Source organism: Capra hircus (genome assembly GCF_001704415.2).
Source record: "Capra hircus breed San Clemente chromosome X unlocalized genomic scaffold, ASM170441v1, whole genome shotgun sequence".
Taxonomy (NCBI): Eukaryota; Metazoa; Chordata; class Mammalia; order Artiodactyla; family Bovidae; genus Capra; species Capra hircus.
The window spans coordinates 21310030-21442871 of NW_017189516.1; the positions used below are offsets into that span (position 1 = coordinate 21310030).

Below are 132842 nucleotides of genomic sequence, written 5' to 3' on the forward strand. Positions count from 1 at the left end.
AAACAAACAACAAAGAGTCTTCTCCAATACTACAGTTCAAAAGCATCAATTCTTCAGTGCTCAGCTTTCTTTACAGGCCAATAATAAACCATAGTTTTGACTAGACAAACCTTTGTTGGTAAAGTAATGTCTCTGTTTTTTAATATACTGTCTAGGTTAGTCATATGTTTTGTTTTGTTTTGTTTTGTTTTTCCCCCAAGGAGCAAGTGTCTTTTAAGTTCATGTCTACAGTCACCATCTACAGTGATTTTGGAGCCCAAGAAAATAAAGTCTGTCACTGTTTCCACTGTTTCCCTATCTATTTGCCATGAAATAGTGGAACAGGATGCCATGATCTTCATTTTCTGAATGTTGAGCTTTAAGCCAACATTTTCACTCTCCTCTTTCACTTTCATCAAGAGGCTTTTTAGTTCCTCTTCGCTTTCTGCAATAATGGTGATATCATCTATATATCTGAGGTTATTGATATTTCTCCTGGCAATCTTGATTCAAGCTTGTGCTTCATCCAGCCTGGTATTTCACATGATGTACTCAGCATATAAGTTAAATAATCAAGCTGACAATATAAAGCCTTGGCATACTCCTTTCCTAATTTGGAACTAGCCCATTGTTCCATGTCTGGTTCTAACTGTTGCTTCTTGACCTGCATACAGATTTCATAGGAGGCAGGTAAGGTAGTTTGGTATTCCCATCTCTTGGAAGAATTTTCCACAGTTTGTTGTGATCCACACAGTCAAACGTTTAAGCATAGTTGATGAAGCAAAAGTAGATGTTTTTCTGGAATTCTTTTGCTTTTTACCCCTACCATAGTATGGCCTCAGGCCGAACTACAGGGAGGAAACACAGCCCCAACCATTAGCAGAAAGTTGGATTAAAGATTTAATGAGCATGGCCACTAAACAAACAGAGATCATTCTGTCGTTTTTGAGATTGCATTCAAGTACTGCATTTCCGACTCTTTGGTTGACCATGATGGCTACTCCATCTCTTATGAGGGATTCCTGCCCACAATAGCAGATATAATGGTCATCTGAGTTAAATTCACCCATTCCAGTCCATTTTAGTTTGCTGATTCCTAGAATGTCGATGTTCATTCTTGCCATCTCTTGTTTGACCACTTCCAATTTGCCTTGATTCATGGACCTGACATTCCAGGTTCCTATGTAATATTGGTCTTTACAGCATCAGACATTGCTTCTATCACCAGTCACATCCACAGCTGGGTATTGTTTTTGCTTTGGCTCCATCCCTTCATTATTTCTGGAGTTATTTCTCCACTGATATCAAGTAGCATGTTGGGCACCTACAGACCTGGGGAGTTCCTCTTTCAGTATCCTATCATTTTGCCTTTTCATACTGTTCATGGGGTTCTCAAGGCAAGAATACTGAAGTGGTTTGCCATTCCATTCTCCAGTGGACCACTTTCTGTCAGACCTCTCCACCATGACCTGCTCATCTTGGTTTGCCCCACGGGCATGGCTTAGTTTCATTTAGACAAGGCTGTGGTTCTAGTGTGATTAGATTGACTAGTTTTCTGTGAGTATAATTTCAGTGTGTCTGCCCTCTGATGCCTTCTTGCAACACCTACCATCTTACTTGGGTTTCTCTTACCTTGGGTGTGGGGTATCTCTCCACAGCTGCTCCAGCAAAGCGCAGCTGCTGCTCCTTACCTTGGATAAGGGTATCTCCTCACCGCCACCCTTCTTGACCTTCAACGTGGGATAGCTCCTCTGGGCCCTCCCGCACCCACACAGCCACTGCTCCTTGGACATGGGGTGGCTCCTCCTGGGCACAGCCCCTGGCCTCAGGCACGGGGTTGCTCCTCCCTGCCACTGCATCTGGCCTCGGGCGGAGGGTGGCTCCTCCCAGCCGCTGCCCCTGGCCTTGGACACAGGGTAGCTCCTCTTGGCCATTCCTGCACCATCACAGCCTGGCACTCTCAGCCGCTGCCCCTGACCTCGGAGGTGGGGTAACTCCTCCCGGGCACAGACCTTTGGGCACGGGGTCCTCCTGGCTTCTACCCCTGACCTCGGATGTGGGCTGGCTCCTCTCGGCCGCACTTAGTGCGCCAGTCGCAACTGCCTGCACTTAGTGCACCGGTCGCAGCTGCCTACACTTAGTCTATGCCCCAACCAGTAACGCTGAAGAAGCTGAAGTTGAAGGGTTCTATGAAGACCTACAAGACTTTTTAGAACTAACACCCAAAAAAGATGTCCTTTTCATTAGAGGGGACTGGAATGCAAAAGTAGGAAGTCAAGAAACACCTGGAGTAACAGGAAAATTTGGCCTTGGAATGCAGAATGAAGCAGGGCAAAGACTAATAGAGTTTTGCCAAGAAAATGGACTGGTCATAGCAAACACTCTCTTCCAACAACACAAGAGAAGACTCTACACATGGACATCACAAGATGGTCAACACTGAAATCAGACTGATTGTATTCTTTGCAGCCAAAGATGGAGATGCTCTATACAGTCAATGAAAACAAGACCAGGAGCTGACTGTGGCTCAGATCATGAACTCCTTATTACCAAATTCAGACTCAAATTGCAGAAAGTAGGGAAAACCGCTAGACCATTCAGGCATGACCTAAATCAAATTCCTTATGATTATACAGTGGAAGTGGGAAGTAGATTTAAGGGACTAGATCTGATAGATAGAGTGCCTGATGAACTATGGAATGAGGTTCATGACATTGTACAGGAGACAGGGATCAAGACCATCCTCATGGAAAATAAATGCAAAAAAGCAAACTGGCTGTCTGGGGAGGCCTTACAAATAGCTGTGAGAAGAAGAGAAGTGAAAAGCAAAGGAGAAAAGGAAAGACATAAGCATCTGAATGCAGAGTTCCAAAGAATGGCAAGAGAGATAAGAAAGCCTTCTTCAGTGATCAATGCAAAGAAATAGAGGAAAAGAACAGAATGGGAAATACTAGAGATCTATTCAAGAAAATTAGAGATACCAAGGGAACATTTCATGAAAAGATGGGCTCGATAAAGGACAGAAATGTTATGGACCTAACAGAAGCAGAACATATTAAGAAGAGGTGGCAAGAATACACAGAAGAACTGTACAAAAAAGATCTTCACGACCCAGATAATCATGATGATGTGATCACTCATCTAGAGCCAGACATCCTGGAATGTGAAGTCAAGTGGGCCTTGGAAAGCATCACTATGAACAAAGCTAGTGTAGGTAATGGAATTCCAGTTGAGCTATTTCAAATCCTGAAAGATGATGCTGTGAAAGTGCTGCTCCCAATATGCCAGCAAATTTGGAAAACTCAGCAGTGGCCACAAGACTGGAAAAGGTCAATTTTTATTCCAATCTCAAAGAAAGGCAATGCCAAAGAATGCTCAAACTACTGCACAATTGCACTCATCTCACATGCTAGTAAAGTAATGCTCAAAATTCTCCAAGCCAGGCTTCAGCAATAAGTGAACCGTGAACTTCCTGATGTTCAAGCTGGTTTTTGAAAAGGCAGAGGACACAGATCTCAAATTGCCAACATATGCTGGATCATGGAAAAGGCAAGAGAATTCCAGAAAAACATCTATTTCTGTTTTATTGACTATGCCAAAGCCTTTGACTGTGTGGATCACAATAAACTGTGGAAAATTCTTCAAGAGATGGGAGTACCAGACCACCTGACCTGCCTCTTAAGAAATCTGTATGCAGATCAGGAAGCAACAGTTAGAACTGGACATAGAACAACAGAATGGTTCCAAATAGGAAAAGGAGTACGTCAAGGCTATATATTGTCACCCTGCTTCTTGAACTTCTATGCAGAGTACATCATGAGAAATGCTGGACTGGAAGAACCACAAGCTGGAATAAAGATTGCCGGGAGAAATATCAATAACCTCAGATATGCAGATGACACCACCCTTATGGCAGAAAGTGAAGAAGAACTAAAAAGCCTCTTGATAAAAGTGAAAAGGAGAGTGAAAAAGTTGGCTTAAAGCTCAACATTCAGAAAACGAAGATCATGGCATCTGGTCCCATCACTTCTTGGAAAATAGATGGAGAAACAGCAGAAACTGTGTCAGACTTTATTTTGGGGGTGGCTCCAAAATCACTGCAGATGGTGATTGCAGCCATCACATTAAAAGATGCTTACTCCTTTGAAGAAAAGTTATGACCAACCTAGATAGTATATTCAAAAGCAGAGACATTACTTTGCCGACTAAGGTCCATCTAGTCAAGGCTATGGTTTTTCCAGTGGTCATGTATAGATGTAAGAGTTGGACTATGAAGAAGGCTGAATGCTGAAGAATTGATGCTTTTGAACTGTGGTGTTGGAGAAGACTCTTGAGAGTTCCTTGGACTGCAAGGAGATCCAACCAGTCCATTCTGAAGGAGATCAGCCCTGGGATTTCTTTGGAAGGAATGATGCTAAAGCTGAACCTCCAGAACTTTGGCCACCTCATGCGAAGAGTTGACTCATTGGAAAAGACTCTGATGCTGGGAGGGATTGGGGGCAGGAGGAGAAGGGGACGACAGAGAATGAAATGGCTGGAGGCATCACTGACTCAATGGATGTGAGTCTGAGCGAAGTCCTGGAGTTGGTGATGGACAGGGAGGCCTGGCGTGCTGTGATTCATGGGGTCTCAAAGAGTTGGACACGACTGAGTGACTGAACTGAACTGAGCTGAGCATGGCCACACCCATCAAAGCAAGACCCAGATTCCCTCACATCAAGTTCCTCCCATCAGGAAGCTTCCACAGGCCTCTTATTCTTATCCATCGTAGGGCAGACAGAATGGAAACCATAATTATAGAAAACTAACCAAACTGATCACTTGAATCACAGCCTTGTCTAACTCAGTGAAACCTTGAGCCATGCCATGTAGGGCCACCCAAGATGGAGGGTCCTGATGTAGAGTTTTGACAAAATGTGTCCACTGGAGAAGGAAATGGCAAACCACTTCCATAGTCTTGCCTCAAGAACCCCATGAACAGTATGAACAATATGTAATTTGTTACATTTACCTCATTTTTTTTAATATTCTTTCCTTAAATTTTGCCTTTTTAAAGACAATATGTCTTGGTGTTAATCCTGTTTGGGAGACTTTGTGTTTCCTAAATGATCTGGGTGTCTGTTTCCTTTCCTAAGTTAAGTAAGTTTTCAGCTATTATACCTTCCAGTATGTTCTCTGTATATTTCTCTCACTTTTTTCCTTCTGAGACACTTTCGAGATGAATGTTAATATGCCTAATGTTTTCCCAGTTGTCTATTGAACAGTTCTCATGTCTGTCTTTCTTTCTTTTTGTTTTTCTGTTCAGCTTCAGTGATTTCCACTACTTTGTCTTCCAGTTTGGTTATCTGTTCCTCTGTATCATCTAATCTACATACCTTTTATTTCAGCTATTCAGTTATATACTTTCAACTCTGGTTATTTTCTGACTCCTTATTAAAAAGTTAAATTTCTCACTCTTTATTAAATCTTCTCCAAAGGTCTTTGAACGTCTTTACAATCATTACTTTGAACTCTTTTTTGGTTAGATTGCTTATCTCTACTTAAATTAGTTCTCCTAGGTTTTATCTTCTTCCTTCATTTTTAATATATTTCCCTATCACCTCATTTTTTCCCAATTTACTGGTTTTATTTCTATGTATTTGGTAGGTTGGTTATGTTTTCTTACCTTAGACAAGTGTTTTGTTTTGTTTTGTTTAATATAAGCCCAAACTTTTTATTATTAGATTTAACAGACAAAATGACATTTCAGTAAACAATAACAAACATAGCATAGGACAAAAAAAAAAGAAGAAAATTACAAAAATTACAGGGCTAATGACATGTTACTCATGGGGCATAATGTCTACCTAAATTGTTTTAGGTTTTGATTTGATAACACTCATAGTAGAGAAACCATTCTTGCAGAAGCTATGTCAATAGGAAAGGAAGAATAGCTTTTTAAATCATTTTTCGCAAACTCAGGATATTCATTTAAACCTTTTATCCAAAGTGAAGCAAGTCATCCTATTATTTTCAAACTACTCTTCCACCTTTTATCAGTCACTGATTTCAACAATTCTCTAGTATATAATTTGCCTCTTGAAGAAAGAAATGATTTCTGAGTTTTATACACTGTTGGTTTATAGTTGATCACAAGCATGAAAGTGTTAATATGTTGTGATGTAGACCTAGTGCATATTCCTGGCATGCAGCTTGTGCCACACATGACCCTGTCTATTAAGTTTGATGGTACCCTTACTAGTCTATGACTTGTCCAACGAGGAAAGTCCACTGACTACAAGCTTGGATGTCAGGGCAGTGTCAAGGTGCTAGAAAAGTTTCTAACTGCTTACTTCCATTTCTGTACTTATCTCATAGGCAAGTAGCAAACTGCTGGCCAATAGTCTTCAACTATTATTCTTGAATAATATGCATTCTTCAAGTATTATTCTATCTCTCTGTTGTATGATTTATTTTTTCTCTTCTTCTGTGCCTATCCAAATTCTCCTTGGTAAACCAGTCTCTCAGAACCTCATTTTTGTGACTTCCTACTATGTTCACTTGTTCTATACACAGACAAGTGGTTTTTTGCAGGAGACTGCCTATACATCCTAGCAGCATATCCCCCAGCCCCCCTGTCCCAGTCACCAGGACTATGTTCTTTAAGAGTGTCCCCCTATTTGGCTTTCATGAGTCCTTCTGTTGTAGTGAGTAGACAACTGTGAGTAGTCTGGTGGGCATGGCTGCTCTGATTGGTTGCTAAGTCTCACTTTATATAAAGGCTACTCATCACTTGTGTGTGGGGAAGGGTGTCACAAGGCCACTGGATGAAGAGCCCTAGAGGCTCTTGAAGCTAGTGCTGGTCCACTGATGGTTGATCCAATTTCTGGATTGGGCATTTGTGGGGATAGGGGTCCATGATCTAGTGCCAGCCTCTCACAACTGGATGCAGGATGTGGGGTGTCCCAAAGCTGGTGTAAGTTTCCTGGTGGGGCTGGATCTCAGAGTGATTGGCTGAGGGCCCCATGGTATGCCAGAGTTTGTATTGGCCTGCAATAAAGAAGGACCAGGGCCCTGGGGTGGTTTGGGGATGGTGCCCACCTAATGGTGGGTGGGCTGTATCCTGAGGCTACTGCTGGCTCTATGGTGAATGGAGCCAGGTCATGAGGTCTCTGGTTGCAAGGTCCAGGAGTCCCAGAACTGATGTAAACTCATTGGTGGGTGGAGCTGAATCCCAGGGTATCTTGAAGCTGGTGCCCACCCAGTGGTTCATGAGGCCAGATCCTAGGACTAATGCCAGCTCCTTGGTAGGCAGAGCTGGGTCCAAGGATCTCCAACTCTTGGGCTCCAAGTGTCCCAGGGCTACTGCTGGTGCACTAGTATGTACAGCTTTGTTTTGACCCTTATGGTGGATAAGGCTGTTGCCCAGGGATGTTGTGAATACAGATGGTACAAAGGCATCAGGCCTCCTAGTGGGTGAAACTGCATCTCCACTCAGTGCTTGGTCTGAGGCATACCAGTACTGGTGAAGAAAGGCTGATGGGTGAAGTCAGGCCCTGGCACTAAGATAAATGGAGGATTCTAAAATACTGCCTGCCAGCATCAGAATACCCATGGTAGAACAAGCTCTCAAAAATTACTGCCAGCAGTGTCTATGTTCCCAGCATGAGCTCCAGTTATATCTTGTCCCCAGGAGACTCTCCAAGATCACCAAGTGAGTCTGACTGAGGCTTCTTTCAAGTCACTGCTTCTTCTCTGAGTGCTGAAGTGTGTGACATTCTATATGCACTCTTTAAGAATGGAGTCTCTCTTTTCTACAGACCTCTCACTATCCCCAAATAAGTTTCATTGACCTTCAAAGCAAAACATATGAAAGATTCGTCTTTCTGGTGCAAGACACCTGGACTGGAGAGCCCAATGAGGGAATCACACCACTCGTTCCCTGGGGAGAAACTGAGCTTGTAATTATCCTCTCAATTGTGAGTTGCCCACCCTAAGGTATGTGTCTTGACTTTGTCACATCTCGGTCCCTCTTACCCATCTCATTATGATTCCTTCTTCATATTTTTAGTTGTAAGAGACCTTTCCTACTCATCTTTCTGTTTCTCTGGTCAATAGTTTTTCTGTAAACAGTTGTAATTTTGGTATGACCATGTGAGGAGGTGAGCTCAGGGTTTCCCTACTCCACAATCTTGTCCAATCTCCCCACATTCTTCTTTAAAAAGTCATTTTATTGTGATAAATTATGTATAGTATAAAATATAATATAAATTTCACCATTGTGACCATTACTAAATATTCAAATCAAGTACATTCACCATGTGTATAACAATCACTACTGTCCATTACCCCAAACTGAAACCCTACAATTAGGCAATAACTCTTCATTCTCCTTTACCCTCAGCCTCTGGTAAACTCTATTCTACTTTTTTGTTTGTATTAATTTACCTGTTCTAAATATGTTATATAAGTGGAATCATATAATATGTTTTCTTTTCTGTTTGGCTTTTATCACCACAATATTTTCAAGGTTCATTCATATTGCAGCACATATCAGAACTTCATTTGTTTTTATGACCAAATAATATTATGTTCTATGTATACACCACATTTTGTTTATCCATTCATCTGTTGATGGATCCTTGGCCTGTTTTCACCTTTTAGCTATTGTAAACAATGTTGCTATGAACATTGGTGTACATATCCTGTTCTTAAGCAAATCCCAGCCTGGACTGAGATCAATGACCTCAGATATTATTGGGACTGTTATTTAGCCTTAGAGTCCCTTGGACTGCAAGGAGATCCAACCAGTCCATTCTGAAGGAGATCAGCCCTGGGATTTCTTTGGAAGGAATGATGCTAAAGCTGAAACTCCAGTACTTTGGCCACCTCATGCGAAGAGTTGACTCATTGGAAAAGACTCTGATGCTGGGAGGGATTGGGGGCAGGAGGAGAAAGGGACGACAGAGGATGAAATGGCTGGATGGCATCACTGACTCAATGGATGTGAATCTGAGTGAAGTCTGGGAGTTGGGGTGATGGACAGGGAGGCGTGGCGTGCTGCAATTCATGGGGTCACAAAGAGTCAGACACAACTGAGCGACTGAACTGAACTGATGTTATTAAAGTGAATTATGAACAACTTGGACATATCTGAATCACAGTTACCTTCCCTCCATTGGCCCACAATGGACTCCTGCCTCAATGTCCCTACTTGGCATGTCTTCAGATTTGGAGGATGGTTATTATATAATTGGACTTCCCTGGTGGCTCAGAAGGTTAAGCGTCTGTCTACAATGTGGAAGACCCAGGTTCAATCCCTGGGTCAGGAAGATCCCCTGGAGAAGGAAATGGCAGTCTACTCCAGTACTATTGCCTGGAAAATCCCATGGACAGAGGAGCCTGGTAGGCTACAGTCCATGGGGTCGTAAAGAGTCGGACACAACTGAGCAATTTCACTTTATTATATAATTAGAAATTGTAAAGGGCCAAGGCAGCAACCTATCAGAAAGCAAACTGATCAGAGAACTGGAGCAGTATTATGAAAACTCGCCTGCTAGTCCAAGTGTAAATCTTTTAGTTGCTGATTGTGGGAAAGTCTAGAAAGTCCTGAAAGAGAGACTAGAGTGGACAGGGCAATGTTAGGAAGAATAAAGACCATGACCATTTACTTACTGGCATCAACGTGTTTCAATAGTTTAACAGATAATGTGGATTTACTAGTAAATTGTGCCTGCCAGTCTTGTACATCCTGGAGTCCTAGATTCCTAAACCTGGTGCCATTCACAAGCTCTTCCAAAAAACTAAGGCGGCCACAGTCCCCCAACTCATTTTATAAGGCCAACATTACAATCATAGAAAAATCAGACAAAAAAAATCACAAGGAAAGAAAGCTAGGGATCAATATCCTTTCTGATTATAGATTAAAAAATTCTCAACAAAATACTAGCAAACAGAACCATCAACATATAAAAAGAATTTGTATACCACAAATAAGAGAGATTTCTCCCAGTAATACAAGGCTGACTCACCATATAAAAAGCAATCAATGTAATGCACAGTAGTAATAGAACAAAGAAACAAATCACATGATCATCTTAATAGATTCAAATATAACATTTTTCAAAATTCCTTTCATGATAAATAAAAAACCATACAACACACTAGGAACAGAAGGGGACTTCCTCAGGCATCTACAAAAAAATAAAAATAACAGCTAATATCATACTCTATCATGAAACTGAAAGCATTCACACTAAAATTAGTAACAATATAAGGAAGTCAGCTCTTGTCACTTCAGTTTAGCATTTTGCTGGAGATTCTAGCCAGAGAAATTAGGCAATTAAAATGAATAAAATTTATTCCATTTAAGTAGCAAGAAGTAAAACTATCTCTGCCTGCAAATGATTTGATCTTGCATATGGAAAATTCTGAGGAATTCTCCTCAAAATGTAAACATGCCATATGATCCAGAAATTCTACTACAAGAGAAATAAAAATATATGTCCATACAAAATTTTGTACATGAATAGTGATATTAGCCAGAGAAGGCGATGGCACCCCACTCCAGTACTCTTGCCTGGAAAATCCCATGGACAGAGGAGCCTGGTAGGCTGCGGTCCATGGGGTTGCAAAGAGTTGGACACGACTGAGCGACTTCCCTTTCACTTTTCACTTTCATGCATTGGAGAAGGAAATGGCAACCCACTCCAGTGTTCTTGCCTGGAGAATCCCAGGGACGGGGGAGCCTGGTGGGCTGCCGTCTATGGCGTCATACAGAGTCAGACACGACTGAAGTGACTTAGCAGCAGCAGCAGTGATATTAGCATTATTTATAATATCAAAAAGTATTTAAAAACTCAAATTTCCATTAATTAACAATTAGATAAATTTTAGTATACCAATAAAATGGATTATTCATTCATCCAAAGAGTAAACTAGGATTCATGTAAAAATATGTATGAACCTTGAAAAGATTTTCCTAAATGAATGAAGCCAGATACAAAACATCATATATGATTTCATTTATGTAAACTATCTAGAATAGGAAAATCTATAAAGACAGAAAACAGGTTAGTGGTTTCAGGGATTTGTGGGAGCGGAAGGAGAGAAGTGGAGAGAGACTACTAACAGGTCTGAGGTTTCCTTTGGGGATTATGAAAATGCTCCAAAATTAGATAGTGGTAATGTTTGCATTACCTTGTGAATATAATAAAATCCATTGAATTATGCATCTTAAAAGGATGACATTTCTGGTAAGTGAATTTTATTACAGTAAGAAAAATTACAATAAAAATGAAGTAAAAAAATAATGACAATGTCTCATCAAACACAGAACATCAATAAAATGAAATGAAAAATGAAAATTCTAAGGTTAAAATAACAGTAACTTATAGGTTCTGTGAAAAACAATATAGTGGTTCCTCAAAAAAGTAAACATACATTACCATACAATACATCAGATTCATCTCTGAGTATATAACCAAAATAATTGAAAGCAGAGACTTGAACAGATATTTATGTGTTCATTTTCACAACATTATTCAAAAAAGCCAAAAGGTGGAAACAATACAAATGTCATTCAATATATAAATGTGTAAACAAAATGTGGTATATGCATGCAATGAAATCTTATTTAGCCTTAAAAGAAATGAAATTCTGATACATGGTACAACATGGATGAACCTTGAAGACATGCTAAGAGAAATAAGCCAACACAAAAATACAAATATTGCATGATTCCACTCATATGAGGTACCTAGAAAAGTCAAACTCATAAAAACAGAGGGTAGAACAGGGGTTACTAGGGTTGAGAGGATACTGGGGAGCTATTGCTTAATGGACTGCAAGGAGATCCAACTAGTCTATTCTAAAGGAGATCAACCCGGGGATTTCTTTGGAAGGAATGATGCTGAAGCTGAAACTCCAGAACTTTGGCCACCTCATGTGAAGAGTTGACTCATTGGAGAAGACTTTGATGCTGGGAGGGATTGGGGGCAGGAGGAGAAGGGGACAACCGAGGATGAGATGGCTGGATGGCATCACTGACTGGATGGATGTGATTCTGAGTGAACTCTGGGAGTTGGTGATGGACAGGGAGGCCTGGCGTGCTGCAATTCATGGGGTCGCAAAGAGTCGGACACGACTCAGAGACAGAACTGAACTGAACTGATTGCTTAATGGTTATGGGGTTTCAGTTTGAGATGATGAAAAGTTTTTAGAGATATATAGTGGTGATGAATTTACCACAGTGTACATTGTACTTGATACAACTGAACTCTGTGTTAAAAATTGTTATAACAGTTAAGTTTTATGTTATGTACATTTTCCCAAAATTAAAGTATAGATGCATATAATAGATGTGAACTGGCAATGAAGAGTAAGTAAACTTGAAATAAACTGATAGATGTTATGCAATCCAAAGAACAGAGAGAAATAAAGAATGAAGAAAACCAGTCTTAGAAAAATGTTGGACATCATTAAACCACCAAACTACACTAATGAAAGTACCGAATGCAAGGAGAGAAAAGAGAAAGAAAAATATTTGAAGAAATAATTATTGAAATTTGTCAAATTTTATAATAAAGCATTAACCTATCCATCCAACAATCTCAATCAACCAGGTCCATCCATGTTGCTGCAAATGGCATTATTTCATTCCTTTTACTGGTTGAGTAATATTCTATAGTATATATGTACCACACCTTCTTTATCCATTCCTCTGTTGAAGGAAATTTAGGTTGCTTCCATGTCCTGGCTATTATAGTGCTGCAATGAACATTGGACTGCATGTATCTTTTCAAATTATGGTTTTCTCCAGAAATATGTCCAGCAGTGATATTTCTGGATCAGATGGTAACTCTATTTTTATTTTTTAAGAAACTTCTATACTGTTGTCAATAATGGCTGTACCAAATACATTCCCACCAACACTGTAAAAGGGTTCCCTTTTCCTCACACTCTGTTCAGCATGTGTTGTTTATAGGTTTTTGATGATAGTCTAACCAGTGTGAGATGATACCTCATTGTAGTTTTGATTTGCATTTATCTAATAATGCATGATGATCATCTTTTCACGTACTTATTGGCCATCTGAATGTCATCTCTGGTGAAATGTCTATTTAGAACTTCTGTTCATTTTTTAATTGAGTTGTTTATTTTTTATATTGGGCTGCATAAGCTGTTTGTATATTTTAGAAATTAATCAATTGTCAGTTGCTTTCTTTCCAAACATTTTCTCCCATTCTAAAGCTTGTCTTTTTTTCCCCCCTATGATTTCCTTTGCCATGCAAAAGACTTTAATTTTAATTAAGTCCCATTTATTTATTGTATTACTCTACAGGGTGGATCAAAAATGATCTTGCTTCAATTTTTTATAGTATCCAGACTTATATTTAGTACTTTATCTTGAATTTATTTTGTGCATGGTGTTAGAGTGTGTTCTAATTTCATTCTTTTACATGTAACTGTCCAGTTTTCCCAGCACCACTTATTGAAAAGATAGTCCACTGTTTATTACTGCTTCCTTTGTCATATATTAGGTGTGCGGGCCTGTCCCTGGGCTTTCTATCCTGTTCCATTGATCTATATTTCTGTTTTTGTTCTAGTACCATACTGTCTTGATGACTACAGCTTTGTAGTATAGTCTGAAGTCAGGAAACCTGATTTCTTCAGTTCTACTTTTCTTTCTCAACCTTGCTCTATTTGTGGTCTTTTCTGTTTCCATACAAACTGTAAAATTTTTGAAGAGAAGGTTCAAAATGGCTAGGTAAAAGGACATGGACTCATCTCCTGGAAGATCACCAAAATCACAACAAGCTGTTGAAAAACCATCAATAGGAGGATGCTAAAACCCACCCCCCCCCCAAAAAAAAAGATACACCACATCCAAGGACAAAGGAGAAGCCACAATGATATTGTAGGAGGGGCATAGTCATGATAATATAAAATCCCATACCAACCGAGTGGCATACTCACAAACTGGAGAACAATAATACCAAAGAAGTTCTTGCACTATTATAAAGTTTCTAGGCCCCACATCAGGCTTCCTAGGCTGGGAATCTGACAAAAGGACTGGGAATCTCCAAGGAATCTGGCTTTGAAGGCCAGTGGGATTTGATTAAGACTTCCACAGGATTAGAGGAAACAGAGACTTCACACTTGGCACGCACAGATAAAACCTTGTGCATAACAGGACCCAAAAGAAAGGAGCAGTGACTCCACAGGTGGCTGAACCAGGCCTTCTTGTGAGTGTTTGAGGGTCTCCTGCCAAGCCTTGGGGAAGCAGAGGCCTGCCTCGAGGACAGGAACCCTGGCAGCAGTATCCTGGGAAGCACATGTTGGCATAAGTCCTTTTGTAGGACATTAGCCCTACTTGGGTTTCCCTGATGGCTCAGTTGGTAAAGAATCCTCCTACAATGCGAGAAACCTGGGTTCGATCCCTGGGTTGGGAAGATCCCCTGGAGGAGGGCATGGCAAGCCACTCCAGTATTCTTGCCTGGAGAATCCCTATGGACAGAGGAGCCTGACAGGCTACAGTCCAGTCAGTCAGTCAATTCAGTCACTCAGTCATATCTGACTCTTTGTGACCCCATGAATTGCAGCACACCAGGTCTCTCTATCCATCACTATCTCCCAGAGTTCATTCAAACTCATGTACATCGAGTTGGTGATGCCATCCAGCCATCTCATCCTCTATTCTCCCCTTCTCCTCCTTCCCCCAATTCCTCCCATAATCAGTCCTTTCCAATGAGTCAACTCTTCGCATGAGGTGGCCAAAGTACTGGAGTTTCAGCTTTAGCATCAGTCCTTCCAAAGTACACCCAGGACAGATCTCCTTTAGAATGGACTGGTTGGATCTCCTTGCAGTCCAAGGGACTCTCAAGAGTCTTCTCCAACACCACAGTTCAAAAGCATCAACACTTTGGCACTCAGCTTTCTTCACAATCCAACTCTCACATCCATACATGACCACTGGAAAAACCATAGCCTTGACTAGATGGACCTTTGTTGGCAAAGTAATGTCTCTGCTATCTAGGTTGGTCATAACTTTCGTTCCAAGGAGTAAGCATCTTTTAATTTCATGGCTGCAGTCACCATCTGCAGTGACTTTGGAGCCCAAAAAAATAAAGTCTGACATTGTTTCCACTGTTTCTGCATCTATTTCCCATGAAGTGATGGGACCAGATGCCATGATCTTCGTTTTTTTAATGTTGAGCTTTAAGGCAACTTTTTTGCTCTCCACTTTCACTTTCATCAAGAGGCTTTTTAGTTCCTCTCCACTATCTGTCATAAGGGTGGTCTCATCTGCATATCTGAGGTTATTGATATTTCTACCAGCAATCTTGATTCCAGCTTATGCTTCTTCCAGCCCAGCATTTCTCGTGATGTACTCTGCATATAAGTTCATGAGCAGAGTGAAAATATACAGCCTTGATGTACTCCTTTTCCTATTTGGAACCAGTCTGCTGTTCCATGTCCAGTTCTAACTGTTGCTTCCTGACCTGCATATAGGTTTCTCAAGAGGTGAGTCAGGTGGTCTGGTATTCATATCTCTTGAAGAATTTTCGACAATTTATTGTGATCCACACAGTCAAAGGCTTTAGCATAGTCAATAAAGCAGAAATAGATGTTTTCCTGGAACTCTCTTGCTTTTTCCATGATCCAGCATATGTTGGCAATTTGAGCTCTGTGTCCTCTGCCTTTTCTAAAACCAACTTGAACATCTGGAAGTTCACGGTTCACATATTGCTGTAGCCCGGCTTGGAGAATTTTGAGCATTACTTTACTAGTGTGTAAGATGAGTGCAATTGTGCGGTAGTTTGAGCATTCTTTGGCATTGCCTTTCTTTGAGATTGGAATGAAAATTGACCTTTTCCAGTCTTGTGGCCACTGCTGAGTTTTCCAAATTTGCTGGCATATTGGGAGCAGCACTTTCACAGCATCATCTTTCAGGATTTGAAATAGCTCACCTGGAATTCCACCACCTCCACTAGCTTTGTTCGTAGTGATGCTTTCTAAGGCCCACTTGACTTCGCATTCCAGGATGTCTGGCTCTAGGTGAGTGATCACACCATCGGGATTATCTTTGTCGTGAAGATCTTTTCTGTGCAGTTCTTCTATGTATTCTTGTCACCTCTTCTTAATATCTCCTGCTTCTGTTAGGTCCGTACCATTTCTGTCCTTTATTGAGCCCATCTTTGGATGAAATGTTCCCTTGGTATCTCTAATTTTCTTGAAGAGATCTCTTTCCCATTTGGTTGTTTTCCTCTATTTCTTTGCATTGATCCCTGAGAAAGGCTTTCTTATCTCTTCTTGCTATTCTTTGGAACTCTGCCTTCAGATGCTTATATCTTCCCTTTTCTCCTTTGCTTTTCACCTCTCTTCTTTTCACAGCTATTTGTAAGGCCTCCCCAGACAGCCATTTTGCTTTTTTGCATTTATTTTCCATGAGGATGGTCTTGATCCCTGTCTCCTATACAATGTCATGAACCTCCGTCCATAGTTCATCAGAGAATCTATCTATCAGTTGTAGTCCCTTAAATCTATTTCCCAGTTCCACTGTATAATCATAAGGGATTTGACTTAGGTCATACCTGAATGGTCTAGTGGTTTTCCCTACTTTGTTCAATTAATGTCTGAATTTGGTAATAAGGAGTTCATGATCTGAGCCACAGTCAGCTCCCAGTCTTGTTTTTGCTGACTGTATAGAGCTTCCCCATCTTTGGCTGCAAAGAATATAATCAATCTGATTTCAGTGTTGACCATCTTGTGATGTCAACATGTGTAGAGTCTTCTCTTGTGATATTGGAAGAGGGTGTTTGCTATGATCAGTGCATTCTCTTGGCAAAACTCTATTAGCCTTTTCCCTGCGTCATTCCATATTCCAATGCCAAATTTGCCTGTTACCCCACGTCCAAGGAGCAGTGGCTGCACGGACACAGGATGGCCAAGAGGAGCTAGTCCACATTCAAGGTCAGGAGGGGTGGTAGTGAGGAGATACCCCTTGTCCAAGGCAAGGATCAGCGGCTGCACTTTGCTGGAGCAGCTATGAAGAGATACTCCAAGCCCAAGGTAAGAGAAACCCAAGTAAGATGGTAGGTGTTGCAAGAGGGCATCAGAGGGCAGACACACTGAAACCATAATCACAGAAAACTAGTCAATCTAATCACATGGACCACAGCTTGGTCTAACTCAATGAAACTAAGCCATGCCCTGTGGGGCCACCCAAGACGAGTGGGTCATGGTGGAGAGGTCTGACACAATGTGGTCCACTGGAGAAGGGAATGGCAAACCACTTCAGCATTCTTGCCTTGAGAACCCCATGAACAGTATGAAAAGGCAAAATGAGAGGCTACTGAAAGAGGAACTCCCCAGGTCAGTAGATGCCCAATATGCTACTGGAGATAAGTGGAGAAATAACTCCAGAAAGAATGAAGGGATGGAGCCAAAACAACAACAAAAAAAAATACCCAGTTGTGGATATGACTGGTGAGAGAAGCAAGGTCTGATGCTGTAAAGAGCAATACTGCATAGGAACCTAGAATGTTAGGTCCATGAATCAAGGCAAATTGGAAGTGGTCAAACAGGAGATGGCAAGAATGAATGTCGACATTCTAGGAATCAGCGAACTAAATTGGACTGAAATGGGTGAATTTAACTTAGATGACCATTATATCCACTACTGTGGGCAGGAATCCCTCAGAAGAAATGGATTAGCCCTCATGGTCAACAAAAGAGTCTGAAATGCAGTACTTGGATGCAATCTCAAAAACGACAGAATGATCTCTGTTCGTTTCCAAGGCAAACCATTCAATATCACAGTAATCCAAGCCTATTCCCCAAACAGCAATGCTGAAGAATTGAAGTTGAACGGTTCTAAGAAGACCTACAAGACCTTTTAGAACTAACACCCAAAAAAGGTGTCCTTTTCATTTTAGGAGACTAGAATGCAAAAGGAGGAAGTCAAGAAACACCTGGAGCAACAGGCAAATTTGGCTACAGTCTATGAGGTTGCAAAGAGTGACTAAACACATAAATTACACTCCAGGACCAGGTTGCCTCAGGTCAAACAACTAGCAGGGAGTGATCACAGCCCCACCCCGCAGCAGAAAATTGGATTAAAGTTTTACTGAGCACGGTTGAGAGTCCCTTGGACAGCAAGGAAATCAAACCAGTCAATAGTCAAGGAAGTCAGTCCTGAATATTCATTGAAGGACTGATACTGAAGCAGTAGCTCCAATACTTTGGCCACCTGATGCAAAGAACTGACTCATTGGAAAAAACCGTGATGCTGGGAAAGATTGAAGGCAAGAGGATTAGGGGGTGACATGGTGAGATGGTTGGATGGCATCACTGACTTGATGGACATGAGTTTGAGCAAGCTCCAGGAGTTGGTGATGGACAGAGAAACCTGGTGTGCCGCAGTTCATGGGGCCACAAAGAGTTGGACACAACTGAGCGACTGAACTGAACTGAATTGAGCAAGGCCCTGCCCACCAGAGCAAGATTCAGTTTTCCCCAAAGCCAATCCCTCCCATCAGAAAGCTTACACAACCTTTTATCCTCATCCACCAAAAGTCAGACAAGCTGTAAAATTTTTCTTCTAATTCTGGGGGAAATGCCATTCTTAATTTGATAGGGATTGCATTTAATCTGTAGACTGCTTTGGATAGTATAATCATTTTGTTAATATTGATTCTTCCCATCAAAAAACATGTTATATCTCTCCATCTGTTTGTGTCATCTTTGATTTCTTTCATCAATATCTTACAGTTTTTGGAGTACAGGACTTTGATCTCCATAGGTAGGTTTATTCCTTGGTATTTTATTCTTTTTTGATGTGATGATAATGGGATTGTTTCCTTAACTTGTCTTTCTGATCTGTCATCGCTAGTGTATAGAAATGCAAGAAATTTCCATCTTTTAATTTTGTGTGCTATGACTTTTCTAAGGTCATTGATGAGCTCTAGTAGTTTTCAGGTGGCATGTCTGGATTTTCTAAATATAGTATCATGTCATCTGCAAACAGCAACAATTTCCCTTGTTGTCCAGTTTGGGTTACTTTTATTTTTTTTTTTCTTCTCTGATTCCCATGGCTAGAACTTCTAAAACTATGTTGAAAAAAAAACGTGGCAAGAGTGAAAAAAAAAAAAAAGTGGCAAGAGTGGACATGCTTATCTTGTTCCTGATCTTACAGGAAATGCTTTCAGTTTTTTTATCATAGAGAATAATGTTACCTGCGGGTTTATCACGTGTATGTACATCTCACTCGAATCTAACTCTTTGCAACACTATGAACTATAGCCTGCCAGGCTCCTCTGTCCATGGAATTTTCCAGGCAAGAATATTGGAGTGGGTCATTTCTTTCTCCAGTGGATCTTCCCAACCCAGGGATCAAACTCAAGTCTCTTGCATCTCCTGCATTGACAGGCAGATTCTTTACCACTGCACCACCTGGGAAGACCATAGATTTGTCATGTATAACCTTTATCATGTTGAGGTAGATTCCTTCTATGTGCCTACTTTCTGGAGAGTTTTATCATAAATCAATGTTGAATTTTCTCAAAAGTTTTTTTCTGCATCTATTGAAATAATAACATGGTTTTAAAATTTGAGAAAGTAGTGCATCACATTGATTGATTGGAGTATATTGAAGAATCCTTGCATCCCTGGGATAATTCTCACTTGATCATGGAGTGTGATCCTTTAATATCTTATTAGACTAGGATTACCAGTATTTTGTTGAGGATGGTCGCACCCATTTATCAGTGATATTAGCTTGTATTGTTTGTTTTTTTTTTTTTAATATCTGGGTTTGGTTTTCATATCCATGTGAGGTAGCCTCATAGAAAGAGCTTGGGGGTGTTCCTTTTTCTGCAATTATTTGGAAGAGTTTCAGAAGGGTTGGAGTTAATCCTTCTCTAAATGATTGACATAATTCACTTGTGAAGCCATCTGCTCCTGGACTTTTGCTGGTTGGAAGTTTTTTTCTCACACTTTCAATTTCAGTGCTTGTGAATGTTCTGTTTTATATATTCAGTTTTTTTTCTGGTTCAGTCTTGGAAGTTTGTACCTTTTTAAGAATTTCTCCATTTCTTCTAGGTTGTTTGGCCTATAGTTGCTTGTAGTAGTCTCTTGTGATCCTTTGATTTCTGTAGTGTCAGCTATAACTGTTTCATTTTAATTTTACTCATTTGAGTTTTCTCCCTTTTTTTCTTGAAGAGTCTGGCTAAAGGTTTATCAATTTTGTTTAACTTCTCAAAGAGTTAGCTTTTAGTTTCCTATATCTTAGCTTTTGTTTTCTTTGTCTCTGCTTTCTTTATTTCTGCTCTGATATGTATGTTTTCTTTTCTTCTAACTTTGGGTTTGTTTCTCTATATCCAGTTGCTATAGGCTTAAAGTTAGCTTTTTTACTTGAGATTTTTATTTTTTCCTGAGGTAAGATTGTATTGCTATAAACTTCTTAGAATTGCTTTTGCTGTTTCCCATATGTTTTGGATCATAAAGTTTTGGTTGTCATAAGTCTCTAGGTATTTTTAAATTTCCTCTTTGATTTCTTCAGTGATCTATTGGTTGTTCAATAACCTATTGTTTGGCCTCCTTGAACTTTTGTTTTTTACCTCTTCTTTTTTTTTTTTTTTCCTGTAATTGATTACTAATCCCAGAGGACACTAGTTGGAAAAGAGGCTTGATATGATTCCAATTTCCTTACATTTACCAGTGCTTCAACTTCCCTGTTGGTCCAGTGGTTAAGAATCCACCTGCCAATGCAGAGGATACAGGCTTGTTCCCTGGTCCATGGAGATCCCACATGCCATGGAGCAACTAAACCCATGCACCACCAAAACTACTAAGCCTACTTGCCTAGAACTTGTGCTCCACAATAAGAGAAGCCACTGCAATGAGAAGCCCACACACTGAAACTAGAGGACCTGCTGCTCACCACAACTAGAGCAAACCCATGCACAGCAAAGAAGCCCTAGCACAGCCAAAAGTAAATTAATTAATTAATTAACTTACCAAGGCATGATATGTTACCCAAGATGAGACCTATTCTGGAGAATGTTCCACATGCACTTTCATGGAGAAGAAAGTGTATTCTGCTGCTTTCAGATGGAATGTCCTATAAATATCAATCGTCTCTCTGGTCTAATGTGTCATACAAGGCTGTATTTCCTTATTAATTTTCTGTCTGGATGATCTGTTCATTGGTGTCAGTGGAGTGCTAAAATGTCCCATTATTGTTGTATTACTGCCAATTTCCCCTATTATGGCTGCTAGGATTTGCCTTATATATTGAGGTGCTCTTATATTGGATACATATATAATTCTTATGCCTTCTTCTTTTATTGATATCTTGATCATTATGTACTTTCTTTCTTTGTCTCTTGTAACAGTCTCTATCTTAAAGTCTATTTTGTCTGACATGAATATTGCTACTCCAGCTTTCTTTTGATTTCTATTTGCATGGGATCATATCTTTTCACATTCTCTCACTTTCAGAGTGTATGTGTTCCTAGATTTGAAGTGGGTGTCTTATGGACACCATATATACAGGTCTTGTTTTTTATATATATTCTGTCAGTCTGAGTCTTTTTTGCAGCATGAAATTCAATTAAATTTAGCATAAATCTCAATATTTAAGTTCACTTCAAATCAACATTCATTTCCTTAATTGTTTAGGGTATGTTTTTGTAGGACATTTATTCTTCTCTTCCTGTTTTGTTCTCTTTTGGTTCATCTTTGGTGTTGTATTTGTGTTACTTTTTCTTTATGTGTGTGTATCTATTGTAGTCTTTGGTGGGGGAGGGTTCCATTTCCTATAAAGTTTTGATATAGCAGTCTCATATATATATATATTGGTGGCTCAGACAGTAAAGCATCTGCCTACAATGCAGGAGACCCGGGTTCGATCCCTGGGTCGGGAAGATCCCTTGGAGAAGGAAATGGCAACCCACTCCAGTATTCTTGCCTGGAAAATCCCATGGACAGAGGACCCTGGTTGGCTACTGTCCATGGGGCCGCAGAGTCAGACACAACTGGGCGACTTCACTATCTATCTATCTATATAGTTGCTTTAAGTTGCTGGTCTCTTCATTTCAAATGCAGTTCCCATTTCCTGCATTTGTACTCTCCTCCTCACATGGTTCCAGGTTTTGGTATCATATTCATGTGTGGATGATTTCTGTTTTTTACTGTATGCTTGTTTTAACTGGGTTTCATTGAGCTTAAGAGTTAGCTGCTGCTGCTGCTGCTAAGTTGCTTCAGTCAGGTCCGACTCTGTGCAACCCCATAGACAGCAGCCCACCAGGCTACCCCGTCCTTGGGATTCTCCAGGCAAGAACACTGAAGTGGGTTGCCATTGCCTTCTCCAATGCATGAAAGTGAAAATTGAAAGTTGAGTTGCTAGGACTGTGTTTCTTCTGGAGGTTCTGGGGGCAGAATCTGCTTCCTTGCCTTTCCCAATTTTTATAGGCCACCTGTATTCCTTGGCTGTGTCCTCTTCATCTGCAAAGCCATCAACATTGCTTCTTCAATTGTTTCTCTGACCCTCTTCGACCTTTTAAAGACACTTGTAATTACATTGGGCCCATCCCGATAATCTAGAATCATCTCCCAAACTTAAACTCCTTAACTTAATCACACCACCATCCCCAAGTCCCTTTTTGCCACATAAGGTAATATATTCACCTTTGTGGGGGGGGGGCATTATCTTGCATGCCACATCCATCTTCCAGGAAACGCAAGACCACTTGTTTCCCATATTTGCACATATATAGCCCAACATACACAGCATACAGAAACAGGCACCCTCTGGCTAAAGCTGGAGGGAACATCAGTTCAGTTCTGTTCAGTAGTGTTTGGTTATTTGCGACCCCATGAATCGCAGCACGCCAGGCCTCCCTGTCTATCACCAACTCCCAGAGTTTACTCAAACTCATGTCCATCAAGTCGGTGATGGCATCCAGCCATCTCATTCTCTGTCGACCCCTTCTCCTACTGCCCCCAATCCCTCCCAGCATCAAAGTCTTTTCCAATGAGTTAACTCTTCTCATGAGGTGGACAAAGTACTGGAGTTTCAGCTTTAGCATCAGTCCTTCCAATGAACACCCAGGACTGATCTCCTTTAGGATGGACTGGTTGGATCTCCTTGCAGTCCAAGGGACTCTCAAGAGTCTTCTCCAACACCACAGTTCAAAAGCATCAATTCTTTGATGCTCAGCTTTCTTCACAGTCCAACTCTCACATCCATACATGACCATTGGAAAAACCATAGCCTTGACTAGATGGACCTTTGTTGGCAAAGTAATGTCTCTGCTTTTGAATATGCTATCTAGGTTGGTCATAACTTTCCTTCCAAGGAGTAAGCGTCTTTTAATTTCCTGGCTGCAATCACCATCTGCAGTGATTTTGGAGCAAAAAAAAATAATAAAGTCTGACACCATTTCCACTGTTTCCCTATCTATTTTCCATGAAGTGATGGGACCAGATGCCATGATCTTCGTTTTTTGAATGTTGAGCTTTAAGCCAACTTTCTCACTCCTCTCTTTCACTTTCATCAAGAGACTCTTTAGTTCCTCTTCACTTTCTGCCATAAGGGTGGTGTCATCTGCATATCTGAGGTTATTGATATTTCTACCAGCAATCTTGATTCCAGTTTGTGCTTCTTCCAGCCTAGCATTTCTCATTATGTACTCTGCATACAAGTTTAATAAGCAGAGTACTCTGCCTACAAGCAGAGTGAAAATATAAAGCCTTGACATACTCCTTTTCCTATTTGGAACCAGTCTGTTGTTCCATGTCCAGTTCTAACTGTTGCTTCCTGACCTGCATATAGGTTTCTCAATAGACCGGTCAGGTGGTCTGGTATTCCCATCTCTTGAAGAATTTTCCAGTTTATTGTGATCCACACAGTCAAAGGCTTTGGTATAGTCAATAAAGCAGAAATATATGTTATTCTGGAACTCTCTTGCTTTTTCCATAATCCAGCGGATGTTGGCAGTTTGATCTCTGGTTCCTCTGCCTTTTCTATTTGCTGCCTTAGAACTGAAGCTGTGCAAGTACAGTCATCCCTCAGTATCCATAGGGGATTGGTTACAGGTACCTTGTAGATATCAAAAGCAGTGCATGCTCAAGTTCTTTTTATAAAATGGTGTAGTATTTGCATATAATCTATGCACATTCTCCTGTATAGTTTAAATCATCTCTAGATTATTTATAATACTTAATACAATGTAAATGCTATGTAAATAGTTGCCAAGATACAGCAAATTGAAGGTTAGCTTTTTGGAACTTTCCAGAATTTTTTCAAATATTTTCAATCCACAGTTGATTGAATCAGAGGATGTAGATTCCATAGATACAGAGAATCAAATGTATTTCCTCTTCCCAGTGCATGTCTGTCCTTCCTCAGGTCCTTGGTGGAAATATCAGGGAAAAGATACAGTGTAGTGATTAAGGGCACAGGCTCATGAACTAGATTGCCTATGTTCATATCCTGGCTCTATTACTTCTATCTGAAACCTTGGAGAAATTAACTCATCTTATTGGGCCTCCATTTCTTTATCTGTAAAATAGGATAAAACAGTGTATTCTCAGAGCATTTCCCACTATTAGAATTTATAATTTGATCTGAGAAAGTGGTCTAGGCTTTGAAATCTTTAAGATTCTAATATGCAGACAAGTTTGAGAGCCATTGCCTCAAAGGGTTGTTGTAAGGATTTAAAGCTCACAGAATACATAACTTGCTTTTCCTTGCACATGTTGGCTCACCAAGAAGGGAGCTGGTAAGTGTGAGTATGCCAGGTCCAAGACAACCTAGAAGGCTTATCTGAGTCTCAGTTTCCTCATTTGTAAAACTAGGACAACCATAGCAAGGTTACAAAATTGACATGTTTTATAAACCATAAAGTACTGCCCAACAGCTTTTATACATACATATATTCTCCATTCTCACTTTATACTCCACTTCCTACTATCTTCCACAACAGGGTTCAACTCAAGGTAATTTCTCTGACCTTCACTGACACTACAAGAAGTGAGGGTAGTAGAAGGTGGGCAAGCTTGGAGGCATTCCTGCCAAGGAGGCAGGAAAGGGCCTGACCATCCCAGGAGGAGTCCAGAGATATAAACCACTCCTTACAAGCAGACCCAGGGCCAAACAAACCCAAGAGCATCACATGGTCAATGCAGGGCCCATCTACATAGGAAAAATTGGCCTAGGACTATGGAAAGGGCACAGACTATTAATTCATGCAGCCCTGTATCCTTGGGTAGTTATTCTACTCTTCTATTTTTTTCAAGTTCATTCCTTCCTCTATAAAATGAGGATGGATAGTCATACACATTCCCAATAGGACTGAAGTGAGAATGAAAGTGACCAGGGATAGAAAAGTGGTTCACAGAGTGGAAATTACATTAAAGTATCTTACAGTCATCCACTGATACCATAAAGAAAGATTAAGTCATAGTGAAGTCTTCCTAAATTTTATTGGCACTGAAATAGAACATGGGTTAAGCATAAACCCCTCCAAAAACAAATTTTTAAAAAACCCCAAAAGATGCACAAAAAAACCCTGAATATAAAATCTAATCTTTCTCCCCAGCTTCCCCCGGCGGGGAGGGGGGTGGTGGTGGGGTGGTGTACTATCTTTAAGGCAGCTGGATTGCCCCATAATTCCAGGTTTGAATTTAGCAAATATAGGGCACATCACCAAGAGAGTGTCAATATAATATACAGCAATGCACATACGATTTCCCGAGGTCAAGCAGAAGACAAGGGGATGGAGGGATCAAAGCCATGGACTCTGGGCTAGGGGCACTGCATGGAAGTACAGTAGGGTCCCTTTGGGGAATGAACTTTGAGAAGAAAGCAGGAAAAAAAAGGGGAACAATAAAACCAAATACCAAGTACTTTAAAAAAGGATTGTATGACCTACAGTGACAGATGATATCACTAATACTGAAAGCTTCTTACATTAATTTTTCTAGCAAAATATGCTTCTTAGGTGTAGGGGTGGTAAAGGAATGAGGCCAAAATGATCCTGTCCCAAGACTAGTATCTTCTAAGGGTGCATTAGCAAGAAATGCAGAAATCAATGTTGAGTTAGATGCTGCTAAAATATATAACACTTGTAGAAAGAAAAGGAGCACATGTGAGACAGAGAGGAAGAGGATGCTGCTCCTGGGTTGAGAGAAAGAGGTGGCGGCGTGAAAGGGACCAGACCAGAGCCCCTAACAGCTCTCTCGTTTACAGCTCCAAGTGATAGCACAGCTGGTGGCAAGATCTGGGTTAAAGGCTTATTAAACAGAGGCAGGACCCAATCATCACCTCAGAGAGGGGCGATGGGAAGGGGCTGTTAGGCACTTGGTAGGACTCAAGTAAACTGTAGGATCTGGGCCACGAGCTTCTCTCACCACACTTGGCTTCTTCCACACATTCACCAATTGAGCCAACTGACATCAAGATCCAGGACTCATGAAACCAAGGCCTTAATGACTCTGAAGCAGAAGTTGTGGCCCAACTAGCCCTGAAGGGAGAAGCGGTTTGGGACCCCTGGAGGTGAAAATACTGAAGCCACATGTAAATATTTCCTCCCCTTGGCAAGAGTCCTAGATGTGGCTGGCTGGGTTTGGGAATAATCATCCCTATTGTTCTACCTGAGGGGATTTGTGGATTAGAGTGGGGAAGTGCAGGTCCCAAGAAGGGAAGAGGAACATAGAATAATAAGTAAGGGATATATCTGCCCATAGAGCTCATCTGAAATAAGCCTAGGCTCCCATAAAACATAGAGGCATATTCTCTACCCAATCATGTCTGAACAGAAGGGCTAACAGCCTTGCAGGATGTTGGGGAAGCCTCTTGAAGGCATATTCTCCCCCATATCACCCTGAAGAGAAAAATGAGTGTCTGAACTCAGGCACAAGGCTTATTGGGACTGAATTTGTAACAGGCCCAATCTGGGAGGTAGAGAGAAGAATGACTGAACATCTTTTTAGCCTCCAATCATTACAAAGCATAAGTAACTCCAGAAGGAATGGACATTGGGAGGCCTAATCCTAGGGCAGTTGACATTCTAGAGCATGTAGCCAGGGCTCTGACTTCATCTCTAAATCTGTGATACTTCAATTCTGCAAATCACAAGACCATGAAGATGAAGGCTGTGGTAGGGCAGGGGTGAGGGCCAGTTTTCAACATACTCCATACTTGACTCCTGCAGAGAAGCATCAAATATGAGAGTATTTCCCAAACCAAGTGGGAAGTGCCTCTGAGCTGAGAAAGTGTTCTCTTCTAGCAAGCCAGATCACCCAGGACAGAAGAAAAAGAGGATCTCATTGGCACCACAGTGGCCATCTCTCTGCCTAGGGAAGTGAGTAAGGTTGAGGGGCTAGGTTTGGTCCCATGGCTGCACTGAATGCTTGGCGTGACTCCAGGACTACTTTAGTTAATGGCTCCAGCACAGTGTGAGTTAGGCAAGAGTATAAGAGTGTGAGCAAGGAAGAAGGGAGGGGGTCCCTAGGGGCTAGGTGCCCTTTACATAGACTCAAACTCATCAATGCGCTGTTTAGTATTGCCCTGCCGGATCTGGCGCAGGGTCTTGTATTTGTCTCGACCCAGTCGCATGTTCTCAGCATGAATCATGTCATTAGCAGTCTTCTTGGACTCATCACGGGCATTGGCCAGCTCTGATTTGAGGGCCTGTGAAGGTGTAAGGGGATAAAGGGTTAATGGCTTCCTCTAATTTTACCTCCCATTATTAACCAAATGTATTTCCTGATTTATCCTGTCCCACCCTCTCCTTCACCTTTCTCTCTCCCCTCCTACTCCACTCCTGCTGCCCCCACCCTTTATACACACAAACGCACACACATACATATTTTTTTGAGAGCCATTTCCAGCCCTGTTAGAATTTCAGCGGAGCAAGAATAAAACAAAAGACACCAACTGAGTGGATCAATTGATGACAGGTATTCTCTGCGAGTAGAGCTATACATCAAAGATTTAGGTAGGAATTGTGTCAACAAAATATTTTCTGAATATGAGGTAAATGGAATATGGATGGAGGATAGAGTGAAAAAAAAGGAGGGGGAACAGGTTGTTCAGAGTCTGATTTATAAGTGAGAGATCCCTCCATTAAAGCCCTCATTGAGAAATGCTCAAGCTCCCACACAGCACTGAGACAGGTTCTTCTCTTTCTCTCCTACCCCAATGATATAGGGAAGGCCATGGCTACTAAGTCAATACACATGATCTCCATGACCCTTTGGGTCTGCTTGGATACCTTCAGGTGCTTCTGTACACGCTCATTCTTTTCCGCCTCAGTGGTACGTTCCTCCTCACTGCGATCCTTGGCCATGGCATCAGCTCGCAGTTCAGCGCTGGCCTCTGCTCCGTTCTCATCCTGCTCATCCTGCTCATTTTCAGCAGGCTCTGCCACATGAGGCGTGCTCATGGCAGTCTTCAGCTCTGCACGGGTCTTCTCCAAGTCTTCTTGTACCATCTGAGCCTGTTCAGTAACAGAGGAAGGAAAGGGCTGGCAGCCAAACCAGGTTAACTTACAGCATCCCTACATGTGCCTAGAATGGCCCAGAAGAAAGCAGGCACCAGGTAGTTCAAGCCACTTTGCCTGACTGATCCTGAGTTCCTTCAGCTGTATAACAGGAGTAATTGTACCAAATTCCCTAGGGGTACTGGAGAATTCTGGGAAGTATTTGAGAGAGCCTTGAGCTCCTCCCATGATACACACTGTCAAGGAAGGATGGAAAAGTGACAAAACCCAAACCTAAGGAATCCAACAACTTATGCATGATATCCCATCCCACACTGCTTAGTCCTGGGCATTATGTCTTACCTTCTGCTGCCATTCCACAGCCTCACTCTCCTTCTTTTGTCGGGCCATCTCCAGCTGGGAGATCCGAGCTGTCAGCTCTGCCATTTCTAAGGCCTATGGATCAATTGGAAGCTTATGAGAAGTGGGCCTTCTGGTCCCTAGGGCCCAAGTTTCTTCAACCCCAGATCCTCTGAGAACTAACAGGGAAGTTTCTGTTTCACTTGCATGCTGCTATGGAGACTTTTTTTTACCGCACCTCCTCCAGGAAGCCCAGAGGGAACACTCTCATTCTCAGATCTACTATAGCACCCTATTAACTCCCTGCCTCGACTAGACTATAGACTTGAAAGCAAACAATGTGTCACTTCTGGTTCTTCTTTATGTCACTCTCTCCCCTCTCTTCTCTCTCCCACTGCAGAGTTAGGGCCTCAGTAAAGCTTTGGAGGTCACTGCGTCACTGCCTGAAGTGGCAGACCCTTTCCTGTTATCCTACAATGCTCAGGCCTCCACTAAGATCTTCTCAGGACAAGTACAGGAATGACACTCAAGTGTCACAGAGTGATATGACCAAGGAAATAAAGCTTTTGCATACCCTCACATCTTGGACAAATCTCCCAGAGGACATTTTCCCCCAAAAATTAGGTTTTAGTTTCCTGTACTCCCACTCCAAACAGTACAGGGTAAAAGCATATGTTAAGGAATTTGGGCTCCAGGTTCTTAAATTCTGAGTTACAGAACCCTTGGAAATCATGATGAAAGTACAGATGCTCACCCTCCTCCCCTATAAATAATGTATAGACATACAACTTTACACATGATTTTAGGGAGCAAACCCTTAAAAGATAATCAGAAATGACTTCTCATTCTTAGTCACAATTGTGCGACCTATGCAAGTCTCTTCAACCTCTCTGAGCCCTAATTTCATTGCCTGGGCATATTATCCCACATGGGTTAACCCCATAGGATTATTAGGAAGAGGAAATAAGAAAGTAAGGAAAAGTGAAAAGTTGATCGTATAGTTTGTAACACACATAGCTAGTCCATCAGGTGTGAATGCCTTCTTTCCTCCCTCTCTACTTTGTCAGGTCATCAGCTCAAGTCCCCACTTGCTAAGAAAAAGAATAAAATTAAGGGTTAGGGAAGTGACTTCTCAGCTTGCTTCTGAAGGAACTATCTGCTGGAAGCCTTCAGAGAGGTACTCTGCTAAAAAGAGCCAGATGTGCAAACAGAGGTAGCTGTGAATAGGTAGGTAGACAGAAGAGAAAATTCAGATCCCATAATCCCATCCCATTTTGTAGCTGTACCAATTGTTCCTGGGTCTTCTTCTGGTCCTGGGAGGCCTGCAACAGGGCCTCCTTGGCCTCTTCAGCTTCTTGACGTTCTTTGGCCAGTTTTTCAGCCTCACTCTCGGCACGCTTTCGCTCCTGTTCAAGTTCCAGAGCCCTGCGGGTCTGTTCTTCCAGTTCTGGGAAGAGAAGGAAGGGGAAAGGTGGTAAACAGTGCAGAGATTAAGAAGGGACACCTAACTTCCTTCCTGGAAATGCTTCACCCTAGGCACAGATGGCAAAAAGCTCTAGGCACTCTTCCTTTTGCCTCATCATTCCTCTATTCTTTTAGCCACATCTTGAATATATGCCCCGAGTCTGCAGCTCAGACAGAAGGGTTTCCAGCTCACAGAGTCAGACTGTGGGAAAATCCAGTCTCCAAGATGACTCCAAGCCTCACCTTGTTGAGCCTTCTTAGTCTGTTCCTCGATTTGCTTCAGCTTCTCCATCAGTTCCTCCTTTTCCCGTTCAATCTTCTCCTTCTCCTTTTCTGCCATCTCACGTTTCTTCTTTTCATTTTCCAGCAGAGCACTAGGAAAGGAGAAAGAAGGAATGGAACAGGATATCAAGGCCACATGGAAGCCTTGGGATCCCCAAGACCTTCTAGCACTGATCCCTTAGTCCCCACCCATCTAACATACTTGGGGCTTGTGAGGCAAGATCACTCTCCCTTCTCCCTATATTCTTGTACTCACATCATAGCCCCACATGGGCTGGTATGCTCAGAGCCCTGCCAGTTTGTCCCAGTATCAGGAGGTCCAACCTGGACTCCCAGCTCATCCACTACCCAGTGAGTAACCAGTGGGTGACCTTAGCTGCATCATTTCTTTGCTCTTGTTCTTAGTAATCCTATGCGTAAGATGTGTAAGTCTTGCCCTGTCTACCTTATGGAGTTACAGAGTGAAAAGTTTTGACTGATACACTGTGCTTCAAGTCTGTTGATCTCTATGGCTAGGGCATTAGTCCTCTGCCCTGTGAAGTTCAGTTTTAGGCTCCTTTCTCTCAAAATTTGTTGTAAACTAAATTAAGTATTGGCTTTTTCTTGCCTCAGCACCTCTTCCAGTAGTCCTTCTTTTCTCCCTTGGTTAGATGTCTTTTCTCTCAAAATAGTTGGCCCTATCCTTCTCCATAGCCCTCCACCTTGTTATTTTTCTCCATAGTACTTATCATATCACAGACTATAATATGCTTATTTGATCTCCCTGTCTCATCCCACTAGAATGACAGCTTCATGGGAGCAGAGCAGAGATTTCTGTCTTTTGTTCACTGCTCAATAAATATATATTGAGTGAATGAATGACACAGCATTGTGCCCTGAATAGTTATGCATATACTGTTTTTCCCCTTTCTTCTACTAGACTGTGAGGTCCTGCAGGGCAGGTTCCTGCCAGAACCAGTTCTATAAACTGATCCTCATATCATTTTTTTTCCAGAATAAATGTGAACCTTGGTGTCTAACCTCTCTTACATGGAGTCATTTTCCAGCCTACTAGATTAGAAGCTTCCTGAGATTCCAAACTCTATATGATAGAGTATCTATTAGACCAGTGGTATCAAACCTTAATGTGTACAGGAATCACCTGGGGTCTTATTTTTTTTAAATAAATTATTGAGGTGATAATCATATCAATAATATAAAATTAATCATTTAAAGCAAATAATTCAGTGGCATTTAACACATGCACAATATTTCATCATGCCAAAGTAAAACCTCATACCTGGGGTTAAGAAGTTTCTCTACATCTCCCTTCCCTCCAGCCCTTGACAATCATCAATCTGTCATCTGTCTCAGTATGTTTATCTATTCTGTATATTTCATATAAATGGAATAATACAATATAGGACCTTTTGTGTCTGGTTTCTTTCATTTAGCATAATGTTTTAGATATTCATTCACATTATAGTATGTATCAGTATTTTGTTCGTTTTAATGACTGAATAATATTTCATTGGATAGCTGAATAATTTGTTTATCCATTCATTCAGTGATGGACATTTGGGCTGTTTTCACCTTTTGGCTACTGTGTATTTCACAGCTACAAACATATGTGTGCCATCTGTTTAATCTGTTTGTGCCAACATGTTTGACCATCTGTTTTCAAATTTTTTTTTTCATGTATACTTAGGAGGGGAATTGTGGAGTTATACGATAATTCTATATTTAACTTTTTGAGGAACCATCAATTGTTTTCTAAAGCAGTTGAACCATTTTACATTCCCAACAGTGAGGAACATGAGTTTCAGTCTCTCTAGACCCTTGCCAATAGCTGTTATTTTCTGTTTTCATTTATTATATACATATTAGTGAGTATGAAATAGTACCTCACTGAGGTTTCAAATTGCATTTCCCTAATAACTAAGGGTATTTTCATGCGCCTGCTGGCCATTTACACATCTTCTTTGAAGAAATGGTTAACTAGGATCTTAAAATGCAGATTTTGAATCAGCACATTTGGGGTAGGTCTCAGATACTGCTTTCCTAAACAGTTTCAAAGTTGATGCTGATGCTGCTAAGCCTTGATGCACTTTGAGTAGCAAAGGGGGCATAGTGCAAAAGGGCTGGAAAAATCTGCTAGCTCTGTCTAATTCCACTCAAAAGATCCTATAGAGTCCAGGTTTAAATGCACATGGAGCCTTTTGCTACTACCACTATACTGGTCAGATAGCCCAGAGCAACCCAGAGTCCACTTAGAAGAGCAATAGCATGAGGGCTATAGATAATAGGGAACTATGAAATGCCCCTCTCTCCTATGAACCTCTGAAATCCTAGGGTTCTAAATGCCTGATTCCTGGGGATGAGGATGTCTGAGACTTAAAGGAAAAGGTGTCATCCCTGTACAGCTCCCTTTCCCTCAGTACCAGGATGACTTCATGTCCCGCCTTTAGCCCCTCTCTCTTATGAACCTCTGAAATCCTAGGGTTCTAAATGCCTGATTCCTGGGGATGAGGATGTCTGAGGCTTAAAGGAAGAGGTGTCATCCCTGTACAGCTCCCTTTCCCCCAGTACCAGGATGACTTCAGGTCCTGCCTTTAGCAGCCTTGGCACCTTTGAAAAGCTTCCTTGTCATAGCTCCAGCCCCCACTTCAGTTCCACACCACCTACCGCTCCATCTGCTTCTGGTGCTTCTCCTCCCGGGCCTGTGCCTTCATCTGCTGTACTTCAATGGTGTCAGGCTTGCGACGGCGCATGTATAGCTCATGATTCCCCATGCACAGAGCCAAGATCCGTTTGTTAATCCGCAGCCGAGGAGCATAGAAAACAAAGTCCTGGTAGAAAACCAGCAGTCAGAAAGAGTGTAGAGGGAAAGATGAAAGTGGGCTTCTGCCTTCTGAAAAGTTAAGTTAAAAAGCACTGAAACAATCATATTACAGATGGGAAGACCAATTATCAGAGTGGTGAAGTGACTTGCCCAGGGTCAGATGGCAAGTTAGTGGCAGACCCAGGTCTAGAACCCAGGCTTCTTAACTCCAAAACTAGTGCTCTTCCTACCAAGCCACAATTTCTTTCAACATCTTCTTATGAAAAATCATCTTAAAATACCCTCAATCCAGTTGAAAGACAGAAACTGACTTCATCTGCTAATTAAATATCCTGCTGGGTCTCAGGAAACTCTCTTAGAGGTACAATAATCTTTAGATAATACCTTGGTGAGTGTAGTATGAGTGGGCTGTACTGGTTCTATATCTTCTAAAAGCGTATCTTAGAGCCAGTCCCTTCAATCCTATTTGGAATAAGGCAATGTATTTGTAAATACACATGAATATGTAAGTCTCCTGAACATCAATTATCCTGGTTGTTGTGTTTTAAATAAGCCCTTGGTCTCAGCTGGCTTTGTTACTTACCTTTCTGATGAAAGTTGAGCAAAACAGCAGTTAAAACACACACACACACACACACACACACATGAAAATCCAGTCAGCTGGAGTTTGTTACTATAAATACCACTGGACCACCGTCACCAGCTGATGGGCTAACCACCAGCTCTTCTGCCACTGAACCCAAACTGCTACCATCTCACATAGCTTGGGGTGCATTAGAAGGAGCACAAGCTCTAGAGGTCAAACAACCTAGGTATAAATTCCAGCTCTACCATTTTAGCTGTATGATCTTGGGCAAATCACTCCATCCCTCTGAAACTCAATTTCATCACTTATAAAATAGGAATGCCATTACCTACCTGACAATATCATTGAGGGTTGAAGGAGACAATATATATAAAGTTCTTAGCAGGGAAAGTTCAGAGACCTCAAAGCTAGAAGAAGGTTGAGACCTCATGAGACGTGTCTAGTTAAGCATGGCCACTGGCCCTTGCTGGACATAGCACATCAAAAGAGGAGACTCTCACCACAGTTTTCTATCTTATTCCCAATCCCCAGTTTTTCAGTCTTGTCAGCCACAGGCAACTACATGTGACAGGTGTGGCGATCATGTTAGAGGAATGACTGGACTGAAAGTATTCTTTTGTATTTGGATTGCTCTGGAGAAAAGTCTTAAGAGGACAGCAGCAAAGTTATAACAAAAATAACAACATTTGGATCTGGACTTCTCCTGGCTCTCTCCTTTCTCCACAATTAGAGATAAATCAAGTACATGAACGATTTCTACTTTTTAAGCCTAGAGGCTTTAAAAGATAAGATGTACTACCCCAGAGCCTTGGGGAAGTAAAAAACAGTGGCTAACAGACAGAACTTAGACTGCCTGTGTTTCTCCCTAATCCATGCTTCTCCTAAAACACAGTTAGCAAGGTAGCACCAGTTACAGTATGCCTCCTGACCATTTATTGATGTCAACATTCTTTTTCATTGTCAATCACTTTTTGTGCCTCCTATTCCCATCCACATACACAAAAATCCAGAGAAAGGAGAGAAATATACAATGACATGATTAGTTCTGGCATTATGTAGGCCTTGGCCAGTGTGACCATTACCTAGGCCTTGGCCAGTGGGAGAAGTCACTTACCGGGGCTTTTTTGTCAATGGGCTTGATGACAAATTTCTTATCATTGAAAGAGATGTTCCTGATTTCACTCCAAGGGAAGCCTATCTTAGGAGTCAGCCTGTAAAAATGGATACCAAAAGCATTAGGACAAACGCAAGGCAAGAAGGACATAGAGGGCTGGTGCTTTGCCCTCCCCACCACCAACTTCTCCCTTAAGAAGACAGATTAATTGCCAGCTCAGCTAGTATCATCACATGCCACCAGGTCAGCTGCCAGCACTGAGAGTTCACAAAGGACATTCTGATACTATAATCAACATATCCCTTGTCCCAACAACTAAGGTTTGCTTTATTTTTTGTTGAGGCATGGACCTTGTAACAATCTCTCAAAGAATCACCAGCCTTACTTCACTGGATTTCTTCTACTCAAGGTTGTAAAATCTAAGAGAACAGTAAATAATGAGTTCCAAGACTCAGAAGTTACACAAAACAATAATATATTGATCTTTATACTCATCAAGAGAAAACCAAGGGAAAAAAATAAGCTAGTGAGATAAGCCTTTAGCAAGAGAGATTATAGGTCAAAAAATACTGAATCATCATATGAAGTGAGATTAACTACAAATCCTGACAAGGTGAGTTTTAAACCAGTGCTATCCAACAGAAATATAAATTATCACACATGCAATTTAAAATTTTCTAGTAGCCACATGTAAGTAAAAAGAAACAGAGTGGAATTAACTATAACAACAGTTCACTTAAACCAGTATATGCAAAATCCTATCATGTATTTTGAACATGTAAATATTCATGAAGATGTAAATATTCATGAAGATGTAAATGAATATTTAAAATGCATTAATGAGACATTTTATATTTTTTTTCACACTAAGTCTTCAATTTAGTTTATACTTATAGCACATCTCAATTCAGACCAGCCACATTTCAAGTGCTCAACAGCTACATGTGGCCAGAAGATATCACAGTGGACAGTGAAAGTCTAGTCAATGCCAAGATTCAGAGGCTTGAGGGACGTTGTGTGATCATCTGGGCTGGTCTAATCTAGGTAGAAAAAGAATGATACAGGTGGGACCCAGGAAGTAAAATCATACTTTGTTAAGTCCTAGGTGTCAAAGTAGCCCAAAAAAGTAAGCAAGCTGAGCAATATCATGTGATATCTTTTATATGCGGAATCTAAAAAGAAATGATACAAATGAACTTACTTACAAAACAGAAACAGATTCAGACTTAGAAAAGGAACTTATGGTTCTTAGAGGGGAAGGACAGGGGGGAGGGATAGTTAGGGAGTTTGGCATGGACATATACATGCTGCTATGTTTGAAATGGATAACAAACAAGGACCTACTGTATGGAACATGGAGCTCTGCTCAATGTTATGTGGCATCCTGGATAGGAAAGGAGTTTGGGGGAGAATAAATACATGTACATATATGGCTGATTCCCTTCACTGCTCACTTGAAAGTATCATAACATTGTTTGTTAATTGGTTATACCCTAATACAAAATAAAAAAGTTAAAAAGCGAGCTCTGAACTGTACCTGTCATTCTGCTCATAGATGTTGAGACCCAGGGCATCCACCCCCAGCCATAGCTCTGAGCCTTTCTTGTTCTTGATGTTAAAGTAGTTCACACCATACATCTCCAGATCCTGGGCAATCTTCAGATACTCCAGGACAGCATCCTCCCTAAACAACAGAACAGAAGTCAGTGGTGGGGGGTGGGGTTGCGGGGGGCAGAAGAGGCAAGTAATAAGGGGAGGGCGCCTATGAATCAGACCCAGGGAGACAGAAAGCCTACTTGCTCTCCACTTCTGACAAGAATCTTGCCAAAAGGGGTTGAAAAGAGGATGGAAGGTGAGCAGATGATGGTTAACACAGCAAAACGTGACTTTTGCCAAAACATGTTCATAGGAGCCTAAGGTCTGAGATTCCCAAGGGGAATAAAGGTAGGCTGACTCTTGCTGACCTCTGGCATATTAGCTATCACAGAAGCCTCTTACACAGGCACATTATTAGCAGAGCCCAAATGAGATGGTGATGACAAAATGAAAAGATTCGTTCTTCAATTAGACATCTCCCAAATGGTATGCCATGTTCATAAAGATCCTTCCTCATTTCATTCTTGAAGAGGGGTCCCTTGTGGCTCAGAAACTCCCTAGGGGAGGAAATCTCAGGATCCCCTGATCCGGGCTATCAGCTCCCATCATCCACAAAAAGCACAGTTTTATAATGGTGCTGATTTGCCTTCCATTTCTAATTACATCTTGTAAACTGCATTTCTGTCTCTCTCCAACATCCTCCAGTGTTCCTAGCCTCTGCTTCTTCCCCACTGAACCAACTCTTATTCTCCTTGCAAGGGCATAGAGTCCACAGTTCCTAGGGTAGGCTTACCTGAGCATGCCCCGGTGCTCCTCATGCCACACCTGGATCCTTTCCTCCCACTGGTCCTTGTTAAGCTTGTGCTGCTCCAGGACTCTGGAAAGACAATGTGGGGTTAGTTACACCAGAAGCAGACTGAAATTATAGCAGGAGGTATTAACTAGACACAGGGAAGTGCCTGAGGGGTATGAGACATACAGAATGGGTGACCAAGAAGGACAGTGAGAACATCTTCCTTTGTACCTTTAACCAGAAAATCCAATAAGGTGCTGTGGTCACCAAGCAAAGCAGTAACATATCAACTGTGCTGATTTGTGAGACTAAGAGGAGAAATTGGCCTCATGGAGGCATGCATACTCTCTCCTAGATCTCTGTGGGGCCAATAGTTTGCATTTGTGAGACTACTGCTCAGGGATAAGATATAGCCTGTGGCTATGGAAGTGAGAACTGAGTTCAAATGGTTTAGGGAAAAAACTAACAGGTTCAACTGTTATTATCTGTAAAATGGGCCCAGTTGTAATTATATCATAACAATAACTCAGATCTACTAGATCATAAACAAGGCTTGCTTTAAATATGCTATTTCAGACATTATAGCAGTGACTGATTTACGTAGCGTGCCAGGGCACAACCACTATCCCTAATACCTTCAGGTGATTTGTACATTTGCTATAGCTCCACTGCGATGGAGGTTACTGGAATGAAGCATAGTTTTCCTTCCAATTTAAAAGTCTATATAAAATAGTGATTGGATGCAGTAGGGTTAAAAAAAAATCAAGAGACTAGGGTTCCAGGTTGCCACAAATGAGCTGTGGGAGATTCAGCAGGTCAGAGTGAGTACCTCTGCATCTCTGTTTCCTTAGCCAGGAAATAAGGATTATGCCTGCCTTATTCATTCTGTGTGTTCTGATGCTAAAATAAAAATAATTAGAATTTGAGAATGTTCAGTTTTGAAGTTTACAAAAGGAGAAATCTCTGTACACTGGGTATCAATATTAAAAGACTCTTTTGAGCTCCCCATGTCCCTGGTTTAAGTATTTCTCACTCCAATGAACCTCTGATACAAGAAGTCTAAATCAGTGAAAAGGATCAAGAAATTGGAACTGGGGCAAGGAGAAGCAATTCATCTCTGGTTCTCAATATAAGCACCTGTTTCCACAGTAATGAAGTTCTGTAATAGGCAAACAGAGGAGGGAAAAAAGTGTTTTATTTTGAGAACCAGAGAAATAAGAACAGAGTATGGTACCATATGCAAGTATGTCTGTCTGAGCATCATAACATGGTCTTCAGACAGACCTTAGTGGAGAGGGACAGATCTGGCAACCCTTGTATAATAAGAATCAATCAGCTTTGGGCCACAGCTCACTCTGACCAGGGCAGATCACCAGGACACCACCTTACCTCTGTGGCAGCAACTTGTCCCCAGCCAAGTAGCCAGACTTGTGGACTTCCTTATTGAAGTCACCATACTTGGACTGGACAGCATAGGAGGCCAGCAACACAGCAGTCTCAGGTGGGCAGTAAATATCATCATTGAGAATGCCCTCCTTCACTTGCAGGAAGAATAGTCGCTGTGTGATGTCCTGGATCAACTCTTCAGATACATCCTCAGGGTAGAACTTGGCCCGGAACTTGAAAAGCAGAGGGCTTTCCTTCCGCACATCCTGGGCAGTCACCTAGGAGCAGCAAGGGGTTATGTGCTCTCAAAAAATAGATTTTAGGGGTAGGGGAGTGGCTGTAGGGTGGGGAGAAGACACTGGAAAGTCATCAATTTGGATAATCCCAAAGAGTTGGGTAACAATTCTGGTAATTCAGAAAAGAGACATATTACTTTCATTGGGGACCCAAGCCCACATCCATAATTGCCTCCTATTGGGAATTTCTTCTTATAATAACTTAACACCTGCTGATAGTCATAAGCCCTTAAGCCATCATCAGACAATATATCCAACTGCCCCTACATTCTGAGGGTAGGTTTAAGAAACTCCTCTTTTAAGACTCTCCTCCAACTCCATAAATCAACAAAGACTAGGATGTATGACTGAGGTCTGGGAATTGATTAGACAAGAGGACAAATCAGATTGTCTTTTGAAGCCTGAAATTGGCTACTAATGGTTCCACATTTTCCCAGCAAAAGTCTCCACTCTTTGGGTAAAGAAGAATCTGCCAGCAAAAGGTAGGGCACTCACCCTCTAGACACAATCGGGAAAATAAGCCATAGGACTGTATGGAGACCTCCAAGGACAAAGTCAGACAGTTTGAGGATGATGAGCTGGAGAACTGTCATGTTCCTGCAGAGATGCTGCTGGGATGTGGAGAGTTTGAATGGACCTATACTTAAACCTTGGTGGCTCAGACAGTAAAGCGTCTGCCTACAATGTGGGAGACCTGGGCTCAATCCCTGGGTTGGGAAGATCTCCTGGAGAAGGAAATGGCAACCCACTCCAGTATTCTTGCCTAGAAAATCCCATGGACAGAGGAGCCTGGTGGACTACAGTTCATGGAGTCGCAAAGAGTCAGACACAACTGAGCAACTTCACTTTCACTATACTTAAACCGTCTCACTTGGGGTTCAACTGAGAAAATTAAGAAAGAAGGACACATCTTTATGGGGTGCAGGCATAAGTTAACAGGCAAGAAAATAGACAAGATAAGATTATGAGACTTTCAAGATTCTTTCCAGTTCAATAGTCTGTGACTCTCTAACAAATTTCCTAAAGCCCTTGAGTTTGGAAAGGAAAAAAAGGATACCTCCTCTAGAAGAACTACTGATAGCTATGATCCATAAGTGGGTCCCATCCTCCTTGGATACTGGCCATTCTCACTGTTATAAATCCAAATAGAGACAGAGCAAGAGCTCTGCCCTTATTCTGATCTAGCGGTTGAGAGACCACCCAGTGAAAAATGGAGCCCTACATGCCCTAGATTTGCCAGCTTGCACATTTTACACTCCTGAGCAAAGTCTAGTAGAAGAGTGGATTCCAAATGTGGCAGTGGAGTAAGCAATTACCTTCTTATTGAGTTTCAGCCAAGTAGAGAAACCCTTAGTGTCCTGGTACTGCAGACCGAAAAACCAAACTTCCCTCAGGCCGATAGTTTTCACCACCTGAAAGGCAAAACAGAAAACAATCATTGATTGAGTGCCTACCCTGTGCCAGGCACAGAGGAGACAAATGTGGAGCCCATGTGGTCCCTGACCTTAAAGGATATAAGGCACCCAGGTCTGGAAATAAAATACACTTGGGCAGTAGCTAAGAAATAATGTCAACATCTCTCTGGACCAAATACTTCTGCTGAGGTATGGACTAGATCAATTATAAGCACTACCACATACCAATAACTTGATATCCATTATCTCCTTGAATTTTCACAATAGCCCTATGATATAATTACAACTGGGCCCATTTTACAGATAAATAAAATTAAGGTTCAGTTAGTGAGTAGCAGAGTCAGGATTGTTTGTCTCCAAACCCATTCAAATTCAGTGCTTTTTGCCAACACCATCCCACTCAGTTATGCCATGCAGCTCCATACTCCCAGGATAGGGTAAAGGCTAAAGGTAGAAACTGTTGGTTGAACTCCTGAATCGTGTTCTCCTGGACTCCTTCTTTATGTTTAGCAACTAGGAATAATGCCCATACCCTTCAGGCTAAGTCCTACTTACAATGCCCACAGAAAAAAATGTACTGTGGTATCTATAGACCCCAAACCTGTGCTGCGCTTAGAGGCTAAGATGCTTATTTTCAGCCCTGATTAGAGCTCAGTCATGATTCTCCTTTACTACTCACACAGGTTGACAGTAGGAATGAGTATAGTAGCTGAAGGGCCCCATGATGTTCAGCTACTGGGCATTTTGGCTGAGCAGGGGGCAGGAGAGGAAAGACAGCCAGGAAAAGATAGACAGGGTCTGTTTTCCAGTCCATGACATTAGCATGTAAATAGTTCTGGCTGCTGACTCAACCCTAGCATGCCCACCACTGCGGACAGAGGTAATAAAGCCATATCCTAATGAGGCATCAAGGAGTCTTCTTTATATTTTCTTCTACTGGGGTGGGAGGGGGAATTTGAGGTGAAGAAATTTACCTGGAATTAGAAACAAGTAGCAGGGACCCAGCATTGCTAATGTCTTTCCCTGTAGATGAATCATTATCTCCCCCTCAAAACATAGATATGTACATGTACAAATACACACTGTACTGTATCTATCCATAAAGTTTCTACTATGCATCCAAGGCCAGGCCAGACCCATAGTCACTCCCAGAGCTTACAATCTAGAGCTTCAGAGGCCTCAAGGAAAAAGATCATGTTTATCAAGTACCTATTATGTGCCAGGTACCAAATACTGAACAATCATGAGATAGTTATTATTTCCCTTTTATAAATGAGGAAAACAAGGCTTAGAGAGCAATCTGTCTAAACCCATAGAATCTAGACTAGAATCGTAATTATATGACTCTAAAACCTATACCCTTTTTCTCGTTTGCTATCTCCTAAGGCCAAGGGTTCAAAAGAGCTTAGAAGCTCTGGGGTTCCCAAGTGACTAACTGCCTTGTCTCTCTTTTGGTCCAGATATCCCAGCCAGAAAATGAAATTTGACTACCTCTGCATCTACATATAGCTCCTGGCTTTCCCACTAGGTTCAGTCAACAATCACTTTGGAGAGAAGCCATATTGCCAAGATATTAACCTTCATTGCTCACCAGGGTGTTCATGATGATTACACTCCCCTTTCATAGCTTGAATCAGGTATCAAGAAACCTGAGTGGAAGTCTCACTTCTGTCTCCCACTTGCTGTGTGATGTTAAGGCAATACATTTCCTTCTCTGGGCCTCAGTTTCCTCATCTATCTAGCTTCCCCATCTACTATGAGTGGTGTGGCTTAAATGACTTCTTTATGCTCTCAAGTTCTACCAATCTACTAATTAAGTTATTTGTAAATGACCAAGAAATACAGCCCCATTTCCCACATACCTCTTGACAACTTGGGTAACAAGGAACATGCTTAGAAAAAAATAAATGAGGGAAGGTGTACTATATGAGGAAAGATCAAGACTTCCAGGATTTGATGGAAAGGTGAGTCTCTGAGTCTAAGTCAATAGGCATTACCATCAGGTTTTAGATGGAGAATACAAAGTAGTCATGGTGAAATGTGACAGTGACTTTCTTTTTTTTGCAGAGGATAAAGGGAGAGGATGTGGATAGGAAAGATTTTTTTAAGCACCTCTTACATCCTATATCTAAGATCAGTTCAGTTCAGTCACTCAGTCATGTCCGACTCTTTGCGACCCCATGAATCGCAACACGCCAGGCCTCCCTGTCTATCACCAACTCCTGGAGTTCACCCAAACTCATGTCCATCGAGTCGGTGATGCCATCCAGCCATCTCATCCTCTGTCATTCACTTTTCCTCCTGCCCCCAATCCCTCCCAGCATCAGAGTCTTTTCCAATGAGTCAACTCTTTTTTTTTTTTTTTTTTATTTTTTATTTATTTTTTTTTTTAAATTTTAAAATCTTAAATTCTTACATGCGTTCCCAAACATGAACCCCCCTCCCACCTCTCTCCCCACAACATCTCTCTGGGTCATCCCCATGCACCTGCCCCAAGCAAGCTGCACCCTACGTCAGACATGGACTGGCGATTCAATTCTTACATGACAGTATACATGTTAGAATTCCCATTCTCCCAAATCATCCCACCCTCTCCCTCTCCCTCTGAGTCCAAAAGTCCGTTATACACATCTGTGTCTTTTTTCCTGTCTTGCATACAGGGTCGTCATTGCCATCTTCCTAAATTCCATATATATGTGTTAGTATACTGTATTGGTGTTTTTCTTTCTGGCTTACTTCACTCTGTATAATAGGCTCCAGTTTCATCCATCTCATCAGAACTGATTCAAATGAATTCTTTTTCACGGCTGAGTAATACTCCATTGTGTATATGTACCACAGCTTTCTTATCCATTCATCTGCTGATGGACATCTAGGTTGTTTCCATGTCCTGGCTATTATAAACAGTGCTGCGATGAACATTGGGGTACATGTGTCTCTTTCAATTCTGGTTTCCTCCGTGTGTATGCCCAGAAGTGGGATTGCTGGGTCATAAGGTAGTTCTATTTGCAATTTTTTAAGGAATCTCCACACTGTTCTCCATAGTGGCTGTACTAGTTTGCATTCCCACCAACAGTGTAGGAGGGTTCCCTTTTCTCCACACCCTCTCCAGCATTTATTGCTTGCAGATTTTTGGATCGCAGCCATTCTGACTGGTGTGAAGTGGTACCTCATTGTGGTTTTGATTTGCATTTCTCTGATAATGAGTGATGTTGAGCATCTTTTCATGTGTTTGTTAGCCATCCGTATGTCTTCTTTGGAGATTTGTATGGAAACACAAAAAACCTCGAATAGCCAAAGCAGTCTTGAGAAAGAAGAATGGAACTGGAGGAATCAACTTGCCTGACTTCAGGCTCTACTACAAAGCCACAGTCATCAAGACAGTATGGTACTGGCACAAAGACAGACATATAGATCAATGGAACAAAATAGAAAGCCCAGAGATAAATCCACACACATATGGACACCTTATCTTTGACAAAGGAGGCAAGAATATACAATGGAGTAAAGACAATCTCTTTAACAAGTGGTGCTGGGAAAACTGGTCAACCACTTGTAAAAGAATGAAACTAGATCACTTTCTAACACCGTACACAAAAATAAACTCAAAATGGATTAAAGATCTAAATGTAAGATCAGAAACTATAAAACTCCTAGAGGAGAACATAGGCAAAACACTCTCAGACATAAATCACAGCAGGATCCTCTATGATCCACCTCCCAGAATTCTGGAAATAAAAGCAAAAATAAACAAATGGGATCTAATTAAAATTAAAAGCTTCTGTACAACAAAGGAAAATATAAGCAAGGTGAAAAGACAGCCTTCTGAATGGGAGAAAATAATAGCAAATGAAACAACTGACAAACAACTAATCTCAAAAATATACAAGCAACTTCTGCAGCTCAATTCCAGAAAAATAAACGACCCAATCAAAAAATGGGCCAAAGAACCAATGAGTCAACTCTTTGCATGAGGTGGCCAAATTATTGGAGCTTCAGCTTTAGCATCATTCCCTTCAAAGAAAACCCAGGGCTGATCTTCAGAATGGATTGGTTGTATCTCCTTGCAGTCTAAGGGACTCTCAGAAGTCTTCTCCAACACCACAGTTCAAAAGCATCAATTCTTCGTTGCTCAGCTTTCTTCACAGTCCAACTCTCACATCCATACACGACCACTGGAAATATCTAAGATAGGGCCTAATTAATGGTTTTCCACAAGGCTGCAGAACGTAGTGTGTACAGGTGCAATTGGTGTAAAGAAATAAGCTCCAAGAAACAATGCAGCCCCAGGATAGAAAAAGACCCACTGAAGATGTTGAAAATGGACCATTAGGACAGGATGCTAGGTCATGGCAGGGCAGACTGGGAACAGAATTAGTAGGGTAGCAACTGGCTATTGCCTGTACCAGCGGCCCAGGTGTAGAAACTCAAGAGACACCAGAATTAAAAGGAAGTGAGGCAGGCACAGACCACACAGTCAGTTCCACAGGCCTCAGGAGTGAGTTCCTTAGCCTCTATTTACACCATGTTTCCTGCTTCACTAGTGGGATGGTTAGGAGTATGATGAGAGGAGGATCATGGGAGCTAAAATAATTCCAGGATCTAGAGTATCTCTGAAGATAATGTAATAGCTAAAGTGATATCAAAAGAAAAGGTATCAGGATCAGCAGGGCATTTTAATCTCTCTGCGCACTGCCTCTTCCCTATGAACACAAAGAAATTAGATGCATATAAATGCTCTACTTCCTTAGACTGTAGGCTTGGAGAGAGAGTGATGTCTCTTAGCCTCCACTGAAGTCCCAAAGTAAGGAAGTGAGTATGTTGGGTGAAGGAAATACGGTCCGAAGTCAGAACTGAAACTGAAAAAGAACAAAGGATAAAACAGATGACTCATGGACCCCAGGCTGTAAGGAAATCTCCAATTAAGGTCCACAGGGTGCTGGAATCATTTGATCAAGCAACTCTTGGCCCCATTTTCAAATCCTAAAATATGGAATGAGGCCAAGCTTAGCTTGCTTTAAGCTTTGCCTCCAGATGAGAACTTACTTCAGAGGAAAGAGAAACCTCATTTTCTAGTGGGAAAGAGTATCTAGGTACTGGTTCTGGGAAAACATCTGTGGCTCCAATGAGCAGGTTCATTACCATTCCACTCTGAGAAGTGGCTGCATCTCTAAGAAAAAAATTCTTTCTTTGCTCCCTTTGATTTCAGACAGCAAGCTTATCTGGCCTGAGCTAGTATTTCTCAAGGCTGCCATGGAAGACATTTTTAAGCCACAGAAGATAATGAATGCATATACCCAGGGGTTGGGGGTAGGGTTGGAAGTGTCAGAATACAAGGAGATAGCTGGCTGTAAATTATAATTTCTTTGAAGCCTGAAGGTTTAATCTTAATCATTTGTGCAAAATTTACTGTTTACTCCTTAAATATCTATATTTTAATAATAAAATAGATATCTACAAGTACAACTGGTGTTCCAAGATACTAAATCACATTCAGTCTACAGGTCTGTGAACCTCTTGGAACCTGGCACATTCACCTAGAGGGGGCTAGGACTTTAGTTTGCAAAATACTGGCTGTGGATTATATTCAGCCACATAATACCCCCAAAACAGACTGGAGCATTACAGGATTCAAGCAGCATAAACTAAAAAACTGGGGTCCAATGAGGGAAATAGACTTGCCTCTCAGAAAATTGTCACTAATTACCAGAAGCATCATAAGTAAGAAAGAACTCTGTTTGCCTCTTTTTGCATGTGAAGCCTACTTATATCTGAGATCTGGGGAGGGCAGAGGAGATTAGGCCAATTCCAGAACCCAAAGCCCCCTCCCCATATTCTCTATGCATCTATCTGAATAAATAAACTAGTGACATAATCAGTCACTTCAGAAGCCAAGAGCAGGATAGGGAAGCAAGACTTGAGCCTTAAGTGCATGAGGCATTATGTGCAAAACCGCTGCTGCTGCTAAGTCGTTTCAGTTGTGTCCAGCTCTGTGCGACCCCATAGATGGCAGCCTACCAGGCTCCCCCTGGGATTCTCCAGGCAAGAACATTGGAGTGGATTGCCATTTCCTTCTCCAATGCATGAAAGTGAAAAGTGAAAGTGAAGTCGCTCAGTCATGTCTGAATCTTAGCGAACCCATGGACTACAGCCTACCAGGCTCCTCCGCCCATGGGATTTTCCAGGCAAGAGTACTAGAGTGGGTTGCCATTGCCTTCTCCAATGCAAAATTGCACCAATGCCCAAATACCCGAGGCCATTACAGGCTTGGCAGCAGCTGTATCAATCACCTGCTGCTGCTGCTAAGTCGCTTCAGTTGTGCCCAACTATGTGCAACCCCATAGATGGCAGCCTACCAGGCTCCTCTGTCCCTGGGATTCTCCAGGCAAGAATACTGGAGTGGGTTGCCATTTCCCTCTCCAATGCATCAATCACCTACCTGAAAGCAAATCAGTGCACAACTGGGAAGTTCCAGGAGGGGCTGTCACCATCTCTGCTTCTGTTACCCTACAATGACTGTGCCCAAGTGGCCACCTACTCTATAACACAGAGCACATTCATCTAGGGTTCTAAGTATAGGGACCAAACTTTGCTTTTAGAATGGAAACAGGCAAAGAAAGGGGAAGTCACAGAGGACACAGTTGACAAAAGGTACTGGGAAAATTGCAAATGCTATGTGCCTTATTCAAACCAGTATACTATGCCCTAGCTATCTGACCTTAAACAGGTCTTTTCCTCTCTCCAAGTCTCAGTTCCTCATCTATAAGATGGAGATACAACTATTACAATAACAGATATTAGGTATTTTATAAAATAAAAATGGAAAAAGGAGGATTGCTGTCTTCAATGCAGAGTCTACAAATCCTAAGAACTTCACTGAGCCAGAAAAGCCTCTTGATTTCATGGCTCCATTATCTGAACTCCCAGGGGAAATTCCACCCACTTATTTAGCTCTTAATAAGAACAAGCAACATTAGAATGCCTGCTATGCACCAGGCACTTTACTTATTCGAGGATTAAATAAGACTACAAAATCTCTAAAATTGTGTGATTACTATTTTACTGAGAAAAGTAAAGTCCTAAGAGGCTAAACGAACCATCCAAGGTCACACAGCTTAATAGCAGGACAGAATTTGAACTCAAGCTGACTCTAAATCCCATGCTCTATATACCACCTCTATGTACAACCTGAGTCTCAAGGATGTTTTTTCATTCAACATGAGAGGAGAGTTGCATGTATTTTTCTGTTTCCAAAGGTGAGTAACTCCAAGTTCCTTAAGGACAGAGATGGTATCTGATAGGTCTAGAGATCCTTCTCAAGACACAGTAGACCTTCAGTCAATATTGAATCAGTCAATGAATAGATAAATGAATGGATGGATGCTCTGAGATTTCACTTCTTTTCCACAGCTTAAAACCTTAAGTGGAGGGGACAGGTAGAGCTAGACTAGAGCTAGAGCTTAGAGACCATGGCTGAGGAGGAGACAAGTAGGGGGTTCTTAAAGTGGAACTTATGGCACCTAGGTAATCACAAGCCCTTGGAAGAACCTCAGGTTTTAGAAGTAGGGCTAAGTGACAAAAATTGCTCTAGAAAAATGTTCTCTCTCTCCTCCCTAGATGTTCTCACTCCACCACACTCACAAGAGACAAAGGCAAGTGGGAAGAACTATGGGCCCCATTTCCCTTTCCCACCATGATTGTTGCCTGTTATTTATCGCTGGTGCCAAGGAGTGTGCTTCATCTCCAGTCAGCTTCCTCTCTGGTCATCAGCCAGACAACTGCTGGATTCCAGGATGGCCCCAAAGCTTTTGTCAGTCCCTCCCAAGGAGTCCAGCTCCTTCCTCCTAGACCCCTGATCTCCCTGAAAGAAGGTTAAACATAATAGACTTCCTCCCTTATGCCTCATGAAGTTGGAGAGAGGGAAAAGATCAAATCCCCCAGTGGCCTGTGAACATGGACAGGTCTGAGGATTCCCGTCCAGACTTGCCTTGGCCCTGAGAATGCCAGATGCTCAATTCTGTGTCAGAGTTCAAATCTTTTTGTCCGGTACTTTTCACCTATGGGGTCCCAGCTTTGTTCCTTCTGACATCACAGAACATGACTGCCCCCTTCCTTCCAATGATAGCCTCTCAGTGACCTCAAGACAGAGAATACATATCCTCTTGAGTATTCTCTGAGCCAAACAGGCTCATTCACCCCAGTGTAGCACAGTAGGGAAAAGTATTGTTTTATTTACAGTCAGAGCTATAATTTAAACTCCATATTATAATTTACTAACTATATAACCTAGAGTGTGTTCTTTCACTTCTTATAGGCAGGGTCACTGCAAGGTTTAAAACACCGAGCCAAAGTTAGTCCATAGTAGGTACTCACTAAATGATTTTTCTCAAAACACTGATCTTCCTGGTTGGGAAATCATGAACTTCACAGTTTCCTCCCTTTCCTCTCTCCAACCATACAAAAGATCCAAGTTTCTCAAGGGCTTTTCTAGGGAAGCAGTAGATTTCAGAACTAGCACACCAATCCAGCCAAGAATCCCTACCATATGGGCTTCCCTCAGAACCACATCCACAGTACGCAAACCAAACAAACACTAACAAAGAATTGCCTGGTCTTGTGGCTTTTTGAAGTTAATAAACTTCTTTGTCCAAGGATTTTTCTACCCTAGTCTCTAAATTATACCTTCCTCACCCTCCACAGTTACCCCATTCAATGCAAATGGACAAAGACCCCAGTGTTGAAGGCAGAGGATGGTGTCATTTACTTGAGATAAATTAGGCATAGAACCAGAGCTCTGGGAATGAGTCTGGGCAGAGGTCTAGGGAACCTCTGGTTCCCAGCTGGACTATAAAATTCACATTGGCTCATACTCTCCTCTCTACAGCTGCTACTCAGAATGATATTGCTGTCTGAAGCAAAGGGCCCAACAGCCTACCTATGGTATGGACACCTTCTCCTTTTTGTCCCAGGGACAGTAAGAAGCCTATACAGGAAAAGTTGTCCCTGATGTCAGGTAGTTTTGCCCTCCCCACTCCCTGGTATATGCCAACTGCAAATCATAATCAAGTGAAGCATTTCCCTCCTTTTTACAGAAAGGGGTCATCTGAAATCCAAATAGTGGGGTCAGAAATGGGAAATAACAAATATGGATTACAGAAATAAATGCCATAAATTTCTGAGATAACCAGATTTGAGGTATCAGTTAGACACTGTACAGACGGGAAAATTGAAGCCCAAAGAGGGAAAGGTTTGTATAAGGTATCAGGAGAATTAGTGGTAGAGCCAGCCATAAGGCCCAAAATTTCTATCTAGTGCCCTTTCTAGTTCACTAGGCTATCCCTGTATAGACTTTCCAACATAAAACCTGCATGCAAAGGGAGAAGGCAAAACCTTAATATAATCAAAATGCAATGTCATATTCAAGATTAGCATTGTAATCACTTGTGAACTATATGAATGCTAGCACATTAATTGTAATAAATGTGTGTTTAAATGTTCCTCTAATTTGTACTTTCTCAAACTAAATATCAATGAATACCTTTCAACATTTGAAATAAAACAAACTCCAGAGAAGAAGCAAGTTCCAGCTAAATCCAAAGTTAAATAGGCTGAGGATCTTCAAGCCAATCTCTCAACTCTATCTGATTAATGAGACAAGAAGCGTCACGGCATTTGAGTGAAAGTGAAAGTGAAAGCTATCATTTATTACATCTCTACTATATGTCAGATGCTTCACATAACACTCAATTCTCTATATGCACTTTCTTATAGTCTTTCTCACTTATTTCTAATTTATCCTTTTGAATTTTATATATCCTTGCAAGCCACTGGGTAGCCACTGGGTACCAAGTGAGATACAAATAATAGACCCTTTCATAATCTCACAAAAAGCCTGTGAGGTAAACATTAGATGCATTTTGGTTGGGGGGTGGGGTGCGGGGCACAGCGGGGGGCGGGGATGAGACTACTAACCCAAAAAGGTTAAATAATTTTCCCAAGACATAGCTAATAATATGAAGATTTTTGTTTCCTCATCTGTAAAATGGGGCCAGTACTAATCTCTGCAATCATAGGGCTTTGTGATAGTCAAGTGATATGGTATACAAAATGCCTGGCATAATACCTGACATACAGGAAGGCCTGGAAAAATGTTAAGTTTCATCTGTATTAGTCATAGACAGCAATTTTCCTACTCTACCATATGACATCAGGGACTCAGGAGACATGCCCAAACTGTCTCACATTTCTAGCCATATTTTCCTTCTTTTTATATAGAGATCTGAATGGAAAACAGCCCTGTACGATCTCCATCTCCATCCTTTTCCCTCACCAGTCAGATGTATTCATAGTAATGCAATGATCTTCAGTGAGTTCAGGTCAGTTGCTCAGTCGTGTCGGACTCTTTGCCACCCCATGAATCGCAGCACGCCAGGCCTCCCTGTCCATCACCAACTCCTGGAGTTCATTCAAACTCATGTCCATCGAGTCAGTGATGCCATCCAGCCATCTTATTTTCTGTCGTCCCCTTCTCATCCTGCCCCCAATCCCTCCCAGCATCAGAGTCTTTTCCAATGAGTCAACTCTTCACATGAGGAGGCCAAAGTACTGGAGTTTCAGCTTTAGCATCATTCCTTCCAAAGAAATCCCAGGGCTGATCTCCTTCAGAATGGACTGGTTAGATCTTCTTGCAGTCCAAGGAACTCTCAAGAGTCTTCTCCAACACCACAGTTCAAAAGCATCAACACTTCGGCATTCAGCTTTCTTCACATTCCAACTCTCACATCCATACATGACCACAGGAAAAACCATAGCTTTGACTAGACGGACCTTTGTTGGCAAAGTAATGTCTCTGCTTTTCAATACACTATCTAGCTTGGTCATAACTTTTCTTCCAAGGAGTAAGTGTCTTTTAATTTCATGGCTGCAATCACCATCTGCAGTGATTTTGGAGCCCCCGAAAATAAAGTCTGACACTGTTTCCACTGTTTCCCCATCTATTTCCCATGAAGTGATGGGACCAGATGCCATGATCTTCGTTTTCTGAATGTTGAGCTTTAAGCCAACTTTTTCACTCTCCTCTTTCACTTTCATCAAGAGGCTTTTTAGCTCCTCTTCACTTTCTGCCATAAGGGTGGTGTCATCTGCATATCTGAGGTGATTGATATTTCTCCCAGCAATCTTGATTCCAGCTTGTGCTTCTTCCAGCCCAGCATTTCTCATGATGTTCTCCACATAAAAGTTAAATAAGCAGGGTGACAATATACAGCCTTGATGTACTCCTTTTCCTATTTGGAACTAGTCTGTTGTTCCATGTTCAGTTCTAACTGTTGCTTCCTGACCTGCATACAGATTTCTCAAGAGGCCAGTCAGGTGGTCTGGTATTCCCATCTCTTTCAGAATTTTCCACAGTGTATTGTGATCCACACAGTCAAAGGCTTTGGCATAGTCAATAAAGCAGAAATAGATGTTTTTCTGGAACTCTCTTGCTTTTTCGGTGATCCAGCGGATGTTGGCAGTTTGATCTCTGGTTCCTCTGCCTTTTCTAAAACCAGCTTGGACATCTGGAAGTTCACGGTTCATGTATTGCTGAAGCCTGACTTGGAGAATTTTGAGCATTATTTTACTAGCGTGTGAGATGAGTGCAATTATGCCGTAGTTTGAGCATTCTTTGGCATTGCCTTTCTTTGGGATTGGAATGAAAACTGACCTTTTCCAGTCCTGTGGCCACTGCTGAGTTTTCCAAATTTGCTGGCATACTGAGAGCAGCACTTTCACAGCATCATCTTTCAGCATTTGAAATAGCTCAACTGGAATTCCATCACCTCCACTAGCTTTGTTCATAGCGATGCTTTCTAAGGCCCACTTGACTTCACATTCCAGGATGTCTGGCTCTAGGTGAGTGATCACACCATCGTGTTATCTTGGTTGTGGAAATCTTTTTTGTACAGTTCTTCTATGTATTCTTGCCACCTCCTCTTAATATCTTCTGCTTCTGTTAGGTCCATACTATTTCTGTCCTTTATAGTGCCCATGTTTGCATGAAATGTTCCCTTTGTATCTCTAATTTTCTTGAAGATATCTCTAGTCTTTCCCATTCTGTTGTTTTCCTCTATTTCTTTCCTCTATTCAAATAAGAATGATCTTATTTGAATATAATCTCTTTCCTCCTTTCCCTTCACAAGTATGGGTAAGCTCTCAGACAGCAGAAGTACACGGAGATCAAAGGAGAAAGGGAAGCAGGAGGGCATGGAAAATCCATGAAGGGGATATGTGGTCCCAACATCCAGGACAATGTCATACTTTCACCTCACCAGAGGCTGGTGTGGAAATAGGATAATGGCCTGTCTGGAGGGATTCCAGTCTCTGGAAGTGAGAGCCCCATTTTTAGTCCTGGAAGTCTGGTCACAAAAGGCACATTCCTCTGGCCCCTGGAGAGTCTTTGATGCTGATAGATTCTACGGCCCCCACCTGGCTTTTATATAGCACATCCTTTCTGACAATGGTGATTCACAACTAAGGGATATTCTTTGGATTATAGATGGGGATGACTACTTCAGTATTATCTCCATGTCAGGATTATAGGAGCTAAGGTATCCTCTTATTGCATTTCTCACCCACTGTGATATCTTAAGTCCCAATATTCCTTGAGGGAAATGTACATAGAGCACACTACTACAGGAAGAATATGTTGGTTTCCTTCTACTGGGAAGAAAAACCAAGTGACAGAAGCCATGTTGTACAGTGACAAGAATATGGGGTTCAAATCCCAGGCAGATACCAGCTGAGAGCAATAAAATCATTTAATTTCTGAGCCTCATCATTAAAACAGAAGAGGTCACTTACATCTTTCAGAGTTGAGAGAAGGGATCTGCCTGCTGCCATTTTTAAAGTCTCTAGCACAGTTATACCCTACTCGCTTCTCTTTTCTCCCATGTTTAGCCCCAAGGATAGGACTGATTGGGGCCATCCAAGATATAGGCTGCCAGAGTTAAAATTTGCCTACTTCACTAAGGCTGAGGTCAGCCTTTGTTTTGACCTCTCCTGGAGGAGTGAGTAGGAGAAGAAATTCCTCAAAAGTGGGCATTATAGTGGAAGCTATTGGGAGAAGTGGGAGGCTAAGAAGCAATAAGTCCTCCCTTACCTGGTCAAACAGCTGCTTGCCGGTGGTGTTGGGCTGGATGGCAAACTCCAGCTCAGCGTCCATGGTGGTCACACGCACATTGATCTAGGATGAGATCAAAGGAGATAAGTCAGTTGTTTGACTCGATGCTCAGCAGAGCCTGGGATAAGTCTCTGTCCAACTACAGGAGAAGAAACTAAGGTGCAGGAACCTATGGAATTTAGATACTGGTATGAAGGAAGGGGGACCATTAAAACAAACAGTAACCTAGCCCTCTGCTCCCAACCAGTTTACTGAAGACAAACCCCCACACTGCTACAAGGCAGTGCTTATCAAGGGGCAAACAAATGAATGCAAGTAAACCTACTATCAAAAGGAAACAAATGTTGGCTATACTTCTTCCAGGAAGCCTTCTCCACCTACATGAGGCAGCTCCAAGCCCACAGCATTCTTTCCCCACCTCTGATCAATAGCCTGGATTATCTACAGCACTGGTCTTCATAGAGGCAAGTTAAGAGCAGGATAAAGAACACTGGATTCCAAGCATAGCGCCATAACTAGCTTACTCTAAAACCTTGAATAAATCTTATCCTGTTCCTGAGCCTTAGTTCCCTTCACCTGTGTAACAGCAGGAGTGCAGGAGATGGAGTTTGTCAATTATACTAGGCAATCTCCAACAGCCGTTTCAGTGCTGATGTCTATGGTTCTATATACTGACTTGCATCATTAACACTTCCTGTATGTATGTCTCATTGGTCTTCCTAGGCACAAGAGAGGAAAGGGCCTTCAACAGAGATAGGTGTTAGCAGGACAGAAGTGCTACCAAAGCCAAGTAAGCAGAGGGAAAAGGGACAGGGACAGGCCCAGATGGAAACACAGTATTTCATACGTACTAGAAAAAGTACCCTCTACTCTTAGGAACAGATCACCTAACCAAAGTCAACGATAGCTGATATTTCATCAGTAGAGATAGGATTCTTTGGCTGAAAACTTGGTAGCAGTGGTAATAGTATTAACAGTAACAATAAGCAGCAGCTTTCATGCATGAAGACTTACTACTCACTAGGCACTTTATACGTACTATCCCAATAATCATAATCATCCTGTGAAACAGGGTTATCTCCACATTGGGCATGAATACTTAAGAGATTTGTCTAAAGTTAGATTGCTAGTAAGTGGGGAAGACAGGGTTTGAATTCAGATCTAAGTCCAAGTCTCACAATTTAAGCCAACATATCAAATCTCTCTTACATCAAAGTGTAAAATGTCTCCATTAAAAGAAACCAAAGATTAAGTTTTTTTATTTATTTTTTAACTGAAGGATAATTGGTTTACAGAATTTTGTTGTTTTCTGTCAAATCTCAACATGAATCAGCCATATATCTCCTCCCTTTCGAACCTCCAAAGATTAAGTTTTTTTAATATAAATTTATTTATTTTTATTAGAGGTTAATTACTTTACAATATTGTATTGGTTTTGCCATACATCAACATGAATCCACCACGGGTATACACGTGTTCCCCATCCTGAACCCCCCCTCCCTCCTCCCTCTCCGTACCATCCCTCTGGGTCATCCCAGGGCACCAGCCCCAAGTATTTTAGTTGTTGGACATTTTGCTTAGGTAACCCATATGATATAGCCACATGATGGCTTGTTACATGGTCAAATAAAATATTCATAATGATTATTTCATGCCCACATAAAACACTTCAGTAATATTAAGAAAGAGTAAGCAACAAGATTTCATGAGCTCAATTTTGTAAAAAGTATTCAAAAAGAGATTATTGAAACCATACCCAAGTGTTAGTCAGTCTTGGTTTTTGGGTAGTGATCTTATGAGTGCATCCTCTCTTCTTTAAACTGAAAAGAAAACTAATCTACATTTCTAGGATGCTCACATATTACTTATTCTATTGGGGTAGAATAAAAGTAGAATTGTCAAAGATACAAATCCCCATGGAGTAGCTAAAACATTAAGCTTTATCAGTCTTTAATACCTATGGGCTTTTCCTGAGCACAGGGGTCAGCTAGTGGGGAAGAGGGTGCCAGACAGCAATTTTGCCAGCTAAACAATTCTGATGAGGACCAGGACTAGGGAACAATTTTGTAAATAAATCTCACCAGGGAGCCAAGGAGGAAATCTATTTCAGGATTGACAATGGGACAGGAAAGGCCATGAAGACAGGGACAAGTAAGGCAAGTACCCCAGTGGGAGACAGCAGGCAAGATTAGCCACTTTGACTCAGTGTTACCTAGGCTTTCCGCCAATTCGGTGACCTCCATATAATGGACCCTCATAAGGTAGGGAGAATGAGTGAGGCCCAGTGGACTAGAATTTGGCTTCAATTCAGTTCAGTTCAGTCGCTCAGTTATGTTCAACTCTTTGCGACCCCATGAACTGCAGCACGCCAGGCCTCCTTGTCCATCACAAACTCCTGGAATCTACCCAAACTCTTGCCCATTGAGTCGGTGATACCATCCAACCATCTCATCCTCTGTTGTCCCCTTCTCCTCCTGCCCTCAATCTTTCCCAACATCAGAATCTTTTCAAATGAGTCAGCTCTTCACATAAAGTGGCCAAAATATTGGAGTTTCAGCTTCAACATCAGTCCTTCCAATGAACACCCAGGACTGATTTCCTTTAGGATGGACTGTTTGGATCTCCTTGCAGTCCAAGGGATTCTCAAGAGTCTTCTCCAACACCCCAGTTCAAAAGCATCAATTCTTCTGTACTCAGCTTTCTTTACAGTCCAACTCTCACATCCATACATCCATACTCTCACATTCATATTCACTTCCATATCTAGCCTTAAATCACACTTGAGCTGAGTTAGGGGAGCCCTCAAAATACCAATGACTTGGCAGATAAGAAGTAGAAAAGGGACAATAGCCCTTCTAGTATATTGAGAAATTTCATTCTCATTTTGAGACTTCTATCTCAATTAGAGTTACCTCTCTAGTATCTAGGGACTTCCCTGGTGGCTCAGACAATAAAGCGTCTGTCTACAGTGTGAGAGACCTGGGTTCAATCCTTGGGTTGGGAAAATTCCCTGGAGAAGGAAATGGCAACCCACTCCAGTACTCTTGCCTTGAAAATCCCATGGACGGAGGAGCTTGGTGCAGGCTACTACCCATGGGGTTGCAAAGAGTTCGGCATGACTGAGTGACTTAACTTTCACTTTCTCTAGTATCTAAGACTCAATGGGTACTCACAAGATATTGGCTAAATGAACAGTATTAAGCAAGGAGATATAAGAGATAGATATAGCATAGTATACAGACTCAGAGGTGGGAACATTTTACATCTTGACTTTTTTGTGCTACGGACCTTTCTGAGCAGTATGGTGAGGTCTATGGATTGACTTCTCAGAAATTTGTAAATGCATGAAATAAAGTAGATATAAAGAGACCAATTATATTGAAATAGCTATCAAAATTTAATATGTACTTCTTTATTATTATATAATTACCTAACACTAGTTCTTATTAGTTATTATTACTGTAATTTCAACCTTGTCTTCAGCATAAATGACATTCTGAAAAATCTATAGTAACTAAACTGTAATATAAAAGTATCTTAGATTTCCATTGGTGACAAAGTCACAGGTACTACCTTTTTTTGGCCTAAATTCATAACTGAAAGAAGGGTTAAATTTTAGTGAGAAGTCAGTGAAAACAAACATGTAAATTTTCCTCCATCCATCTTCATAGATCCTTCCCACTTCAAATTATACCCATGGATTTCATGGAGGCCCAAGGACTCCAGGTTAAGGAGCTCTCTATAAATTTATTTCAGTTTACCCAATATTAATGGAATACTATGTTTAGGGAACTATGGTTGCAGTAGAGCTATAGAATCAGTCTCTGGCCCCAAGGTACTTACTGAATAACAGGAAAATGATTACATACAAGGGAAACCCTGAGAAGTACCATACCAGAACAGAAGAAACTTTTTTTGTGGAAATACAGAATCACAGTTCAAAGTGGTATTTGCAGGGTATCTAAATATAAGGATTTTGAAAAAGGGAGAATGTGGAAGTTGGGGGGAAGAGCACCCAGATGTCCCAGGTAAAGAAAGAGACACAATGCAATGGCCCAAAAGGAGACAGAGATGCAAGGATGCAGAGCTCCTCCAGGATAAATGAGGCCTGCAAGGTGAAGAGTGGTCACAGAGGCCAGGAAGGTAGGTGCAAAGGAATCATACCAATCTACCATCTTCAGGGGCTAGCCCATAACTCCAAATATTTAACTGAAATATTTGTTTATAAATGTTTCTTAAATAAATCAACTGGTAGAAAAGAACTCAGTCTGGGTTAGGAATAAGTATGTCAGAGAGGCTAGAACTGTTCATACTTCCTGTATCATATATAGAGCATTGCCCCAGAACAAGAAAGAGCTCTCCTTCAATCTGATGCTGTCCAGTTGAAACTAAACTGGAACCTATGTCTCTAGAATCCCTTCTCAGAGTTTCTGTCATTCCACTGTGGCTACATCTCGAGAGAAAGCAGCCGGTGGTTCCCTGAACTTCACTGTGGAGACAAAAAATTTTAGGTTTAAAAAATTAAGAAGAAAAGCAAACACAATACAAAGGGACTTCTATTCTTGCCACCACTCAACTCAGAATAAAATGTGAGTCTTGAAGACAGGATCATGGGTCTGTGTTCTCCTGATTTTCAGTGTGTTGGCGGTAGGGGTAGCAAGGGTAATAGCATGACCAGGGCTGAAGGTGATAGGTATAGGGCAGAAATGGTGATCAAAGAAAATCTCTCATTTTCCTTAACAGTAATTTGGGACCCAAATGTGTACAAGGAGCTGCAGGCCCAGATCCACTGCCACACAGGATGCTCACACAAGTGGGCACCCACTACCTTCCTTTTGGGCCTGGCCTCTTCATTATCAATGAAGAGACGAGGGTAGTCTAGTTTGAAAGGCAAGAACCTGAAGATAAAGCCTCCAAAGTCAGCAGAAAGTTCCCAGGCAGCCCCACAGCTCAGCAGGAATGGAGGAGCTGGCCTGGGTAAGATAGCATTTCAAGATGTGGTCCCCAGCAAAGAACTAAGGCCCTGTCTAAGCCTGTCCTTGAAAACTGTGTCTCTGGAAATCATTTAAGGTTTAAGGAACAAAAAGAGTCTGGATGTGGTGGTGGTGGTGGGGGGGCTGTCACTCATATACACTAGCCCACCCACCCCTAGCCCAAGAACAATAAATCCACTGTTCAAAAATTTTTCAATAAATCCAATTTATTGAAAAATTGAATACAGACAATTCCCAAGCAAGCCCTTCATTGGTCTATAGCCCAACTCAGTAGTCTGTCATCCAAAGCCCTCAACAAACTGGATCTCTCCTATGTCCCCAGTTGGCTGGCCTAAAAAAGAAAATAACTACCTACCTCTGCCTTGACAGCAATTGCTGGGGAACTTTGCCCTCTAGACCTGGCCAACTTCAAATAAGGAACTCTCTCATTTCCTAGGGCCAAGAGTACCCAGATGAGCAGTAGCTGGGCCACAGAGAGTAGATCGGGACAAAGTTTCCTCTCATTTGCTCCATGTTACTGAACTACAATATGGCTCTTTACCAGAGAGGAATTTGGAGGATGGCTTCCCAGGTGGCGCAGTGGTAAAGAATCCGCCTGCCAATGCAGGAGATGCAACAGATGTGGATTCAATTCCTGGGTCGGGAAGATCCCCTTAAGGAGGAAATGGCAACCCACTCCAATATTCTTGCCTGGAAAATTCCATGGACAATGGAGCCTCGTGGGCTACAGTCCATGGGGTCACAATGAGTCAAGACACAACTGAGCATGCAGACAAGCAGAAGACAAAGCAGAGACAGAGTCTAATCACAACTGACTTGTCTGAACAATGGACCTGTATGCCAGAAGGAACTGGCATTACCAACTCCACATCATGAATAAGGAAACTGATGAGCAAAGAGGCAGGTAACATAAAGACGGAAACGAACAAATTATGTTAACAACAATGCGCCAAGCTCCTTCACTCACAGTCTCACTTAACATCACTAAAACCACACTTACTCAGCCAGCAAGTGGTGAAGACAGGCCTTCTGGACATTCCAGAGCACCATCCTTGACTCCACCTACCTCTCTGGTCATGCTGATTTCACTGCTGACTTCAGACAATGCCTTGGCAACTATTTTGGCTAAGGCCCAAACACTCCAGTATAAGGGAACCTGGGCACATCTGTGAAGCATTACTTGGGAAGGCCCCCTTGCCAGGACAGAGCTTGTGAGTCAGCCCAATTGGGTCTGAGCTCAATGACCTCACCTCTCACCTTCCACCTCCCCATTCTTCAAAGGCCCAAGTCCTCTGGGCTTTCAGTGGCATTGCTGCTATGGAGAAGGCAAAGGTAAGTGCATAAGGGTGGCCAGAGGTAGGATGAGCCCTACTAGGGCAACCCCAGAACTTCAGTCTCTTCCATGGACAGAGGGCAGTCCCTAACTACATTGTCACTCAAACTGCCTTTCCCCATTATTTAGGCTCTAGCATCCTCCATTTCCTGCTGCCAGAACTATCGCTAAAGCAGGCAGGGCCTGGTCTGTCTTGGCTCTTGAGATGACAGCACTGACTCAAGCAGCTGTTTTCCATAAGGGGTAAAACAAGGGTTGCTTTTAATCTCTAGCCTAGGAGGCATTCTCCCCCTCTCCCTTCCCCTCCTCCTTCTCCACTGACTCACTCACTTCCCAGCAACTCAGCCCCTTCCCGTGGACTTGGAAGTGGGACCTGGTACAGTTATCTGTTCTGACCTCTTCTTGCCCATTGCCAGACCCTTACTTAAAACAGACAACAAGACCTGCCTACGGTTAACCCTTCCTATGCCATGCTTTTCCCCAGTAGGTTCTAGAAAGGAGACCACCTGGACCCCATACACACTCATACTTTAGTGGGTCAGCAGTAATTCTTTAGTTACTCTAACTGCTGCAAAGGGCACGGAAGACAATGGTTCCTTTTAACTTGCTTTGATCCAGTCGCCTTCCCTAAGAATCACTTCAACTGGGAGACAAGGGCATATTGGAGCCTGGGTATTACTTGCCCAGTTATATTTGGGAGAGCAACCTCAAACAAAACTAACCTTTGTTAACAATGAGGACACAATTACATTGTCGCTATGTGAGGAGAGCTCAGGACAGAGACCAAAGGTAAAAAGGAGATAAACAATCAGAAACCTTAGCAAGCTACAGCTTTCCCATTAATCCAGCCTTAATTGCACAGCCTTTTGCTTAACCTGAGACTGAGGTAGAGTCCCCCTCTGCCTCTCAACACATTAAGGTCTGGAAGGAAACTAGCTCCTCACCATTTATACCTAACTCCAGGACTTATTTTCAAAATCAGCTCAGCCAAACCATAACCCAGGAGCAAACACCACCCATTCCCCTACCCTCTACCCTAACTCATCTCTCCTCCTAGGCACAGGGTTCTGCCCTATAAGCTCCTTAGCATGGCCATTCCTCTTTAAATTTCCTCAAGATTTCAATCTACTCATCCTAGAACCTCATCTGGCTCCTTCAGAATAAACCCCTCTGAACTTCTCATCCTTATTCTCCAACAGAATAAATAATCTAGAATCCCCAACTATCAGACCTGAAAGGAACCTCAGAGATCACTTGATTCAAATTCTACAATATGCAGCTGAGGAAACTGAGGTCCAAGGAAGGGGAAGCATTGGCCTAGAGTCACACAGCTGCTGGACAGTGTGAGAGCAAGGATTAAAAGCCTTGCTCTGGATTCACTGGCCATAATAAGCAATAGAAACACCCTAGCACTTAAAAAACAGTAGACAAATCAGGATGTTGAGCTGAAGACTATGTGGAGAAGGCAGAACCAGCTTGCTTCCATTAAAAACTATTAGCGGACACTGAATGGAAGTCTAGTTTATGACAGAGGGCAAGCCTAACTTTTAGGTTCTGATACATTCACCATCACTCATTCTAGAGAGACTAAACCTTTTATAACCACAAGGAAGGAAACTAAAAGGTCTCCTATTTCTTCTTAAAACTTAGATAGCAACTAATTGGGAAGGTCTCTGGCAGCAGGTACAGCCAAGACACAAGCTGGAGGTGGGGACAGAGCAAGGAGGTATACAGGGTGAAGATGACACAGCAGGGAAGGAGGCAGGGAATTTGAGGAATGGATTTATATCCAGGTAGCCAAGAACAACAGTTTCTTCAATTCTCGTAAAACTTTGAAGCCACTGAATTTAAAGGAAAGAGGGCTTATCATTAATAAGTCTCTCACATGGATTAAGCCTCTCTCTGGGGCCACACCCAGCAGGGCTTCAGTCACTAGCATCAGTTTCCTGCTTAACCCAGCTTCCTGCCTACAAGTTTCACAAGAAGTATTTATAGACTGGAAACACAGACCATTTGCAGCTGCCTGGAGACACTAGTCACGCAGAACACCAGAAGAGGGCTCTATTCTCTCTGCTCAGAAACACACCACAGCAACCTCCAGCATCCCAGCTCTGAAGGGCACTGGAGCTGACCTAAGAATCAGCTTGGATTCCATCCATTACTCATGGGATTTCTGTCCTGTCCTGTGTTAAAACTGCTGAAGACAGGATCAGTCAACTATGTAGGGGCAAGAGAAGGCTTCCAGCTAAATAAAAAAACTCTATTTTCCAAACTTATGGTTATAAGGAAGGGGTAGAGATAAATCGGGAGATCGGAATTAACATATATATATATATATATATATATATATAAAACTTATATGGGCTTCCCAGGTGGCGCAGTGGTAAAGAATCCACCAGCCAATGCAGGAGATGCAGGAGATTCGGGCTCAATCCCTGGGTTAGGAATATCCCTTGGAGGAGGGCATGGCAACCCACTCCAGTATTCTTCCCTTAAGAATCCTATGGACAGAAGAGCCTGGCGAGCTACAGTCCATGGGGTTGCAAAGAGACACAACTGAGTGCACGTGCACACACACACACATATACACACACACACTACTATATATAAAATAGATAACTAATAAGGACCTACTGTATAGCACTCAATACACTGTAAAGACTTATATGGCAAAATAATCAGTGATTCACTTTGCTGTATACCTGAAACTAGCACACTGTTATCTATTTGATATATAGTAGTCAACTATACTCCAATTAAAAAAAAAAAAAAAAAAGCTCTGTTTTTGGTCCCAGAGCTAAGCTACGGTTGGCTTCCTGCCAACCTTGCTGGTATGCCAACAGTCAAACCTGGCATCTAGGGGACTCACAAAACTGGAGTCCTTATCCTAGAAATAATGGTCTCAGTCCTTTGAGAAATAAATCTTGGTATAGCTGAAAGATGCTTTAGAGTCTCTCTTACTTTCCTGTTTCTAAAACTCAGTTTTCTAATATATAAAATGAACCTAATAATATCAACCTCACAACAGGGTTATTAGGAGATTTTAAGTTAAAATAACAGACAAGAAAGTACTTGGCATATCATAAGTAGAATGTGATGATTACTAGTGCCTCCACTTTTAGCCATGTTATTGCAAATATTTAATCTATTCAGAATAATTTGAACTTAAAGCCGGTTTGACTACACTGAAGGGCTATGGGTTGCCAAGAAGACCTGCAGAGGGCCCTTCTAGCCTAAGGGCCCTTTGATTTTGGGGGAAACTCTAAAATATGATTAGATTTCTAGTTAGTTAGACAATTTGAAGTCATGCATATCAGGCAGAAACACACACATCCTTGCATTATTTTAAATGTTTTTTTCTCTTGGGAGGGATAGGGATTTCCCGCCAAGAAGCAGAGCCCTGAAGTGAGGCAGAGTACAACAGAGCACCTAGGCTACCTTGTCCTTTTAAAGGATGTCTGCTCTTCTTTCCTCATCCTACGCTCTGCCTTGCCATTTTCTCTAATTGTGTCCCATTAATATACACAGGTTCCCAGCCCTCCAGCACAACCCACCAAAACGTCCAAACTCCTTCAGCTGGTATCCAGAAAAATCACAAACTGGGTCTGTAGATAGGCTAATCAGCATCAATTGGGAAAAATTTTAAAGACAGATTTCCTGGCCCCACCCACAGAGATCATGATTTATTATTATATAAGAAGCAGGACCCAGGCATCAGAATTAAGACCTTCATATAATTCTAAGGCCCAGCCAAATTTGCGAACCTCTGGCATGGAACACAGCCTCTCAGGGCTGGTGTCAACAGTCAATATGGACAGCCAGATGCTCGATTGAAGGGGAAACAAAGCCAAGTAGATAGCAGTAACTACAGGGACATCTAGGCTAGTGGGCCTAGTGAATGGTTCTCCAGAGTTAAATGCAGCTTACCTCCACAAAAGATCAGGGGCTAAAGTAATTTCTCTACACACTAAAGCAATTTCTCTACCTACTAAAGTAATTCCTCTCTTGTAGAAGGAACATAGCTATGCACTCTAAAAACCTGAGGGCAGGATCGAGCTCTGCCAAAAACAAGCCATGATCTCTCAATCTTCCTACCTGTAAAATGGACAAAATGACACCCATGTGGCAGAGGATTGTGCAGTGGCAATGTGGTATTTCCCAAACTTAACTGTTGGGAATCATTTGGGGCACTAGTTTAAAAATCTAGATTCCTGGACCCCACTCCAAGCTTACTGAAAAAGACACTTCAGAGGAGGAGCTTGGAAAGCAGTAGTTTTGTCCCAGGTGAGTCTTATCCTCTGGGAAGTTTAAAGAAACATCACCTGGCATAGATGCTATTGAGATGAGAGGTCAAACCAGATCTCCCATCCTCCAAAATACTTTCTAGCCCAGAGATCCTCATAGTTGGGACCTTTAGGTTAGAACCCAGCAGAGCAGGCTCTATAGGCAGAAGAGGGAGGAGAGGCTTTGGGATTTCAAACAGTAAGCTGAGTGCTTTCTGGAATGACCAAACCCTCAGGCCATTGTCCAGAGCCTTCCACTATCTTCCCATCTAGTTAAGAATTAGACAGTGGAAGGAAACAACTGGTACAAATACCTCAGCAGCCCAACAACATTGATCAAAAATGCTCTAATTAGAGCCTCAATCAAAATCTTCTCAAGTTCTATGCCCCTTAAACATTCTATCTTGGGAGAACTTTCAGGCAAGGAGCAGACCTTAAATGATACTCTCCCTTTCCTGGATGCTGTGGGAACTTAGGGAGCAAGCCTTGTATTTGCATACAGATATGAACAGGTTGAAGTTGGGAACAGGCTGGGGACTCTAAGATAAGTGTAATCAATAACAGTGCACTGGAACCAACTAGAGCTGATCTCTGTATAAGTCCTCCTTCAAGGATCCTATGTTGGTAGTTTGAAATCAGCCATGGTGAGAGTTGGATACAACTGAGTGACTGAACAACAAGTGGTGAGAGTATTTATACCATTGGGATTGGTAAACAGTACAAATCGTGGCTTCACCAGAGAGTTTGTTGTGAAACATTTATCAGCACATATAAAGGAAGCATCTGTAGGCCCATTTTAAAAATGAGAAAACTGAGTCTCAATGAAGGGAAGCAACTACTTTCTTTTAGTTGCATGACCTTGGACAAGAGCCAGTTTTAACTAGCAACACATCCTAGGCCCTTCCTACCAGCTCCCCAGGGGAGTAAGAAACCCCTCTTATCAACAAAAAGGTTGCTGACCTAAAGGGATCCTCCATCAACTAATGGCCAAACAAGGGCGCCTAAGTGCACTTGGTGTATGTACCACCAAGGAAAGCAAGGAGTACAGAGCCCAGGGCTGTGACATGAAGCCAACAAGAGAGGAGAGACACTGGAGTAGATCAGGGAATGGGTTGGAAAGTTACAAAGGAAACCACAGCACTTTCTTAAGATCTCTTTACAAATATATGATGGACAGTGTGGACTCTAGAGGGAGTCCCTTGGTGCACTGCCAGTCCCTCGATCTCTTGAAGCATCAATTTTCCTCCAAGTAAAATGGGAGTAACAATGCCTACCTCACAAGATAGTTGTGAGGAACAGCATTATCTCCTTTATTTATACAAAGCAAACTGGCTTGGCACCTAGCATGTATTAAGATATTTGATACATTTTGGTACCTTTCTCCTGCAACCTCATTATCAAATGCAGGACTTCTGACTCACCCTTATACAATAAAAATCCTAACCCCATGTGCACAGTGCTTTACAGTTTAAAAGACACTCATGGCCCAAGATGGAAGCCACCATGAAGAAGGTGGTTGCAGATGTCAGTCTTGCAATACACAAATTAGCACGGAATACAAGTAGAATCATATAACTAAATGAAGAAATAGAAGTAAAAAGAAATAACTCCAAAATTTAGAAGATGTTTGTGAGGATATCATGCTTGCAGATGACTGCTTAATGATACCTTATCAGACTGGTAATGTTTTCATTAGCCATTCTTAGGAAGAAACACAAGAAATGTTAGCAGAAGCAAAGAAAAATTTGCAAGATGAAACTGACACCTTAGAATCCAGAGTGGAATCAATTCAGCAAGTGTTAGCAGATTTGAAAAGTTCAGTTAGTGTTAGCAGATTTGAAAAGTTCAGTTATATGCAAAATTTGGGAGTAACATAAACCTTGAAGGTGATGAAAGTTAAACACTTTATAACACTTAAAAAATCTGTTTAATAAACTTGAATATTGCTTAAAATTATAATTTCCCTCCTTCAAATGATATGGAAAGCAAAACTTTTTAAAATTTTTTCATTCATTTAATGTAAATTTGCCTACTTTCACATCTTATTTATTTTATATTTTTAAAAGAAGACAGTATTCATCTATGTATTTTACATAACAATTATATCAGGCGTAAGGGTTTTATGTCATGTTATTAAAATCAGTTAATAAAAGACACTTGTCCCCATGCATCCTCTCGCTGAACTCAAGTCTGTACAAAAGGCAGAGTCTATAGATGTCTATAGATCTACAGATCAGCACTATTTTATAGACAGGAGAAATGGAGGTTCAGTGAGGTAAATGGCACTTTGTCCAAGTGTGAAGGAGACAGGACTAGAACCCAGGTCCCCCGAACTTGGAACTTTGCCCTCCCAATTTTCTTTTATTTAAGGTTGCAAGAAGGTCCTTCCAAAGGCTTACTTGCTATCATTTATTTCATCTAATAAATTTAATGGCCTCTAGCTCTTGTCTCAGGGTGCTACAAGAGGGGCTCTCCTTGGGATGGGAGAAGATCAAGGCAACACAGGATGGGAACAATCTTTCCTATAGTTGAGGGAGCCACACTATTAGCTAGAAGCAATCAGCTAAGAACAGCGGACCAGTGACCTTGAGACAGTCCCTTCCTCTTAGGTCAGAGTGTGACCAATGTACTGGGTAGGTCTTGATCAGTTGTTTTCAACTTTATTGCTTTTTTCAGCAGCTTCCTGCCTCTTCACTTTCCCAAACAGAAAATCTCATGAAATTTCAAGATATAATGTACATAAAAGTAGAACTGTTCTGGTCAAAGGAAGGCTACCAGCTTGGCCAAATACAGTTTGCCAACCACTGGACCAGCAGCTTGAGAGAGGGAGGGAGCTTCAGTTCTAACCTTGTAAAATTCTACTCAAGTCTGCCACTGATTCCTTAGAGGACTTAAAGACTCCCTGGGGCTCAGTTTCCCTATCTGTGGTATGAGATGGCTGGACCAGTTGGTGCCTAAAAGTACTTTTTTGCCTTGTGTTTCTAGGAAAAGGGAGCCCAGCAATCCCTGTTGGTGGAGAACTGTAAAGAGAGACCAAGAAGAACAAAGCCTCATCCCTATGCCTCAGAGAGCCCCTATGCCTCTGATGACTCTGAACTTAACTCTACAGTCAGTTCCTCAAGCACTGGCAGCTGGGAGGGTGGGCAGACAGGCAGGAAGGCCGGCGCCCCACCCTCCCTTGCACAGGAAGCTAGCTACATCCTCTTTTCCCCACCCCAGGCAGCACATCTCCAAAGGTCCCCAGCAGTAGGGGGGGCAGGGAAAAGAAGAGGACGGGGCCAAAAGCAAACTGAACATTCAAATCACCTCAGTGTGCTAGAGAGCCATCTGTAGGGAGGGGACCAACAAGGGCCTGGGAAGAAGCAACAAAGCAACCACATTCTCTACTGGAGCCCAGCTCCCTCGACAAAACCTTGCCAAAATGGCCTATGGCTACAGAGTCACAAGGCATGGGCTGGTACAGCAGGCTGCCTGAGCCCACCCACTCCTTGCCACTGAGTTTCTCCAGCCTGAAGAGCTGGTCCTCACTCACAGGTGTTTACAGTTCTTTCTTAGAGTAAGAACACGGACATGTCATGGGTGGGTGGGTGGGTGTACACATGAATTAACACTTGAGAACAGAAGGGCTCTTCATGCCTCTCAAAGCCAAGGAGGCAGGCATCAACCCACATGGCCACACTACCAGCCCACTTTCCCGCGCCCACCCCCATACCCTGTGACTGGGGCCCAGCCCTCCCCACATCCTGTTCTCAGAGAACATGTGGCTGCCTGGGGAAAGATAATGTCATTACCACACTTCCCCTCCCTGGAGGAGGCTTTGGTTGACTAGGGAGGGAGCTGGAGTAATCTGCTTGATCAAGCTGAAAAATCTGCGGTAACCTCCCACTTTCACAGAAAAGGACAGGAAGGGTGACCAGCTAACCATGGGGGCATTTTCCACACTGGAGGATCCATGTCTACAGAAAGATGGTGATGGCCCAAAGTATTTCTGGAAAAATGAATTTTCTGAGGAAATACAAATTGGCAACTTCTATATTTGGAAACAAAGAAAGCATGCCAATGCTCTTCCTTGATCAATGAACCAAGAGATGCAAAGCTACAGTAAATTTTTTAAAAGGATCCCAAATATCACTGAAGTTTCACTACACATGGATTTTAGGTGCCAGTATAAACATTTCTGCTAAAGCAACGTGATTTACATAGGGTCTTAATGGGCCTAGAGTGCTTTGGCCACTGGGTAAAAGAAAATGACTTCAGGCCAATAGGAACAGTTCTCCCAACAAGATCAGAGGAAGAAATGGAGAGAGGATACCAGACTGAGCCCATTCATTGTTCAATTTCCCTTCACTCCTCTTTAACCAGCTGACACCCTGACTCCTCTTCTTCTTCCTTTCCCAGACTATAAGTAGCAAAGAATGTGGCTGAACATTCCATCTGAATGTTCAGGGAGGGCCTCCTCATTCATACAGGGTGAGAAATCAGAAGGCAGAGGCCATTCCACAGCGCTGCCTCACTAACTGCAGACCTCCAGTGAGTATAATACCAAGTTAGGTTTATATGGGAGAACTTGGTCAATTACCCCTAAACAAATCATCCCCAGTCCCAACCAGCCTGCTGCTTTCTTATACCTAATCTTGCAGCCCAATCTAACTCTAGCATTCATCAAGGAACAAGATTTATCCTTATAGAAACACCAACTCAGCACCCATTTCCAGTGGATGTGTTAAAGGCTGAAAAGTGTCATCTGGTGTCATACCTGCCCTGGGGTACCTCTGTTTGTAGCCACGGTCTTCACTTTTGTTACACTCACCTTCCTGAAAGCAGAGTTATAGAGAGCCCAAGTAATGCCCTTGAGTTCTGTGCATCTATGACTGTTTTAGAAAAGTTTTAGGGAACAGTGAGGGGAACAGTCAGTAACAGAACAGAGACATGACATCCAGCTTATTAGTTATGGTTCCTACACAGTTAACATAACTTCTCTAAAAGGTGGCTTTGTATTTTTTGAGTTGATAAAGCCACATCTTGCCCTCCAAACCACAAGCTCAGCTACTAATTTACTAAGACTAGCAGAAACTGTTTAACTTTATCCAACCAACAATACCAGGTTTTTTAGCACCCCTACCACCAGAAACTTACAAATTTTGTACCCCCTAATGCTAAGGTGAGCATGCATGAAACCACTTACTCCAAACACATACATACATCAGAGTTCTTCAGCTAGAGTAAGAAGCACCCCTACCCTAACTTTGGTTTACTTTCTTTGGATAGCAGCAGGGAAAAGGCCCATTACAATCTCTACAGAAATTACCCAGCAGCCTCCCAGGCAATAGATGATGTTCCATAATCCAAACTGAGCCCAAAACTTTACCTATAATTCTAATAAGGCCTAGAAAAGTAAAAAGGGCCAACTCTTACTTACCTCAGGTGTTTCAGAAAGGACCTCCACTCCCGACAGTCACATATATACACATGCTCGTTCCACACACCACTAAGTTATAAGACACCCAGCATGGACCAGGTCATGAGATGATGATTCTAAAGTTTGTACATGTACATATGTGAAAGTAAATGAGCAAGCATGTGAGAGTAATTCTTATAGAGGAGGGATTGCAAGTAAATGAGGAATTACCATGTTGGACAGGGCTTCTCAGGCGGCTCAGTGGTAAAGAATCCACCTGCCAATACAGGAGACACAGGAGATGTGGGTTTGATGCCTGGGTTGGGAAGATGGGCTAGAGGAGGAAATGGCAACCCACTCCAGTATTCTTGCCTGGAAAGTCCCATGGACAGAGAAGCTTGGCAGGCTACACTCCATGGCATCACAAAGAGTCAGACATGACAGTGACTGAGTATGAGTATGTACCACATACTCTTGTACAGCAAGAGCAGTGAGAGAAGTAATCAGAGGGAACTGTGGAAACATAAAGGGGACCCAGGCTATAATGGAGAAGGCAGAAGAGCAGGTTTTTAGAGAAAGAGCAGACCTGTCCTGAATGATAAAAATATTTTCACAGGGAAAATATTTTAAAGGGAAAGGGAAGCTCAAGGCATTCCAGGTAGACAAATAGCCTGTACAAGGACACAGAGGAAAGAAACACGATGTAGGTCCTTCAAACGCCACAGGAAAATTTCCAATTTGTGAAATCCCTCCCAAAAGTACAAAGTTAAGGGTCAAGGCCTCTTTGCCCAGCTCCCCGACCTTCTTGCCAGAAACTATCAGAAGAGAATACACTAGAGACCTTTTCACAGTATTGAACAGCAGTTCATCAGATGTGGGGAGGGGTGTGCCACAATCAGAGACAGAAATCCCTGAAGACAAAGCCAGACAAGAGGGCATAATATACAAGATATATGTTGGAAGCTGGCTTTTTTTCCTGCACAGTCCCACTAAGGTTCCAACTTAGCTTAATGAGGACTCCCTACCCTAGCTTCCACAAACCTCAGGGGAACCACACTCCAGATCTTGAGAGATCCCATTACAACCCACTTTCAGTCCACATAGAAAGCCTGTCTATTCACAGGCATATCTGGAAGGGTGACCACACTAAGACCTCCCCCTGCACCTTACCACACACACACACACACACACACACACACACACACACACACACACAGGAAGTGAAAGCTACCAGCACAGCAAGGGCTGGGGTGGGCCTAAGATATGGCTGCCTGGCTTCTGCAAAGGGGCAGGGACCCACAAACTGTTTTGCCTTCTTGAGTAAGGGTTCCTCTAACCATTTTCCCCTCTGCACATTCTCTCTTTTACCCATCCCACAACCATCCTATCTAACCTGGGTCTCATAATACCTCTTCTCCTTTACCCTACTCCCTCATATTGGGACTTTCAAGGCTCCCCAGAGCTGGGGTTCTCTGCAGAGCAAAAGATATACCCACATAAATTCTTATACTGTTTCCCCTCAACAGGCTGCAGTGAAAGATAGTACAGTGCAGGGAGCACATTTACAAATTAGAGGAAAAGCCTAAACTAGGGTCCTAAAATTATTTTATCTCAAATACTTAAAGAGTAAAATACAATGAAATAAATTAAGAGAAATAGGGCTTTTATCAAGCACCTTCAATATGCCAGACATCCTGCATGAGCTCTTTTCTCTCTCCTAAATTCCAAGGAAGTGGGTATCATTTTTATCTCCATTTTAAAGATGAAAGACTTCACTGGTGGTACAGTGGCTAAAAATGCAAGGGACATGGGTTTGATCCCAGGTCCAGGAAGATTTCACTTGCCACAGAGCAACTAAGCCCATGGGCCACAACGACTGAGCCTGGGCTCTAGAGCCCATGTGCTGCAACTACTGAAGCCTACACACCTAGAGCTTGTGCTCCACAACAACAGAAGCCACTGCAATGAGAAACCTGTGCATCCCATTTGTCCCAACAAGAGAAAACCCCTGAACAGCAATGAAGACCCATCACAACCAAAAATAAATAAATAAAATTATTTTAAAAATAAAGATGGAAAACTAAAATTCAGAAGGCTAAATACCTTACTCAAGGTCATGCAGCTATAAATAATGGTTGAAAATATTTCTATACAATTAGCACACTTAATTTATCTTATGGTTACTATCCTCCTTTTTCAAGTCACCTTGAACAATACTGACCAGACACCCTCCCAAAGAAGTCATGAGAAAAACATGAGGCAACTCAACTTGGAATGCTCACCATTAACTGTCACCTTAAAACCATTTAAGCTAACCTCATTCACTGACTATTCACAAATATGCTCTAGTCCCTAAGAGTCAGAACATCTTTACACATTCCACAAGTCTTCTATACTGTTGGGTAGAGGTATAGGGCTTTGGGGACAGAAGGGAAGGAGAGAAGAGGAACAGCCCTGGTTACCCCTCAGGAAGCTCAATGGTTGAGCTGTCCAGGTCTAAAGGAGCATAGACAGGAGAACTACAATCCTAGGTGTGTTTGGAGAAGGGTAGGGGCAGCAAAAGAGAGAAGAGAAAACATTCTAAAGCAGATCTGGTGCAATACCTTATAATCCTGACTTTTCCAAGAGAATGATTCAGCCTTGGTACCATACTCTCTCCATTCCCAGGCACTTGGCAAGAATGGGCAAGGGTGCCCAAACAGGTATGTACCCACATAAACACACAAGAATTAACAAAATGCAAACCTCCAGAACGCTAGATGTAAGGGGTCCAGGTGGAGCTTAGAATGCCTCCCTGTCTGGATAAGAGCTACACTCTGATATCACCCCTACAACAGATAGTCTCAGTATCTTGCTCTAAAAGTACCCAGGATTCCTTCTGTTCAGGCATAGTCTGGAAAGAACACAATGGAGGCACCTTCTCAAAAAGTTATGTTTGATTTTAGGAGGCTAAGTAGCCAGGGATGAAGTAGGGGTGGGGGAGGAGCAGGAAGAGTTAGCCCCAGCTCCGGAATCCCGTCATATTCAACTTTGGACTTTTGTGATTTTGTTTTCAAATCTCTGTAATTACCATCAACAGGAGCTGCTTACTTATAAGATTTGTGGACATTTGAGATGAAAAGCTAAGTCTTTCACAGGAAGAAAGAGGTTGAGGAGAGCATCATTTGTCAGGTTCTTACACCTCCAAGAATACAATCCTAATTCTAACCCCTAGTGACTAAGACACTAAGTATACACCAGAAGGAGATACAGTGGTTTTGTTAGTTAGCATCCAACACAGAAGAGGCTAGCTACAAACATCTCAGTCATAAATCAAGAGAGCCAAAGGCCTACCATGTGCTTGGCTCAAGTATGAGTTTATAAGAAATTGGTGTATAATAAATTGGTAGTATAAAGTACTATGGGGTCGCAAACTGTTTCTATGGACCACATATGGTCTCTGTTGCATAGTTCTCTTTTTTTCTCTTTAACAATGTTTTTAAAATGTGAAGCCTATTCTGAAAAAAATCAGGCCTTACAGACAAGTTTGCTAATTGCTAGACTAGACTAGTAACTCCATTCACTATCTACAAGACCTCAAACCTGAACCAATAGCTCCTTCACATTCTACTTTCCATAGAAGATGGGCAGCAAGAGTCTTATTTGAAAATTAACCAAAGAAAACTGGACCAGATCATAATACACAGTAGCCTATTCCCTTCCTAAATAAGGGTATTGGTGGGGAGGGGAGATAATAAGCTTAGACTACAACCACCTATTTCTGAAAGGCTCATTCACATACCAGAAGGGCCCTGTGCCAAGCTGAACCCCCTCAATAACAGGCCCCAGACCAGGGGCTGAGTAAGTGATAGCTTGATCCCTAGGCCTATGGCTCAAACATCTGGTCTTGAAGAGCAAGAGGCATGTATGAAGAAGAAGGAGACCTTCCCAGCCAGCCTATTAAGGGCTCAAGAAACAAAGGGACATATGTGGCTTGCTTCCCTCCCTGTCCCCTTAGAAAATATTTGGAGAACAAAAGGAAATCAAGTTGGAGCTGCCAAACTCAGTGGGAGGGAAAGCTAAGAATGAAACTAATGCTAACCACAAAACTCCAAGGATAAAGACCTCCATTAGTGGCCAACATTGCAAACAAGCCTTTCTCCTCTGGACCTCTAGGTACTTCAGGGTCCAGTTAGCACTTCTCTCACAAGGAAGTGGTAAAAAGAAACCATTCCGGAATGTCCACCTTCTAACCTCCCACTCCATGCCGACTCCTCATATTTGCCCTCCCATAGGAAAACAAACAAACAAACATATATTTGAAAGTATGTGTACCCTAAAAGTCAACTAATACTAAGAACTGTGGGCTTTTGGATACAAGGGATGCCACTGACAGCCAATGTTCAGATACAGCCCTTTCCTCTTCACTAGCTTTCAGATTCCTCCCCCAGGAAATAGAAGGTTTCCAGAGAAACTAGCCTGACTCAAGGGAGGGAACAGGAGAAGAAATGCCTTCAAATCAATTCAGCAGCTACTGAGGACCTGCAAAGTGTGGGGCAGGGCACTACAGAATATGGAGATTAAGAGAATACAGAGATTCCGACAATCTCAGAGAATACACAGAATACAGAGCTTACAACAAGCCCCTATTTCAAAGGGTTCCTCATCTAGTAGTGAAAAAGTGTAATGAGTAGATTCCTCAGAATGCAGTGTGTGCTATATTTACCCAAAAGCTTCCAGTCACCATTCTCTTCAAATCAAAAGTTTCTTTGGAGGCTGGGGCAGTGAGAAAAGAAACCAAGATATTTGGAGGCTGGGGCAGGGAGAAAAGAAACCAAGATACCCTCAAAGTGCTGCCTTGTTCTCTACTGAGTACCTTCATGTGCTCCTTGAGAGACTAGGAACAAAGTCCTATTTCCTATCATAAAAGGAATTTATTCTTTAATTGAGGTACCACATACAAAACAATGGAAAATAATAAAAGACCAGACTGTGATATGGTGCCAGGGCTTATGACAGACAGAGCTTGGTATACTCTGAAAGTATAAGAGCAGCAAGGACTGGGAACTAGTCAGATGTAAAGGCTATCCAGCTTAAGCAGGAAGTGGAGAATCAGCAGTCTTCAGTTCCAAAGCACTTTACCTTGGACACAGGGCAGGGTCCCAGACCAGCACTTCTATTTGTAACTGAGGAATGAGGTTACCACGTCCTTGGGCTCTTACTCACCAACTCTCTGTAATGTTCCCACTAACTGAATGCCTTGCTGCCCACAGCATTACTCACTTTCCATCCTGTCCTATCCTTTCTCCCACACCACCACCAGTATGCACATGCCCAGATACTGAATTTGAGCTCTAAAGGGAGCTGCTTACCTCCCTGGGGTCCAGTTAGTTTTTTGAACCTCACCCCTTCCTCTAGTATTTGGAGCAGGTGGCATGGTGCATAACTCCTATCTCATCCAGGCCCCACAACCAAGTTTAGAGGATGCCTGAATGAGCTGTCTGGGTCACCTTTACTTCCAGCTACAAATGGAGTGGAAAGAGCCCTAGACAGTCTCAGCACAGCTCAGCTATATTTATGCTGTGTGGGCACCGGTATGGACCTCCATTTCTCAGGCTCAGTTTTCTCAGATGTAACATGGAGAGGCTTCAGAATTAGAATATCCTAGGGGAGCTCTTAAAAAAAATACTGATGCTCAAAGCCCTAAGCCAAGACCTGAGTTTACAACATGCTTCCACAAGCTGGCCAAGACCAACTAACTGTACAGGCAAGCTGGTCTTTCCCACTGGATCAGAAGGCTGGTTCCATGAAGAACTCAACACTCTACTATAAGGAAGGCAGCCCTAACAGTTAAACTCCACCTTCATTCTAGCCCTTAGGGCCACTAGGGTCATGAGTTCAAATTTCCCACTTTTCCTAAACTTGCTTCAAATCCACAAGGAAACAAACAAACAAACAAACAAAAAACTAAAATGTATCAACACTAGTAAATTCAACGTCACATGCTTTGACATTAAGCAAGCATTATGAATTTTCCTTCTTTTGAAGGATCAGCCCTATCTGCCATTACAAAACACATTTTTCCATTTGCTGCCAAGAACCTCACACTACACAATGGGGATGGTGACAAAAGAAAGCTGTTTCCACAGCCTTTGACTACTCTAGTGACATATTTCCTAGTGACAGTGTCACATTCCTGAGGGCTTACCAACTACTTGGGACCAGGAACTATACTAAACTGTATACCCCATGATATCATCCTACTGCCTGTTTCTGATGGGCTCCCTGAGAACTACCTTTCCAGAGCACCTCTTCCCTCCTTACCCAGATCAGGCCATGTCTGATTTCTGCCACCCTTGCCTGCCTAACCCTCCACCCAATTATATACTCCATAAGATTTCCAAAGCCTTTCTATGAAGGTTTCTCCTCTAAAGCCAGGTGTAGCTGATTACTCTCAACCTCTCAGAGCTAGTAGAATTGCCATTTGGACCAGTATCACACAGAATGAGAGCATATCTGATATGTGTGTCACAAACCCCCTACCCAAAGTGGAGCAGAACAGGAGCAATTACTGAGGGAATGTAACATCTCTGAATATATTACAACCTTTCAGAGCAGGAATGGCCCTCAGACATTAGTCAAACCAATTCTTTGTAGAATACACCATGGTCCAAAAAGGGCAAAGGCCTGGCCAATATTGCTCTGGGAAGCTAGCAGCAGAGCTCAGACCAAATTCCAGCTCTTCAACTCCAGAAGAGTGCTCTTTTCACAATTTCCCAATACATCTTCCACTCAACAAGTTGGACCAATGCTTGTGTTCCCACCAAGGTCCAAACAAGACCCTATGTTAGCTAGGCCTAAGCAATCCTCAAACAATTCTCACTTCCTAATAAGCAACATCTATGTGTCCAAGAGCAAAGCAAAAGTCATGTAAATTATTGGCCCAATCAGCTGGAAAGCTCGACCAGCCCTGAAGACAGTGGTCTGACATCAGCAAGAAGGGTGACAGAAACAAAACAAGTATACAAAACAAGTATCAGGCAAGGCCCCAAGCAGGCAGAACATGAACAAATATGACAGATGGACATCCACTCAGAGACCCCAACTACTGTAATTCTCTCTAAATTTTATTCTTCACTCATGATATTTTGTTGTTGTTGTTGTTGTTTAGTCACTAAGTCATGCCTGACTCTCTTGCAACCCCATGGACTGTAGCCCGCCAGGCTCCTCTGTCCATGGGATTCTCCAGACAAGAATACTGGAGTGGGTTGCCATGTCCTCCTTCAGGGGATCTTCCTGACCCAGGAATCGAACCCACATCTCTTGCATCTCCTGCATTAGTGGGCAGATTCTTTACCACTGAGCCACCAAGGAAGCCCCATGATATTTTAGGAGAGACTAAAGGGAATTTAGCAACTATTAGAACAGGGAAAGGGCCTAATTTAAAAATGCAACTTCTTTTCTAGCCTGAGAACTCTGGCTTAATCACGACTACGGCTTAAGTCAAGGCCTTTATGAAACAATACTCATTTCCCTGTTCTACACCCTCTACACCAGGCCGTCTAAAGTCAGTCTTCTGTCTCCCACTCAAGTCCTGTTTCCCTTATGCATTATCTGAGTGCTTTCTGCAGTCACTTAACCTCTCTGAGCCTCAGTTTCCCCATATAAAAAGCAAGGATAATCATTCGTAACTTACTAACTGGAGAAAGTTAATGAGTATCAAATGACAAAATAATTATAGTGGTAAAAAAATAATTATAGTGGTAAGAATGGTTTTGGCAACAACAATGCAGATCACAAATGTGAATAATTATCAGTATTTGCGTTAGGGGCTTTCATTCTTTTGGTCCATACATGGACTTAGTATAGCTAGGAACATTAAAAAGTAATTTCAGAACAATGCCAGCCAACATATAAAGGAATTCCTTCAATTCATATCTGATAAAGCTGTTTTAAACAGGGAATTACTTGGAAAGCAGACAGCTACTCCCTAAACTCAGCAGTAGCGATCTAACCACTTTACTTTAAGAATTTTTTTGGAAATATTTACATAACTATGTCTTGTTTGGACTATTACAAAAGCCAAGGGAGTTTGCATTCTCTGGGCTCATACGGCTTAGGTCAGGCAGTCCACACATAGCTAGGAGAAGAATGTTTTTGTTATGGATAGTTGAGATCTGATTATATGGCAATATGTCATTGGTCCCAAATGGTCTATAAATGATCTGTTCTACAGAAGTGAAGTTTTCCTGATAACTGAGGCTTACTCTTTTAAGGATCAGAACCATTCTTAATGGTGAAGTGAAAGTCTTTTATCCATTGACCACATTTTACTGCCTTTGTCAACAGAGGGTGTAAAAATACGATTTATGCTTCTCTGAGCACCAGAATCCTATATGCTTGCTTTTCTACAGAACTAACATTCATGGGCTTTTTAATGTTATCCAAGTTTTCCATCAACACCGAGGATTATCATCTCTACTTTATCAATGAAGATTGGTAGGTTCAAAGAGGTTAAGGGACTACCAAAAGGTCACATAACCAATAAATGTTGAAACCACAGATCTTCCTACAAGCCTGGAGTACAACAAATGCCTAAAGTACTTTGGATCCAAGCCTTCTTAAGTAGCCCAAGAAATTCTTTAAAATGTCATTCCCTTTCCCTTTTTAGAATATGACCTCAGACACTTGCTCTCCCTGCCCCAATCACTCAATTTGCAGGCAGCTTCCTGTTTGTCTAAAGGGGAAGACAATAATGCCTGCAGTGGCCTATAGTAGGCGTGGTCTAGTCAAGGTCAACCTCTGATGGCAGAACCGCCAGGATTGAAAGCTGGGCAAGCATAAGCTCTGCTCCACCCACTGTGAAAGTTTGGGAACTAAGAAGACAAGAGAAGGGTGGGGCATGTTATGTTCAGTTCAGTACAGTTCAGTCACTCAGTCGTGTCTGACTCTTTGCGACCCCATGAATCGCAGCACACCAGGCCTCACTGTCCATCACCATCTTCCGAGGTTAACTCAAACTAATGTCCATCGAGTCAGTGATGCCATCCAGCCATCTCATCCTCTGTCGGGCCCTTCTCCTCCAGCCCCCAATCCCTCCCAGCATCAGAGTCTTTTCCAATGAGTCAACTCTTCACATGAGATGGCCAAAGTACTGGAGTTTCAGCTTTAGCATCAGTCCTTCCAAAGAAATCCCAGGGCTGATCTCCTTCAGAATGGACTGGCTGGATTTCCTTGCAGTCCAAGGGACCCTCAAGAGTCTTCTCCAACATCACAGTTCAAAAGCATCAATTCTTCAGCACTCAGCTTTCTTCACAGTCCAAATCTCACATCCATACATGACTACTGGAAAAACCATAGCCTTGACTAGACGGACCTTAGTCGGCAAAATAATGTCTCTGCTTTTGAATATACTATCTACATTGGTCATAACTTTTCTTCCAAGGAGTAAGCGTCTTTTAATTTCATGGCTGCAGTCACCATCTGCAGTGATTTTGGAGCCCAAAAAATAAAGTCTGACACTGTTTCCACTGTTTCCCCATGTATTTCCCATGAAGTGATGGGACCGGGTACCATGATCTTCATTTTCTGAATGTTGAGCTTTAAGCCAACTTTTTTACCTCCTCTTTCACTTTCATCAAGAGGCTTTTTAGTTCCTCTTCACTTTCTGCCATAAGGGTGGTGTCATCTGCATATCTGAGGTTATTGATATTTCTCCCGGCAATCTTGATTCCAGCTTGTGTTTCTTCCAGTCCAGCATTTCTCATGGTGTACTGTGCATATAAGCTCAATAAGCAGGGTGACAATATACAGCCTTGATGTACTCCTTTTCCCATTTGGAACCAGTCTGTTCCATGCCCAGTTCTAACTGTTGCTTCCTGACCTGCATACTGATTTCTCAAGAGGCAGGTCAGGTGGTCTGGTATTCCCATATCTTGAAGGATTTTCCAGTTTATTGTGATCCACACAGTCAAAGGCTTTGGCACAGTCAATAAAGCAGAAGTAGATGTTTTTCTAGAACTCTCTTGCTTTTTCCATGATCCAGCATATGTTGGCAGTTTGATCTCTGGTTCCTCTGCCTTTTCTAACCAGCTTGAACATCTGGAAGTTCACGGTTCACGTATTGCTGAAGGCTGGCTTGGAGGATTTTGAGTATTACTTTACTAGTGTGTGAGATGAGTGCAATTGTGTGGTAGTTTGAGCATTCTTTGGCATTGCCTTTCTTTGGGAGTGGAATGAAAACTGACCTTTTTCAGTCTTGTGGCTACTGCTGAGTTTTCCAAATTTGCTGGCATATTGAGTGCAGCACTTTCACAGCATGATCTTCCAGGATTTGAAATAGCTCAACTGGAATTCCATCACTTCCACTAGCTTTGTTCGTAGTGATGCTTTCTCAGGCCCACTTAAGACTTCACATTCCAGGATGTCTGGCTCTAGGTGAGTGATCACACCACCATGATTATCTGGGTCGTGAAGATCTTTTTTTGTACAGTTTTCTGTGTATTCTTGCCACCTCTTCTTAATATCTTCTGCTTCTGTTAGGGCCACACCATTTCTGTCCTTTATTGAGCCCAACTTTGTATGAAATGTTCCCTTGGTATCTGTAATTTTCTTGAAGAGATCTCTAGTCTTTCCCAATCTGTTGTTTTCCTCTATTTCTTTGCATTAATCGCTGAAGAAGGCTTTCTTATCTCTTCTTGCTATTCTTTGGAACTCTGCATTCAGATGCTTACATATTTCCTTTTCTCCTTTGCTTTTCACTTCCCTTCTTTTCACAGCTATTTGTAAGGCCTCCCCAGACAGCCATTTTGCTTTTTTGCATTTCTTTTCCATGGGGATGGTCTTGATCCCTGTCTCGTGTACAATGTCACGAACCTCATTCCATAGTTCATCAGGCACTCTATCTATCAGATCTAAGCCCTTAAATCTATTTCTCACTTCCACTGTATAATCATAAGGGATATGATTTAGGTTATACCTGAATGGTCTAGTGATTTTCCCTACTTTCTTCAATTTGAGTCTGAATTTGGTAATAAGGAGTTCATGATCTGAGCCACAGTCAGCTCCTGGTCTTGATTTTGTTGACTGTATAGCGCGTCTCCATCTTTGGCTGCAAAGAATATAATCAATCTGATTTCAGTGTTGACCATCTGGTGATGTCCGTGTGTAGAGTCTTCTCTACGAGTGGGCACAAAAGAGCCTGCATTTCTGGTAATCCTGCTTCTCCTTGCCTGCCTTACTTCTTCAACATGATCAATTCCCTCAAACTAGCAAGCTTCTAAGAACAGGAATGTTCACCGGTCCAGAATTTTTTTTTTAATAAATTATGTACAGATCACTCACCTAGAGCCAGACATCCAGGAATGTGAAATCAAGTGGGCCTTAGGAAGCATCACTACGAACAAAGCTAGTGGAGGTGATGGAATTCCAGTTGAGCTGTTTCAAATCCTCAAAGATGATGCTATGAAAGTGCTTCACTCAATATGCCAGCAAATTTGGAAAACAGCAGCGGCCACAGGACTGGAAAAGGTCAGTTTTCATTCCAATCCCAAAGAAAGGCAATGCCAAAGAATATTCAAACTACCACACAATTGCATTCATCTCACACACTAGTAAAGTAATGCTTAAAATTCTCCAAGCCAGGCTTCAACAATACATGAACTGTGAACTTTCTGATGTTCAAGCTGGCTTTAGAAAAGGCAGAGGAACCAGAGATCAAACTGCCAACATCCGCTGGATCATGGAAAAAGCAAGAGAGTTCCAGAAAAACATCTATTTCTGCTTTATTGACTATGCCAAATCCTTTGACTGTGTGGATCATAGTAAACTGTAGAAAATCTGAAAGAGATGGGAATACCAGGCCACCTGACCCACCTCTTGAGAAACCTATATGCAGGTCATGAAGCAACAGTTAGAACTGGACATGGAACAACAGACTGGTTCCAAATCATGAAACTAGTACATCAAGGCTGTTTATTGTCACTCTGCTAATTTAACATATATGCAGAGTACATCATGAAAAATGCTGGGCTGGAGGAAGCACAAGCTGAAATCAAGATTGCTGGGAGAAATATCAATAACTTCAGATATTCAGAGGATACCACCCTTATGGCAGAAAGTGAAGAAAAACTAAAGAGCATCTTGATGAAAGTGAAAGAGGAGAGTGAAAAAGTTGGCTTAAAGCTCAACATTCAGAAAACGAAGATCATGGCATCCAGTCCCATCACTTCATGGCAAATAGACGGGGAAACAGTGGAAACAGTGGCTGACTTTATTTTTCTGGGCTCCAAAATCTCTGCAGATGGTGATTGCAGCCATGAAATTTAAAGACACTTACTCCTTGGAAGAAAAGTTATGACCAACCTAGACAGCATATTAAAAAGCAGAGATATTACTTTGGCAACAAAGGTCCGTCTAGTCAAGGCTACGGTTTTTCCAGTGGTCATGTATGCATGTGAGAGTTGGACTGTAAAAAAAGCTGAGTGCTGAAGAATTGATGCTTTTGAACTGTGGTGTTGGAGAAGACTTGTGAGTCCCTTGGACTGCACGGAGATTCAACCAGTCCATCCTAAAGGAGATCGTCCTGGATGTTCATTGGAAGGACTGATTTTGAAGCTGAAACTCCAATACTTTGGCCACCTGATGAGAAGAGCTGACTCATTTGAAAACACCCTGATGCTGGGAAAGATTGAGGGCAGGAGTAGAAGGGGATAACAGAGGATGAGATGGTTGGATGGCATCACTGACTCAATGGACATGGGTTTGGGTGTACTCCGGGAGTTGGGATGGACAAGGAGGCCGGGCGTGCTCCTGTTCATGGGGTCGCAAAGAGTCGGACACAACTGAGCAACTGAACTGAACTGAACAGTTGACCCTGAACAACATGGCTTTGAACTGTGCCAGTCCACTTAATAAGCCTATTTTTTTCAATAAATACATACTACAGTACCACACAATCTGTGGTTGGCTGAACCTGTGGTTGGTTGTTGAATATGTGGGTGTAGAACCAAGGATATTGAGAGCCAACTGTAGAGTTAAAAGGAGAATTTCAACTGGCAGTACATGGTAGGGCAGGGGGGATGCCCTGACCTCCCTATTGTTCGAAGGTCAACTGTATTTACTTGCATTTTAAAAATCGCTCTTTCTCAACTCTTCAATTAGATGCCTCAGCTATAGCAGAACACTCTGCAAAATTCTAATTTGCTGCCACCTAGACAAGATCCCTGGTAAGTATGGGAAGAGCAGATTCTAATCCAACTTCATTAGTCTTCTCTGGGGAAGACTGGAAAGGAATGTGAACACCAACAAAGTGTGTGTGCACGCGTGCACACACACGCACACACAGCTTCTTTTCTCAACCCCAGATAGCTACAGCAGCCCAGAATAGGTCTGAGGAACAGGGTTCTCAGTCATGTACTGTTGGGAATTAAACTACTCCAAATTGGCAAAACCACAGAAAAGGGAGAGGGGCTAATTTAAGCACGGGGAAGTGGTTTACCCTACTATTCCCGGGCAAATCTGAGGTTCCTAATATCATATCACAGATCAGTGACAAAGTTATAGATAAGGAGTGGATTTATTTAAAGAAAAACACAACACAGACAAAGAATGAGCCATCTCAGAAAGCAAGAGAGTCCTGAAATATGGCAGTTAGTTTTTATGCATTGGGTTATTTCTTAGGCTACTGAGTAGGAGGATTATCACAATTATTTTGGGAAAGAGGTGGGGATTTCCAGTTACTGGGCCACTGCTGACTTTTTGGCCTTTTATGCTGAGCCTCAGAACTGTCAGACTTTATTTTCTTGGGCCCCAAAATATCACTGCAGATGGTGACTGCAGCCATGAAATTAAAAGACACTTGCTCCTTGGAAGAAAAGCTATGACAAACATAGATAACATATTAAAAAGCAGAAACATTACTTTGCCATCAAAGGTCCACATAGTCAAAGCTATGATTTTTCAGTAGTCATGTATGGATGTGAGAGTTGCACCATAAAGAATGCTGAATGCTGAAGAATTGATGCTTTTGAGCTGTAGTGTTGGAGAAGACTCTTGGACTGCAAGGAGATCAAATCAGTCAATCCTAAAGGAAATCATCCCAGAATAGTCATTAGAAAGACTGATGCTGAAGCTCCAATACTTTGGCCACCTGATGCGAAGAGCAAACTCATTAGAAAAGACCCTGATGCTGGGAAAAATTGAGGGCAGGAGGAGAAGGGGACAACAAAGGACAAGGTGGTTGGATGGCATCACTAACTCAATGGACATGAGTTTGCTCAAGCTCTGGGAGATGGTGAAGGGCAGGGAAACCTGGCATGCTGCTCTCTATGGGGTCGCAAGAATTGGACACGACTGAGACTGAACAACAACAGAACTGTCATGTTGGATGTGTCATTTAGCATGCTAACGTATTACAATGAGTAATGATGACACTCAAGATCTACTGGAAAGCAAGTCTTCTACCATCCTGGACCTAGTTGGTTCTGACCAGTTTTTGTCATGTCCTAGGATAAGATGGCAGGATGGCATCACCGACTCGATGGACCTGAGTTTGAATGAACTCTGGGAGTTGGTGATGGACGGGGAGGCCTGGCGTGCTGCAGTTCATGGGGTCGCAAAGAGTCGGACACGACTGAGCAACTGAACTGAACTGATGACTATATCATTCTTTTATATATTATGCCCTTCCACCTTCTCTCTTGTTTCACTACCACCGATCATTCCACTAAGATAACTTAAGCATGGGTGAAATCACAGCAATCTCTAAAAGTCGGGCCTACAGAGCTTGAAAAGGGGAACAGCTATCATCATTTTATTCTTTATCCCAAAAAAAGCATCCACAACTCCTACCTTCTCCAGAAATCCTTCTTTCTCAGGTCTCAGGTAGGAAGACCCTTACAGTGTTCTCTTTGTTTTCCATTCAATGAAGAATATAAGCCCTTTTCATTTGTGAAAAACTTTTAAATGCTTTTAAGTGTTCTACTCACTTGATAAATCGATTATTAATGAGCCCACACTGATGCTAAAATCTGATTTGATATGAAAAGCTGCACACCATGTGGTAAGTTTAAAACACAAGTAGTTGAACAGTATGGATTTGTATTGTGTATGTATTTAAAGTTCTATGTGTATAAATGCACTTAAAAAGGAATCTAAGTTCACATTAACTACCTAGTTCACACAAATGTTGGTTGTCTTTAGAGAACAGTCAGGGCAGAAGACAGGAGATTTTAAATTTTTCAGTGCTATTTTATTTCCACAGCAAATACGTATCAGTTTCATAATGAAAAAGCATATCAAAAATTGTAAAATAAAGTCTTATTTTGTCTGCCCTACCAAAAGGCACAGATTGTGTCTGTTAATATTCTTCATACAGTGTCTAGCTCAGCACTATAAGAACAGATGGAAAAAGTCCTTTAAAGACTAGATGACCCTCAAAGGCTCTTGCTATTTTAGGCCACCCAATCCTATCTAGTAGGCCTACTCCTATATCTGTCAAATGCTGGCCATACTCCTCTTTCAGGGAATGTGTGGGAGAACAAGTATCTCCTATTGCTCCTCAAATTAGCCTACCTTTACTAAAACAGAAAAGCCTACCTTCTACCAAATCTGAAAAGATGGGCAGTCTGGGACCTAAGGCAACCTGGATGATGGTGGCAGTAGTGGTGACAACAGGAACAACAGCAGAATACAGATGCTGGGTGCCCCAACATGATGATCTATAGCATTTCCCTGCTCTCCTCCCAGAACTATGTCTGGCCCTACCCATCTCTTAGCAGAGAAACCAACTCAATCCTTAAACCTCAGGAGCACAAACTTCTCAGGATTAGATTACCCAATGCAGTCCTGCCTGCTGGCCATGCCACAATGAGCAGTTGTTGTTGTTCAGTTGCTCAGTCATGTCCAACTCTTTGTGACCCCATGGACTACAGCACGCTAGGTTTCCCTGTCCTTCACCATCTCCCAGAGCTTGCTCAAACTCATGTCCATCGAGTCAGTGATGCCATCGAACCATCTTGCCCTCTGTCGTCCACTTCTGCTTTCAATCTTTCCCAGCATCAGGGTCTTTTCTAATGAGTCAGCCCTTTCCTGAGAGAGAGTGGCCACCACTTTCATCAGGTGGCCAAAGTACTGGAGGTTCAGCTTCAGTCCTTCAGAAGAATATTCAGGATTAATTTCCTTTAGGATTGACTGGTTTGATTTCCTTGTAGTCCAAGGGACTCTCAAGAGTCTTCTCCAACACCACAGTTAAAAAGCATCAATTTTTTGGCACTCAGCCTTCTTTATGGTCCAACTCTCACATCCACACCTGACTACTGGAAAAACCATAGCTTTGACCATAGGAACCATTACTGGCAAAGTAATGTCTCTGCTTTTTAATATGCTATCTATGTTTGTCATAACTTTTCTTCCAAGGAGCAAGCGACTTTTAATTTCATGGCTGCAGTTACCATCTGCAGTGATCTTGGATTCCAAGAAAATAAAGTCTGTCACTGTTTCCATTGTTTCCTCATCTAATTGAAATGAAGTAATAGGACCAGATGCCATGATCTTAGTTTTTCTAATGTTGAGTTTTAATTTAGCTTTTTCACTCTCCTCTTTCACTTTCATCAAGAAGCTCTTTAGTTCCTCTTGGACTTCTGCCATAAGGGTGCTGTTATGAGCAATACACATATAAAAAAGTAAAAATTTTAAAAAGCTGGGTAATTCTTGGTACTCTAGGGCCAAATTCTGAGTTGCTTCACAAAGACATATAAAAATGCTTACATAGCTACCTGTACAGTTCAGTTCAGTCTCTCAGTCGTGTCCGACTCCTTGTGAACCCATGAATCGCAGCACACCAGGCCTCCCTATCCATCACCAACTCCCGGAGTTCACTCAGACTCACGTCCATGGAGTCAGTGATGCCATCCAGCCATCTCATCTTCTGTCATCCCCTTTTCTCCTGCCCCCAATCCCTCCCAGCATCAGAGTCTTTTCCAATAAGTCAACTCTTCACATGAGGTGGCCAAAGTACTGGAGCTTCAGCTTCAGCTTCAGTATCATTCCCTCCAAAGAAATCCCAGGGCTGATCTCCTTCAGAATGGACTGATTGGATCTCCTTGCAGTCCAAGGGACTCTCAAAAGAGTCTTCTCCAACACCACAGTTCAAAAGCATCAATTCTTTGGCACTCAGCCTTCTTCACTGTCCAACTCTTACATCCATACATGACCACAGGAAAAAACATAGCCTTGACTAGACGGACCTTAGTCGGCAAAGTAATGTCTCTGCTTTTGAATATGCTATCTAGGTTGGTCATAACTTTTCTTCCAAGGAGTAAGTGTTTTTTAATTTCATGGCTACCTGTTAGACTCCACTAAAAACTTTGATTAAAATATTCTCCCTTGGTGTGAGCACTACTGTATTGTGTGGAGACATGGCAAAAAGGAATAGAAATTAGTTATGAACAAGCTAGCCATTCACAAGTAAACAGGTTCTTCAAGGTACACAAAAGGGAAAAATTCCTCCCCATTTCTTGGCACTATTTAGCTCCATTCTGCCAGGGCCCAGCTAGGTTCGCATTAGGTAATTTCCAGTGGGCCCCTGAAACTGTTGTTTGGCTTTCTAGTAGACCTAAACAAAGGAGTCTGTGCAAGACAATTCCAATTTGACAATAGTAGCTATTAATGTATCTATGAACAAATTATTCATGAGCTAAGCTGATAGAAGGGGGAGACAGAGGATGAGGTGTTTGAATGGCATCACCAACTCAATCGACATGAGTTTAAGCAAACTGCAGGAGATAGTGAAGGACAGGGAAGGTGGGCATGCTGCAGTTCATGGGGTCACAAAGAGTCAGATTCAACTTAGCAACTTAACAACAACAAGCTGATAGAATGAAAAGAATATACTCCTGGGAGTCTTGGCTTAAAGACTGGCTTCTGCCCCTGACTCACTGCATGACCTTGAGCAAGGCTCTTCCCCTTGCTGTATTTTATAGTTGACCAGCAGATCTTCCATAGGTTCAGGTAATGTGCTTCCTTTATAAACCACACAATTCTCTGGTGGATTCAGGGTTTTCAGATGGCCAGGACAGCAGGAAGGAGTCATGAGTAGTATGTGATAAAAACAAAAACCACACTAGGTGGAGGATAATCTCTATCCAAAGACCTTAAAGCTCTCCATGAGCTGTTTGCACAAGACAGGTGGGATGGGCAGGCCTCTGAAAAGCATATGAAGACATGAGTTCTGTCCTTCTAATAGTACTTGGCTGATTTGAGGCCAGAAGGCCTGAAAGGTGACCAGTTTTACTATAGCTTCTATAAATACTTACACCTCCAGCTGAAGAGATGTTAGAAGACCCTCTACTCTAGTACCACTCATTGGTTGCTGAAGAGAAGATGGTACCTCCCTCCCCGGCCACTTGTGGCCATTTTTGAGTAGGGTTGTGCTGGGGCCAATTGGAGCCATGTTGCCCAGGTAAGTGGGGAGATGGGACTTCCCTACACATATCCCACTAAAAGCATCAGGTTGTGGGGTACCTACGGGAATGCTTGCTCAGGGAAATTATAGCACCTGACATTATGGGCTCAGAAGCTTGTGAATAACTACACAGAGAGAACATACACAGAGGCCAACTGAAACAAAAATTATGGGGTGCCCTAGCTCTACTTTTCCTCCCCTGTGCCCCATACCTCACAGAGCACCTCCAGATGCATTAGTAACTGAATATTCACCCATAACCCTAAGGAGTAGGATGCTATTACTCTTTCCATTTTACAGATGGGAAACTGAGAATTGGAATGGTTTGAGAAGTTTGCACTGGTGGGTCAAGGTCAGACAGACTCTCTCTCAGGCCTCTCTTCCCTAAAGGTGCTAATGTACCCTGTCCTTCTCCAAGGTGTATTTTCTCTATTATTGGTGCCTAGAGTATGTCCTGGAGAAGGCAATGGCACCCCACTCCAGTACTCTTCCCTGGAAAATCCTATGAACAAAGGAGCCTGGTAGGCTGGAGTCCATGGAGTCGCTAAGAGTCTGATATGACTGAGCAACTTCCCTTTCACTTTTCACTTTCATGCATTGGAGGAGGAAATGGCAACCCACTCCAGTGTTCTTGCCTGGAGAATCCCAGAGACGGGGGAGCCTGGTGGGCTGCTGTCTATGGGGTCGCACAGAGCTGGACATGACTGAAGTGACTTAGCAGCAGCAGTAGCAGCAGAGTATATCCTACCAGGTGCTCATCCAATACTGGATCCCTTGCATATATTATTGCTGCATATATTACCCTTCTCCATGTCTGTCACTGACTATGTGCAAGGCCTGCCCATCATTAACCATCTCTACCTGAACAACAGCTCCTTCTTGAGGCAAGAAGAGTTAGAAACTTTCAAATCCACCGTTTTGCTAAAGGAGACAGAATGGGAGCCCAGATGGCTGCAATACCACATGGTAAGTATCATAACAGAAATTCTTACAAAGTACAGTGGGCACACAGAAGACACTGTAACTAATACTACAGGGAGTATTAAAGCATCCAGTGGAGGTGTCAAGAGTAGGTGGAGATGAGGAAGATATACTTGACATTTCAAGTTGAAAGAAAAAAAATATGCTAAAGGTGAAAGAAAGAGGTATGGCTTACTTGAGGAAATGATCCCACAAGGCTACAGCATAGTTAGTGTACATATGGGGACAAGTGGGACCTGAGTCTAGAGACAGAGCTATGATGTAGCCAGATATCAAAGGGCTCTCCATATATACCACACTAAGGGTTTTAGATTTTCTCTTATTCACATTCACTGCAGTGATATAAATACTGGCAAATGCTGGGAGTAATTTAAATGCCCACCAAAAGGGGAATGGTTAGTATATTATGACATAGTCACTGGATGAAATTTTGTAAAGGTATTAAAAATTCTCATTTTTAAAAACTAAAGTGCATTTACCTAAGCTTTCAGTGATTTCTTATGTACAATATAATAATACCTTGGAAATACAATAATTGTACCAATACAATAAAACCACAGAAAACTAAGGTACATATGTGAGATATGATGAGACACACACATGAATAATAATTGCTATGTTAAAATGGTGGATTTATGGAAGATGTCTCCCTCTATTTGCTAAACTCTGTCATATGCCATGTTGGGTTTTACAAAAACGGGAAGTATAAAAATAAACACTCTTCTTCTATCTGATTCCTCTTTCCTTCTCACCATCTCTCTCCTCTATCAGCTTTCTTTCTCTCCCTCACCAACAGCATTTCTAATCTACCACCTGCAACTGGAATCCTTAACACATGGAAGGCTCCTAAGAAGGAAAGGCTGCCAGCAAGGTGGCTGCTCCAAGCAGCAAGCTCCTGCATGGGCCAGAGGCCATTCCAGCTTAATGCTGGGGAAGAATCTTCCACCCAAAAGCATTGTCCAGTTTTACCCAACTAAGCCTTCTCTGCCCTAGGAACTTGTTGCCAAAGGAAAGAAGATAGACACAAAGAAGACTTCTATCTTGCCCTCACTTCAGAAGGTTCAGAGCAGGTGAAGAGTATGTTCATGGCCAAATCCTAGGTGGCTGAGATACAGCCTGTGATCCTTGATTTACAAGCAAGTACTGTAGAAAATAGGGCTTCCCTGGTGGCTCAGTGGTAAAGAATCTGCCTGCAATTCAGGAGATGAAGGGGGCATGGGTTTGATCCCTGGGTCAGGAAGATTCCCTGAAGAAGGCCACAGCAACCTACTCCAGTATTCTTGTCTAGAGAATCCCACAGACAAAGGAGCCTGATGGGCAACAGTCCATGGGTCGCGAAGAGTTGGACATGACTGAAGCGACTGAGCATGCATGTACACACTGTAAAAAATGTCACTAAGGAGGAAGAAGGGTAAAAACAGATCCAGCCAAGGGTATACCATCTCCAGTGAACCTCTTATGCCTCATAAGCCCATCACTCCCTCACAGGAAATTCAGAGATCCCTCCCCTTTCATCTACAGATCTAAGACCACTGGAAGCCATATTCACAAAATGCAGGATAAGTTGAAGGCTGAACACTAGGCCTGTGGCAATCTCCCTCAGTAGAAATTTCTCCCCTTCACTCCAACCAAGACCACATCATCTAGCTCTCCTGATCCAAGAGAAACAAAGGCATCAATGACTCAGACAGAAGAAGGGGAAGGGGAGCTTAGCAATTTTAGATGTAGCCAAAAGCAATTTCATAATTCTAAGGAGAGGGATGTTGTAGGGGAAGGGAGTACAGGAAGTCAAATTTCATTTGCATTTCAGTTTTGGTTTGTTTCTTGGTCTTCCCCTTCCCTACTGGAACAATGACCAATTCAAGGGTCTTCTATTCTTCTTGGAGTCACCAAGGACCCAAAATAGCCAGCAACTGTACTTTGCAGGCTGGACTCCAAGGCCCCACACCCATGGCTCTCAGTTAACAGTAGTCTCTCCAAGTCAGGATATTCAAGGCAAGCTCTGTCATAGGTTGATCAAATACATTTAAGCAAAGCTCACTGAAATAGAAAGGGCTACTTACACAACGATAGCTGGGAACAGGGTCGGGGGGAATGATATTCCCAATACTACTCTAAAGAAGAAAAAGCAGTTTCACCAAATAGTCTTTGTTCTCTTACACTCTTTCCATGAACTTCTTATCATCTTCTTAAAGACTAGGCACAAGTAACCAGAATGTCAGAAAAAGCCAGTGTTCTCATTTTACAGATAGAAAAACTAAGGCCCATAAAAGTGACTTGCCCAAGGTCACACAGATTGAGACTAAAAACCATAAATTCTGATTCAGTCTGTTAGTCTTTTCAGTGTATCATTTCTATGATTCAGTCTGTTAGTCTTTTCAGTGTACCATTTCTACTCAAAAGCATTAAAAAAAAACAACAATAGACAAATGCTTGAAGCTGTGTCAAAAGTTCAGCTCTTCTAAGCTGGGATGAGACAGCTCAGGACTGGAGATAAGACTAAGAAGGATGTTGGACCCAGCCCACTCAGAAAAGCCAAGTGAGAAGCCTAGGCATACAAAAGGCACATATAAAGAATTTAGCAACTGAATGGTGTGATCACTCACCTAGAGCCAGACATTCTGGAATGTGAAGTCAAGTGGTCCTTAGGAAGCATCACTACAAACAAAGCAAGTGGATGTAATGGACTTGCACTTGAGCTATTTCAAATCCTAAAAGATGATGCTATGAAAGCGCTGCACTCAATATGTCAGCAAATTTGGAAAACTCATCAGTGGCCACAGGACTGGAAAAGGTCAGTTTTCATTCAAATCCCACAGAAAGGCAATGCCAAAGAATGTTCAAACTACCACACAATTGCACTCATCTCACACGCTAGTAAAGTAAGGCTCTAAATTCTCCAAGCCAGGCTTCAATAGTACATGAACTTCCAGATGTTCAGACTGGATTTAGAATAGGCAGAGGAGCCAGAGATCAAATTGCCAGCATCCGTTGGATCAAAGAACAAGCAAGAGAGTCCCAGAAAAAACATCTATTTCTGCTTTATTGACTATGCCAAAGCCTTTGACTGTTGATAGATCACAACAAACTGTGGAAAACTCTTAAAGAGATGGGAATACCAGACCACCTGACCTGCCTCTTGAGAAATCTGTATGCAGGTCAGGAAGCAACAGTTAGAACTGGATATGGAACAACAGACTGGTTCCAAATAGGAAAAGGAGTGTGTCAAGGCTGTATATTGTCATCCTGCTTATTTAACTTATACGCAGAATACATCATGAGAAAAGCTGGGCTGGATGAAGCACAAGCTGGAATCATGATTGCCGGAAGAAATATCAATAACCTCAGATATGCAGATGACACCACCCTTATGGCAGAAAGCAAAGAAGAACTAAAGAGCCTCTTGATTAAAGTGAAAGAGGAGAGTGAAAAAGTTGGCTTAAAGCTCAACATTCAGAAAACTAAGATCATGGCATCCAGTCCCATCACTTCATAGCAAATAGATGGGGAAACAGTGGAAACAGTGGCAGACTTTGTTTTTTGGGGCTCCAAAATCACTGCAGATGGTGACTGCAGCCATGAAATTAAAAGACACTTGCTCCTTGGAAGAAAAGTTATGACCAACCTAGACAGCTTATTAAAAAGCAGAGGCATTACTTTGCCAACAAACGTCCATCTAGTCAAAGCTATAGTTTTTGCAGTAGTCAAGTATGGTTTTGAGAGTTGGACTATAAAGAAAGCTGAGTGCCGAAGAATTGATGCTTTTGAACTATGGTGTTGGAAAAGACTCTTGAGAGTCTCTTGGACTGGAAGGAGATCCACCCGGTCCATCCTAAAGTAAATCAGTCCTGAATATTCATTGGAAGGACTGATGCTGAAGCTGAAACTCCAGTACTTTGGCTACTTGATGCAAAGAACTAACTCATCTGAAAAGACCCTGACACTGGGAAAGATTGAAGGTGAGAGTAAAAGGGGACAACAGAAGATGAGATGGTTGGATGGCATCACCAACTCAATGGATATGAGTGTGAGTAAACTCCAGGAGTTGGTGATGAACAGAGAGTTCTGGTGTGCTGCAGTCCACGGGGTCACAAAGAGTCAGACACAACTGAGCAAGTTAACTGAACTTAACTGAAGGTTTTACTGCTGCTGCTACTAAGTCGCGTCAGTCATGCCCGACTCTTAGTGACCCCATGGACTGCAGCCCACCAGGCTCCTCTGTCCATGGGATTTTCCAGGCAATAGTACTGGAGTGGGGTGCCATTGCCTTCTCCAACTGAAGGCTTTGGCTACTCCAAAGAAGTAGTTTCAGATGCTGAGAGCCCAACCTGGCCCCACCCTACCTCCACACCCTGAGCCTCTTCAGGCCATTCAAGACTACTCTTAAGACTATCAGATCTAGGTAAGAAGCTAGGAGAGAGGTGATCAGGCATGGGTGAGGAGGACAAGATAAGAAAGCAAGGTGGAGAAATCAGTCATTCCAGAGCTCTCTCATCTTTCTCTCTCCTTTCTCACTGGTCCCCACCCTGGCCCCAACAAAGGGGCCACCTCCTTCCTAACAAGCTCTAAAGAAGAAGAAAATAAAAGTTTGTAGGTGGCATTATACAAACATGAGTAAGGTATTCCCTGTACCAAAGAAAAATAAGACACTAGTTGAGGTGGCAAAGGCATTTCAGGGGGGAAAATATAGCCATATAAGGCATACTTGACTGGTAGGGAATCATCAGGAAAGATTCCAGAAGCTGACGTCGCAGGGAGGAAGCCTTTAGTCATTGGTTTCCTCTGGCAACTGGCCTAAGGCCAGGCAGCAAACTCCCAACCTTAGGAAAATGACTGGGTTATGGCAGAGAGAAAGGCAACTAAATCTAAATTTTCCCTAGGCCCTATTCAGGTCCTGCTGGAGCACTTCTCCAAGTAACAGCAAAGAGGTATAGTGTAACCCTGAAGCAAAGTGGCAAATATTCTCACCAATTATATGCTAGATCCACCATGGCCCCAGTGCCAAGAAGAGTAAGGAACCTGAAGAAAAGGGCTCTATTTCAGTTATATATTTCTGTTGTCGTTGATACTTTCAATATAAAGAAAAATTAAAAGGTAAAAATGACTTTTGCTCTCAACAAGGGAACTTCTGTGGATTAGTCAACCTCCCAGGAATATCTGTGAATATATTTGGAGAGAAGATTAGCTCACTTAAAACCTTTGAAAATACCAAAGGTTTGTATAGCTTAACTAATGACACCTAAATGGGCTATTACTTTGACCCCCACCCCCCAACTCCATACCACAGATTAATCAACTCCAGTCAGAGTTTACAACAGGTTAGAACATCTTTGTATACTTATCTCACCTTCAGGCTGAGATTTCTGAAAAAGGACAGGGAGGTGGGAGGGGTAAGAGGCAGATTACACCAAGACAGTAAGATTAGGAACCTTATCTATACATACTTCACTAGAGGAATATGAGCCTTAAACTTTCTCAGGTATTTAAGGGAGGCCAAGACTAAAGATAGGAAAGAAATGCTGACCAGGCCTGATAGGTATGCCTTATTTCCCCTCCTATCTGCCAAATAAATGTCCAGAAAAAGATTTCTCATGATTATACTTGTATACTTTGTTATTGTTACATACGATCAAATGTCCACACCTCAATTTTTCACTCATCAGACTCTGATTGATATCCTGGCCGAACAAAGTATCTATCAAATTTCTACAAAGTAGAAGTATTACAAAGCACAGAAAGAAACTTCAACCTTTGAAGTCACCAATCACAGTAGCTACCTGGCAAAACATTACCACTAAGCTAACCCAGTGGTAGGTCACCATACCGTTGGCCTAGGAACTATGTCAACACAAACCTTATACCACAACAAGCCCACTGATAGGAGAATCCAATCTGCTTCTATCATCAGGCACAGGCAAAGAGCTGTTTTTTGAAAGTCACCCAAAAGATCCTTTTTCCAAGTTTAAAGGCCCTGATACTACAGCTGAGTCCTCACCAGAAATGGCACACTTTTCAATCTACCACAATCACAACACAAGGGAATCCTCCCCTCACTTCTATCCTTTCTCAAATACCTATCTCATAGCAAAGCCACTGAGAGAATTAAAAGCTGTCTTTAGGACGCTGACCTTAAGAGAAATCACTAAGCTCTATTTCTTGGTTTAGCTCATCTGGAAACATGAAGGAAGGAGCCACTCACATACCCACATAGGCAACAAAGACAACAAAATTTATCTTAGTTAATTCACCCAATGCTGGAAAACCCAAGGTACAGTCTCCCAGAATATATATCCCTTCAGATGGCATTTGCCAATTGAAACAGGACTGTTTGTTGGCTCCAGATGACCCTAGAAACAGCAACTTGGTCTATGCTTACATGTACTCTGTGGCTTCCCTTGAAACGATAAGCACATCAAGCCTTCCTTCATTTCAGGCAAACTCATTTTCAAGAGAACAGTGTGGCCTAGGGCCACTTGGTTTACACCCACATATGGAAACTGTCACTGTCCCACTCAGAACAGCCACTGCCCCTGAGGGTACACACCCTTCAAGATCCTGTTTATGTTCCAATAAACTCCCTTCTCAAAATCTATAGAAAATGCCATGTATACATTTTTTTCAAACTGTGTTTTAGTGAGTTCACCCTAAATCTCCAGTTAAATAGATCTACGAAGGCAGCAACTGTATCCTCCATTCATTTATTTGTATTCCTTATAGTAACAACATTCAGAAAATGAAGATCATGGCATCTGGTCCCATCACTTCGTGGGAAATAGATGTGGAAACAGTGTCAGACTTTATTTTGGGGGGCTCCAAAATCACTGCAGATGGTGACTGCAGCCATGAAATTAAAAGACGCTTACTCCTTGGAAGAAAAGTTATGACCAACCTAGATAGTATATTCAAAAGCAGAGACATTATTTTGCCGACTAAGGTCCATCTAGTCAAGGCTATGGTTTTTCCTGTGGTCATGTATGGATGTGAGAGTTGGACTGTGAAGAAGGCTGAGTGCCGAAGAATTGATGCGTTTGAACTGTGGTGTTGGAGAAGAGTCTTGATAATCCCTTGGACTGCAAGGAGATTCAAGCAGTCCATTCTGAAGGAGATCAACCCTGGGATTTCTTTGGAAGGAATGATGCTAAAGCTGAAGCTCCAGTACTTGGGCCACCTCATGCGAAGAGTTGACTCATTGGAAAAGACTCTGATGCTGGGAGGGATTAAGGGTAGGAGGAATAGGGGACAACCCAGGATGAGATGGCTGAATGGCATCACGGACATGATGGACGTGAGTCTGAGTAAGCTCCAGGAGATGGTGATGGACAGGGAGGCCTGGCGTGCTGTGATTCATGGGGTCACAAAGAGTCGGACACAACTGAGCAACTGAACTTAACTGAACAGTAAATAGTACCTAGTAACCACTCAATAAATGGTGAGAATTCAAGCTGCCTGCCTTCATTCTTACCCATCTTATCTAGCAGAGCGTTGAAAGTGAAAGTGAAGTCGCTCAGTCGTGTCCAGCTCTTTGCGACCCCATGGATTGTAGCCTACCAGGCTCCTCCCTCCATGGGATTCTCCAGGCAAGGGTACTGGAGTGGGTTACAATTTCCTTCTCCAGGGGATCTTCCCGACCCAGGGATCGAACCCGGGTCTCCCACATTCCAGGCAGACGCTTTAACCTCTGAGCCACCATGGAAGCCCAGCAGAGGGTTAGTTCCATAAAATAATAATAACATTTACATAGAACTGATTAGATACTAGCCACAGTTCTAAGCCCTTTATAGAAACTTACCTCATTTAATCTTTAAACAATCATACCAGATACTATCTTCAACTTTACAGTTGAAGAAAATGAAGCACAGAAGTTAAGCAACTTGCCCAAGGCTACAAAACTGTTAACAGTTGGTCACAGAGCTGGGATCTGAATCCAAGCAATTTGGTTCCAGAGTTTGTGTTTTTCACCAATACTCTATATTCCCCTTTCTAAAAAGGCCTGAAAAGTCCTTTTTTGGCTAGCTACCTGCACTGGGGGCTTCCTAGGTGGTGCTGCAGTAAAGAATTTGCCTGCCAATGTAGGAGATGCAAGAGATAGGGGTTTGATCCCTGGGTCAGGAAGACCTCCTGGAGTAGGAAATGGAAACTCATTCTAGTATTCTTGCCTGGAAAACTCCATAGACAGAGGAGCCTGGCAGGCTACAGTCCACAGGGTCGCAAACAGTTGGACATGTCTGAGCACGCATGCTCACTTCCTGGAATGTGAAGTCAAGTGGGCCTTAGAAAGCATCACTACGAACAAAGCTAGTGGAGATGGTGGAATTCCAGTTGAGCTATTTCAAATCCTGAAAGATGATGCTGTGAAAGTGCTGCACTCAATATGCCAGCAAATTTGGAAAACTCAGCAGTGACTACAGGACTGGAAAAGGTCAGTTTTCATTCCAATCCCAAAGAAATGCAATGCCAAAGAATGCTTAAACTACCGCACAATTGCACTCATCACACATGCTACTAAAGTAATGCTCAAAATTCTCCAAGCCAGGCTTCAGCAATACGTGAACAGTGAACTTCCAGATGTTCAAGCTGGTTTTAGAAAAGGCAGAGGAATCAGAGAACAAATTGCCAACATCCCCTGGATCATGGAAAAAGCAAGAGAGTTCCAGAAAAACAACTATTTCTACTTTATTGACTATTCTAAAGCCTTTGACTGTGTGGATCACAATAAACTGTGGAAAATTCTGAAAGAAATGGGAATACCAGACCACCTGACCTGCCTCTTGAGAAATCTGTATGCAAGTCAGGAAGCAACAGTTAGAACTGGACATGGAACAACAGACTGGTTCCAAATAGGAAAAGGAGTACATCAAGGCTGTATATTGTCACCCTGCTTATTGAACTTTTATGCAGAGTACATCATGAGAAATGCTGGACTGGAAGAAACACAAGCTGGTATCAAGATTGCTGGGAGAAATATCAATAACCTCAGATATGCAGATGACACCACCCTTATGGCAGAAAGTGAAGAGGAACTAAAAAGCCTCTTGATGAAAGTGAAAGAGGAGAGTGAAAAAGTTGGCTTAAAGCTCAACATTCAGAAAACAAAGATCATGGCATCTGGTCCCATCACTTCTTGGAAAATAGATGGGGAAACAGTGGAAACAGTGTCAGACTTTATTTTGGGGGGTTCCAAAATCTCTGCAGATGGTGATTGCAGCCATGAAATTAAAAGACGCTTACTCCTTGGAAGAAAAGTTATGACCAACCTAGATAGTATATTCAAAAGCAGAGACATTACTTTGCCGACTAAGGTCCGTTTAGTCAAGGCTATGGTTTTTCCAGTAGTCATGTATGGATGTGAGAGTTGGACTGTGAAGAAGGCTGAGCGCCGAAGAATTGATGCTTTTGAACTGTGGTGTTGGAGAAGATTCTTGAGAGTCCCTTGGACTGCAAGGAGATCCAACCAGTCCATTCTGAAAGAGATCAGTCCTGGGTGTTCTTTGGAAGGAATGATGCTAAAGCTGAAACTCAAGTACTTTGGCCACCTCATGCGAAGAGTTGACTCACTGGAAAAGACTCTGATGCTGGGAGGGATTGGGGGCAGGAGGAGAAGGGGACAACAGAGGATGAAATGGTTGGATTGCATCACTGACTCCATGGACGTTGAGTCTGAGTGAACTCCAGGAGTTGGCGATGGACAGGGAGGCCTGGCATACTGCGATTCATGGGGTCACAAAGAGTCGGACATGACTGAGCGACTAAACTGAACTGAACTGAGCACGCATGCACCTTCATTGTGTCTGGCCTACAAAACCTAGAGATAAGCAGTGAGAGTAGAGGTCAGGAGACTTCAGTTTGTATTCAAATATTGTCACCAAAGTGAAAGAAAGTACCATAAAATTCTCCTAACTCAAGGAACATGTCAAGCTGGACCACTGAGTAGGAATACAAAGAGGTCAGAGATCAAAATTTTAAATGGTGAAGAGAAAGTGGGGAATTTGGGTGAGGGGCAGGCGGGAAGAGGAAAAAGTCATTTTGATGCCCCAGAGGAACTAACTGAGTCACCCACTGACTGAAACCTGCTGCAGCAGAAGCTATTTAGGGGAACTCCATTGCAGCATTATGGCCATACTGTTAATGTAATCACCATAGAGCCAATTCTCTGGATGTCAGTGTCCCATGAGTAAAAAGAGTCATCATCCATTCAAGTCAGGCAAGTCCAGTGAGAGACCACTAACTTGGGAATCAGGAAAGTCAAGTTCTCCTTTCAATACTGTTACAAACTTCATGTGACCCTAAACAAGCTGGCTAACCTTTTCAGCTATGAATATGGGAAAGAAAGAACTCTACTCAATAAAGACTCTTAGGACAGTGAAGCCTAGTTGCAAGCAGGAAAATATAGCTAATCTCCTCTCCTTACCTTCCTCCTGTGCACATATCTACTTTATATCATGCTTCACAGTCAAAGCAAAACACTTACCTTCCTGGGAAGTGCTACAAACAATCCTAAAAGCAAGGTCAGAGCCTGAACCATCTGGATTATCTCCATACAAAGTACCCTTTGAGTTAGGCACTACATACACAGAAGGACTTGCTTTCAGGACCATTTTAACCCTACAGTCAAGTCTCTATTCACCCATAGCACAAAGAAGAAAATGCTGGGTATCTTGCAGTGAGTTCCATTAAAAAGGCAGACATTCAATATTTCCCCCCATCTGAGGTCAGACAAGTTGAATTTTAGTCCACAGCCCTATTACCAATTCATTCAAATCACTTCTCTTTCCTGGGCTTTGGTACCCATCTAAAATATAAACTAAACTTAAACTAAAAAGTTTCAAGGCCAGCTCATTTACTCTGTGATTCAAAACACTTCTGTGAGAAACCCAGACCACTCAGAACAATCTGCTAAAAGAGAAACAACTTAAGGCTAAGGAAGCTCTGGGTCATCCCAAGTACAGATGCATTTGAAATGCTGCACGCCACAATAGCCAGCCCTCAGTGCACTGGTGGTAGATATCTTAAGAGGTTGGTTTATGCCCACCACCTCCTCACTGTCTACCAAAATATCTAACTACCACACTTGAGGTTAAAGTAAACTTGAAACATAACTCAGTAGCTTCCTAGCCTCTCAGCAGAACTGGGGGAGTCGGGGCAGGGCGGGAGAGAGGCAGGGAGGAGCTATGCTTTGGGCAGGCAGTGAAAAGAAAAGAGGGGAAATCCATCAAGCTTTCAGTGTTTGAGGCTCCTTGGTCAACCCCAATCTTTACAATATACTCTCAGTTGGTTTCTTTCTTGTTCCCTACGTAGATATAGCCCTTTCCCCTCCATAGAATCAAGAAGAAATGGCCCAGAATATTCATGCTAGTGTTCATGTCAGAGCTACTAATGAGACAAACCAACTCCAAAGCTAGAAGCTCTCTATTCTGAACCCAGTACCCAGGAAGAAACAACACTCCAGAGGTGTAGGGGACAAGAAGATACCTTTTAGCAACTGCTCTTCAACTGTATTCTCAGCATAGCCTAGCACACTTCCTGGTACATAGAAGGCACTCAAATTTTAAGGAAAGAATGTCTGAAGGAAGAAGACACAAAAATGGGAGGCTTGAGGTCTGTACCATCAAGGCTTTCAAGAACATCAGTAGGGGCTTCCTTAGTGGTTCAGGTGGTAAAGAAACTGCAGTGTAGGAGACCTGGGTTCAATCCCTGGATCAGAAAGATCCCCTGGAGAAGGGAATGGCTACCCACTCCAGCGTTCTTGCCTGGAGAATTCCATGGACAGATGTACTTACAAAAAGAAAATAAGATCAAACTGAGGGAGTTACTCAATTTATGATAAATATTTCTCTATAATAAATGACAATATCCAAAGAAATTTCTCAACTTATAAAGGAACATCAGTACTAGAAGGGTCCCTCAGTTCAGTTCAGTTCAGTTCAGTTCAGTTCAGTTCAGTCGCTCAGTCATGTCCGACTCTTTGCGACCCCATGAATCGCAGCACGCCAGGCCTCCCTGTCCATCACCAACTCCCGGAGTTCACTCAAACTCATATCCATCGAGTCGGTAATGCCATCCAGCCTCTGTCGTCCCCTCTCCTCCTGCCCTCAGTCCCTCTCAGCTGATTATCAGGGTCTTTTCCAATGTCAACTCTTCGCATGAGGTGGCCAAATATTGGAGTTTCAGCTTTAGCATCCCTAGAGTGTATCTATTACTAGTACAGTTCTCTTATAACAAGTTGAAGAGATTGAGGGCCTGAAGAAAGAACTTGCATAAAGGCCCACTTTATTTGGATCACTTAACTAAGGTCAGGGAAGATGTCCTTCTTACATGGAAAAAGAAGGAAATCTATCAAGTCAGTGTTACCTGTCATTTCCCAACACTCATCTTCCAAATTAATGCAGTCCTAAGCTAACCCTCCAAGTGACTGCTCCTATAACACACATCAGAACCTGGAAATGAAAACTTCTTCAGCTCTATCAAGTATGAAATAAGAGGAAGGATGAACAGCAAAAACAGTCAATCATAATAAGACTACCTCTTTCACTTGACCAGCAGACTGTACCAAAAGAAACTACCTTTATACCATTTTTTCTTTGGGGGCAGAAGAATAGAGTGAGGTAGCAGGGAGAAAATATCCTGAGTTGGGAAAGATACACATGATAAACTCAGTTCTATCTTTGAAATATCAGAAACAGACTGCTCCCAATATATTATGATGCCAATTGTCACCAGATTAAACAGGAAAGACCCAATCCAAGTAGTGTGGGTAGCCAGATATTCTCCCTTCTAAGGACCTTAAGTCTTGAAATTCCAGTGAGGGGGACTCCCAGAAGACACAAAAGGACCTAGATATACTGTTGCCAGGTAACACTGTTAGAATAATTTCAGAGTAAATCTAGCTGTCAACTGATCTTATCCAGAGAGAATTGGAGTCAGAGAAATAGAACAAATGACCTCTAAATATACCTTCCAGCTCTATCATTCAGTACAGCAATCTCCTGAGAGGAGAAAGAAAGAGAAAAGTGAAAACACCCTTAAAATAAGCTACTGTTACAGGTAGCTAGATAATAATGAAGAGTTAGTAGACCTGTGATCCATACCATCTCTGTCACCTACTCACAGAGCAGCCTCCCCTTCCCCAAGCCTAAGATGATAGAATATAGATTAGCTGGTACCTTTGAGGGTCACACAAAGGTTCTCCTGCCCCACTAGCCCATCTCTGCCCAGAGAGCTATTCAAGAAAAAGCCTAAAGAAAATCTCCAAGATGGTTTCTGCTCTACCATCTAAACTTTCACAGAGGGCTAAGTGAACTGGAGAACCAAAGAAGTGGAAAGATAGATGCAGAATCCAAAGAGCAGTCTCTCACACAACCTCCATTCCTGATCCCTTGTCCACCCTTGAAGTCTACAGGCAGGGCTGATTCAAGGGTTAAAAGACTGATATTTTGCCTTCTATTCACCAAGTACCACTTTAGTGCCACTCGAGTGGCTCAAGCAATGCCAGGAATGGCAGGAGAATAAACAGTCCACATACCCCTGTTAAAGTTTAGCCGAATGCAGACCCTGAAGCCCTCAAATACTTTAAGGAGCTGGGTTCTTTACATCTGCTCACATGGATGGTCCCATCAATGACCATTAGATCACCTTTCCCTTGACCTGTTGAGCTAGAGCTAAAAACTCAACAAACTGAAGAGGTTTTACCAAGAATGATCCTGTAATTAAGTCACAGATTTAAATCTTAACCTCTCTACAGACTTACTGCATCATTCTAGGTCAGCCCGTCCTATTTGTGGGTCTCACTTTTGCCATGAGAACAATAAACCAAAAACTCAGGAACACCTTGAAAATTCAAAACAATCACTTTTTAGGGAATACAGAGTCCCAAAGACTTTGTGATCTAAGAAAAATTTAAAGAGGGTAGAGAGGGGAGAAAACTTTTTTTTTTTTTTTTAACAACTGTCTTATCATCATCAAAGTATAGATGGCAGTTAATAAGCTCCTGTATTCTGGCTAGTTAAAGTGGACTCAGGAAACTGGCAAGTAGAGGCACAGAATACAAGAGTTGGTTGGGGGCAGGGATGCAGAAAGGCATGTTTTAACAGATTTAAAGGGAGCTAGGTGACTAAGATCCAACCAGTCCATTCTGAAGGAGATTAGCCCTGGATTTCTTTGGAAGGAATGATGCTAAAGCTGAAACTCAAGTACTTTGGCCACCTCATGCGAAGAGTTGACTCATTGGAAAAGACTCTGATGCTGGGAGGGATTGGGGGCAGGAGGAGAAGGGGACGACAGAGGATGAGATGGCTGGATGGCATCACTGACTCGATGGATGTGAATCTGAGTGAACTCCGGGAGTTGGTGATGGACAGGGAGGCCTGGTGTGCTGTGATTCATGGGGTCGCAAAGAGTTGGACATGACTGAGCGACTGAACTGAACTGAACTGAGGTGACTAAGGGAGAAAATGGGCTGTAAAAGTGAGACCAAGCCTGGACAGACTGTAGACATTGGTTCATATGAATGAATGAATTCATTTTTCCACTATCTTCCTTATCTGTCATGCTTCAGAAGTAACCTAAAACACACTAGTGAAGTAGGCTTCCCAGATGGCTCAGTGGTAAAAGAATCTTCCTGCCAATGAGGGAGACGGAGGAGATGTGGGTTTGATCTCTGGGTTGGGAGTATCCCCTAGAGGAGGAAATGGCAACCTACTCCAGTATTCTTGCCTGAAAAATTCCATGGACAGAGGAGTCTGGCAGGCTACAGTCCAGGGGGTGCAAAGAGTCAGACATGACTTAGTGACTGAGTATGCACACACACACACTAGTGAAGAAGGAATGGAAAATAAGGAATTTTCTCCCTTTATTAAAGTTACTAGCTGGTATGCAGTGAACTAGAAGTGTGCCCCTGGATACCTCAACAGTGGGATAAGGAATGAGAAAAGTAACAGGAGGTACCTTGTGACACCTGGAACTCTCACCAGGAGACCACACAAATGCCAACATTAGTTACTCTGCCCAAATCATCCACTTCCTTTTATCTACGGACCAGAGAGTCCTGAAAATAAAGGTCAATTTGCTTTGAGCAAGAGAAGGGGCTCAACTTCAATAATACTTCAGTAAGTGAGAATAGAGGGTCAATGGGATGAGCATCAAGAAGCATGGACCCCAATCTTGATTCTGTCATCATGTGCCCTTAGGTGGTAGGTCCTTTCCTGTTAGGCCTAAATATCCTCATTAGTTGAGAGAGAGATCTACTAGATAGTGTGTAAAGTCCTTTCAGGTTAAGATTCCATGGTCTTAACAGGCATAATACAGTTGTTTCTCCTAAGTTAAACTTTCTTTGAAGCAAAAAGCATGGGAAATTCTCCAAAGCTTCCAGTCTATCAAAATTTAGCCCTCTCCTTCCAGCATGATTCAGTCAGTCTGCATAAAAATACTTTCACTACCCTAGGCCTGACCTCCAACAGCTCATACTCCAGTCTCTCTCCACAACAGGAAGAAGATCACCATGCTGTCTTCTTTGTCACTTTTCATTGAGATATGGTGGTTTAGAAAACTTTGAAACCATTTTCAGGCCCATTAAAGTTGCATTTAAATAACAGATATTTCAGAACTGAGGATGAGAGATACCACATGTGTTGCAGGGCACAGTCAATTCCCAGAGATCCACACACCTATTTAGGCAAAGACACACCTGAAGAAGAGCCAGGGAGTCAACCACAGAGATAAAACCAAAGAGAGGGTACTGGAAGGAATTTTACAATCCTCTGTAAGGCAGAGACTGTTCCCCCACTCCCTCTTTTTTCAAAACCATTCTCTCTCACTTTGTGTGTATGTGGGATGGGAGTGGGGAGTGTGTGGAAAAGCCCCATGTCATAAAACCATGAACAATGAAAAGATGAAGATGGTGGGAGTATACACTTGTTGAAAACTTGCTGTTTCTGAAGGACAGGGTTCTGGAAAGGAAAGAATCACTTGGCAGTGAGGCTGGAACACAGCAACGTGGCAACCAAAGCTCAGCACACACCCAAAGTACTGTCCCCCAGCCATTTCTTTCAGGGACCCTCAGTCCTCCCCACCACTGCTAGTCACTATCTCAGTTCTACAAGGCTCAGGCTGTCCTCAGAAGAAGGGTCTGGCAGAACTACATAGCCTAAGCCAGTGCAACAAGCTGCTTGGCCTAAGAGATTCAAGCCAGGGTGGTCACCCAGCCTTCCAGAGCAAGGGAAGGGCCTCGGCAGCCATTTGGCATGACTTGCACAAAAGCAAGCAGGGCTCATTATTCAGGCACATCCCTCCCCCCTCCCTCCTGGGCATCCGGCCCCCCTAGGCCCCACTCCCAGGAGGCTTCTTCTCTTCTCAAAACAGTGGGGTGGAGACCAGATCCTAGAAGCTACCACCACTCTAGAAAGGTGTGGCCCCACAGAAGAGTCCACACCTCACAGAAAAGTCTGGAGTAGACAGGAGGAAATAGCCAGTGAGTAATGGGAAAGGCAGGGATTTGGCGAGTGAAGAGAAGGAAAAAACCAGTCTTCTTCTCAAAGTCTTCTTCCCTCCTTTCAGACTGGTGTCTAGTGAAGTGTTAGTGCTCCTGGGAAAGAGTAAGTGGCCTCGATGAGTCTGTCCACAACTCTCCTCTTCTAGTGGGAAACAGCTGAAGCTTCCTGGGGAGGCTGTGGGAAAGGTGAGTGGGGGTGCGGGATCCGCCCTGAGCAGCTCCCACCCTTCTACTTGCTTCTCGGTTCCCATGGCCCATCCTGGTCTGAGGCAGCCTGGCCCCATAAAAGCGCCAATTCCTGGACTGAGGTAACTGTTTTCCTCCGGATGAGAATTCTCTACCCTGCGTCCAGGGCCCTTCGGGGGTAAAAAGAGACCTTGGGCCCTTAAGGAAATCTTCCTTACTATGGCATTCCAGACACAAGGAACTAGAATCTGAGAAAGAGGCCGGCCCCGCCCGGCCCACACTTCTACCCCGGGACCCCTCTACACTCCAGGACGCGCCAGAACTGGACTCCGCCCCTAGTCCTCCCTGCTCCAGGCCTCGGCCGAGGGCGCGGCAGCGCGACCCGACGCGTGGCTGGCCAAGACCCTGGCCATCGGCAAAGCGCTACGAGGGTCAGCAAGAGCTCCCAGGGCCGGCAGCGCCCACCCCAGACACTCACCGTTTTGGGCATGGTGGCGACAAAGGGAGCAGAGTTGGCGAAGTTTGGCCAGAAGCTGTCGGACGGCGCTGAGCACGCAGTACACACGGCTGACTCCGGGGACTGGGGGCTCGGATTGGGTCTCTCTCTAGCGTCGGGACGACTGCTCGGCTTCCTGCTAACGGGCCACGACTTCACAAACCCCACCCAGGAAAGAGCCGCCCCTGTCGTACCGCCCGCTCCTTTATGTGGCCGGGCTTCCGCGCCGCTCCCCGCCCTCGCGCCCGCCTTCTAGCCGGCCGCCAGCCTCGCCCCGCCCAGACCAGCCCTGCCAGGCCACACCAGCTACTTGGGGGCCTGGCTGGGCCTGGGCGCCTCAGTGGGCGATCCCAGCCCTCACCCGGGCCTGCCTGCCTCCTCTCTCACTCCCTTCACAGACCTTGGCCCTTCGCATCCGGGCCATCCGGCCCCACCTCCCAAGTAGGGCTGGGCCCTAGGCCGCACCCTGGAAAGAGGCTTACAGCCCTGACTACAACTTTACACTAATGGGAGTTCACTACCTGTCAAAAGGGCTCTGACTCTCCGAAAGTCCTTCCTGCGTGTATCTGAACTCTTCTGTGGTTCCACCTATGGATCTCAACTGAGGCCACACAAATCTACTACTCTGCCAAACAACTCAGAGATCTGAAGATCTCATGTTCGCCTGAAACTTCTCTTCTCTTGGCTAACCAGCCTCAGGTTCTCCAACGCTTCATCAGTTCTCTTCTGCAGAATTCTATATGACTTTTCCCATCATAGTTTGTCCCCATCCTTGCTCAATCCTCATTTTTTTTTTATCAAAAATGGACTCCTTTTTCCTATATCTGTCCTCTATTCACTTTCGTTCCTTCAAATACCAGTCTCCAACTTTTTGAAATCCTGATCCTGTAGTCCCACTGCAACATATTTACTGATATGTGATTCACTTTCTGGTAATTCTGCCAGGTTAGATACACCCTAGTCCATTCCTTTAAGATACATCTGCCAGAACCCTTCCTGCTTCTTGTCAAGGTCACAGAATCCCAGCATAGAGGTGTTCTAAACAGTAGCAGTCATCTAGTTAAGTCTGAGCTTTAGTTTGAAAGTGATGGGCCATAGCTATCCTTTCTCGTATCCACTGGTAACTGTGTGGAGGCATGGTCTGAGTATTTTTTGTGAGGTAGGGCAATGTATACCTCAGGGATGATGAGCCAGTTTGGGGCAGTGAAAAAGATATTTGGGAGGGATGGTCACGACATCTGGATTTTAGTCATAGCTTTGCCATTAACTCCCTCTCTGACCACTATGTAGCCTTGGATAAGCCCTGTCCCCTCTTTGGGCTTGAGGTTCCCCTTCTGTAACAAGAAAGGGCTGAACTCTTGGGCTTCCAAGGTCCTTTCCCAGTCTGACGTTATAAAAGGATAAGAAAGGAAGTAAACTTCCTAGGACAATGGATGAGTCTAGCAGTGTTTCATAAGGACTGGCTTTGCATTTTCTCTCAGGAGTCAGCAGTCCTATTCTGTACTCCTCTGCTTTCCCACCTCAACGGGGTCCATGTGTCAATGTGCCTCAGCTTCTCCCACTGCTGTCAAGATTCATTGATAAGTGTTAGGGTAAGCAAAGTTCCCTGCCCAAACCATTTTCTGGAGCTAAGCAGTTGACCCAAGGAAGAACAGTGCACCCCAGAAAGCCTCAGCAGCATGGGTAGCAACGACATCAATCATATTCCTTGACATTGCAGTGGCCCTTTTCCTCCAGGAGTTCAAGGAACTCACTGATTCCTTCATTCATATTCTAGAGCCTACAGGGGCCTAGAACTAGGCTACGTGCTTAAAAGGGGAGGGGAAGTTGATTGGAAACGCCAACTTTCATTATCCATCCTGGAAAGTGGAAAGTCCCTGTGTGTCATTCCCCACATGCCATGCCCCAAACACACACACACACACACACACACACACACACAGAGAGAGAGAGAGAGAGAGAGAGAGAGAGAGAGAGAGAGAGAGAGAGAGAGAGAGAGAGAGAGACCTGGTTAGGGAATGTCAAGCATCTGAACACAGTATTAAAAGGGAAAAGAGACTCGGGAGTTCAAGTGAGGGGAAGGAAGTCAAAGGGTTCAGACGTTAAGGAGATTGATGGAAAGAGAGGCTGAGAGAGGAGGAGGTGGTTGGCCCCCTGGGGAGGAGAAGGGTGGGGAATGAGAGGAAAACATAGGCTGTCAGTGAGTGTTTAGTCTAGACCTCATTCAGGTCAAGGGAACTGAGGATCCAAAAGAGGAAAGAACTTACTCAAGATCCGGCAACCAGTGTGGAGAATGGATTCAGAAGTAATAGAGAAGACAAAGAACTCAGTTAAGCTGTTTCCATAATACAAGCAAGAATTTTTGAAGACTAGAACCAGAAGAGTAGTGTCACCCCTACTTTATCAGACAGAAGCTTGGTATGGTGATTACAGGTCAAGCAACTGAACATTGTTTGAAGGTTAAACTTGAAACCTCCTGGCTAGGAGGGACCTATATTTGATATCTCCATGTCTCCAAAGCAGAGCAGAGGAAGCTGAGGTGCTCTCTTGTTCTTCAGGATGGCCATTGAAACACACCTTTGTTTTTACCTCTTTGTAAAATATGTCATACCTGTATGGCCATAACTTCCGAACCCTCCCACCTACCCTGCACCCGACCATGATCCCATGTGAATTGAGTTACTTCAGTCTTCTTGGGGCCAAAGTAATCTCAACAATTAGATTCAGATATGATGAGGTTTATTCCAGTGTTTGTAGAGAGAAGACGTAAAAATAAGGGCTAAACATCCCCTCATATGTTGGCTGGGTAAGGGAAATAAGAGGTATGAAGACACCTGGGTATTTAGAAGAACTAAATTCAAAGTTCAAGGAGGAACAGGCAATTTTTTTTCAAGCAGTAAAACTAGATGAGAGGCAGTACAGGGACATTCTCAAAGTGGAGTCCAATGAAGCTAGGGTGGAGGTGTCTGAATCAGGAGTAGGAGATACAAAAGGAGAAATTTGACCTGAGCTCTAGGTCCATACATGGAGTTTAGTGGAAAGGCTCAGGATTCCTAAGGGGCTAGGACTGTTCCAGAGCTGCAGCAACTCTGAATGTGAGAGTTAAGAAACAGCAAGCAGGAACTGCATAAGGCTGATTTATGTGAAAGCCCATGTCAAGCTCAAGAGAGAAATGAGATTGAACCTCCCACTCAAGATATAAGCTCACTGCAGTAAACAAGCTCCTGCATTCTAAATTGCATTCCTCTTTCAGAGGACACAATAGTGCAGGACAAGCAATATCAGAGAGTAAGTAGGTAGGGAGTAGTCCTGAATGCCAGGAGTACTTTGAATAAAAAAGCCCTCCCCCTCCTCCACCCAGTCCATTGGATGGTAAACAGTTGAAAGTTTCCCATCACTCAGAGGGCTGCTTTTCATTTTCATCACTGTTAGAAAGTCCTTCTTTACATCTAAATTTGATTTCTTCAGCTTAACTCTGCACAATTGCTCTTGGCTGATGCTTGGTTAAGGAATTAATTGAGCCTCTGAGTTGTTCTTCTCCTTCATTCATAGAAGAGATATGTATCAGAGAGATGAGGACAAACATAAGCTTGAGGCTACACACTCCAAGTCCTTCTCTCTCTCTTAATTCCCTTGGATCAGCAGCCCAAGCATTGGTCTAGCTGTGCCCTTTACACAAACAAGAAAATAACAGAAAAATATACTCTTGTCTCCCCAAAGGGAAGAAGTCTTCTTGCTATAATATGGCTGAGAGTAGAAACTGAGCAGTAGAGAAATCTTGCTTTTAACCATCTTCTACCTACTTCTTGGAAAGAAAAACTAGAGTTTGGGTTGAATATTTATTATTAATCATACTAATGGACCACAGTGAGAAGGAAAAAATTTCTCTCTGGCTCTGCTTCTTAGTAGTAAGGCTGGAAATTTTTTGACAGCTTCCCCCCTGCCAGCCAACCAATATCAATTCAATTTGAGCCAGTGCCATCTTAGGATATGAAATTAGCCCTGCAGAGAGGGTTTCCCAGTCCCAGTGGAGTCACTAGCTCTCAGCCCTGTCCCCAGTAGCCAGTGTCCAGCAACCACACCTATGTGGCCGGTCTGCCTATGGGCCCCAGAGAGAAAACAGCCCACTGAGCACATGGCCCTTCCTTCCATGAACAACCTACAATTCAAACTCAATACACTTAGAAGGAAACTATCCATCTGTGCATCTTTCCCATGCCTCCAGCAGTGATCAGGTGTCTGCTAGGTGCCTGGTTCTCTGTGAGGCTCTGCAAGGGATACTCACCCTTTTCTTCCCCAGGAGCTCTCCTTCCCAGTGGCTCTGTATCTGTTGGTGGTTTTTCTGTTAGCACTGTCCTTTGCGTACATGATGTCATCATCTTTAACTTTCCTCTGCCTGCCCCCTACCATCTGGTCACCAAGCCCTGCTGTGTGTCTGTCTGTTCTTCACAGCTTCTCTCTCCCCATCTCCACTGCTAGTGTCCTTTGTGAATCCTCACTGACTCCCTAGTCTCCCTGACTTCAGGCTGCAGTACCAGGCTATCCTCCACATGGTCACCCTGGGGATCTTCAGAAAGGCAGCAATCACCTGTGCTCAGAAACATCCAATGACCCCCTCCACCCAGCATACACACATCCTAACCTTTGCAGGCTTCTCTTGCTCCCACAGCTCCTTAGCAAAACTCTACTCCTCGAGCTAAGCTAGTCTCACTGCATACACACAGCCCTGTGTGGTTGCTCTTGTCTCTGCACAAAGCCCTCCCTTGATCTTTCCTGCCCACCTTGTGCTCTCTGCCTCCCCCTAGCTCTTGTAGTGCTTGAGTATGCAGTGCTTATCTGGCCTCCATCCTACACCCTGCTTTTCTTGTCAGCTGCTGCTTTTTCTCTTTTTTTCCTCCATTCCAGGCTTGTCTGTAGTTGTCCCTAGAAAGGGATCACACTTTGTGTTCCATGAGGAAGGAGCACAGCATACTTCCAGTATATCTTTGAAGCTCAGGATAGATTGCTCAGCTAAAGAGAGATCTGCTATTCTATTTCCAGCTGTACAAGCCTATCAACTCAGATTCTCTAAAGGCCCAAGTTTCCCCTTACATTGCCTCTAGTTCTCCTGTTAGGAAATAAAACCAATGAACAGAGCCTCCTATTCCTATCTTGTTACTCCTTTTCCACTCATTCACAGCTCTATGTGTATGGAGGAGGTGTGCATGCTTTACTACCACTCTATCTTAGGGAAACACTATTGTTCACAAAGAGGCATCTATAAGGACATTTACTGTAATACTTATAATAATCCATCACTATGGGACTGATTATATACATGGTACATCTGTACAACAAGATGTTATTCAGCATTTAAAAGCAGGAACTACTCTGAAAAGAGGTTTTATTATTATTATTTACTCTGAAATCACAGAATGATATGAATAGTATGATACTATTTATGAATTAAAATATCTGTATATTTCTAGATATGTCACCCTGCTTATTTAACTTATATGCAGAGTACATCATGCAAAATGCCAGGCTGAATGAAGCACAAGCTGGAATCAAGATTGCTGGGAGAAATATCAATAACCTCATATAGGCAGATGATACCACCTTTATGGCAGAAAGCAAAGAGGAACTAAAGAGCCTCTTTATGAAAGTGAAAGGGGAGAGTGAAAAAGCTGACTTAAAACTCAAAATTCAAAAACACTAAGATCATGGCACCTGGTCCTATCACTTCATTTCAAATAGATGGGGAAACAATGGAAACAGTGACAGATTGTTTCTTGGAATCCAAAATCACTGCAGATGGGGACTGCAGCCATGAAATTAAAAAGACATCTGCTCCTTAGAAGAAAAGCTATGGCAAACCTAGATAGCATATTAAAAAGCAGAGACATTACTCTACCGACAAAGGTCCATATAGTCAAAGCTATTGTTTTTCCAATAGTCATATATGGATGTGAGAGCTGGATCATAAGGAAGGCTGAGCACCGAAAAATTGATGCTTTTGAACTGTGGTGTTGGAGAAGACTCTTGAGAGTCCCTTGGACAACAAGGAGATCCAACCAGTCCATCCTAAAGGAAACCAGTCCTGAATATTCATTGGAAGGACTGATGCTGAAGCTCCAATACTTTGACTACCTGATACAAAGAGCCGACTCATTGGAAAAGACACTGATGCTGGGAAAGACTGAAGGCAGGAGAAGGGGATGACAGAATGAGATGGTTGGATGGCATCACCAACTCAATGGACATGAGTTTGATCAAGCTCTGGGAGATGGTGAAGGACAGGGAAGCCTGGCGTGCTGCAGTCCATGGGGTCACAAAGAGTCTGACACAACTGAGCAACTGAACAACAACAAATATGTTTATATTTGTAAGTTCCCAGAAAAGGGGAAAGATGTATAGCAAATTTATATTGGTTGCTACCTCTGGAACAGGGACTGGGATTAGAGTGGAGAGTAAATGGAGAATTTTTACTTCTTAATGTATGTATTTCTATATTAGGAATTCCCTTGTAGCTCAACTGGTAAAGAATCTGCCTGCAATGCAGGAGACCCCAGTTCAATTCCTGGGGCAGGAAGATCCCCTGGAGAAGGGATGGGATACCCACTACAGTATTCTTGGGCTTTCCTGGTGGCTCAAATGGTAAAGAATCTGCCTGCAATGCGGGAAACATGAAGAGCTTGGCAGGCTACAGTCCATGGGGTTGCAAAGAGTTGGACGTGACTGAGTGACTTTCACTTTTTCTATATTATTTGATTTTCTCAATGAGCCTGAATTAAATGGTAGGAAAGAAAGAAAGATGAGTAGGAGGAGGAAGAAGGGAAGGAACAGGAAAATCTGGGAGAAAATTTGGATAGGTTGGATAGTCAGGATGCAAAAAGTTTATGACAAGCCTGACTGATGGTAAAGATTAAAAGGATAACAGATATAAAGGTTGTGTGTGTGTGTGTTAGTCACTCAGTCTTGTCCAACTCTATGCAACCCCATGGACTGCAGCCTGCCAGGCTCCTCTGTTCATGGGGTTTTCCAGGCAAGAATACTGGAGTATGTAGCCATTCCCTTCTCCAGGGAATGTTAACAACCCAGGGATTGAACCTGGGTCCCTTGCATTGCAGGCAGATTCTTTTACCATCTGAGCCACCAGGGAAGCCCTGTAAAAGTTGCCAGTTCAGTCCCTCAGTCATGTCCAACTCTTTGCGACCCAATGGACTGCAGCACACCAGGCCTCCCTGTCCATCACCAACTCCCAGAGTTTACCCAAACTCATGTCCATTGAGTCAGTCATGCCATCCAACCATCTCATCCTCTGCCGTCCCCTTCTCTTCCCGTCTTCAATCTTTCCCAGCATCAGTGTCTTTTCAAATGAGTCAGTTCTTCACAACTGGTAGCCAAAGTATTGGAGTTTCAGCTTCAGCATCAGTTCTTCCAATGAATATTCAGGACTGATTTCCTTTAAGATGGACTGGTTGGATCTCCTTATTGTCCAAGGGACTCTCAAGAGTCTTCTCCAACACCACAGTTCAGAAGCATCATTTCTTCGGCACTCAGCTTTCCTTATAGTTCAACTCTCACAACCATACATGACTACTGGAAAAACCAAAGTTTGACTAGACGGACCATTGTTGGCCAAGTAATTTCTCTGCTTTTTAATAAGGTGTCTAGGTTGGTCATAACTTTTCTTCCAAGGAGCAAGCATCTTTTAATTTCATGTCTGCAATCACCATCTGCAGTGATTTTGGAGCCCAAAAAGATAAAGTCTGACACTGTTTCCACTGTTTCCCATTCATTTGCCATGAAATGATGGGACGAGATGCCATGATCTTCGTTTTCTGAATGTTGAGTTTTAAGCCAACTTTTTCACTCTCCTCTTTCACTTTCATCAAGAGTCTCTTTAGTTCTTCTTCATTTGCAGATGGTGTCATCTGCATATCTGAGGTTATTGATATTTCTCCTGGCAATCGTGATTCCAGCTTCTGCTTCATCCAGCCCAGTGTTTCTCATGATGTACTCTGCATATAAGTTAAATAAGCAGGATGACAATATACAGCCTTGATGTACTCCTTTCCCAATTTGGAGCCAGTCTGCTGTTCTATGTCCAGTTCTAGCTGTTGCTACTTGACCTGCATATAGATTTCTCAGGAGGCACGTCAGGTGGTGTGGTATTCCCATCTCTTTCAGAATTTTCCACAGTTTGTTCTGCTTGGGTCCAAATAATCAACCTCATGAGGAAAAGATGGTAAAGATGTGTCTTAGCAGCAGTGTGGCTAAAAAGACTTCTGAGGTTTTACTAAAACTGAAAATAGAACTGCCTTATAGCCCAGCAATCCCACTGCTGGGCATACACACCGAGGAAACCAGAATTGAAAGAGACCCGTGTACCCCAATGTTCATTGCAGCATTGTTTATAATAGCCAGGACATGGAAGCAACCTAGATGCCCATCAGCAGATGAATGGATAAGAAAGCTGTGGTTCATATACACAATGGATTATTACTCAGCCATTAAAAAGAATACATTTGAATCAGTTCTAATGAGGTGGATGAAACTGGAGCCTATTATACAGGGTGAAGTAAGCCAGAAAGAAAAACACCAATACAGTATACTAACGCATATATATGGAATTTAGAAAGATGGTAACAATAACCCTGTATGCGAGACAGCAAAAGAGACACAGATGTATAGAACAGTCTTTTGGACTCTGTGGGAGAGGGAGAGGGTGGGATGATTTGGGAGAAAGGCATTGAAACATATATAATATCATATAAGAAACTAATTGCCAGTCCAGGTTCAATACAGGATGCTTGGGGCTGGTGCACTGGGATGACCCAGAGGAATGGCACGGGGAGGGAGGAAGCACTGTACTAAGCTTCAGGGATATAGCCATGAAAGATGGAAGACGTCCCCACTCTCACAGAGCTCATTGCCTGGTGGGAGAGACAGAGAAGAAATCTATTATAGAACTAATGTGTTCTTTCCACTAGTCCCCACATCGTAAGTGTTGAGGTATGGGAATCAAAATTTTCATCTCCCCGGGCCAATTGAAATCACTGGCCCATCATGGAAAGCTTCTTTGCTCTGAAAAAGGAGCCCATAGGTGAATGTAAAAGGAACAGAGGGAAGGATGGCTCAGGGATTTGAACAGACTCTTCCCCTCATTACTGACTGAGGCCTCCACAACAGTGCTGCTCAAATCTTCTGCTGGTGGCTTTATGCATTTATATATGCATTAAGCCAGTTGACATTATTATTCATCCATTCATTTTATTCATTCAGAAAATGTGAATGTATATCTGCAGCATATAGAGATATGCACATGTATAGCAACATAGCAGCATGATTTTTTTGTATGTATATAGAAGAGAGAAAGAAGGTGCCACTTGGAATGCAGCATGAGATAGTATAAAAGAGCACTGAATCTGAAGTTAGAAGACCTGGTTTTAGCCTGTTTTGCCATTTACTAGCTTGATAAATTTAGGCAAATTAATTGGTTAACACCAAGCCTCAGTTTCCTTATCTGTAAAAACTTAGATAATAGCAATTGATACCTTCCAGGATTGTTGTCAAGAAGATATATAATGTTGAATATGAGAAGTGTTTTTGCAAACCATAAGGTGCTTGCATGTGGAAAAAGGATTATCATAGCTATGTGTCTTTGGGGTAGAGATGTAGGTTCCAGGGTTTTCCTGGGCCCAGATATGCCTCTGTTTGGTCATATATGTATTGTCTATATGTTCCCATACTTTCCTGTTTATATGTCTATTTGCATGTATCTGTGTGTATTTCCTGATGTGTATTTCCAAGTCAGTGACATGTAGATTCACTTTTTCTTATTCCTTAATCCATAGTCTCAGACCAGAAAACATTCTAACCTTCTTTTATCTGAGAAATGCAAGCCTCAAATATCCCTAACTATATTTTGAGAGTGCTTCCCCTTCTTTCCACTCCTCCCCACAAGGCACTTTGCTTATGTTCAACCCAGCCATGTGTATACATGCAGTGAGAGCTCTTATGCAGGTATTTGTCAGTGAAGAAAATGCAGGGCCTGCCTTCCACTGGGTTGGACATGCCTCTCAGAATCAGACATGTCATATGCTCCTGGACACCCCCCCCTTCAAGTGGCACCAGAGGATGTGCTGCTGGTGGGTGTAATGCCTCAGGGGAAAAGGAGGAGCTATTCTCCACTTCCCCTCACACACATACCACTCACCAAACCTTTCAGCCTCTTCTCTCCAAGGTTTTGGGATCAGGGGCTTGAAAGTTCGGCTCTACTTTCCTCAGATCTGCAAAGCCTCAAATGTGCTGCCAGATGTCCCAAGACCTCTAGTCAATTATTCTGAGTTTCAGAGTGCTTGGGAAAAACGAGAGAGCCCTGTGTTTAGCTCACAGAAACACTGAATCTTAGAACTGGCTTGGTCCTTCATCACTGCCTAATGCCACCTCTCTCACATCCTTGTGAAAGGATGAAAGCAAATCAGAATCCTGAAATATCACACCTTTAACATCATCTAGGCTACATGTCCACATTTTATATGTGAGAGCATAAAGGCCAAGAGAAGTGAATGAACTTGCTTAAGGAAAAATCTAGCTCTTCTGACTCCCAGGCCAGTGTTCTTTCTTCTCGATCTCCAAAATCAAGAGCAATAAGTATCAAACAAGTCAGTAAAAAAGAGAGAAGATCCTACAGTTCTATTGCTTTGGGGACATCTTCTGGAAATAGAAGCTGAGTGGTTCTTGGGGAGGGGAATAAAGGTACAGAAGCAGGCTCATGAGTCTCTCTGCAGAGAGTAAACCTGAACAAAGTACCTACTATGGCTCAGGGCAGTATCTGAAACCCAGGAAAAATGTGGGCTGTCTTGTCTAGCAGCTGATCTGGAAACTGAGTAGGTCTTATTCCTCCCAGGATATGAATTCCAGATCTCCAGCCAAAACTCCTGAAGTCAAAGATTATGACCTGGATTCTCTCTTGGTCTCCCAGAAACTTGCCCAGCTCTAGGCATTCTGATTGATAATGCTTGCTGTAGAGATGAGAACATCCTGGCTTCCCGGGAAAAGGCCTTTGTCTGGATCCATCCTTGAGATGCAAGTACATTGGCCCTTGGGTGCTCCACATTCTCATTGTCCCCACCTTCAAGGGAGTTGAATCAGCAGGGCTCATGGGGTGGCCTGCTGGACTAGGAGGTCTGCTTCTCATCCCTGTGACTTTTACCTCATAGATCACATGGAGAATGGAGATGGAGGTAATGAAACCCCTTCACCTCATTGCTTTTATTTAATTTACTTCTGTGAGGTTCTCTGTTCCTACTTGAGCTCTCCCACTCTCTAGAAAAGGCTGGACTTGGGCTACTTCCACTTACCATTCAGTGTCTTACTTTTTCCACTTTGGGGTCTTTGCACACGCTGTTCCTTCTGTCTGGTAAACTCTTCCTGGAATACTCTTCCTCTAGCTCATAGCTGGCTCCTTCCTTTACTTTAGGTCTCAGCTTAAATATAATTTCTTTCTTTTGTCCATTATTTCTAAAATAGAATGACCTCTGCCCTCATCCGCCCCAAAATCCTTTATTCTCAATCTCAGCGATTTGTTTCCTCAGCACTGATTATAGTCTTCAATAATATATTTTATCTATGTATTTACTTGTTAAATGTCTACCTCTCCCTGCAGTAGGAACAATAACAGAATAATGCCCCCCATAAAGATGTCCACATCCTAATCACCTGTGAATATTTTATGTTTCTGCTAAGTTGCTTCAGTCGTGTCTGACTCTTTGCTACCCAATGGACCATAGCCCACCAGGCTTTTCTGTTCATAGGATTCTCCAGGCAAGAATACTGGAGTGGGTTGCCATGCTCACCTCCAGGAGATCTTCCCAACCCAGGGATTGAACTTGTGTTTCTTACATCTCCTGCATTGGCAGGTGGGTTCTTTATCACTAGCACTGCCTGGGAAACCCGTGAATATGTTATATTTTATGAGAAAGAGGAATTAAGGTTGCTAATCAGCTGACACTGAGATGAGGAGATTACCCTGGATTATTCAAGTGAGCCCAATGTCACCACAAGGGTCCTTGTAAATGGAAGAGTGGAAGAGAAAGGCATGAGAGGACATCATGAATGATTTGATAAGGATTCAACCTGCCATTGCTGGCTTTGAAGACAGAGGAAGGGATCACAACTCAAGGAATGCAGGCAACCTCAAGAAATTGGAGAAGACAAGGAAATGGATTCTGCTCCAGAGTCTCAAGAGGAATGTAGTCTTGCTAACCCATTTTATTTTATTTTTATTTATTTTTAATATAAATTTATTTATTTTAATTGGAGGTTAATTACTTCACAATATTGTATTGGTTTTGTAATACATCAACATGAATCCGCCACACGTATACACGTGTTCCCCATCCTGAACCCCGCTCCCTCCTCCCTCCCTGTACCATTCCTGACCTCCAGAACTGCAAGAGAATAAACTGGTGCTGTTTTAAGTAATTAATTTTGTACTAATTTGTTATAGTAGCCATAGAAAACTCTTACACTCTCCATTAGACCATAATTTTGATGAGGACAGAAACTAGGTTCTGTTTACTATCATAGCCCCAGCATGCAGTATAGTACCTGGCACAGTGTAGGATCTCAATTACTATTGGTTGGTTTGGATAAGTGAATGGAGCCTGAACATGCCTTATGTTCTGCACACCTTCCCTCTCTAATGGCCCTCGGTGTGGGGTGGCATTCCATCCAAGGGACTGAACCGAAAAGAGGCCAATAACTTCCCAGCCAGTGTTTGGTAGGAGAAAGAAGCTAGAAACCTGGGAACACTTAAATCTTTTAGTTCTCAGAAAAGGAGTCCTGTATATCAGCCACCTGTCTATCCACACACGAATATACAGATGTTCTTTTTCATAGTTTCATATATACAGATATTGATTTTCTTTCAAGAACCTCTTCTGGAGCACCTGCTCTGTGCCATGTTCAGTGTTTAGCAATGTTGCTCATTGCTATTTGTGGATAGTGGTGGTGATGGTCTGTTTTCCCACATGTCAATCTTATTATCTCATTTACTCCTTGTTTTGACAAGAGATTCTCAGCCCTACTGTGAAAAGGCTCAGAAGATATGAGCCCTGCACAAAACCACACAACCAGTGAGTATGAGCTGAAACTAGAATCCAGCTCAACAGACACTATACACAGTAATAACTTTTTTTAACTACTGCCTATTTCCACCATTCCTTTACATGCTGCTGCACCAGTATGCTATATTCTGTACATATATCCTATATGCTGCACCTGTCTTATTTCTTCCCTTAGACCACATCCTGAACATTCTACCATCTCCCTACTGAAATGTATACCCTGACATTTACAAACCACTTTTCCCCCCCATTTTCCTTCTAGTGAAAGAAAGCATTAGATTAAGTAGAAAGGTCATAGAATTTGGGATACTGGCCTAGGTGTGAGTACTCTCTTGGTGACTTATGAAGAGTGTGATTATTAGCACCTTCTCCCTGTCCATAGCAAGGCCCTGTACCTTGCATTTCCAAGCTCATCTCTTCCTTTAAATGCAGCTGTATTTCTATATCAGGCTGGTATTTTCTTTGCCTATGCCCATGCCCACCCCAACCCCCCACCACAAAGACACTGACACCCATCAATAATAAATATGATCAGTCTTAATTGCTTATTAAGACACCGACACCCATCAACAATAAATATGATCAATCTTAATTGCTTGTTATTAATCAGATGCCTTGCTATGTGCTAGATATGCATTAATATCTCATTTAATCATCACAACAACTACAAATCATGTTTTATTATCTTTGAGTTATAGACAAGGAAACTGAAGAGATTTAAGTAACTTGCCCAATGTCATTGGCACCTGAAGATGGCAAGATACAAACCCTGATGCTCTGACATAGGACACACACTTTTAACTACTGTACTCACTTGGTTATTCTATATTCACACACACACACACACACACACACACACATCCTGCACATTCACACCTTAGAGACATTCTTCTAGCCACTCCTCCCTCCTGAAAAGTGGGGATGAAGATGAGGAAGTAATTAAAGTGGTACATCAGACAGAAGGAACAGGATCTATAAAGTCAATAAAGCAAGAGAGATCACAAAAATTTAGAGATCTGAAAGCAGATTGATGAGGCTGGAGCACTGGGTCATGTGGCAGAGACTTCAGCTCACACATTCCTCTAATACATTTCTAAAAGGTGGATCCCTTCTGATCTTCCCTCTCAAATCTGTCCTCCTCTAGAAACCTGAGTTATTTTTAACATCTCTTTCTTCTTTACCCCTACCATTTCAGCCCATTACCAACTTCTATCAATGGGCCTCATAAATAGATCTCAAATCTGCTCACTTCTCCCCGTCTCCACTGTTACTACCCTGGTCCCACTTGAGTCAAATGGACAACTGCAGCAGGTTCTTGACTGATCTCCCCACATCCTTTCTGGCTCTCCTCCAATCTATTCTCCACAAAGCAGTCAGGAGAATCTTTTCAGTATGCAAATCTGATCCTATCTTCTGTAGTTTAAAAACCTTCAGTGGCTTCTTACCTTAGTTCTTATGATGAAGAACAGCATCTTTGTCATGACTTTTAAAAACCCTTTTGGTCTGGCTCATGTCTACCACTATAACCTCTCAAACAACTTTTTCTGTTGCTATTTATGCTCCAGTTACATTAACCTTCTTTCTGTTTCTAAAATGTATCACACTTCCTCCAATCCATCCCCTACAAAGATCTTTGCATACTATTTATTCTGCAGGGGCTACATACTCCCTTCCAAACACACACATACAATTCAGCTAGTTAACACCAACATAGTTCTTCTTTTAGATCAAATACTACTTCTTGTGAAAGTTTGTAAAATTTAGGACTCCTGCCATATATCCTCAGAGAACTAGCCACCTTCTTCCAGAGAATTAGCCACAGTTTGTAAGCATACATTCATTTGAGTCTTGAGCTGGTTGATGTCTGTCTCCCCAAATAGATTGTAAGTTCTATGAGGGCAGGGCCAGTACATATTTTTTTATTATTTTTAATTGGAGAATAATTGCTTTACAATGTTGTGGTGGTTTCTGCCATACAACAACATGAATCAGCCAGAAGTATATATTCCCTTCCTTTTGAAACTCCCTCCCACCTCCAAGTCCATCCCACTCCTCTAAGTTGTCACAGAGATTGGAGTTGAGCTGTGTTGTTCAGAAACTTCCCACTAGCAACCTGTTTTACATATGATGATGTATGTGTTTCAATGCTATTGTCTCAATTCGTCCCACCCTCTCCCCTCACTGTGTCCACAAGTCTATTCTCTATGTCTGTGTCTCTTTTCCTACTCTGAAAATAGATTCATCAGTACCACTGCTTAGATTCCATATATATGTGTTAATATACAATTTTTTTTCTGACTTACTTTGCTCTGTATAATAAGCTCTAGGTTCATCCACCTCACTAGAGCTGACTCAAATTTGTTCCTTTTTATGGCTGAGTAATATTCCATTGTATACATGTACCACAACTTTATCCATTCATCTGTTGATGGACATCTAGGTTGCTTCCATGTCTTGTTATTATATATAGCACTGCAATGAACATTGGGATACACGTGTCTTTTAGAAATGTGGTTTTATGTATACTATCATATAAGAAACAAAGCGCGAGTCTATGTTCGATACAGGATACAGGATGCTTGGGACTGGTGCATGGGGATGATCCAGAGAGATGATATGGGGTGGGAGGTGGGAGGGCGATTCAGGATTGGGAGCTCGTATACACCCGTGGCGGATTCATGTCAATGTATGGCAAAACCAATACAGTATTGTAAAGTAAAATAAAGTAAAAATAAAATTTTAAAAAAAAAGAAATGTGGTTTTCTCAGGATATATGCCCAGTAGTGGAGTTGCTCGGTCATATGGTAGTTTTGGGCTTGCCTGGTGGCTCAGACAGTAAAGAATCTGCCTGCAATGTGGGAGACTGGGATTTGATCCCTTAGTTGGGAAGATCCCCTAGAGAAAGGAATGGCTACCCACTCCAGTATTCTTCCCTGGAGAATTCCATGGACAGAGGAGTCTGGTGGGCTGCAGTCCAGGGGGTTGCAAAGAGTCGGATATGACTGAGTGACTAACCACACACACACACACACACACACACACACACACACACACACACACACACACACACACACGATAGTTTTATTCCTAGTTTTTTTTAGAAGAAATCTCCGTACTGTTCTTGATAGTGGCTGTATCAGTTTACTTTCTTACCAGCTGTGCAAGACAGTTCTCTTTTCTCACATCCTTTCCAGCATTTATTGTCTGTAGATTTTTTGAAGATGGCCATTCTGACTGGTGTGAGGTGATACCTCACTGTAGTTTTGATTTGTATTTCTCTAATAATAAGCAATGTTGAGCATTTTTTTTCCCATGTGTTTATTGGATATCTTCTTTGGAGAAATGTCTTGTTAGGTCTTCTGCCCATTTTTTGATTGGGTTGTTTTGCTGATATTGAGCTACATGAGCTACTTATATATTTTGGAGATCGATCCCCTGCCAGTTGCTTCATTTGGAATTATTGTCTCTCATTCTGAGGGTTGTCTTTAATCTTGTTTATGGTTTTCTTTGCTGTGAAAAGCTTTTAGGTTTAATTAGGTCCCATTTGCCTATTTTTGTTTTTATTTCCATTACTCTAGGAGGTGAGTCATAGAGAATCACTGCAATTTATATCACAGAGTGTTCTGCCTATCTTTTCCACTGAGTCTTTTAGTTTTTGGTCTTACATTTAGGTCTTTAATCCATTTTGAGTTTATATATAGCATTAGGAAGTGTTCTAATTTGATTATTTTACACATAGCTGTCCAGGTTTCCCAGAACCACTTATTTGAAAGAGTGTCTTTTCTCCACTGTATATTCTTACCTCCTTTGTAAAAAATAAGGTGCCCATAGGTGCATGGGTTTATCTCTGGACTTTCTATCTTGTTCCATTGGTCTGTATTTCTGTTTTTGTGCCAGTACCATATGGAACAGTACATTATTTTTGATCACTATTTATTACCAGTGCCCAGAACAGTATTTAGCACATAGTATAACTGGTATTCAATAAGTACAATAAATGAGAGGTGGTAAGTTTGCAAAGTGGTTTGCAATTCACATTAAGGGTTTTTAATGTTATCCTCAGGGCAATGAGGAACTGCTGTTGATTTTAAAGCAAGCGGATGCCTTGATCAGGATTTGTTTCCAGAAAGAATAATGTTGCAGGGCAGAAGAAGACAAACTGGAGCTGTAACATATAGAACTCAGTTTGGAAGCCATTGTAATAGTGCAGGTGAAAATAATGAGGATCTGACATATTTTATCTCCTGTGGGCCAATCATCTGTCAATTCTTCCAGATCTCAATATTCCATAAATGATCTGAGGTAACTTACCACAGAAAAAAATGATAAATAAATAAATGCAATTTAAAAATCATGATGATAGACAGAATCAGAAAGACAAAATTATGGAATTAACTAACTGTTGATGGTGAGAGAAGGATAAATTAGTAAGAAGAGAAGACAGGTATGGAAACTACTAGGGCTGACACTGTTGAGCTGAGAATTTGTGCTCATCTCACATGCTAGTAAAGTAATGCTCAAAATTCTCCAAGCCAGGCTTCAGCAATACGTGAACCGTGAACTTCCTGATGTTCAAGCTGGTTTTAGAAAAGGCGGAGGAACCAGAGATCAAATTGCCAACATCCCCTAGATCATGGAAAAAGCAAGAGAGTTCCAGAAAAAACATCTATTTCTGCTTTATTGACTATGCCAAAGCCTTTGACAGTGTGGATCACAATAAACTGTGGAAAATTCTGAAAGAGATGGGAATACCAGACCACCTGACCTGCCTCTTGAGAAATCTGTATGCAGGTCAGGAAGCAACAATGAGAACTGGACATGGAACAACAGACTGGTTTCAAATAGGAAAAGGAGTATGTCAAGGCTGCATATTGTCACCCCACTTATTTAACTTATATGTAGAGTACATCATGAGAAACGCTGGATTGGAAGAAACACATAACTTCAGATATGCAGATGACACCACCCTTATGACAGAAAGTGAAGAGGAACTAAAAAGCCTCTTGATGAAAGTGAAAGAGGAGAGTGAAAAAGTTGGCTTAAAGCTCGACATTCAGAAAACGAAGATCATGGCATCTGGTCCCATCACTTCATGGGAAATAGATGGGGAAACAGTGGAACAGTGTCAGACTTTATTTTTGGGGGCTCCAAGATAACTGTAGATGGTGACTGCAGCCATGAAATTAAAAGACGCTTACTCCTTGGAAGAAAAGTTATGACCAACCTAGATAGCATATTCAAAAGCAGAGACATTACTTTGCCGACTAAGGTCCATCTAGTCAAGGCTATGGTTTTTCCAGTAGTCAGGTATGGATGTGAGAGTTGGACTGTGAAGAAGGCTGAGTGCCGAAGAATTGATGCTTTTGAACTGTGGTGTTGGAGAAGACTCTTGAGAGTCCCTTGGACTGCAAGAAGATCCGAACAATCCATTCTGAAGGAGATCAGCCCTGGGGTTTCTTTGGAAGGAATGATGCTAAAGCTGAAACTTCAGAACTTTGGCCACCTCATGCAAAGAGTTGACTCACTGGAAGACGCTCTGATGCTGGGAGGGATTGGGGGCTGAAGGAGAAGGGCCCAACAGAGGATAAGATGGCTGGATGGCATCACTGACTCGATGGACGTGAGTCTGAGTGAACTCCGGGAGTTGGCGATGGACAGAGAGGCCTTGTGTGCTGCGATTCATGGGGTCGCAAAGAGTAGGACACGACTGAGAGACTGAACTGAATTGATCCTAGCCAGTATCCAAGTAGCATAACTACTATGTTATACTAGTCCAGGAAGATCCCTTGGAGAAGGAAATGACAACCTGCTCCAGTATTCTTGCCTGGAAAATTTCCCATGGACAGGGGAGCCTGGTGGGCTACAGTCCATGGAGTCACAAAGAATTAGCAACTTAACAACTACAAGAATCTTGTGGTCCATATTGAAAGAAAGACATGATCAGTCACATAATTTTCTTTCTAGAAAGGGAAAAGTTATATTAATTCTTCAGTACTGAACTAGGTCTGCTTTTGGTATGCTTTGCCCATTGCCTAAAATGCCCTTTCCTTGCTGATTTCCCTCGCTCCCTACACCTTCGTTTACCTGAAGAGCTGTTACTTTCCTTCTAGCCTCAGCTCATCTTACCTGAGAGTGTTCCCCTGTCTTGAACTCCCATAGTTCCTTGAATTTCCTTTTCTCTTTGTACTCAGCATTTGTGGTGGTATGAGAAACAGAGAGAAGAGGATAAGTTACAGAGAGATTGAAGAGGTAGAATTACTAGGACTCATTGATTAGAAATTTTAGAAGAGGACCAGTTTATGGGGCAAAAGATGAAGATTTTGGACACAGTGAGTTTGAGGTACCCATGAACCATCGGGTGGAAAGGCCTAGGAGGCAGCTGAGCAATCTTATCTCAACATTCCTTCCTGCATTCTCTGCTCTCTCCAGCAGCATCATGCATTTCCTCTGTGCTGGAACCACACCTAATCATCCCCAGGTAAGTTCAAATCTCTATTCCTTTAAGCCTATTGCTCCCTCACTTTTATAATCCTTTTCTCCCTGACCAACCCCTATCAACCTTTACATCTCAAGCCAAATGTCATTTTTCCCTGGAAAGCTGCCTCCCCCACCACAGAAATTCCCTTCCTTCCCTGTGCTACAACTATGCTTTGGACACCCAACTCTCCCACTGCTCTATAATTATTTTTGTCTGCCTTCCTCATTAGACTGTCAGTGAATGAACATGCTTCAGGGAAACTCCATGGGGGAGAAAGAAAGAGCCTTGTGCTATAGTGAACTGAATTGAAGAGGTCATTACATGAAGCCCAGAATACAGATAGGGAACACTCCACCAATACAGACTGAAACAATCAGAGCAGAGATCTTGGGTGATGTATTTATTTCCAGGGGGAAGAACTGCTAGGGGTAAAGGGACACAAGGCCCCTAGTCCCCTTGTTCCAGAGCAACCTGGAAAGCATATTCTCTGAGGGACAGCCTAAAGACCAGCCAGCCTGGGCCCAGAGTCTACCTGGCTCAGCCTAAACTCAGCCCAGACAGGGGAGGGTGGGGCTGAGGGGCTGAACCTCTACTTAGGAGCTGGGCCTCCTCCCAGCCCGGTATTCCAGGGGTGAGTAAGGGTTAGGTGTCATTCCATTACTCAGCAACTTGGGCCAGGAAAGTGAGTGTTTTGTTCTGAGATTGAGGATAATGCTAACTCTCACATTGTTTTTATTAATTCCACTCTATTCATCCTGGAGTTACAATTGGTTAAAGAGAGTTAAATACCTGACCGAAGTTTAAAACTGAAGAGAGGTGTTCTGACATCTAAAGCTAAAGTTAAGACCCCTTAGCTGGGTATATATGACCAGTCTCATCTGTCTAGCTACTGATTACCATGCTTTCTAGTCATACCAACCACTGGACAATTTTGATTCCTCTGGGCCATCTGTCTAGCTACTGATTACCATGCTTTCTAGTCATACCAACCACTGGACAATTTTGATTCCTCTGGGCCATTGGGTCTGCTTTCCCCACTGCCTAAAGTGTCCTTTCCCTTCTGGCTTCCCTCACCCTCTACACCCCTGTTTACCTGAATAGCTATTACTTTTCTTCTAGTCTCAGCTCATCTTATCTGAGAGGGTTCCCCTGTTTGAACTCCCATAGTCCCTTGAGCTTCTTTTTCTCTTTATACTCAGTGTTTGTGGGAAAAATTAAACACAGTGCCCTCAAAAAGGACATATGGACTTGGGGGGGCATCCAGGAAGTTGTTGGGCAATGTCACATAACTCTGGAATAAAGGGACTGGGCATCATGGTGTTCTGAGTTTGAATCCCAGCTCTGGCTTTGGATGATGATCTTGGATCAGTCATTTTACCTCCTAGGTCTCTCTCTCTCTTCAGCTGTTTAACGGTGGGATAGGACTGAAAGGTGTCTGAAGTACTTTCCACCTCTGATATCCTAGACTTTTATAAATGTTGAAGGAAGAGGTAAAGAAACACATGAGGGAGAAGAAACGGATAAATGAGAACCAGCCCATCACCACAATGTACATAAGAGATTTAACTGGCAAGAATCTTATGACCTTTACAACCTGGCAGGTAGTGCTTATTATTTATAACATTTCATCCAGTAGTGTGTGGAGTGCTTAACAGATCATTGGGCCCTTTCACTAACGCTAATTCATTATACAACAGCCAGTGAGAGAGTCAATATAAGCATTCAAAGGCTAGCCCTATTTCATAGAAAAGAAAACTGAGGGACAGAAAGTAATGGTTTTAAGTCTGTGGTCAAATAAGTGACTTAAGGTTTAAATACTTTCATTCAGCCTGTGTAGGGTAATCAACTTTTCCAATTTGCTGGGGATGTCTGACTTTCAGTTTTAAAACCAAAAAAATTCCAGGAAAACCAGAAAGTTTGGTCACCTATACAAGTAACTAACCCACCTGCCTCTAATCACCCTTGAGGCAAGGGGTATAGCTGGGGAGCAGAGAGCTAGTACTTTCCCTTCCCTATGGTTTCATACTACTGAGAACCAGGAGGCAGATCTAACCCTGTTTGTTCCCTCCCACACTAGATTATATCTGACAGGGCTCTTCTTAACTTGGTTCATAGTCCTGGCTGCTTATTAGACTCACTTGGGAAGATTTGCAAAAAATAAATATGCTTGCACCCACCACAGACCAATTAAGTCAGAATCTTCTGTGCTTGAGTGAAATCTGGGCATCAGTATTTTTAAAAGTTCTCTGGGTGATTCTAATGTGTAGCCAGGCCTAGCAGTTACTGAGTCTGGCTCTTCTAAGCTTTAACCACATAGTAGACTGGGCCCGTGGACAGAAAAATTTCCTCTTCAGTCTTCTTCCCCTCTTCTGTTTTGCTTAGCCTCCCAGTGTACAAAACTTCTCTAGACACTCAGAGGAGGCTCTCTGCAGAATGCAGAAGCTCTTCCCCTCTTCCCCTTTTCCTGGCAGCTTAAGGTGATCCCCTTCCTGGAATTACTGGCATTTTTGCAAAGGAACTTTGGAAAGCATTCAAGATTCAAAGGACGAAGCACTAATGGTGAAAACTCAGACATTGGGGAAGTCTCTTAAAACAAGAGGATCTGCTTAGTGCCCTTGGGTTCACACCACCTAGGTAACGGCCTATCTATTCAGCCTAACAATGGAGCCAATTAAACTCTCTGACCCCAAGGTCTTGATGGACATGTGTGTGAGTAAGCTCCAGGAGTTTGTGATGGACAGGGAAGCATGGTGTACTGTAGTCCATGGAGTCGCAAACAGTCAGACACGACTCAGCGACTGAACTGAACTGAATTGACCTCAAGGAGAGAATAGCTGTAGTAGTTCCAGTCTCCTTGTGGGAAGCCCTGCAATTCCCACTGGTTAGATGCTGTAAAAAAAAAAAAAAAAAAAAGAGGGGCTGGTGGGGAGGAGAGGCCTGGAAAGGTAAGGGGAGATCTCTCCAAGGGTCAGGAGATGGGAAGCCAGGCTGATCATGATCTTTGCTCTAACTCACTGCAAATCCCATTAGGCTTAATTCTCAGGGACTCCAACCCTTGCCTTTCCCATCAGTCTCAGGCAGGTAGTTCAGGTTCACAATATTTGTCAGGTTTGAGATTCTCAGAAACTCTAAGAGAACTGACTTGGAAGCCATCTGACTCCCTAACCCTCTTCTTACATACCTCCAGTGATGAGAAGCTCACTCCCCATCCCTAGCTAGACATCCTGCTCAATCACAAGAGAACTAGGGCATTTTAAGAGTTTCTTTTATTTAAACCAGAATCAGTTTTCCTGGAATTTTTATTCTCTCTGTTTCCAGCACCTTCACCTAATTTCCCTGAGTTGTGTCCCTTCTAACCTACTTATGTCCCTCTGGATAGACTCTAATTTATCATTTGTCTGTGTGCCTGTTAACATACCTTGCCCGAAGCTGGACCCTAGAAGACTCTGCCCAATGTACAGATGAATTTCTTCTAAAAATAATATTTCTTTTAATATATAAATTTGTAGTGCCTAGTACAATGGTCAGAAGGCTCATGTGTCTGTGACACAGGAAATAGAAAAAAGTCTGTTTAGTCAAAGCTATGGTTTTTCCAGTAGTCATGTATGGATGTGAGAGTTGGACCATAAAGAAGGCTGAATGCTGAAGAATTGATGTTTTTGAACTGTGGTGTTACAGAAGACTTTTGAGAGTCTCTAGGACTGCAAGGAGATCCAACCAGTCAATCTTAAAGGAAATCGACCCTGAATATGCATCGGAAGGACTGATGCTGAAGCTGAAACTCCAATACTTTGGCCACCTGATGGGAAGAGCTGACTCATTAGAAAAGTCCCTGATACTGGGAAAGATTGGAGGCAGGAGGACAAGGTGACAACAGAGGACACGATGGTTGGATGGCATCACTAACTCAATGGACATGGATTTGAGCAAACTCTGGGAGATGGTGAAGGACAGAAGCCTGGCATGCTGCAGACCATGGGGTCGCAAAGAGTTGGACATGACTGAACAATAACAACCACAAAGCTAGAGAGAAAGAGAGAGGTGTACACACACCAACCATAATTTACTTTTTATATGCTAATTTATAATTTGCTTTTTTTCCACTCAAAAGTATTTCATGGACATCTTTTTATGTCAACTAATATAAATCTATTTCACCACTTTTAAGTTGTTGCATAGTGTTTCTTTGTATGATGTATCATAGTTTATTTGTGCATTCTGCTATCAAAGGGCACTTGGGTTTTCATTTTGTATTATCAAACAACATTGTAATGAATAACCTCATGCATATACCTCTGCAGTCTAGTCCACATTTATTCCTCAGTGAGTCAAAAGGTAAGCAACTTTAAAATTTTTATACAGGTCACCAAATAATCTTCAAAGATTGTTCTAGCTTTCATTTCATGAGCAGTGCATGCGAGTACTTTTATCCTCACATACTTACCAAGACTGGATATCAGTCAATTTAATCTTTGCCAATATGCTAGACAAAAACATTCCCTTCATCTTTATTTCCATTTATATAATTACTAGTGAGGTTAAGCATCTTTAATGTTAAGTTAGTCATTTATGTTTCTTCTTTTAAAAATTGATTCATTTCCTTTGTTCAATTTCCCCTGAGGTGTTCTCTTTTTATTATTGATTTAGAAAATTCCTTTATAGTTTAAGGATATCATCCCCTTATATGTCAAATATCTTACAAATATGTCAGCAGTTTTTCCTTTGTCTTTTGACTTTAATTTTTCACAATGCAATTTTTTTCTATTGTCAACCTTATCAATATTTGTTTTATTATTTCTGTTTTATCCTGTCAAGGTTATAAAAATTTTAATCTATATTTTCTTCTAATACATTTAAGCCCTCAATCTGACTACTATATCTTTCTTCTGCCTTCCATCAAAATTCAGCATATGGCACCCACTTTCCTCTGTTTCCTGCTAGGTGACTGCTACATTGAAGCTCATAAATTGAGAAGTGCTGTGTTCTCAGGCTTCTAGCTATGCTGTCTTTACATGTTAATAGGGAATTCTTGGAAGCAAATGCTACTGCACAAGAGTACTTTTCTAATGGGGTAATAATTTTGAGAGCTAAGATAGGTAGGTGAAGGAAATGATTTGAAGGCAGCAGGATCAGGTAGGTAGGTAGTAGAAATAGTGGAAATAGTACCAAAGTTAAAGTTAGCATTTGGGATCAAATTTGCATTTGGGATCTCAGCACTAGCTGTATGTTGTGGCCAAATCATATTCTCTCTCTGAGACCCAGTTTCCTCATCCATAAAATGAGAGGACTACCATGTGTTCTTTATATTCATTACCTATTTGCCACCTGTGTCCTCCTGCTCTGGTTTCATTCACTGTACACTTCCAGCACCCAGCACAGTGCCTGACAGAAAGTAGGTATTCAATAGCTTATTTTAATTTCTATCTGTAGAAATGTGTTAAATTTTTTTGGGGAAGAGGTGGATGTTGGGAGAGGGGAAAGAGAGAATGTCATGTTAGGAGAATATGGAAAGTGGCAGGGAGTTTGAACATTTCAAAGGGAAGCATGACAAGTAAGAGGATAATTTAGAAGGATAAGTGGGGGCTAATAAACAGGGTTAGGCTTATATATCTAGCTAAGGAATTTTGGATTTTATCCAATAGGTACTTGGGAGCTGGTGAAGGTTTTAAGCAGGTGTGACACACTCTTGCAATTCCACCTCAACCCCAAATTATGATAAGCTTGTCTGGCAAATAAGGAGGCTAGATTGCTCAGAGAGAGTCTAGAAGCAGAAAACCTAGGCTATTGCAACAATCTATGACAAAGATAGTAAGCTAGGGCAGAGGAGACAGAAATGGATCTAAGAGATTTCTTTTTTCTCCCTTCTTTTAAGAGAAATATTAATAGTGCCACTTTCAGTCTTCCCCGTGTATACATATTGAGGGAGCAAGACCAGCTGATCTCTAGGATACCTTCAAGATGGAATACTTTGGCATCTTGGGGTTTGAGGTGCTGTATCACCTCCATTGTGCTCCCTGGCTATCTCACCATGAGTTGCCACTACTCCCCTCTCTCTCCATGACACCCCACTCTGGGGCAGTGATATTATTGTTTTCTCAGGGCTAGTCAGAGCTCAGGAAAGACAGAAGGCAGGGCTCAGTTCTTTTATCATCAATGAATCCTCTGACAGCCCAGGCTGATTGGAAAGGGTAGGAGTCTTCTGGGAGATTTTGAAAGCTTCCAAAAGTAGCCTCAAGGCCTCAGTCCCAGGGCCAGGACACTGACTAAACATTGGAACTCACAGTCTTTGCCAAGTTCCCACCCCAGCCTCCATTCTATTACTGAATAAACCAGTTTTCCCTCCTACTTTAGTTATCTCCTTGGAGGGCCCAATCCACACTTGAGAAGTTCAAATTTAGCCCTAAGTCTCCATCCCTAACTCCTCTAGAGAGAATGCCCAAGATATAGCAACTTATCCTCTTTAAAACTCCCTGTGGGCTCTGGGATGGGAAAGAAAACAAGAGAAAGATGGAGATGATGAGACCAAGACACACATATACAGAGATCAAAAAGCAAAGGAAGAAAGATTGGGATATGAGGAAAATAGAGAAAGACAGCATGACAAAGAAGGAGACAGAAAGGATAAAAGAAAAGGATAAAGAGTCTGAGAGACTAGGGAAAAGAAGGAGAAAGACTCAGAGATATGAATAAATAGGGAGGACAAGAAAAAAGCAAAGAGAAAGAGGGAAAGGGATATATATATATAGTCAGAAATAGGCAGAGAAAAAAGGAGTGAGAGCCAGGGAAAAGAGTGAACCTCAGTCCCCAGACCTGTCCTAAACTCCTGCATCAAGCCAACCATTTGTGTCTAGAAGCCTGAACTGAGTCCAGGAGACAGTTCCTACAAAATCCAGTTCTTCAGGGTGGGAACTGACAGGGCCTCCCAGAGGC

At 42.5% G+C, this 132842-nt stretch overlaps 1 protein-coding gene and 1 pseudogene across 1 annotated transcript; one reads left to right on the plus strand and one right to left on the minus strand.

The window, feature by feature from the left end:
* Positions 1-25430: 25430 nt before the first annotated feature.
* On the minus strand, positions 25431-106682 carry MSN (moesin). Its single transcript, XM_005700853.3, has 13 exons — positions 106302-106682; positions 53703-53786; positions 40463-40558; positions 38854-39128; positions 37465-37548; positions 36613-36759; positions 35076-35172; positions 33219-33382; positions 30516-30646; positions 30095-30255; positions 28812-28904; positions 28242-28466; positions 25431-27658 (listed from the first exon to the last, which is right to left on the minus strand). The coding sequence occupies exons 1-13, from the start codon at positions 106311-106313 to the stop codon at positions 27494-27496; spliced, it is 1734 nt and encodes a 577-aa protein (XP_005700910.1). The 5' UTR covers positions 106314-106682; the 3' UTR covers positions 25431-27493.
* On the plus strand, positions 65825-66233 carry LOC102176506 (annotated as a pseudogene).
* Positions 106683-132842: the final 26160 nt, after the last annotated feature.

Bases quoted from the DNA above. Each gene is read 5' to 3' on its own strand.
- MSN (XM_005700853.3), bottom strand. The intron at 40,559-53,702 runs GTAAGGGAGGAC...TTTGCCTTTCAG, and splicing joins GCAAGCAGCTGTTTGACCAG to GTGGTGAAAACTATCGGCCT. The intron at 39,129-40,462 runs GTAATTGCTTAC...TGCTGCTCCTAG, and splicing joins GGCTGAAACTCAATAAGAAG to GTGACTGCCCAGGATGTGCG.